The 113,014-nt window shown below is 48.8% G+C and overlaps 2 protein-coding genes and 1 pseudogene across 8 annotated transcripts; 1 reads left to right on the top strand and 2 right to left on the bottom strand.

The window, feature by feature from the left end:
• Positions 1 to 20,700: 20,700 nt before the first annotated feature.
• Positions 20,701 to 24,352, bottom strand: LOC122221330 (annotated as a pseudogene).
• Positions 24,353 to 35,282: 10,930 nt separating this feature from the next.
• Positions 35,283 to 52,296, bottom strand: PIF1 (PIF1 5'-to-3' DNA helicase). 7 transcript variants are annotated; one of them, XM_042941712.1, is made up of 17 exons: positions 51,969 to 52,295; positions 51,671 to 51,796; positions 51,439 to 51,505; positions 49,702 to 49,743; positions 47,894 to 48,013; positions 42,082 to 42,658; positions 41,020 to 41,152; positions 40,809 to 40,934; positions 40,529 to 40,682; positions 40,323 to 40,437; positions 40,140 to 40,246; positions 38,588 to 38,727; positions 38,129 to 38,235; positions 37,352 to 37,439; positions 37,070 to 37,215; positions 36,208 to 36,399; positions 35,283 to 35,996 (listed from the first exon to the last, which is right to left on the bottom strand). In XM_042941712.1, the coding sequence occupies exons 6-17, from the start codon at positions 42,637 to 42,639 to the stop codon at positions 35,937 to 35,939; spliced, it is 1,926 nt and encodes a 641-aa protein (XP_042797646.1). In that variant the 5' UTR covers positions 42,640 to 42,658; positions 47,894 to 48,013; positions 49,702 to 49,743; positions 51,439 to 51,505; positions 51,671 to 51,796; positions 51,969 to 52,295; the 3' UTR covers positions 35,283 to 35,936. The 7 variants fall into 7 exon arrangements, with proteins under 7 accessions (XP_042797646.1, XP_042797647.1, XP_042797648.1 ...); XM_042941713.1 differs by having other exon boundaries at positions 51,676 to 51,796; XM_042941714.1 differs by lacking the exon at positions 51,439 to 51,505.
• An 817-nt stretch (positions 52,297 to 53,113) lies between these two features.
• PLEKHO2 (pleckstrin homology domain containing O2) lies at positions 53,114 to 77,314 on the top strand. The gene is made up of 6 exons (XM_042941711.1): positions 53,114 to 53,229; positions 59,425 to 59,574; positions 63,813 to 63,929; positions 70,310 to 70,414; positions 71,961 to 72,059; positions 74,358 to 77,314. Exons 1-6 carry the CDS (start codon positions 53,218 to 53,220, stop codon positions 75,360 to 75,362), a joined length of 1,488 nt encoding a protein of 495 aa, XP_042797645.1. The 5' UTR covers positions 53,114 to 53,217; the 3' UTR covers positions 75,363 to 77,314.
• Positions 77,315 to 113,014: the final 35,700 nt, after the last annotated feature.

Here is a 113,014-nt window from a genome sequence, read left to right as displayed (position 1 = left end):
GAACTTTCTTAAAGGGTCCGCTCGCACCGTGCAGTCCCAGCCCGCGGGAGGTGGAGCTGCGTGCGAGGCACCCGCGCCCCCGTGTCCCTAGCCCGCCGCCACCCGGCGGCCCCACGAGAGCGGCGCCCGCGCCCGAAGCGGGTCTCCTGGGTCGTCAGCTTCAGGAAGGAGACCCGCCCCCCCCCAACCTTGGACCATGATTTGGGGTTATGGGGTGTTCGGCGCTCTCATTTCACTCCCATATCCAGCCTCCCAGTCCCAGTCCACATTCCTGCCTTCCCCGAACGCAGAGCTGTTGGGGGCCGGGTTCTAAAGACTATGGCCGTCGGGGGCCCGACACCTGGGCTGTGGCCCTGACTGGCTGCTGTTTTGCTGCGTGACCTTGAGGAAATCACTTCCCCTCTCTGGCGTCAGGCTTCCAGCCTAGAGGGTGGGACTTAGATCAAACTCCCTTCCCGCTCCCAGTCACTGAATAGAACTCTGGGCGGGGAGATGAGTCTTTGGAACCCAAATAGTTATTAGCCCAGGGAGGGGGTACCTCGAAGGATCTAGAAGATTCCATTCGCCTTCCTGCCTCCAACCCCCAACCCCGCCTTTGGGTCCTCGCCTCCCTCTGCTTAAATACCGCCTCCCCACACACACCTTTTCTCCTCCTATTCAGAGCCCCAGGGCCGGGGTGGGGGGTGGGGAAGAGCAACCTAAGGGCATGGCGGGGTGGTGGTGACACCCCTCTGCGGGCCTGGAGCACGCGGTCTCCCAGCTGGTTTGCCTCCGACTTGAAAACCCACGCAGACTGGGCCAGACCCTGCCGTCACCTTGTAAAAACCCTTGTTCCCCTCCGGTCGCACTGCCCTCCGTGTCGGCCCCGCCTGGGAACTCGACCCCCGACCTGGGGGGATCCTGTCCAGAGGCTGTTTGGACCTGGGAAGACACTGCGGGGGTATTAGGGGACTCCTGTGTGACCCCAGCCGAGACCAGGCGTCTGTGGGTGTGATTCTGACTTTCCTTGCAAACCGGGTAATGGCACCTGTGTTTTGAGATTGGAAGTGATGTGCAGTGTGGGTGGAGTGAGAGAAGCTGTGTTTGCAGTCGTCAACTAGTTAGGACCCCGACCGTGAACAAGTGACTCAACCCTTCTGAGCCTCAGTGTGCCGACCTCTAAATAGGGCTGGCTCTACCATACGGGAGTGTGAAAGTATACAATGTTCCTGTGACATGTCCCCCCCCCACAAATTATAATTTCCTTCCTAATCTGCCATTTCACAGATGGAAGCCTGAATGGAAGCCTAAATGGAAACCTAAGTGGAAGCCTAAAAAATAGGAGATATCTTTCCCAGTGACACATTCCTTTAATAAATTGTTGAACACCTACTGTGTGCCAGGGAACCATTGTGTGCTTGTGTCAAGACCAGGAGCACCATGGTTTCCCACCACCCCCATTGCCAACACATGATTCAGGCCCTGTGATGAAGAGAACAGCCTCCTATAGGAATCAGGTACTCATATTAGTGATAAGTGTGTCACTTTACCCAGAGTTTTCTAGGTACTCACAACTTCTGGCACCTCCAGATGGAGCCAACCTGGGGAACCCATGGATCTCCTGACCATCTTTCAGAGGCCTCAGTCCATTTTGGCTGTATTCCCACTCTTAACCCTTCTTCCCTAGAATAGATCTTCCCATCAGGCATGTCTCCAACTTTGGCCCAGCAATATTCTTCCTCTTCTTCCCCACCCCTTACCAATCCAAATCCTTCCTTCCCTCAAAATCTTTCTTCAGCCCCACTTTTTCCAGGTGGAGGAGCCTGGCCAGTTTTCTAAACTCAGGTATCCTTTAGAAGTTAGTTTGAGGAGCGCCTGGGTGGTTCAGTTGCTTGAGCATCCGACTCTTGATTTCCACTCAGGTCATGATCCCAGGGTCATGGGATCGAGTCCCCCCACCCCACCCCCACCATGGAGCCTGCTTAAGATTCTCTCTCTCTCCCCTGCCTTTGCCCCTCTGCCCCCTCCTTGGTTCTTTGTGTGCACACACACACACACTTTCTCTCTCACTCTCAAATAAAAAAATAAAAGAAAGTTTGAATTTTTCAAAGAGGAAGGGATTCTCATCTTGTCCTCAGGTCTTCATTTTATAGATGAGGAAGCTGAGGCCCAGAGAAGTAACAAATGGGCACCAGGCTGGCTCAGTTAGTGGAGCATGTGACTCTTGATCTCAGGGTCCTGAGTTTGAGCCCCATGTTAGGTGTGGAGATTACTCAAAACTAAACAAAACAAAACAAAACAGGGTCCACAATTGACCCCCATCACTGTATTTTTCCATGATATGAGACTGATGATTATTTAAATAATCTTTATTACTTTCATGATGATAAGAACAATACATGCTTATCGTTGGACAGTTAGAAGCTACATAATAGTTTAGAAAACAATTTGAAATCTGGAGAACAAGATTATTATTTCCCTCTAGTCTCTTTGTGCATATTTTAAAAATCAAAATTGCCAAATAGTCTGAATACTCCTTTTCCCCCCCCCTTAAATTTGTCATGAATGTTTCTTTTTAAGTTCTTTAGTCATAATTTTTTTTTTTTTTCAAGTTAGGCACCACACCCAATGTGGGGCTCAAACTCACAACCCTGACATTAAGAGTCGCATACTCTACCAACTGAGCCAGCCAGGCACCAGTCTTTAGTCATAATTTCTAATAATTGCTTAACTGCTATTAGGTATGCCAGAATTTCATCTGTTATTAGACATTTGCATGATTTCTATTTTTTTTTTTTTTTGCCTTCTTAAGAAACACCTTATACAAGGATTCTTAATGCCTCAGAAAGTTTTCTGTGTGACCAGACCTTAAGCACGTTTTTTTAAAGATTTTATTTATTTATTTATTTTTAACTTTTTTTTTTTTTTTTTTTTTTTTTTTTTTTTGAGAAGCAGAGAGAGAGCACAAAAGGGTTAGGAGCAGACAAAGAGGGAAACACAGAAACTGAAGCAGGCTCCAGGTTCTGAACTGTCAGCACAGAGCCCGATGTGGGGCTCGAATTCACAAACTGCAAGATCATGACCCGAGCTGAAATCGGCTGCTTAACCAACTGAGCCACCCAGGCACCCCTTAAAGATTTTATTTTTAAGCAACCTCTACACCCAATGTGGGCTCAAATTCAGAATCCCAAGATTAAGAGTCACATGCTCTTCTGACTGAGCCAACCAGGCACCCCCAGACCTTAAGCACTTTAGGGACAGCAACTTATTCCTCTGTATATCCTCAATAACCCCAGGATTGGAAAACTGTCTGGCCCCAAAGCGATTTGGAGATCATACAAATGCAAAGCTTCTACCCAGCCTGGCATGAGTACCCATTGATGCTAACTTGGGGTTGATGCAGATGGGGCTGAAAAGAGGAGTTCGGGGTGTACAACTCTGACAGACTGCCCTGTTTCTCTGTCTTACCCAACTGTGACCTAGTAGCCCAGAGTCTAGTAGCCTTTTCAGCGTTCCCATCCTCTCCACATCACCTCTAAACTTCTCACATTTCTGTTCCCTTTGCCTGGAACCACCCCCCTTTCCCAACTTCCTGACCTTCCTGAATGTTCTCAGAGTGCCTTCTCTGTGTCCTCGTGATCCTGGAAATCCTGGGAATCCCTTGTCTTTCAGTCTTACCTACCACATGGGAAAATCTCTGACTCTGAGAAGTGTTCACAAACCCTGCTAAGTGAATAGAGCCCCCCACCCTGGATCTCTGCAGCCACCTGGCCTCCAGCAGAGAGCTCCATGAGTGGTGGGCATTTGCAGTAGTAGGTGTTCAATAAACCTTTATGGAAATGGTACTGGGCCATTCCTGGGGCCTCCAGGTTATCTGACACCTGTGGCCCCTTCTCTCTGATCTACTGTACAGACATTATCATTTGTTTCATTCTTAGGATAAGGAAAAGAGTCAGATGTCCTCCCTCTTGAGAAACACTGCCTGGGATCTAGCATCCTGAGGGTGGGCCTGGCTACTTCCAAGCAGGCCTCCTATTCTAACTCCACCTCCCCTACCATCAGGAAAGCCTGAGTAATAAGGCATGTAAAGAAGGTGACCTTGAGGCCCAAAGGCTAGGATGTATCTGAGGTGTATTTTTTGGCATTTATAGGTTTAAACTCCACTTGGGTGCAAGAGGTCTCAGGAAGGGAAGGGAGCAGGATGCTGTCATTTATAAAGTACCTGCTTCTTCCTACCCTAGGCAGTGAATATGCCTTCTCATACAGTCCTCACATTGTTCCTGCTATCCCTAGTTATAGATTAGAAAGCAGGGGATCAGAAGTATTGGGGGAACTTGCCTAGCTACTGGTGGATGGCATGGGTGGTACAAGAAGCATGAAGCAGCCCTATGATGGGATTCTGATTTGGTGACCTTGGACAAGTTCCCAGCTAAGTATCAATCAATTCATCTGTAAAATGAGAAACTAATCCACAACTTCAGGGATGCATTACATAAGACAAATAACCTCATGGTAAATTCTTGGGGGTTGTGATTATTGCTGGTGGTCCTACTGCTAGTTTGAAGGCCAAGGTCAGAGTGGTGCAGATCAGGACCAGAGATCGGGTCATTTCAGCCCTAAGTGTCTGAGCTCTCTCTTTCTCCTCTTGCCTCCTTTACTCTGGGCCACATAGTAACATGTATCATAGGTTCAAATCCAAGGCAAACAGTATTTCCAAAATACCTGTGCCAGAAGATCTAGGTTTGAATCCAGGCGACAATAGCAACCTGTATGACATGGGCAGGTAGTTTACTTTCTAAGACTTAGTTTTCTCATAGTAAAACTAGAGATGCCTTTGGCTTTCATGAGTATTATCCAGGCTCACATGAGTGCTAAGTGAAATCCTGGTTCTGGAAGTTCTCTGATGGTCTCAGAGCTGTAGGGCAACAGGAGGAGAGGTTATAAAATCAGCAAAGGAATAGAATCTAGAACTTCACTTCAAACCAAAGAGCAGCATCTCCCTCACTTCCAAAAAAAAAAAAAAAAAAAAAAAAAAAAGCTATTTCTTCCATCCCCACATGGCTGAAAATTAGGGGAGAACATCATCCCTGAGGCCAGGGATGATTTTTTTGTTTGCTTGTTTGTTTGTTTTTGTATCTCTGAATCCTTAGGACCCAGCCCAAGTCCTTGTAGAAGGGGTTCAGTAATGAACATTGAATGAATGGAAGGCTTGGGTTACCATGGAAAAATCCCTGAGAGAAGTACTTTTATACTAATATGTCAATGACTACATTTCTTCTCCCAAGATGGGAGAGAGAACGGGATGCCAGGAACCTGCAAGGAAAGCAGAAGATTAAAAAATAATGATCAGAAACCCAAAAGGGGTGTCTTGGCAGACCACAGTTTCCTAGGCTGTGCTCTGGGCTCCCAACTTAACATCCTCCCTTTCAGCAGCCAGAGCCCCTGCCCCAGCGCCGGTTTCTACCAGACCACTGGCCAGTGGCCTTTGCAGATGGGGAAACTGAGGTTCAGCAGCTGAAATCCCCTAAGGTCACACAGTATGGTACTGAATTCATACTTTCTATTTAATGCCAAAAGCAGGTGGCATAGACATTTTCTGTTTAAGAAGAAACAAAACTAATCAAAGGTAATTTCTTGTAGAGTCCTCAAATTTTATTACCCAGTAAGTCTATGTTTTTAAAAAAAAAAAAAAAAAAAGAGTTTTGGCAATGATTACATTGTACTTGCTAAACTTTTACCGGCTTTGAGTCCTTCCCAGGGAACCAAAGGTCACTGAGAATGCCTCTCTGGACTGCCTCCCTGCCTGTCACTGGCCTCCTAGAAGCTGGGAGAGGACCCTGTGGACCAGACAAACTCTGCAGAATTGTCTGATATGCCTGGGAAGCTGACCCCACTGGGCAGTTTCAGAGAGAGAGCAAGGGGCTGAAAGTAGGAATGGTTGCACTTGACCAGGGTCCAGTAGGGCACGTGACAGTTTTGGGGCTCTGCATGGGGTGGAGTAGAGCGGGCCAAGGAAGGAAGATGAGCTGGCATCACGTCACCACTGAAAGTGACAGTGAGGCTTCTGTGCCCTCCATCTTTGCTATCTTTTTTGCCTTCCCAAATGAGTGCTTGCTGCACTCATTTTCTCTAGGGCCTTAGGAATTTAAGAAGGCTGTAGGAGGAGAGGGCAATGCTTTGCCCAAAGGAATGCTTTCCCTGTCATGGGTGTTAAGGCATTGCAGATCATGGAATCAACATTAGAAGGGACCCTAGCGCCTGGGTGGCTCAGTCGGTTGAGCATCCAACTTCAGCTCAGGTCACGATCTCACGGATCGTGAGTTCAAGCCCCGCGTCGGGCTCTGGGCTGATGGCACAGAGCCCGGAGACTGCTTCCCATCCTGTGTCTCCCTCTCTCTCTGCCCCTCCGCCATTCATGCTCTGTCTCTCTCTGTCTCAAAAATAAACATTAAAAAAAAAATTAAAAAAAAAAAAAAAGAGAAGGGACCCTAGAGGTCATGCAAGCCAGGGGACCTCACATGTGGCTGCAGACCTGAATCGTCTTTGGAAAAAGACACATTCCTGGGAACCATATGAAAACAACTACAGCTAAATCTCTGGGGACAGATCTTGGGAATCTCATACCCTCACAATTAGAACCCAGGACTCAAATCTAGTCGATTGTATCAAACACTTGAATCTCTACCAAAAGCTAATCCAGCCTCTGCCTGAACTTGGGAAGAAGCAACTCATACCCTCCACCTCAAACTGCTCACTGCATTGCTACACCTCCAGCTCTACTTACAGCAATATTGTTATCACGTGATGATTAGTGATCATTCACATTTGTCACGTACTTGGCCATTGACCCCTTAGCACAGACGCTAAGCTTCCAAGTTCTAGATTGAGACAGGCCTGGGTTCACATCTTGCTGCACTTTACATTTTGTCGTTTTGGGCACAGTGACAAAGGACTCTGAGCCTCAGTTTCCTCATCTGTGGAATGAGGACACTTTGTGTGGAATCATGTAACAGTGCTTAACACCATGCTTGGCATTATGTCCTGTCAATTAAAAAGTTGTTCCTCCAGGTAAACCCAAATTCTGTCTCCCTGTGTCTCCACCCAACTCCTCCACATATATGGCCCTGGGATCCATGGCTCCATAAAGCAAACCCATGCTCCCTGTCCCTGGGAAGTCCTAGGCAGACAGCAGGCCCCTTTCCCAGCACCTGACCTTGACTCCTGTCCCCTCACACCTTGTTTGGCCCCCTCTTTTGAGAGGTTTGGCTTTAGAGATGATGAAATTGTGGGAGGAGGACTGCTCAGCAGGCCAGGCCTCTAAGAGTTCCTTGAGCATGTGGGGAATCAGAGCATCTTATGTGAAAGGGGCTGTAGAGAACAGTGATCCCAGGAGAGACGAGATTGTCTCCTGCACTCTGCAAGTGTAAGGCCATTAAACTAGGCAGCCAGCTGTGGGCCAGGCATAGGCCCAGGCATAACATATCACAGCTGGCCAGGTAGATGATTTCTCCTTATTTTACATTTGAGGCACAGAGAGGTTAAGTAACCTGTATAGTGATGCACAGCTATAACGGACAGACCTGGGATTTGATGCCAAATCTTCCTGTACACCATACCCAGAACTAGAATGAAACAGAGCAGTGGAATTTGAATTGAGGTCTAAGTCCAAAATGCATTTTTCTTTCAGAAATCATCTACATAAATATTTGCTCACTCCTTACCTAACAATAACCCTTTGCATTTTTACAGTATGCTTTATTTTTTTCCCATTATGTACACCTTTTTTTTTTTTTTTTTTCTTTTCTGGGGTGGGGGAAGTGCTGATATTTGCTCATGGGGCTCATGGCATAAAATTCACAAGGTACAAAAGAATACTGAAAACAGTTTTCAGTTCTTCAATTACCATATGACCCAACAGTTGCACTCCTAGATACGTACCCCAAAGAATTGAAAACAGGTATTCAAGCCAAAACCTGTACATGAGTCTTCATAGCAGTGGTATTCCTGATAGCCAAAAAGTGGAGACAGCCCGACTATCCACCAACTGATGAACAGATAAACAAGGTGTGGTACATCCCTAAAGTGGAAAATAAAAGCCATGACTAGAATCAGCATGGATGAACCTCAAAAACATGCTAAGTGAAAGAAGCCAGACACAAAAGGTCACATACTGTATGATTCCATTTATATGAGATATCCAGAATGGGCAAATGCATAGAGCCAAAGAGCAGATTAGGGGCTGGGGGAGAGGAGATGGAAAAGGACTGCTAGTGCATATGGGGGGTTCCTTTCAGGGCGATGAAAATGTGGAACTACATCGAGGTGATGGTTGGACTATATGGAAATTGTACACTTTAAAATGGTTCAAATGGGGGCACCTAGGTGGCTCAGTCGGTTAAGTGCCCGACTTCACCTCAGGTCATGATCTCACTGTCCCGGAGTTTGAGCTTTGCGTCAGGCTCTGTGCTGACAGCTCAGAGCCTGGAACCTTTTTCGGATTCTGTGTCTCCTTCTCTCTCTCTGCCCCTCCCCTGCTTGCATTCTGTCTCTCTCTCTCAAAAATAAATAAATAAACATTAAAAAAATTTTTTTAATAAAATGGTTCAAATGTTTCATTTCATGTTATGTGAATTTTACCTCAACTTTATAAAAAGAATATTGAACATTGAGTCTCTCCCCCCAATCCTATCCCCTAGCAACTGGCACATGTTCCAGAGATATTCTGAGCATTTCTAAACATTTGTGTGTATAGTTTTTCATATAAATGGCAGCATGTTGGATACGTCGTTCTGTACCTTGTTTCTTCTACTTAACAGATTTTGGAGATTATTCTACGTCAGCACGTACAGACTTGCTAGGCTCTTGCTTTTGACATCTTTATACTGTTCCATTTTCTAGATGTGCTCTGGTTTATCTAGCCTGTCTGTTCCCTTTTGATGGAAACTTAGATTGTTTCCAGTATTTTGCTATTTCAAACAAGGCTGCTGTGAATAGCCTTGTACATGGGTCATTTCACACATGCCTCTATCTACAGGGATTTCCTAGAAATGGAATTACTGGGTCAAAGGGCATGTACATTTTAATTTTTCCAGTTGCAAAAATAATGCATATTTGTTATACAAATTTCAAACAACTCTGAAGCTCATCGGCTAAAAAGTGAAAGAAGCTCTCCCCACAACCCATATCCTCCCTCTCCTTGTCTGCCTCCCTTTTCTGTGCACTTCCTCCTTGGCTTCTGGCCTGCAGCTCTCAGAGCCTTCCCTGCCTGACTGATTCTGGGTCTCCCCCTCCTCCTACTCACCCCTCCCCCCACCTCCTCCTTCCCTTATCCCTCAGTAGAGACTTTCTCATCTGTCCCCAGGGCCTGGGCTGGGACTTAGGCTCACAGTCAAATATAGCCTTTACCACCAAACCTACCAAGAGCAGGTCCCTGGCAAATGTTTTTAAATCATAAAATGTTCAAACCAAAAGATTAGGGGCTTCTCACCCAACCCTCACATTCCACCTTACATAGGAGGCAACTGAGACCCAGAGAAGGGAAATGTGGCTCAGTGAGTGGGTTTACAGAGCCAGGAAGAGAAGCCACATTGCCTGACACCCTGTCCAGGAGTCATTTCACTAATTTAGTAAACAATTATTGAATACCATGAAAGCCCAATGGGTCAGGCACTGTTCTAGGCACTAGGCTCTAGCAATGAATGAGATAAACCTCACGTTATGCTTAGGAAGACCAACAAAAAACAAGTAAACAAAATATTTCACATGGTGGTAAGTGCCCCGTGAGAATAAAGAGTGACTGGAGCCCAGGAGTTTTAATACCCAGGGTGGTGGCATCTGAGCTAGAACCTGAACGACAGGAAAGATCCAGCTAAGCCAACACATGCAAAGGTCCTGAGGTAGGAAGAATATTTTTGGATTCAACAGGCAAAAAGAAGGCACTCAGGACTAGTCACTTAGGGCCCTGGAGGCAGAGTGAGGTCATTCTTCAAATCTATAAGGTCAGCTTCAAACCCCTGTCCCAACCGTTCCTCCCAATAGCTCAGCCTAGAGGACACAGAAGGGGATCCTTGAACTCTTGCTGAATGAATGAATGAGTACTGTGTGTTAAGGTGAGTGAAGAAGCACAGAGGTGTGTTACAGGATCCTTGAACAGACAGATTCAAGCCCCAGGTTACTAGCTGCGTGCCTTAGAGCCTGCTGTTGTTTACCTGTAATGGCAGCCAATTCTTCATGGACATTGTGAGCTATACAGTTACATCTGTATGCAAATCTGCCCTTGTAGCCATAGTGGGAAAGAAGCCATAGACAATACAAAAACAAAGGCATAGCAGTGTTCCAATAAAACTTCATTTGCAAAAACAGGCTGTGGGCCAACTCATACCTTAGAGAGTGCTTAAAATGTACCAGGTACTGGGCCGCCTGGGTGGCTCAGTCAGCCTAAGCATCTGACTCTTGATTTCAGCTCAGGTCATAATCTCATGGTTTGCGGGCTCAAGCCCCACATCAGGCTCTGCACTGACAGCACAGAACCTGCTTGGGCTTCTCTTTCTCCCTCTCTCTCTGTTACCCTCCCGACACACACACCCAATAAACAAACAAACAAACTTAAAAGAAATGTACCAGGTACAGTCCTAAGAGCCTTATGTATATTAACACCTATATAATGAGAAGCTCAACAGATAAGTTGTTCTGTATCTCATTTGGATCTTGGACACCCCTGAGATTTAGGTGGTGTCTCTGTGTGTTCAGAACACACACAGAGTTGTGCACACAGTTGGGGACATGAAGGACCTTCTGAGGCTTTTGTGGGTCCCCTGGATGGATAATCCTGAAGGCCCATGCTGCCTCAAACTTTGTCCAGGTGGTAGTACAAGGAATTGTGGAATGACATTGGGAAAGATCTGAGAGATAGAGTGGGAATGAACCAGAGATTTCCAGAGTGGATGGCTCCCCTGGGACAGGGGACCTAGCTGAGAAGGGTCTGTAGTATGTGAGCTCTAGACAGTTGTCTTCCCAGGAAAATGTAGCCCCTGGAGGGCTTCCTTTCCAAGTGAATGGCAGAAAAAGCCTAGCCTGGGGTGTAGCCCTGCAGGAACCCCCTCAGTCCTGTCTCCTAGTAGCAGGGTGCACATCTCTTCAACTCTGTGCCTCCACTGTAAAATGAAGGAGTTGGTTTAGACTCATTCTTTACAGCTACAGGCATTTATGGGTACCTACTGTATGCCAAAGACTACATCGGACCTCACCAGCAGTGAAGCAGCCTTAAGCACAAAGAACTATGCCCAAGCAGAATGGGAGGCCACAGCACTAGAGCTGGACCCTGAAGATGGGTAGTTGGGGCATTCCAGGCAGAGGAAAGGACATGGGCATAGAAAAACTCAGAGTATGCAGAGCCTTGTTTGGCTGGAGTGTCAGGTGAACAGAGAGGAGCTCTAAGGAGCAAGGCAAGAAGTAGAATTGGGTCCACGGGTTGTTAGGACCCTGGTGGGAGCTAGATCAAGGGTCATCAAGAGGTGACAAGTGCAGGGCCTTAGGGGTCGGGAAAGAGACAGCACTGAGCCTTGCAGAGCTTTGTGGGAGGGGAGTAGGAGGGAGGGATAGTGATACCTGGGGCCTGGGTGGAGGGCACCAGGGGCAGGACAGAGAAGAAAATGGGATTTGATAGGACATTTGTCTCTCAGGCTGGAAATGGGAGGCTAGCTGGGGATAGATTAAGGAAAAGCCCACCCAATATGAATGGCAGGCAGTGGCTGCCTTCCCAGAGAAGAGGTATTAGTAGGTGCTGCAGGAAGCAAGTTCCATTACTCCCCTTCCACCCCTTAACACTATTCTGGGAGGCCCACAATGCACATTAGCATGAGAAAAGCTCAGAGTGGGCATTGAGATACAGGTTTAGTTGATTCTATAGGCTGCTTTGAGTCCAGGGGCTCATTGAGGCTCACATGTGGACTTACTGGAAGAACAGTCCAGACAAATTAAATCTAAGCAGGCATCAAAAAGATTTAACCATGGGGGCATCTGGATGACTCAGTTGGCTGAGCATGCAACGCTTGACCTTAGGGTCCTGAGTTCGAGCCCAACGTTGGGTGTACAGATTACTTAAAAAAAAAAAAAAAAAAAAAGGATTTAACCATCTGACAAAGTTGAGTATATTTTTAATTGAAAACAATTTTTTTAAGTTTATTTTTGAGGGAGAGACAGAGTGAGCAAGGGAGGAGCAGAGAGAGGGAGAGAAAGAATCTCAAGCAGGCTCCACACTGTCAGCACGGAGCCCGATGTGGGGCTCGAACCCACAAACCATGAGATCATGACCTGAGCTGAAACCAAAATTGGATGCTTAACTGACTGAGCCGCCCAAGGCCCTGAATATATTTTTTAAATGTTTTGAAGTAAAATAGCTTCGTTTAGAGGGATGGATAGAGTAAGCGTGCTGCTTCAAACAACCTGAGCCTTGCTCATCTCTACTGGAACCCATTTCCCCATAACATTCTAACCCAAGAGGTCGGGGTTTGTTATCCCTGTTCTAGATGAGGCAGCTGTGGCTCAGAGAGGTTTAGAAGCTGCTCCAAGATCACACAGCAGGAAAGTAGGGAAGCCAGGACAGGACTGGAACCCAAGTATCTCTGATCTCTGATTCCTTGCTCTTAACCTGCAGGACATGCAACCCACCAATCACATTAACTTTTCAAAAGTCGGGATTAAAAATTAGTTAGCAACGGGCGCGCCTGGGTGGCTCAGTTGGTGGAGCATGCGTCTCTTGATCTTGGAGTCCTGAGTTCGAGCCCCACAGTGGATGTAGAGATTACTTAAAAAGAGAAGTTAGTAGCCACATTAAACCCATGGTTGACACAACAGTCAAGTCCCCCTTTGCCTCCCACCGCATCAGTGCAGATGGCCTATCACCTGTCCTGAGCCCCCAGCTCTTTCAGAGCTGCTGGCTGTCCTGAGACACTGAAGCTGAAAGAAATGGCAAGGTCTCAGGCCTGGGAGCTTGGTGGAAATGGGCAAACTGAGAAGAGGAAACAATTTAGCAGGATGATTTTAGTTCATTTGTAATCAGACAGACTTGGATCCACCACTTACCAGTTACGGGACCGGAGACAATGAATCAACTGCCAATGAATATACTTCCCAAGATTGTAAAGTGGGGATAGTAGCAGTACCTACCTCACAATGTATATGAAATAAAATCAGTACTGTGTGTAACACACTGAGCCCAAGGCCTGTGTATGTACGTAGCAGCATTCTTTGATCCTTAGTGTTGATCCTCAGGTGGTTGGGGTGGGTCTCTTGAGGTTTCTTTGGCATTCTGCAGGACTTTCTTTGGCATTCTTGGCATTTTGAATCTAAGATTCCCCCAACCTGTTGGAGCTGCTGGATAAAGGGTCAGGAGAGTGAGTGGAAACCAGCCTGGGAGTCTGAAGCAAAGCTCAAAGGTGGTCTCTAGGTATTTGGAGCCAGGGTAGAGGGCTTCTGCACAGGAGCTCAGAGATGCTGCTACCTGAACTTTTTTCCCTTTTCAATCCCTGCTAAGCACTTACCCAGCAAACTCCCTCCTCCCTACACTCCATTTGAAGTCAGCCTTGGAGAGAGAGAGCAAGTCAGGGCTCTCCAGTCAAAACACTAGAGGTGACATCTTGCTCTGTCAAGCTGTGTGAACTTGGGCAAATCACTCAATCAATGTCTCTCATTGGTAGTTTCCCCATCTGTGCAATGGGATGTATAATACTACTAATCTCAGGGGAGAGGTTGAGAAGGTGGGTCTACATTGTAAAGAGAGGATACGAAAGCACTTAGTAAACTTTTTTTTAAATGTTGATTTATTTTTGAGAGACAGAGCACAAGAGCATGTGTGCAGGCAGGGGAGGGGCAGAGAGAGGGGAGAGAGGAACCCAAGTGGACTCTGTGCTGACAGCAGCGAGCCTGATGTGGGGCTTGAACTCACAAACTGCGATATCATGACTTGAGCCGAAATTGGATGCTCAACTGACTGAGCCACCCAGGTGCCCCGACCACTTAGTGAACTTTAAAGGCCATGCAAATCCTGGGCATAAATTTCCTCACAGAGCTGATACTGGCACCTCTTCCATGAAACCTTCCTAGACAGCCCAGTTGGAAGTGATCCATTGATCTCCCACTGCTGCTCACTGGAACATTACATATATACACACTGCCCCTATCAAGAGACACAATTCTGAGTACAGAACAAGCCAGGTGTCCTGAATTCCAGCTACTATCTTGGTAGTTTCTCTTGGCACTCCTCTTGTGGTCTGTCCACCAAGCCCTTCCCTAGCACTTGTCCTGTTCTTCATCCGTAGATTGTAAGACCAGTCAGGTTCATCCTTTGTGGCTCTGCCACCTGACCCCATACCTTGGTGCATGTTGGGGCCCTTAACCCAAATGGATCAATACAGTCCTTCCCTGAGAATTTACATTTGGATCTGTGATTGACAGGGAGTTAATTCAGCATCCTGAGTAATTAAGCCTGTAACATACAAAGCTCAGAAGCTGGTAGCTTTTCTTTTCTACCATGTAGATGGGGAAACAGGGAAACCTGTGATCAGAGAAATAAAGATAAGGGATAGGAAAAAGTCTTCTGGGATCCACAGGGCTCCATGACTTTCTGAGGCTTCCTTCTAGTAAATTCCTTTTTTGGCTTAAACTAGCACTTGCAGTTTCTTTTTCTTTCTTTCTTTCTTTCTTTCTTTCTTTCTTTCTTTCTTTCTTTCTTTCTTTTTTTGAAATTAAAAAAAAATATTTATTTATTTTTGAGAGAGAGAGATAGATCATGAGCAGGGGAGGGACAGACAGAGAGGGAGATCCAGAATCTGAAGCGGGCTCCAGGCTCTGAGCTGTCAGCACAGAGCATGATGCGGGGCTCAAACTCATGGACCGCGAGATCATGACCTGAGCAGACAGATGCTTAACCCGCTTAACCTGACTGAACCACTCAGGTGCCCCAAGCACTTGTAGTTTCTATTACTTCCTGAACTTAACAGAAAAAAAGCCTCAGAAAGGCTTACCACCATGCCTGGGGTCACATAGCAATTTAGCAGCAGAGACATCACAGGAACAGCAGGGAGCCTGCTTGGGATTTTCTATCTCCTTTTCTCTTGGCTCCTCTCCTGCCCGCCCCACCCACCGCCACCCCCCGCCCCCCCAAGCTGCACATGTGCTCTCTCAAAAATAAATAAACATTAAAAAATAGTGTTTTAAACATTAATCAAGGTATAATTGGCATACAATAAATTGCACATTGTAAAGTACAGTTTGGGAAGCTTTTTTCCCCCTTTTTTTGAGAGAGAGCACTTGTGAGAGGAGGGCACTGACAGAGAGAGAGGGAGAGAGGGAGAGAGAATCCCATGCAGGCTCTGCACAGTCAGTGCAGAACCCATTGCAAGGCTCAATCTCATGACCCTGAGATCATGACCTGAGCCAAAATCAAGAGTCAGATGCTTAACCAACTGAGCCACCCAGGTGCCCCATTTGTAAGCTTTCATGTAGATATACATTTGTGAAACCATCACATTCAAGATAATAAACATAACCATCCCCCACAAAAGTTTCCTCCTGTCCCTCCTTAATCCCTCCAGCTCCCTGCTGACTGTCACCCCAGGCAACCACTCAGCTGCTTTCAGTTACTATAGACTAGTTTGCATTTATAGAATTTTATATAAATGGAGCCATACAACATGTACTCTTTTTTGTCTGTCTTCTTTCAGTCAGCTTAATTGTTTTGAGAGTCGTCCATGTGGTTGTATATCTTAATAGATCCATTTCTGTTGCGGAGTAGTAATCAATTACGTGGATATATAACAATTTTTTAATTTACCCGTTGATGTACATTTGGGTTATTTCCAGGTTTTGACTATTGCAAATAAAGCTACTACGAACATTTATGTGTAAGTCTTTATACAGAGATAAATGCTTTTATTTCTTTTGGATAAATACCTAGAAGTGGAATGGCTTCATCATTTGGTAGGTGAATACTATGCTTAAGTTTTGCTGAGCTGTTGTTCAAAGTGGCTTTACTATTTTACATTCCCACCAGCAGTGTATGAAAGTTCTAGTTGCTTCACATCTTCACTAAACCTTTAGTTTCAGCAATTTTAATTTTAGAAATTCTGGGGTGCCTGGGTGGTTCAGTAGGTTAAGCGTCCAACTTTGGCTCGGGTCATGATCTCATGGCTCATGAGTGTGAGCCCCACGTGGGGCTCTGTGGTAACAGCTCAGAGCCTGGAGCCTGCTTCAGATTCTGTGTCTCCCTCCTTCTCTGCCCCTCCCCCCTTGCGCTCTGTCTCTCTCTCTCTCTCTCAAAAATAAACATTAAAAATAATAATAAAAAATAAAGTGGCAACCAAGAAGGGTTTAAATTTTTTTTTAGAAATTCTAATAATTGCCTGTAATTTTAACTCTTAGGTCTGTCATCTATTTTGAGTTAGTTTGGGCATATATATGAGGTGTCAGTCAACTTTCTTTTTTTTTGTGTAGCTATGAATATCCAATTGTCCCAGCGTCATTTGTTGAAAGATTATCCTTTTTCACTTTTTAAAATAGATATAGGGCTATTTTGATTATTTACCTCTTCTTGGGTTAGCTTTCACGCTTTGTGTCATAGAGAATTAGTCCATTTCATCTAGGTTATCGAATGTATTGTCATAGAGTTTTTATGAATCGTGTCAAGCACATTTTCCTGTGTTTATTGGCCATTTGTGTATCTTCTCTGGAGAAATGTCTATCCAGATCTTTTGCTCAATTTTTAATTGGTTTGTTTTATTATTATTATTTTATGTTTATTTATTTTGAGATAAAGAGAGCGTGTGCACATGTAAGTGGCAGGGGGGGAGGTGCAAGGAGGAACAAAGAGAGAGGAGAGAATCCTGAGCGGCCTCCATGCTGTCGCGGGGAGCCCGAGGTGGTGCTTTACCCCATGAACTGAGAGATCAAGACCTGAATGGAAATCAAGAGTCAGATACTTAACTGACTGAGCCACCCAGGCGCCCCTTTTTACTATCTCATTGTAAGAGTTCTTTATACTATATACAAGTCCCTTATCAGATATATAGTTTGCAAACATTTTCTCCCACTCTGTGTTTTCTCCCTTTCTTAAGAGTGCCCTTTGAAGCACAAAACTTTTAAATTTTGATGAAGTCTATTTTATCTGATTATTCTTTTGCTGCTTGTGCTTTTGACGTCATATTTAGGAATCCTTTGCCTAATTTGGGATTTACTCCTATGTTTTCTAAATAAGAGTTTTATAATTTTAGCTCATACATTTAGGTATTTGATCTGTTTTGAGTTACTTTTTGTATATGATATGAGGTAAGGTTTCCAACTGCTTTTTTTTTTTTTTTTTTTTTTTTTGTGCACATGACTGACTATCCAGTTGTCACAGCACTATTTGCTGTAAAGACTATTCTTTCACAATTGGTCTTTTCACCCTTGTTGAAAATCAATTGACCATAGACACATGGGTTTGTTTCTGGACTCTCAATTTTATTCCACTGACCTATAGGTCTATCCTTATGCTAGTATCACACTATCTTAAATTATTGTTGGCTGCTTTGTAGTAAGTCTTATTTTATGTTTTTTAAGTTTATTTTATTTGTTTTGAGAGAGAAAGAGCAGGGGTGTTTGGGGCCCCCAGGTGTCTCAGTCAGTTAAGCATCTGACTTTTGATTTTAGTTCGGGTCATGATCTCATAATTCGTGAGTTTGAGCCCTGCATCAGTCTCCGTGCTGACAGTGTGGAGCCAGCTTAGGATTCTCTCTCTCTCCCTCTCTCTCTTCCCCTCTCCTGATTGTGCTCTCTTTCTCTCTCAAAAAATTTTAAAAAAAGAAAGAAAAAGAGTCAGCCGCTTAACCGACTAAACCATCCAAGTGACCCTGTAGTAAGTTTTAAAGTGAAGAAGTATAGACCCCCAACTTTGTTCTTAATTTTCAAGATTGTTTTGGCTATTCTAGGCCCCTTGCAATTTGAATATGAATTTTAGCATCAGCTTGTCAATTTCTACAAAGATGCAACTGGAATTCTGACAGGAATTGTGCTGAATCTGTAGATCGAATAAATGGGGAGTATTGCTATCTTAACAATACTCAGTCTCCTGATTCATGAACATGGGATGTTTTCCATTTATTTTGATCTTTAATTTCTTTCAATAATGTTTTCTGAGTATAAGTTTTTCATTTCTTTTACTAAATCTATTCCTAAGTATTTTGGTATGCGCTTTTGCAGCATATGTACTATTCCTAAGTACTTTGTTCTTTTCGATGCTATTATAAATGGAATTGTTTCCTTAATTTTATTTTCAGATTCTTGATTTATATATAGAAATACAATCAATTTTTATATACTAATCTTTCATCATGTAAACTTGCTGAACTTGTTTATTAGTTCTAATAGTGGTTTTTTTGTGTGTGTGGATTCCTTAGGACTTCCTATATACAAAATCAAGTCATCTACATATATAGTTGTATGTTCTTCCTTACCAATCTTGATTTTTTAAATTTCTATTTATTGCCTAGTTACTCTGACTAGAACTTCTAATACAGTGTTGAATAAAATTAGTGGGAGCAGACATCCTTGTCTTGTTCCTGATCTTAGGAGGAAAGCATCAATCTTTTACTGTTAAGTACGATGTTAGCTGTGTAGTTTTTTTTTTTAAGTTTATTTATTTATGTTGAGAGAGACAGAGATAGTGTGAATGGGCAAGCAGCAGAGAGAGAGGAGACCGAGAATCCTGAACAGGCTCTGTGCTGCCAGCAGCAGGGCCTGATGTGGGGCCTGAACCCATGAACTGTAAGATCATGACCTGAGTTGAAACCAAGGGTCAGATGTGTAACTGACTGAGCCACGCAGCCTCCCCCACTGTGCAGTTTTTATAGCTGCCCTTTATCATGTGGAGGGAATTCCATTCTATCCCCCCCCTTTTTTTTAAATGAATGGGTATTGGATTCTGTCAACTGCTTTTTGTTTTTTTTCTACCTTTTGAGACAATTATGTGCTTTTTGGTTTTTATTCTATTGATAAAGTTTATTACATTAATAGATTTTTGGAAGTTAAACTAACCTTGCATTCCCAGAATAAATTCCACTTCACTGTGGTATAATTCTTTTTATATATTGCTGGATTCAGCTTGCTAGTATTTTGTTGATTTTTGTCTCTGTATTATTTTTTTTTTTAACTTTTTAATGTTTATTTATTTATTTTTGAGAGGGAGAGAGCACAAGCAGGGAAGGGGCAGAGACAGAGGGAGACACAGAATCCAAAGCAGGCTCCAGGCTCTTAGCTGTCTGTACAGAGCCTGACGCTGGGCTTGAACCCATGAACTGTGAGATCATGACCTGAGCTGAAGTCAGACGCTTAACCAACTGAGCCACCCAGGCGCCCCTTGTCTCTGTATTCTTAAGAGATAATGGTCTGTGGTTTTCTTGTGATCTCTTTGTCTGGTTTTGGTATCAGACATAATAAAATGAGTTGAGAATTGTTTCCCTCTCTTCTGTTTCCTGGAAGAGTTTGTGGAGAATTGTATTCATTCTTCTTTAAATATTTTGTAGAATTCCTCAGTGAAACTATCTAAGGTTGTGGATGATTTCTTAAATTAATACTTCAATCTCTTTACTTGTTATAGGTCTATACAGATTGCCTATTTCTTCTTGAATTGGTTTCAGTAGTTTGTTTCTTTCTAGGAACTTGTCCATTTCATCTAAGTTATTAAATTTATTGGCAGAAGGTTGTTGATAGTATTCCTTATGCTTTTATAATCCTTTTTATTTCTGTAAAGTTGACAGTAATGTTCCTTCTTTCATTTCTGATTCTAGTGATCTTTCTCTTCTCTTGATCATTCTAAGGGTTTGTCACTTTTGTTGACCTTTTCAAAAAACAACTTTTGGTTTATTGATTTTTCTCTATTTTCCTATTCTCTATTTCATTAATTTACACTCTAATTTTTACTGTTTCCTTATCTCTGCTTGCTGTAGATTTAGTTTGCTCTTCTTTTTATGGTGTCTTAAGGTGGAAGGTAAACATTTTAGGTTGATGTTGTATTTTTTATTTCTGTATTTTATTTTTATTTTTTGTTTATTTTTGAGAGAGCGTGCACACACACACATGTGAGCTGGGGAGGGGCAGAGACAGGCTCTCCGCTGATAGCAGAGAACCCGATGTGGGCTTGCACTCACAAACCTTGAGATCATGACCTGAGCTGAAGTCGGACGCTTAACCCAACTGAGCCACCCAGGTGCCCGTTATTTTTATTTTTTCAAGTTTGTATTTGTTCATTTCTTTAAGTAACCTCTACACCCAACATGGGGATTGAACTCACGACCCTGAGATCAAGAGTCACATGCTCTTCTGGTTGAGCCAGCCAGGTGCCCCTCTTTCTGCATTTTAAAAATGTGGCTCCACTATTTTCTTGCTTGCACAGTTTCTGACCATAATAAATCCATTAGCCTTATTTATATTTGTATGTAATATGTCTTTTTACTCTGGCTGCTTTTTAAAAAAAAATTTTAATGTTTATTTATTTTTGAGAGACAGGGAGAGACTGAGCATGAGCAGGGGAGGGGCAGAGAAAGAGGGAGACACAGAATCCGAAGCAGGGTCCAGGCTCTGAGCTGTCAGCACAGAGCTGGACATGGGGCTCAAATTCACAAACCGAAAGATCATGAGCTGAGCTGAAATCGGATGCTTAACCGACTGAGCCATCCAGGTGCCCCTACTCTGACTGCTTTTAAATTTTCTCTTTATCACATTTTAAAAACAACTTACAATATACCTTGGTATAGGTTTTTTGGAGGGGAGTGGGCTGGGTTCAGTGTACTTTATTGGTGGTACATGACCAGGAAGGCTCCCCAAGCTCCTCCCACTCTTTAGGGGGTCTGAGTTGGAAAATACAGTGTGTTGGGAGATTGAGTTGGGGCCCTCAAGCAGCTGAGGGCCTCTGTCTTCCTCTTGTGTTCTTGCTGGGGCTCTTGGTCTGGGAGACTCTTACTCCTTGGAGGTCATGTGGATTGTAAGGTCTACCACCATTTTGCTGTAGTCAAATTCATTGTCATACTAGGAAATGAGCTTGACAAAGTGTTCATTGAGTGTAACACAAGCCCCAGCGTCAAAAGTGGAAGGGTGGGTATCCCTATTAAAGTTGCAGGACAAACCAGGTTCTCAGTGCAAATCAGGATGCCCATGAGGGGGCTGATACCTGCTTCACCACCCTCTTGATCTCATCACATATGGCAGCTTTCTCCAGGCAGCAGGTCAGATCCTGCTGACACATTGAGAGTGGAGACATGGCAGACCATGTTGGTGAGCTCCCCATATAGCTCAGGAATTACCTTGCCCATAGCTGTGGCATTGCCAGTAGAAGCAAGGGTGATATTCTGCACAGCACATGGCTGTCATGCCACAGCTTACCAGAGGGGCCATCTACAGTCTTCTGGGTGGCAGTGATGGCATGGACTGTGGTCATGAGTCCCACCATGATGCTAAAGTTGTCATGGATGACTTTAGACAGGGGGCACCAAGCAGTTGGTGGTGCAGAAAGCATTTGATGGTCTTGAGGGAGTTGTCATACCTCCCATGGTTCATTCCCATCACAAACATGGGGGCATCAAAGGAAGGGGCAGAGATGATGACCCTTTTGGCTCTACCCTTCATGTGAGCCCCAGTCTTCTCCAAGATAGTAAAGACATTATTGGACTCTACAACATACTCAGCACCAGCATCACACTATTTGAGGTTGGTGGGATCTCACTCTTAGAAGATGGAGATGTGCTTTCCACTGATGACAAGCTGCCCGTTCTCAGCCTTGACTGGGCCATTGAACTTGCCATGGGTAGAATCTTTCTGGAACATGTAGACGATGTAGTTGAGATCAATGAAGGGATCACTGATGGCAACAGTACTTTGTTAGAATTAAAAACAGCCCTTGGGGTACCCAGCCTGGGTAACTCAATTGGTAGAGCATGTGATTCTTGATCATTGTGTGTAGAGATTACTTAAAAATCAAATACTTTTTTAAAAGTTTTCTTATTTATTTTGAGAGAGAGAAAGAGAGAGAGAGAGATGGGAGGGGCAGTGGGAGAGGGAGAGAGAGAATCCCACACAGGCTCTGTTAGCACAGAGCCCGATGCAAGGCTCGAACTCATTAACTGTGAAATCATGACCTGAGCCAAAACCAAGAGTCGGATGCTTGACTGACTGAGCCACCCAAGTGCCCCAAAAATAAAATCTTTTAAAAAAAAAGTGGCCCTGATGACCAGGTATCCAATATGGCCAAATCCGTTTACTCCAAGCTTTTCCATTGTGTCTCAGGGAACCAACTGGCAGTGCACAAGGAGATGCAACAGTGTGTTGATCTGGGAGGAGCAGAGAGCTTGGTATAGTTTCTGTGTATTGTGCTTGGGGTTCATTAAATATTTTAGATCTAATGATTTATCAGATTTTCATCAGTTTTCATCAAAGTTAGAAGTTTTTCAGTTCTTTTTTCCTTTTCCTTCAAGTATTTCTTTTTCTCATCCTCTTCTTTCTTTGGGGGACTCTAATTACACACACACATTAGATCACTTGAAGTCATGTCACAGCCCACCAATGCCGTGTTATTATTATTTTGAAGCTTTTTTTCTCTGTGTATTTTACTTGGGATAGTTTCTTACTATATATTCGAAGTTCGTTAGTCCTTTGCCATGTCTAATGTTCCATTAATCCATCTAGTGTATTTTCTATCTCAGACATTATAGTTTTCATCCTTAGAATTTTAATTAATTTGGGTCTTTTAAAAATATCTTCTATTTCTCTACTTCACATGGTCAGTCTTTGTTTTATCTTCTTGCACATGTGGAACGTGGTTATAATAACTGTTTTAATGTCTATGTCTCTTAATCCCATCATCTGGGTAATTCTGGGTAGGTTTCAATTGATCGGTTTTTCTTTTCATTATGGGTCATACTTTCCTGTTTCTTTGTATATGTGCTAATTTTTATCGGTTGGCAGACACTGTGGATTTTATTTTGTTGGGTGCTGGATATTTCTGTAATCTTATCAATATTCTTGAGTTTTGCTCTGGGGTGCAAAAGCACTTGGAAACAATTTGGTCCTTTTTCAGATCTTGCTTTTGTTGGGGCCAGAGTGATGTTTTGTCTTCACCCACTTCTGAGTCAAAAAGTCTTGTGAGTGCTCTACTCAATGCCCCATTAATTGTGAGGTTTCCACTCTGGTTCCTGGGAGCCAGCACTATTCCTAGCCTCGTGTGAGCTCCCAGGATTATTCCCTCTAACCCTACTGGTTGATTCTAACCGTGCTTTCGAGTAGTTTCTTCAAATGCAGGCACTATGCTGAATGACCAAAGGGGTACTACCTCTGTAGAGCTCCACAGTTCTCTCTGTGTGCAACTTTCTCCTTTTTGGTTCTCTGTCTTGTGTCCCCAGGCTCCTGACTTCATCTTGTCAGTGCAGGAGACTGCTGATCTCCACCTGCCCTTCTCACCCTGTGCTCTGGTCTGGACACTTTCTTTAGGCAGTAAGGTGGGGCATTCATAAGCCTCTCCCCATTTGGTTCCTACTCTCAGGAGTCACTGCTTTTCCTAGTCTGACGTCCAATGCCTTGAGAACCGTTGTTTCACATATTCTGTGGGGAATTTTAGTCATCTCAGGTGGGGACATAAATCCAGTCCCGGTTACTCCAACTCAGCTGGAAGCAGAAATTCTCGTGATGGTTTGTTCATTTGTCCAGTGGGCACTTATTGGGGGAGAGCTTGCTGGGTCCCCCTCACAGTGGTCTTGTGGCTCTCCAGACAGTCCAGATTTTCCTATCTCAGGGCCTTTGCATGGGCCCTCTCCTCTGTCTGGACTGCTCTTTCTAGCTGTACTTCCTCTCTCAGCTCAGAGGCCTTTTCTGACTACTTACTCTGTGTAAAGCGAATTGCTCTCTTTTTTATTTCCCATCACACTTCTGCTTTCCTTTACAATTTCTTTTACTAGAGTGTAGGCAGGAATTTCTGTCAGATTCCCTGGAGCCAGCTCAGGGCCAGGCACACTATAGGTATGCAATAAATATTTATTAAATGACTGAGGTCTTTGTATATTTCATGGTACCTGTCATATAACAGAGCTCAGTCAAACTGGGGCTGCTTGTCTGATGGGGGCATAGCTCCTCGCCCTAAGTCCCCACCAGGGAAGGGATACAGGGCCCCTGGACTGAGGCCATGCACTCCTTAGTGATAACTGAAGGCCCCTGGGTACCGGCCAGGGAGGGTTTGACAGGTGGAGCTGATGAGTTCCAGACCCAGGCCTCTGGGCCCCGGCACAGGCCGACAGAACCGGACACTGGGCAGGAGCCAGAGCCAAGCTTCCATGACGTCGTTGCCTTCAAGGGCCATGCTCCTCCCTAGGCTTTTGGTGGGACTTCAGATCTCACCCAACCCTCTTAGAGCTATCTGCCACCAGATTCTGGGGAAAGATGGAGCCGTCCTCCCTGGTTCGAGTCCCAGATCTGGTTGTATGACCATCTACAACGATCAGAACACTCACAGAGTTGGCTCTATAAAGTCAAAAGTACTTTCTACATGGAAAACCTCTGTGAACTGAAAACAAGTGCTCACTGAACTGGCAAAGCCTTAGGAAGCTTCTGTTCCAAACCCCTACTTTTAACAAAGGAAGAGCCTGAGGTTTAAATGAAATAATGTATGTAGACTGCTTGGCACCGGGCTTGGAACTTTGTGTTTTTATGCCAGCTACTAGCCACCTGCCTACCCCAGGCTGAGCGACCAGTGCCTCAGTGCCTCCCTCCTTCCCAAAGTCCTTCCTACCTCAGCTGGGGGCCTTGATCCATCTTTCTTCAACAAGGATTATAGTTATCATTTTCTTTTTTTCTAATGTTTATTTTTTGAGAGAGAGAGAAAACACAAGTGGGGGAGGGGCAGAGAGAGAGATGGGGACAGAGGATCTGAAGCAGGCCCTGCACTGACAGCAGAGAGCCTGATGTGGAGCTTGAACTCACGAACTGTGAGATCATGATCTGAGCTGAAGTCGGACACTTAACCGACTGAGCCACCCAGGTGCCCCCATAGTTACCATTTTCTGAGCATTTGTGAGGTGCCAAGCTATGAGCTAATAAGCACTCTACATATATCATTTAACTATTTTGTCATAGGATGAGATAGTATTATTGTCCCCATTTTACTGGTGAGGAAGCTGAGGCTCAGAGACGTTAGGTAATCTCCTCAAGGTCCTATAATTACTAAGTGGCTGACAGTGTTTAGACCTCGGAAGTCTCCTAGTGTTTAGGTTCTGGCTTCTCTTCCCTTAGATGTCTCTTCTAATAACTTGTATTTCCTGCCAGCTATTCCTTCCTGGGCCTTTGGGAAGGTTTCTGAGAATCCACTGGGTCAGTCATTGGAACAGGGCAAGAGAGGGTCTAAAGCTTCTAGCTAAAAGCCTGCCATGAGTCCCCACTAGGAGCTTTTGTGGAGTTGGCAGTAAGGCTGTCTCTGAGGGTCAAAGATAATCCCCTGTCAAAAACACAGCCCTGTAGGAAGGAACAGGGCATGGGCAGGAGCCCATAGACCCAGCCATTCTCTCAGCAAGCATCCTGCCAGCTGGTTGTCTAGGAGCTCCCAGTTGTACATTCCCCACAGGACGGTGGGAGCTGTAGATGGAGGCAGTCCCAGCCCTGTAGCAGCTCCACATGGGCAAGGTTACCTCTGATGGGGCTGCTGGGGGGCCTGGCCTCTCTAGGAGGGGGCAGTACTGGAACCAGCCTTGAGGACCTTCCCAATTTGGATGAAGGAGAGTGGGGGTTGGATGGGCAGCCTTTCCAGCACAGGGAAGACAAGAGTGCTGGTCAGGCCATCCAGCGTTTCCCCCAGGTTCTTCGCATGTGCCCCAGTGTGTCCATAACAGAACCCTCTAACTCAGGGGTTGTTAGTGCCACTTGGCACATGAGGAAACTGAGTCCAGGGTCCAAGACTGCAGGCAGGATGTGCTGAATGCCAGCTGATGAAGTGAATCATTCTAAGGGAGGCCATGGGAGACCACAGGAGGTTCCTAAAGCCATTTTACCTGGGTGATGTGTGGGGTGGAGGAGAAAAGAGTGGAGACCAGAGACAGTGCAGAGACTGTTGGAGCAATCTTTGTGAGCCACAAGGGAGGTCTGGGCCAGGGCAAGAGCCAAGAAATAGAGGCCTTTGGGGATGGGCGGGGCTGATGGAAGGTGCAGGAGGTCTGAGCCAGAAGGGATCTCAAAGATCATCCACCCAACCCACCTGTTTTACACAAGGAAACTGAGGCCCAAGGAAGTAAGGGAGCTTACTTAAGGACACACAAGAGGTTAACAATAGAGTCACACTGGGGTGCCTTGCTGGCTCAGTCAGTAGATCATGGGACTCTTGATCTTGGGGCCATGAGTTTCAGTCCCAGGTTTGGCATAGAGTTTACTTTAAAAAAAAAAAAGAAAAAAAAAGTATGGGTGCCTAGGTGGCTGAGTTGGTTAAGCTTCCAACTTTGGTTCAGGTCATGATCTCACGGTTCATGGCTTTGAGCCCCACGTTTGGCTCTGTGCTGACAGCTCGGAGCCTGGACCCTGCTTCAGATTCTGTGTCTCCCTCTCTCTCTGCTCCTCCCCTGCTCATGCTCTCTCTCTCTATCAAAAATAAGTAAATATTTTTTTAAAATTAAGAGAAAAGGGGCGCCTGGGTGGCGCAGTCGGTTAAGAGTCCGACTTCAGCCAGGTCACGATCTCGCGGTCCGTGAGTTCGAGCCCCGCGTCAGGCTCTGGGCTGATGGCTCGGAGCCTGGAGCCTGTTTCCGATTCTGTGTCTCCCTCTCTCTCTCTGCCCCTCCCCCGTTCATACTCTGTCTCTCTCTGTCCCAAAAATAAATAAAAAACGTTGAAAAAAAATTTTTTAAATTAAGAGAAAAAAGTATCTGACTCTTGATTTCGGCTCAGGTCATGATCCTGCGGTTATTGAGATAGAGCCCCGTGTCAGGCTCTGCGCTGATAGCAGGAGCCTGTTCGGGATTCTCTCTCTCCTTCTCTCTCTGTCCTTCCCCAGCTCACGCATACACACTTTCTCGAAATAAATAAGTAAACATTAAAATAAATAAATAAATAAATAAATAAATAAATAAATAAATAAATAAATAAAATAGTAGAGGCATGCTAAAAAAACCAAACAAAAACAAAAACAAAACCTTAGAAGCTCAATGACACTCCCATTAAATATGGAGCCAAGTTTCCTCCTATAATAGACTCCCCTCCTCCAGGGATCAAGCCCTTACCTGGGGTTATCAGGGGTTCCAGTATGGTCCAGTTCAGCTTCTGTCTTACTGCGGGACCCAGAGCCTCCCCTCTCATTCCCTGGGCCACAGCTGGCTCATTTGTTGAGGCCATTGGACCAGCGGACTGCTATGATCCCTTTCTGCTCTGAGTACCCAAAGAAAAACAGGCTAGGGCTTCCCCTAGTGCCTAATCCAGTCTGACACTAACATGTGTTGAGGCTGGTCCTGTTGCTGGGGCTCACATGCCTAGGGAGGGAGTACCTGGTCTTGAGGAGGCAACATGATCTGTAAAGGATCCCTGACCCTCTCCTTTTGAACCCTGGAGAGGGCATCTCAGTCATGTGAGGACCACAGGGACATTAGCCATGCAGAGATGGGAGGCTGGGGAGGTGGCTACCTGGGGGAAAGACTAGGAAGAGGGGAGAGAAGGAAGTAGGAGAGGGTGGCCTGGGATCTCAAAGGGTAAAAACTGAGCTGTGGGAAGGGCCCTGCAGGGGTCTTGCAGTGAGAAGGTGCCCAGCCTGCCTCCTCTGGAGGGTTGTGGGACATGCCACCAGCCACCTATAATTTTCTCTGTGTATGAACCAAGTCGAGGTGAACTGTTCTGGGCCAGGCTGGAAGGAGTGGGCCTGGGCCAGAAACCCTGGAGAAGGGGAAGGAGAGGGGTGGTAAGCCTGGATGAAAGAGGAGGGAGGCAGAAGGGAAGGAGTCAGGGACCCCCACCTGGGAGCTCTGCAGACAGAGGAAGGGTGTGTGCAGGGGGCTTTCAAGGATGTCTTGTCCCTGATAAGGGTCACTCTCAGGTATCACATATAGGCATGCCAGGCATGAGGAGACCTGGTATGAAGGGGAGAAAGCATTAAATTTAAGCCAGGCCAGGCCTGTATTTCAGACCCTTCTGCTCACTAGCTGTGTGGCCCTGGGAAGGTCTCTTGGCCTCTCTGAGCGTCAGATTCTAGAACCAAAGAACTGTTGTGTTTCATCCTTCATAAGGCAAGATGTGGAGATCAGATGTCAATCCTACCCTAGACCCTCCCATTCCCTTTACTGGTCACCCTGGTCATGCCACTTCTTCACCCAAACATACACCCATCCTAGGCCCTGGGACTGGCATTAGTCCTCATCTCCCCACCCCCACTGCCTATAAGGGGCTGCATGAAGCATTCTGGGAGCATCCTAGCCCCTCTAAAGGGGTTTGCGCCAATAGAGGACCTATTCAGTAAGGGGACCAAAGGGGAGGCTGGGAGTGGGAGGTGGGGCAAGGACCTTCCTATACCTGCTTCACCCCCATCCCCCTCCCCCAACTCTCTGATGGGCTGTCTGGGGCTCCCCTCCCCTTTCTCTAAGCTCAGGCCTTGCTGGTCTTCTCCACAACAAGAAGTGAATGTTATTTAAAAGGAGATCAGGAGATTTGCCTTAAATAGGCATGGAGTGCTGTGCCAAGGCCCAGGGTGAGAGGCGGGGGAGGAGGCCACCCTGAGTGGAGAGGGAAAAAAAGAAAGAGAAGACCTTCTCTGGGGTGTGCATAGCCCTTCTAGTTTACCCAGCACAATCCCAGGCTATAGGGCATCGGTCACACAGGGCTTACTCCCACCCTACCCCATTCTGAGGATAAGGAAACTGAGACCCAGCTCAGGGAACTGACAAGCACGAGCTACCAGATGCCAGATGCCATGGTCTCTCCACAACACATAGTCCCCAGGAGTTCACAGAGGAATTGTGTCCAGAAGATAAGGCCCCCATGGTGGGGATGGGGGGGCTCCCACAGGGTGGGGGCATCTTGGGACTCCCCCTGACATCTGCTCCCACCATCAGTTCCCAGGCCTTTGGCTCCTGCCCCCATGTTGCCCCTGCCTGACCCCCCAGCACCAGCATGTAATTGGACGCCCTCCTCACCCCACACCTTCCAGGGGAGCTGGGGCTCTGCTTACTGAACCCAACACCAGCCAGCCAGGAGGGAAGTGAGGGGGCGTTCCTGGCAAGGAGGAAGCTGGAGCCAAGGGAGTAAGAGTGGGAGGAGTGGGAGGTGGGCTAGCAGTCAGCCCCCTCCCACTGGGGCTTGTCTGGCACTTCCCTATTCAGGGTCTCTGTCCAAGCCCTTCCCCTTCCATCTTGGTTCCTCCTAGCCATTTCTGCCCTAGCAGGTGATGCTCTTGGAATCATAAAGAAATGGAGACTTTTTTTTCCCCCTTTTTAAACTAGGTTTGAGCCCAGCACAGGCTCAAAGGAACTCCTAACCCTGAGATCAAGACCTCAGCTGAGATCAAGAGTCCAACACTTAACCTACTGAGCCACCCAGCTGCCCATCCCCCTTTTAAAGATTTTATTTTTAATCTCCACACCCAACGTGGGGCTCAAACTTACAACCTGGAGATCAAGAGTCTCATGCTCTACCGACTGAGCCAGCCAGGAGCCCCCAAGAAAGGGAGTCTTGAGTGTGGGGTTTCTGGGACAAAGCTGGGGGCTGAGAGGCACTCATGCCTGCTCCTTTTTTCAAAGGCTCTGAATACCAGGGTGAGGCCTTATGCCCATCCTGGCTCTGCCATTTACAGCTAAGCAACTGTGAGCTGCCCACCTTCTGTGAGCCTGTCTCCTCCTCGATAATTGCAGTCTAAAGATCCCCTCCAAGAATTGTCAAAGTTTTGTTAAGGGTTTTGAGTTCAAGCCCCATGTTGGGCATGCAGCCTACTTAAAAAAAAAAAAAAAAAAAAAAAGACAGAAGAAAGAAGAGGGCCATTTCTGATAAATGCACTTACTGACTAGGGCTGGAACTTTATGTTTGTTGGGGGAAGTAGGGGGCCTTCATTCTCCCCTTCTCCATAGTGTGTGGGCACAGCCTGGGTCCCCTAGGAGGGAAGACTGTGAAAGAGGACATTCATTTACTCTGGATCCTGTTAATTCTCTTTGTTATTCTCTGGGCCACTCAAGAGGCTGGGAGGGTAAGGGAGGGGGGAAGTGCAGGGTGGTCACTTAAAGTAAGTGTAATGAAGACAATAGGAGCTAACTGTGAGGGTTTACCCATGCCTGGCTCTACCCCAGTTCTTTACTTGTCCTAACTCCATTGATGGCTCTTAGACCCATTTCACTGAAGATGAAATTAGGGTTGAGGATTTAGGTAGCATATTCAAGGTCACACGGGAAGTGGTGGAGCCATTTGGAGCTTTAGGGCTCTCTGTTGACTTTGCAAAAACCCCAGTACCCTGTAGCTGGGACTTGGGTTCTAGACCCAGCTTGCAGTGTGGCTAAATCATCTAACCTCTCAAGAAATCAGTTTTCTCTCTATACGGTGGGGATAGTGTCCCACCGTCCTCTCAGGGTTATTGTGGAAAAATGAACAAGAGGGCTAATGAACACAAACCATGAGGCACTCCACACATACCCAGTGCAAGTTTCTCAACAAAGGAACCTCCCCCTCCCTATACCTACAGGCACCCAGCTCCTGAGGTGTCCACGAGCCCCTCCCTAGCACAGCAAGGAGACAAAGGACGTGCCAGGTCTCTGGGAAGGGACTAAATGACCACTTAGTGCCACCTAGTGGTCTTTAGTGTGTGGTGCTTGGGGAGCGGAAGGGCCTATTATTCTGGGATTGGGGGTCTGAGCATGACCATTGGCCCTGTGGAGGTGGGCAAAATATGCCAGGACCTCAGGAAAGATGTGATCATGCTGAGCTAAGCCCTTCCCCGGGCAACCCCCCCCCCCCCCCTGCTGAGGGTAGGGTGCAGCTGGGCACTCCATCCGTCTGCCAACTCAGCCCCACATTTCACTTCCTCTGGACAGCTCCAGGAAGACAGTGGGGGGCAGGGCACGGAGTTCTAGTTCCAGCCCAGCTACTGCCTAGCTCCCCAGGACTCAGCTACCTCGTCTGCAAAATCAGAGTAAACATCCCTGCCTCTCAGGGGACCTTTTCTTTCATTTATCAAATATTTTATGAAGTATCTCCTTTCTGAAGTCCATCATGCTGAGTGCTGTGGGGACGCAAAGACATCGAAGCCAGGTCTCTTGCTCCCAAAGGCTCCACCTCATTCCAGGAGAAGACAGACTTGTGAATTGCTAATTACCATCGGAGGCAGGTCACTACTGAGTGCTCCATCTTCAGGCACAGAAGAGGGGGGTGGGGCGGCAGAAAGTGGGACTCACAGGAGCCCCTCTTAGCCCCAGGAGGGGCTCTCACCCCTGTGTTGAGCCCCCTCAGGAATATGTCTGCCTCCCCCAACAGCCATTTTCTCTTGCTTTCCAGTGTAATAAAGTGGGATGTCAAGCTCCATCTTTCACACTTCTATGCCTTTGTACTACACAGTTCCCTTTTCCAAAATGGCTTTCTCCAACTTGTCCACCTGATAAACTTCTCTCCAGCCTTCCTCTGGAGAGTGGAGGGGAGAAGGATGGGAAATGCCCATGACTAGGCAACTAGAGGGGACACAGGTCTCCCAAGCAGTGGCACAGGAACCCCCATCACCTGGACAGCATGCTCAGGCAGGTGGGAAGCCCCCTGGGCCCCTAACTGCGGGATCTCTGCATTCTTTCATCCTTTGTTCATTCCATGCTGTTGGCCTGCCCCAGTCCCTGTGCTGGGCTAGGTGCACCGGTTGCAGGAAGCAGGGGCCTCAATCCTGTTCTGAGGAGCTTTCTGGTGCAGGAGACAGACCCACAGGCAAGGACAACACAGTGGATGTGCTGAGACTGGAGCCTTTTTTCTAGAAAGGGGCAGGGCTAGGTCCTGGGAACAGAGGTGATGTTTGAGGTGAGTCATGAGGGGTTAATCTGGACATCTCAGGTTAGCCCAAGTCAGGGAGGAATGCAGGGGGAAGGCACCCACCTCCCAGTCCCTTTCTCCAACCATCCTCTAAGTGAGCTCTCCTCACCCACAGGTACTCCTTATTTGATCACTTAGTTAGTTGCTTGCTTGTTTATAAATCTGTCTCCCTGTATTCACCCTAAGCATCCCAGGGCCATGTCTTTCTGGTTCACTGGGGTCTTCAGGGTCTAGCCCAGCACCTGGAACATTATAGGTGCTCAATAGGTAAATATTTGTGGAATCAATGCATGAATGAACACACAGGCTGGGTGGGAAGTCTCTTTTATCCCAGAATGACAGTGATTACTGGAGATATTTTCTCTGTTCTGACCATACTTATCTGTCCACCACACCCCCATTTTCTAAGCAGGGTCACTGGGCCTTTGGGCTTCTTTGCCTCAAATCCAGAGGCTACCTGAGAGCACACTCTCCTGGCTTTTGCTTCCAGTTTCTTGAGGAGATTATGCTGGGGGGAAGGAGAGGCAGAGAGAGGAGGGTTTCCAAAACTAGGGAGGGGTGAGGGGTGAGTGAAGGTGGCCTGGGAGCACCACAAGGAGGTGGCAGGGCTCTGGAGGGCAGAGTGTGAGGCCCCTGGAGAGGCTATGACCTCTCCTCCACCCTTACCTTTCCCTAGGGCCTGGGTAGAGTCAAAGCCTATGGAGCTTGTCACTGTGGGTATCAGCAGCCACCATGAGGCCATGGACACGAGAGACCTGCTCTTGCAAGCCCTACTCCCAGCCTGTGTGACGCCAGGGGTGAATGGGGAGCCCTCAATTCTAAGATGGGGTTTCCCTACACCCTCAGGGATATAGGTTTGAAGTTAGATTAAATTAGATGCCAAGAACATAAAGGACTGTGAGGTTCCTTACACATATCCCTCTGGCCTGAGGGCAGCTCCTCCTCACAGGGGACATGTGTGCCTTTCTCTGGAGCCTTCTGGAGAACATCAAGAAGGGACTTTCTGGTATACAGGCAGTCCCGTGAGGAAGACATCTTTAAGCAGGGCAAGTCCATATGAGACCAGGAAAGCTAAAATCAGTCCTTGGGGGAGGGGAAAAAATCTGGGGGTAGTGGGACATGCCTACTAGTGTGTAGTAGGAGAGCGGTCATCAGAGAGGAGAGCCCCAGGAGAGGATGCAGAAGAAATGACTGCATCACCAGGATCCTCAAACATCTTCAACAGCCTGGCTCTGGGGGATGATGGGACATTCATCTCTTGGCAGAAGCCCTGGTCCCTGTCGTACCTTGATGGTATATCCAACCTCTTGCTAGGTACTCTTGCTAGTAGCTGCAGGGCTTGCATTGGAGACCAAGCCCCACCAGCCACATAACTGCAACTGCCTTTAGGTGTGGGCTGAGTGAAGCAAGGAGGCGGGAAAGTACAGGATTCCTTCCCTGATGGCTGTGCTTGTGTCCAGGGGACACAGAACTTCCCCCAGCCCTCTGCCCCCAGCTCCACTCTTGCCATTTGTTCTAGCTTCTCTGGTTCCCACTTGTATCCAAGCTTGGGTTTCTGGGCTTCATATCAGTTCTTTGAGCTAGCCTTCCATTACCTTCCTTTCCTGCTCATTATCTTGAGTCAAGTTCTTCTGTTTCCATCCAAGAACCCCCAAGGTGCAGAGCTGCTAGGAAGCACAAGCAAGTGCTATCTGTGCTGAACTGGATGGTTCCCAAACTGTGTTAAGTGGAAAGAGTGAAAAAAGCAAGTGCAGCCAGACCAGTAAGCCCCTTGAGGGCAGGGCATGGTGAGATCAGCTCAGAGCTGGTTCTGCAAGGAGGGCTATGTCATATAGGCAGATGGGAAACACTGACTTTCAAATGGCACTACATTTAAAGACCACCATGATTGCCCACTTGTGGGTGGGTGGGGGGTCACCCTGATGGGCTTGGTTCCTCCTAGGAGTGTTTTCTATTTGGGGCAAAGAAAAGGGTTCAAGCTACAGAAAAACAATCAACTCCTCAAGATCAGGAAAAGTGGTGACAAGAGGGAGACAGGCAGGGGTTGTACAGGGGTGAGGCTGGCACCCCTCTGAGGCTCCACATCTTGTCTTCCAAAGGAGTGTAGGAACCAGATATTATGGTGATAATTGTTACTGATCATAAATGTTAATGACAGCTCCTGACCGAGTTCCTGCCATGTGGCTGGCCTTTCTCCTAACAACCCTACATGAAAGTCACAGTTACCACCTGCACTTTACAGATAAAGAAACCCCCCAGAGAGGCTGTGTAACATGCCTAAAGTTACACAGCTGGCGAGTGGCAAAATCAGATGGAAAGCCAGGTCTGTCCCCTGTCAGTCTAATTCTCCACAAGCTGTAACCCTGCCTCTTCCATGAAGCCCATGGGGAAGGTCTGAGGATCCATAGCTCCTCCGAAGCACCATAGCACTGAGCTGCCTTATCCATGGTCTCCACCATTTAACTAGACACTCCTTGAGCACCTGCTCTGTGTGCTGGGGCCTCTGCTGGCTCTTGGAAGACAAGGATAAATGCTCTCAGGTACCCAGAATTCATGTCTTCCTGCAACCAGCATGGTTTCACTCCTCACCGTTGTCAACTTCATATTTAAAATACATTTACTCATAAGCAGGGAACCTTAGTTTTAGCCAAACTATAAGGGCCCCTCAGCAATTTCCACCTGACTCTTTGAACAACTGAAGTTAGTTTGCTGATGATCCCTTCCCAATTGGAACATTCAAGCTGGAGCCTCAGCAAGGCACAAAATAAAAAAGTTGCAACTGAGATCCCCAGCACTCAGTCATTGTGACAGACCCATTTCCTGCCATGTGAATTCTCTTGTGTGCCTTTGTCTGACTACTGGGCAACGGTGATTCACCTTGTCATTTCATTGTGAGTCTCAATCTTGGGTAACTCAGCTTTCCAAATAACCGGTGATCCTAATAAAAGCTCATATAAGGGTACCGTGAGCTCAGCCATCGTGATGTGAACAAACACCTCTGTGTGTACCCACGGGGAGAGGGCCATGGCAACACTTATAGCCAGTGCCTCAGGCAGGGATGTGCCTTTGAGAGAGAGTAAGCATGTGAGAGTGAGAGATGGGCAGAGGGAGAGATAGAATCTTAAGCAGGCTCTATGCCCAGTGCAAAGCCCAATGTGGGGATCAACCTCATGACCATGATCATGACCTCAGTGGAAATCAAGAGTTGGACGCTTAACGAACTGAGCCCCATGGGATGCCTTCTTAAGGAGAGCAGAAGACTCAACTCAGAGTCCTTACACAATTCACAAGTTTATTTGTCCTAAATAAATACGATCTGAGAACATCCATCTCAGTACCCCTAAATATGATTTCTTCTCCAAAAAGGGAGCTTAAGATAATAGGCACATGGTTTGCATTGTGTGTTCTCAGGTTAAGCTCAGGAGAGTCTGTGTCCTGGCTTGTGCTATCCTGGGCCTAGCTGTGATGATAACCCCAGGTTCCTTTCTCTGTGTGGGGCCTGTATTTGGCCTGAGTCCCCCAGTTCAGGACTGTTATAGCCTGTTCCTGCTCCTGAAGCACCTGTCTTCACTGCCTCTCCTCTCTGCAGCCCAAAGAGGGCAGCATTCACAACCGTGTGGCCCTGGGCTAGCCCTCGCAGAGAGCTTTGTCCTATAACACCAGGTGCCACCATAAGCCCTTTCCCAGTTGGCACAGAAAGGGTTACTCCTGTCCCTGGAAGTAGATTACCCAGGGCAAAGGGAGAAACTGAGGCAGAGCTGGAAAAGGGGTAAGAAGTAGTCTCCCTTGAACCTGGACCAGGAAAGACCAGGAGGCTGAGAGCCCTAATGAAGGAGAAAGGGTTGACTATCTTCCCCAAGTTATCTTCAGAGGCCCTGGCCCACTAGGGAGGAAGAAGTAGGGGAGACCATCATGTGTCTTCTCTTTGAGGCTCAAAGGTTTGGGTCCTCATTCTCTTGGTCTGAGGCTGCCTCATCATCATTTGGAGACTTCTGGATCAGAGACAGAGAAAGCCAGTCATCGGTTCATGCTGTCCCCTAAGGCCACAGCCCAGGGGCCAGCATCTCCTTCTTCTTGCTCCTGTTCCCAACAGAGCCAGAGAAGGCTCTGCCATCCCTACCCCAGGATCCCTTGGCCTTCCCTCTGTCCTAGTTCCCAGGCTTCCCACACTATATGGCCCACCATCAGGTGATTCCATCTTACCATCTTGAGGCCCCTGCCCCTCTGCAGAGTGGCATAGAAGCTCAGCACACAAGGGTCACAGCGAACCACCATGGGATCAAAGTCCAGCACACGCAGGCCCTGCAGGCTGCGGGCCCGGGAAAGGGCCACATAGGCCTGGCCGCTGGCAAACACTCGGCCCAGAGAAATCTCCACGCAATCCAGGGTCATGCCCTGGGGGAATGGGGAGACACAGCTGGAGCCAGCTCAACCTCTTGTGCCCAAGAGCCTGACCCCACCTACACCAGTCCAGCTACTGCCTCTGGAGCTCCTCACCCAGTCTAGAGATTCTCAAGGCAGAGGGACAGATTGACAGCAGCTGAGTGTCTGAGTGGGAGGAGGTCCAAGAGACACAAATTCAGTAGAGGGATGGTGGTGAAAGGAAAGAGCACAGGCCTGGGTCAGACAAGCATGGAAATGAATCCTGGCTCTGCCTCTCACTCTCTGTGTAACCTTGGGCAAGTTACTTAACTGCTCTGAGCTTTAGTTTTCTCTTCTGTAGAACAGGAATGATGATCACATCTATACCTTGCACAGTTGTAAGGATTAAATTTAACATCTGGTAGTGCCTCACAAAATGGCAGAATAGGAGATTATGTGTTTGGGAAAGGGAGAGGAAGCAGGATGGGAAATGCACTAAAGAAAGGTTAATTCTGCCACTGGTGTGGAACTCTGACTACACTTGATCTTAGCCAAAAGGCCAAGAAGCGATGGTCTGGAACTTTCTATCCAGAGCAAACTCAACCTCCATAAAGCCTTTAAGAACCCCCTTCAACATGCCCTAGGTCTATTCAGTCCCCCCATCTGCCCTGCCCTGTCCCCGTCCCCCACACTGACTGCTCACCTGGCTCTTGTGGATAGATATTGCCCAGGCCAGCTGGAGGGGCAGCTGCTGCCGACTGAGGAGTTGGCCGCCAGTGGCCTGCACCGTCCAGCGGTCAGCACGGATGACCTCGGTGACTCCACACAGGAACCGCACCTGGGGCAGCCCTGAGGGAGGTGTGGAGAAATCCCACCTTTCAGCCCTGCTTCAGGGCTCAGAGGTGAGGAGCAGGCCTTCTCCTCCTCACATACCCCAGGGCCCTGCCGCAAACCCAAGCTGTAGGACTGCTCCCCCACTGCCTACCTCTCCCCTCTGTCTCGAACCCAACAACCACCCCACGGGCACCATTCACCAGGCCTCGGGACACCGCTAAGTTCTTCACCAACATCACCTGCAAGAGAAAGAGGACTTGACCCATGGAGAACAGCCCATTCCTATGCCCTGCCTCAGTTCCAGACTTGCTGTAGCAGTCCCAGGAGGCTGGAGGCACTCATGGAGGGGCACTAAGACCTAATCCTTAACTCTGCCATCTGCTGACTGTGACCCCTATGGCAAGCTGCTTTATTTTCCCTGGTCTCAGTTGGACCTAATGTCAAAGTGGAATGACATTTGCTGTTTGCCTCAGGAAGAGGGAAACAGTAATAACGTAACAGAGCTCACATGTCTCTGAAAATGATCATGTCTGTTTTGCAATATGTGTATGGGCCGCAATCATTAGGGACAGCCCCAGGTCCTGCCACCCTTCTCCAGCCCTTAAGTGCCCTTCGGAATCCAAGGCAAGTCTCCCATTTGGCCCACCCCAACACCATGGGAAGAAGCAGGGCTCTTTCACACTACACAGATGTGGAAATTGAGCTTCAGCAAGAGAAAGGGACTTGTCCAAAGCATTGCTGCTGGTGCCCCCAGGCCTAGCAAGAGGAGGGCAGTGGGAGGCTGAAGACGGGAAGGTGGGTAGAAGCGGGAGGGAGGGAGTTCACTGGGGTCACAGCTAGGCTTTCTGGCTGTGAAGCAGCCTGGGGAGAGCTTCAAGGACAGGAGAGGCCCAGGCTTTCAGGGTCTTGGCCCTGCTTCCCAACTCACCTGGGCCCCCAGCTTTAGTTGAAGGATCTGGTTAACAGGACAATGGGCATCCAAGGTTCGGGCTTGCTCGGGGTCACTGTCCATGGCCTTAAAGCTGTGTACCTCACCTAGGAAAAAAGAGTTGGGCAAACAGATTACAAGTCACTGACTTGTGGTTCAGTTTCCAAAAACATATATTAGACCAGGGTATGGAAGGAGGTAGTGGGGACAGTTCAGGCAAGCCAGGGCTTTTGAATCAGGAGCCTGGGTTCAAGTCTTACTTCCAACATTTACTAGTTCGGTGACCTTGACCCATTCAAAGTCCTGCCTCTCCAAGTCACAGTTACATCTACAAATATAAAGGCCTTTATGGCCAGAGAAGTTAGGGGCCTAAATATCCAAGCTGTTGGGGGAGGAGGGCCCACATGTGCCTGATGGCTTCTCCCAGATGGTCTTGCCCAGCCCTGGCTCTCTGCTCACCTGGCAGTTCCTGCAGTCGCCTCTCATTGGTGAGGGCCACGTCATCCTGGTGAGTGCAAAGCCTCGTGGCCACAATCCCATCTCGCCCCACCTTATGGGAGGCTGTGGCCTGGAGCTGGTGGGTCACTTCATCTGAGCACCTGTAGAGGCTAGGCTGTCAGGGCAGAGCACCTCCCTGAACACCAGGGAAGGCAGGGCACAGAGCTGATATGGCCCAAGCAATAGGCCACGGGTCAGGCTTAGGGATTAGAAAGGGTCACCAGGGCAAAATGTGCTGGCCCCCAGGCTGACCAAGTTGCCCTTCCCCACTCAGACCCCAGACATGGAGAATGATCATGGGCAGGCTCCCTTCCCTGTAAATATCTCCAGGTAGGAGCTAGCCACCCTCCCATTCCGGTGCTCCAGAGGAAGTTGGATATGATGAGTGAGCATAGGCCAGAAGTTTAAAGGACCTAGACAAGGTGCTGATGTCGATAACCTGTCATACTGGTAGCCTATAATCAAATCAGTCTCCAGGCTACTATCTTCTAGCCTCTTGCTTGCTGCTTTGGGGGCAAAAATCTACTGTGTATGTGTGTGTGTGTGTGTGTGTGTGTGTGTGTGTGTGTGTGTGTATATATATATATATATATATATGTGTGTGTGTGTGTGTGTGTGTGTGTGTGTGTGTTTAAAGTTTATTTAATAAATCTGTACACCCAATGTGGGGCTTGAACTGGGGACCTCAAGATTAAGAATCACATGCTTCTCCGACTGACCCGGCCAGGTGCCCCTAGCCTGTGTTTCTATCTCAAGCTTTCCTCCACACGAGAAAGCCTGGGAACAACAGCAAATCAGGTGGAAGAAGGGGGAAAAACGGGACCATCTCTCACTGCTCTGCCACTCAGCCTTCCTCTTGTTCCCCACACATGCTGGTGTATGCTATGCATCTTCCTACCTGCCTCCTCTGTCTGACAGGGGTCCCTAAGCATAGAAAGCCCCTCACCACAACCACTTGCTCCCCATCCCATTTCAGTCTGGTTTTCAAAGCCCAGCTCTGGGCCATGTCTTCCACCTTCCTATCCTCCTGTCCACTCTCACATTAGACTAGTCCTGGCATTTCAGCCTTTTGTCCTAGCTGGGGTGGGATCATGTCTGCAACCTCCTTCCCTCATCAAGTGACCCCATAGGCTCTGAGAGTGGAAGGGACTTGGGCTTTAGAATCAGGCCAGGTTCAAATCCCAGCCCAGGCACTTACTGGCTGTGACTCTGGGCAAGGTACTTCACCTCTTTGAACCCCTGTTTCGGCATCTGTGAAATAGGAGTGTTAACATCTCTGATTTCCTCTTGTGTGTCCATGTGCCCACACTTCCCTGACACCTACTCTGTGCCAGGGCCTGTGCTGGGTGATGGGGACCCAACCTTGGAGGAGGCAGGGTCCCAGTGCTCACATAGTGACCATCTTCTATGGGGCCATGAAGCATTTTTTCCCCCTTCTCTGGATCCCTGTGCTCCCCTGTGACCCACACTTGGATCCTTATCCATGGCCCCTTCTCTGTTCACCAGGGCCCACCTTCCCAGCCTGACAGCCTGCAGCAGAGAGATGAAGGTCTGGTCTGCCTGCCTCCACACCTTGGTCAGCTCCAGGGTCACTGGGACACATCTTCTCCAGCTCTTGGCCTGGTGCGGGGAGAGTAGGGGTATCAGGGAGAAGAGCAGACATCTATGGAGGACAGGGCTAGAGGGTGAGTGATACCTGAAAGCAGAACTTTGGGGGCTGGGAGCCCTTGGTTACAGGTGGCAGCTGCAGGAAGTCCCCACAGATGATGAGCTGGATCCCTCCAAATGGTTTGTTCTGCTGCCGGATAGCTCTGGAGAGGAGCATGGGGTACTTTAGGAGCTGGGATGGACAGGTTCCATATGGAAAACCACCAGAACACAGCCCTTACTGCATATACTGACCTGGCCATGGCTTCCAGCTTGTCAAACAGGTCGGCCTCCACCATGGAGATCTCATCAATGACTAGCCGCTGGCAGTTCAGCCAGCCCTGCCGCACAGCTGGCCGCTGAGCCAGGGCTACACATTGGGCCAGAGGAGCCTGGCCTGAGCCAATGCCTGTGAGTGATATAAGAGAGAGTATTTAGCCTGAGACCGTGGCCCTGGCCCAACCCTGACCCCCTCTCCCTCCCTTCTCAGAGGCCTGGCTTGCTTCCAGCTCAAGCCCTAGAGGTTCCTACTTACCTGCAAAGGCATGGAGAGTGGTACCCCCGATGTGGCAGGCTGCCACCCCAGTGCTGGCAGTAGCCACAGTACCTGTGGGAGGCAGCAAGCCCAGGATACGCTTCAGCAGATAAGACTTCCCTGTCCCTGGGCAGAGGGTAAAGTCAGGGTCACCTGCTCCTCCACTGTATCCCACCTCCGTTCCCCCAGCCCCTATTCTGCCCTCCACTACCTGCACTCCCAGTGAAGAAGATGCTCTGGCCTTTCAGGACAACCCTCAGCACAGCAGCCTGTTCTTCAGAAAGCTGTGGTTTGCTCGGGGGCAAGCTCAGCCTCTTCACAGGCAAGGGCCACTTTGGGGCTTCCTATAGGGGGACAGGACTCAGAGCTTCCTACCACCCCTTAGGCATTGCCCCTCCCTTCTTAGCTTGCGCACAATGCTAGGTCTCTGCTGGCTTCACTCCTTGAAGCCCCTCCACTGATCCCTGGTGCCCTGATTACTGCATTAAGTAGGTCTAAGGGAGGTCCAGACCTTCCTCAGCTCCCTCCCCTGGTTTCCCTAAATCTCCTGGTTCTCTCACAGGTCCTTCCTTCTCACTTCTCTTTCTGTCACAAACCTGTCTCTCTCACTTCAAAATACCCCAGCAATGGGGTGCCTGGCTGGCTCAGTTGGTGGAGCATGTGACTCTTGACCTCAGAGTCCTGAGTTCAAGCCCCACAATGGATGTGAGGCCTCCTTAAAAAAAAAAAAAAAGTAAACAAAACAAAATACCCCAGCAAAACCCTGCCTGGACAGGGCCCCTTTCTTGTTCCATCTCCATCCTTTCACCAGCTTAGTCTTGAACCCCTGTAGTCTACCATCCATCTGCCCCAGTTCACAAACCCACCAGGCTTTGCACACTGCCCCCCCAATATGATCAGACCCGTTGGCTGCCCAGACACTGCTGACCAGTTCTTTTTTTCAAAAGCTTCTCTCCTTCTCCAGGCTGAATAGCTTCCTACTTTTTCTTCTAAAGTCACCTTTCTTTCTAGGCCTCCTTCTCTTTCCCTTTTAACGTGACCTGGGCCTCTTTTCCCATTCTAGCTTACTCAGGAATTGCACTATGGGAAATACGCACAACCCTCATCTCTCTGTCATCCTCCTACGTCTGATGGGCATCTCCTCTGAGATAACCAGCAACCTCCTCGAATACTGCCACCATCCTCCCCCCAACCCCAAACTTGGACCTCCTGGGTCTCTTCCATCTCAGTGGCACACCCACTCCCTAAGGCGTCCCCGCTTTCCGGTCCTCACGTTGCTGGGATCAGATCTCGCCCGGAGTTCCCTCGGCCGCTTCACGGGCGTGGCGTGCGGGACGCCGGTGGGCGCCGCGCGCCGCAACTCCTCCGGCTGCACTGGGCTGATGGTGACGAAGTCTCGGGGCCGCGGGCCAAGCAGCTGTGCGCGGGCGGAGGCCGGTCCGGGGCCCGGGGCTGCGGCCAGCTTGAGACGCAGCGTGCGCAGGAAGCGTCGCAGGCGGTCGGGGGGGCAGTCGGAGAGCAGCAGCTGCACAGCGCCCGCGCGGGGAGCGCTGTCAACTGGGAGCCGTAGTGTGCTGCGCCCGGCCGCTGCGAAGCGCGTGAAGAGGCGCACCGCCCTCAGAGGGAAGCAGCGCGGCCGCCCCGCGGGCCCAGGCGCTTGCAGCCGCAGCAGCAACTCGCGGCGCTCATTTCGTCCCAGGCTCAGCTCCGCGGTGCGTAGGGCCTGGCGCTTTCGCGGCTGCCCGCTGGGGCTCAGCTCCTCCACAGCCACGCGACACCGCAGCTCTGCGTCCTCGAATTCCACTGGCGCTGCCTGGGTGCCCGACAGCATCTCCACCGCCTCCGGAGGTCTGCAAGAGGCCGGAAGCACAGGGGTCACGAGGACTCAGGGGCATAATAGGTGGTATAGAGACTTTGACGGGAGCCCGGTCAAAGCCAAATAAGGTCACGGAGGCTGTCACTGGTAACACAAAGAGGTCATGGAGACGGTGAGAGACCTGGGCCAACCAGAATTCACAGAGACATTACTCTCCTACGCAGTAATTTCCAGAATGGTGGATGGGCAGCATCAAATGCACCCAGGATTGGAGAGCCTCGGCTGTCTGACAAGCAGGCTCCGTAACAAAAGAGAAACCTGTTTCCAAAAGGCCCAGGGAGGACAAAGGAATCCTTAGTCCTCTCCCAAAGAAGAAGGGAATGAGGAGGGATGAGGGATGAGCAGGGGGCTGACTTGTAATAAGCACCTTCTTTCCTCCAGATACGTTCACTAGTTTATATGCAGCCAGGTCAATCTCTTTCCCGTGTACAGAAAATGGAAACAGACTGAGGGGCTACAACGACTGGTAGGAGTCAGGGTTAGTGTGATTCCGCAGCTCTGACTCTTCTTCCCAATCTCTAAGGTGGGCATAGGGTGGAGAATATTTGCCAGCGAAAATCGCGAGGGATCCTGGGGCCCAGGAATCCCTGTTTCTTCCGTCTGACCCACTCGTCTGCACCCTCCCGGCAGAGACCTTTTGAAAAAAGCATAACTTTGTCTCCCACCTCCGGGATCGCGTGGACACTCACTTGCACCGGCACTCGGAGGAACGCGCTGAACAGAGCCGGCCAGTTAACTAAACTTGGGCACTAAGAACTTTCAAATCTAGGAGTAGAGAATCATCCTATCACCGGCCGGATCTTTAAATTCTCCAGCCAATCAGAGACAGGGGCGTGACAACGGGCGTGTCTTTCATTGGGTTCCAACTCCCAGAGCTTGGGCTGTACCAATCGCAAGCTGGAGGAAGGAGGCTTATAGTGGTGGGCGAGCATACCAAAGCCGGTGGACCAGTGGAAGTGGAAAGGGGCGGAGGGCTGCAGCAGGGCGATGCGTGATGTCGCGTCACACAACGCGGCTTGAAGATTTGTTTTCAGAACGGTGCCTCCAACACACTTTTTCTCTGCTTTAGCCCCCACACAGCGGCTGAACTTGGCCTTGGGGGATGAGCTGCCACTGATCCCTCCCACCCGTGTTTACCTTCACCTGGCGCTTGCCGATTCCTGGGCCTGTCGCTTCCTCTGCCCCCGCCCCCTACCCCTCTTTTCCTCCTTCTCTGCCTCTGTAAGGGTCATTTTATGCATTTGTCTCCAAGCAGGCTGAGGCCCATCGTTCAGGAATTCCTAGACCTGTGTTAGGTGCTCAGGGAGTACAAAGGAAGCATGTGAGCCTCTGTCTTCAGGGAGTTCGTATCCCTTTTGTCAAATGCACTGGCTGCTCAGAGAATGTATTTTTAATTATCTTTTCAACCCCCTCATTGACGCTTGTAATTACATAGCTGGAAGGGATCTTACAGGTGAGTCAGCCCCCTCCTTTATTGGCTTGTCCTCATTTTCCAAATGAGGAAACCAAGGCTCCAAGAGATTTTACCAAAGATCACATAGCTTGTAGACAGCAAAGCAAAGCCTTGAACCCAAGTCTAACCCAGCGTGAGCACCTGCTGTTTAACTATTATGCCACACTGCTCCCAGGTGACTCGTCTAATTTCATGAAGGGAATCCAGGCCTGGACTGGAAGCTCAGCTCCTGACAGCTGCTGCCATGACCCAGCCCTGCCAGTTAGATGTTACTCTAAGCAAGTTTACTTTGTTTCCTCATATATAAAAATGGTCAAAGATGAAAATTTTCATTGATTGTAGAACTCTGTGGCTATACTAAAAACCATTGAACTGATGCTTTAAATGGGCAAATTTTTTGGCATATGAATTATATCTCAATAAAACTGTTAGAAAAAAAATCAGGAGAAATATTTTTCCTCTTCAGTTCTATCTTGACATATCAGTCCCCAGTGGCATGGGAAAAATTTCAACATCACTGTGGTAGGCAGAAGAATGGTCTCCCTAAGATGCCCCCATCCTAATCCCCAGAATTTATGAATATGTTACCTTACATGGCAAAAGAGATTTTGCAGATGTGATAAATTAAGGATCCTGAAATGGAAAGATTATCCTGGATTTTTGGGTGGGCCATGGAATCACAAGCATTCTTATAAAGCAATCAGGAAAGCAAGAGAGAACAGGAGATGAGATAAAGAAGCAGAGGTGTGTGTGAGAAACAGATTTGAAGAGGTTACTGCTGGCTTTGACAGAGAAAAGGGTCATGAGTCAAGACATAGAATACAGGAGGCTTCTAGAAGCTGGAAATGGCAACAAAGTAGGTTCTTCCTCCCTAGAATCTACAGAATGAACACAGGTCCTGATTTTAGCCCAGTGAGACACACGTCAGACCTCTAGAACTGCAAGATAATAGATTTGTGTCGCTTTAAGTCACTAAATTTGTGGTAATTTGTTACAGCAGCAACAGCACTAAGAAACAAGTACAGTCACACAACTACAACATGAAAAGAACTAGGATTATGAACCCAGGTCTGTTTCTAAAGCCTCTGTTCTTTCTTCCCGCTACCCTTTGCTCAAAATGGGCCCAGCACACCGACAAACAGCCTGCTTCCTTCCCCTTTCTTTCTGTGCAGTACCCTTGACTGCCTCTAGAGAAGGCACAGACACTTCCACATGGATTTTCCCCCAGTGTTTTTTTTTTCCTTTTGGCTTTCAAACTTAAAAAAAAAATTGTACAATGTAAATAACATCAAAATTTTACCATCTTAACCATTTTTTAATGTTTATTTATTTTTGAGAGACAGAGAGGCACAGAGCACGAACGGGGAAGGAGCAGAGAGAGAGAGGGAGACACAGAATCTGAAGCAGACTCCAGGCTCTGAGATGGCAGCACAGAGCCCGACACGGGGCTCAAACTCAGGAACCGCGAGACCATGACCTGAGCCAAGTTGATGTTTAACTGATCGACCACCCAGGTGCCCCAGCATCTTAACCATTAAAAAAAAATTTTTTTTAATGTTTATTTTTGAGAGAGATAGAGAGAGAGAGAGAGAGAGAGCGAGCACAAGCAGGGGAGGGGCAGAGAGAGAGAGGGAGACACAGAATCCGAAGCAGGCTCCAGGCTCCAGGCTCCGAGCTGTCAGCAAAGAGCCCGACGCGGGGCTTGAACTCATGAATGAGATCATGACCAGAGCCGAAGTTGGATGCTTAACCGACTGAGCCACCCAGGTGCCCCTTAACCATTTTTAAGTGTACAACTCATTGCCATTAAGTACTTTCAAGCACTGCATAACCATCACCACTAGTTCTAGAAAATTTTCATCATCCCAAACAAAGTTTGTACCCATGAGAAAATAACTCCCCACTTTCTCCTCTCAGCCCTTGAAAACTCCAGCATTTTATTCTGAACATATTCCAACATAAACAGAAAGGTTCAAAGAATTGTACAGTGAACACCCATAAACCCACCACCAAGATGCTACAATTAATGTTTTATCATGCCTGATCATCTGTCCATCTCAACATTCGTGAATCCATCTATTATGCATTTTGAAGTTGCAGACAACAGTACATTTCATGTCTAAACACTTTAACATGCATAGCGTTAACTAGGGTTTATGCTTTTTTTTTTTTCTTAAGTAGGCTCCACACCCAATGTGGGGACTGAACTCATGACCCCATGATCAAGAGCCAAGTATGCTCTACTGACTGATCCAGCCAGTTGCCCTAAAGCTTACCTTTTTATCAAGTCCCCTCCCCCACTTTTAAGTTTATTTTTGAGGGGGGCAGGGGCAGAGAAACAGGGAGACAGAGGATCTGAAGCAGGCTCTGTGTTGACAACAGAGAGCCTGATGTGGGGCTCCAATTCAGGAACCTTGAGGTCAAGACCTGAGCCAAAGTGCAATGCTTAACCGACTGAGCCACCTAGGCACCCCCTAATGCTTGTCTTAAAAAAAATTTTTTTTAAATGTTTATTCATTTTTGAGAGGTAGAGAGAGACACAGCATGAGCGAGAGAGGGAGACACAAAACCGGAAGGAGGCTCCAGGCTCTGAGCTGTCAGCACAGAGTCCAACGTGGGGCTCGAACTCGGGAGCTGTGAGATCATGACCTGAGCTGAAGCTGGACGGAGTGACCCAGGTGCCCTGATGCTTATCTTTTTAATGTAAACTTCACAAATGATGAAATGCACAACTCTTACACTTATCATGAGAAGAGTTTTGACAAACATATATATCTGTGCAGCCAAGTCCTTATCAGGATATAAACCATGCTGTATATGGTAGTTACTAGCCACATGTGGCTAATTTTAAATTCAAATGAATTAAAATTAAATGAAATTTAAGCTTCAGTTTTGTTTTTCTAAAGGTTTTCTTTTCTTTTTTATTTTTTTGAGAGAGAGAGTGCGCCCGTGCGAACGAGCGAAGGAGGGGCAGAGATAGAGAGAGGGAGACATGCTTCACGCTGTCAGCCCATAGCCTGAGGTGGGGCTTGAACCTAAGAACTGTGGGATCATGACCTGAGCCAAAGTTCAATGCTCAATTGACTGAGTCATCCAGGTGCCCTAAAATTCAGTTTTTGAGTCGTACTGGCCACACTTCAAATGCTCAGTAGTTGCATGTGGCTAGAAGCTATGGGACAGTTTCTTCATTGCACAGTTCTAAGAACATTATCATCACCTAGAAAGTTTCCTCAGGTCACTTTGCACCACTCAATTCCCACCCTCAATCCTCAGGCAACTCTGCTCTAACTTGGTTTTCACCATAAATTTGGTTTGTTCTAAAACTTCTTATAAATGGAATTATACAATATGTATTCTTTGTGTACAGGTTTCTTTCATTCAGCATAATTATTTGGAGATTCATCCATGTTGCTGTATCAGTAGTTGGTTCCTTTTTATTGCTAAGTAGTATTCCATCCGTATGGATATACTGTACTAGTTTTCCATTTTACTGTTGATGGATATCTGGGCTTTCTGTGGGTTTATGCTTTAATTTTTAAAAATAAATACCTCAGTGAGGGGCACCTGAATGGCTCAGTTGGTTAAGCTTCAGACTTTGGCTCAGCTCATGATCTCCAGGTGAGTTCCAGTCCCGCGTCGGGATCTGTGCTGACAGCCTGCTTCAGATTCTTGGTTTCCCTCTCTCTCTGCCCCTTCCCTGCTCACACTCTGTCTCTAAAAAATAAACAAACATTAAAAATAAACAAAAATAAATACCTTGGTGAGAAACTGCTGAATCATCGAACAGGTACACATTTACTTTTATATGAAACTGCCAGAGCTTTTTCCAAAGTGGTATGCCCTCCCAAAGTTTTGTAGGAGCAGCAACAGTGAACCCTTGGAGGGAAAGGAATAAAATGAATAACTGAACGGGGCTTAGCGGTTATTAACTGACCTCAGGCTCCGCCCTGTCAGTTGGATCCTGATTGGCCCGTGGAGGAGGGAGGCGGAGCCAGAGATATCTCACGTTTAGGGCCGGACTTCTTCCTTCTCAGCTTCGAGTTTTCCATCCGCCCTGTTTTTCTTACTGCTATCGCCGCAGGGTTAAATTCTAAATGAAGCGCAGCATTGCTCCCGTATCTCTCGCCTAACCCCAAGCCTGGTTTTGACGCAAGCTCTCAGGAGTTTTCTTCATTATGAAATTTACTTCTTGACAACTCTTTCTGTACGTCTTATGCGCTCTCCCTCACCGGTGGTCTTAATTCTAATCGCCAGCTCATTAATAAAAACCCAACAGTGACGTTATCACAGGACTGGGCGGCTTACAGAATGCGTTTTCGGCCATAATCTCATTTGATACTTAAAAGAAGCTTTATGGTCCTTTCTCTCTTTCTCCTTAACAACTCTAAGCTTACAGGGACAATTTGTAGAGATGCTGAAATGGTCTTCCAGCTTCCAGAGCACTATTTCACTTGGCATTGCTTCATCACGGGGCAGCTGACACTCATTTATTGAGCCTCTGATACAGGTAACCCTCCTTCCTTGAAATCCTCTTTTTCCACAACACACTCCCCTCGTTTCTTCATACTTCTACTTCATACTCGTTACTTCATACTTATCGGCTCCTCCTTTGCTAACTCCCTTTTCCTCAACCAGACCTCTCAATGTGGGGAGGACTTTATCTTTTTTTTTTCTTTTCCATCTTTTCTAATCCCATGGCTTGATTATCAGCTATATGCTGATTCCCAACATTGTATCTCTAGCCTGCCTTTCTCCCCTGAACTCCAGACTGTCTCCATTTGTTCTTCTGATATCACCACACAGATGCCTAGCAGGCATGTCAAACTTACTTTCTCCAAAACAGAGCTTTTAATCTCCGCCAACACCATATACACCTGTTTTTCTCCTGTCTTCATTTCAGTAAATGCACCACCATACCCTTGATTCCTTCTTTACTTACCACATCTAACCCACCATCAAAACCTGTTCTGTCTGCCTACAAAACGTAATTTGGATCTATTCTCTCCGTCTCCACCCCACACCCTAGAGCTAGCAGCCTATCGTCTCTCCCTGGATCTCAGTAGTAGTCTCCTAATGACACTGGATTCTGGGCTTCCACTCTGTCCCCCTACAATCCAGTCCTTTCTCCAAACAGCAGCAGATGGGATCTTTTCAAACATATAAACACAGGTTGCTTTTCCCTCCATGGGAAAACCCTCCGTGCCTTTCTAGGCAATTCCTCTTAGAATAAAATCCATAGTCTTTACCACAGCCAACTCCCTCCCTTCCTTCCACTGTGACCTCAAGTCTACCACTTTCTCCCTTACTCAATATGCCTCTGTCACAATAGCCTCCTTGGTGCTCCTTGTACACCCAAAACCCATTCCTATTCCTGAGTCTTTGCGCTTTTTTTTTTTTTCTCTGCATGAAATACCTTCCTCCAGGGTGCCTGGTTGGCTCAGTTGGTAGAGGACACATCTCTTGATGTTGGGGTCGTGAGTTTGAGCCCCGAGATGGGGGTAGAGTTTACTTTAAAAAATTAAAAATATTTGTTTGAAGGAAGAAAAAAATACATTCCCCCTCACCTCTTTTTGTGGCTGTCTCTGTCTTCATCTTTCAGGTCTCAGCTGAAATATCCATATATTGTGAAATTAGTACTACAATAGGCTTAGTTAACATCCATCATCTCATAGATCCAATAAAAACAAAAGAAAACAAATTTCTCCTTGTGATAAGAACTCTTAGGATCTACTCTCTTAACATCTTCCCTATATATCATACAAAGGTATCAACTATAGTCATCATGTTATACATTATAGTCTAGCACTCATTTACCTTATAACTGGAAGTTTGTATCTTTTAACCACTTTCCCCCAATTCCACCCCCTTCCTCACCCCCACCTTACTGTCTCCTGAATCTCTATCTGTCCCTACCATCCTCATAAACACTGGCCTGGTTCAGGCTCCATCACCTTGAACCTGGATTTTCTGTAACAGTTTGCTACGCAGTGGGCCTCCCCATCTCTCGTGCTCTGTCACCATTCTTCACATAGCAGCCATGAAGATGAGTTTTGTCTTTGTTTGGTTTGGTTTTTTTTTATTTCAGAAAGAGTGTGCATGAGCAAGGAGAGGGGCATAGGGAGATAGAATCTTAAGCAGCCTTCACAGCACAGAACCGGTGGACACAGGACTGCATCCCACAACCCTGGGATCATGACCTGAGCTGAAATCAGGAGTCTGCTGCTCAACTAAGGCACCCCAAAAATGAGGTTTTAAAATGAAAATCGTGTCCACCCTGCTTCAGTGGCCCCCTGCAACTTGCAGGAAGAATTTCAAATACCTTAGGTCAGCACTTAAGGTCCTTAATGCTCTAGCTCCTGATGCCTCCCCGATGGTACTTTTCTGAAATCTCCCACCACCCCCGCCACCACCACACACACATGACTGCACAAATCTGCTTACAGTTCCCCTAACAAGTCACGATGTTCTACAAAAGTTACTGCTTTTGTAAGATGTCCACCCTAGTGGAATACAACTCAATCACTCCAGCCCTTCCTCTGGGAAGCAGCTTTCACCATACACTGTGTGTTCTTTCATCAGAGCCCTTCTAAGGACTTGTCTACCCTCCTACTGGCTCTTCATCTCTCCAAGGCAGGGCCTGGATCTTGTGAGGCCTGGTCATACAATGCTGCCAAAACATTTAGTAGACAGCACATACTCTGGAGTCAAGGGAGGTTTGAATCCTTGAAACCACCACTCACCAGTCAAGTGACCTTAAACAGGTCTAAGCCTTGGATTCAAGATCTGTTAAATGAATATAACAATTGTATCTATCTCTCGGGTCATTATCCACTTGTGTGAAGATTAAAGGAGATATGTGTGAAGAGTTTAGTACAGTGAGCAGATGACAGAGGCTCCCTAAATTCTTTTGAGTGAATAAATGCCAGGATGAAGTATTGGAAAGCACCCTACTTAAAAGGCCCCCAATAAGTTTTGTTGATTAAATGGTGTACATGCAAAACAGACTCCATCCCTTCCACAGCCAAAAACTTTCAATGATTTCCCATTACCCTGAGGTTAAAATATAGTCCCCTCAATACAGCCTTCAAGGCCCTTTCTCAGACACTGAGCTCTTCTCCAGCTTAGCCGCTCCCCACCCCACCCCCCAACACACACTATACTGTTTCATGCTTCTTTGCCATTGCTTATACTCTCCCCTCTGTCTAGAATGCCTGTGTTGACCCTTTGTCCTGGTTTTGGTGCCCTTCCTATGTGCATTTACCCTCACATTTAACATACGGTTTTCTCATCTGTTTACACACCTTTCTCTCCTGATGGAGGACAGGAACTCTGGGTCTTGCCATTATCTTCCAGATATTAGTGTAAGGACTGATGATCAAGGCAAAGAAAATATTTATGTTGAATGAATGCATGTGGTGCGGGAGCAACAACCAGAGGGCCAGCATGGCTCGCTGGATGGGAAAACCGATGCCAAAGTGGTTATCAGTGGCTCACTCCCAAAAGTGACAGAGCTCACTGGATATGAAAACTGACCTTACCCCAACCGAACCATGAGCTGTGCAACAACACAAATTCCTCAGGGTCTCTGGGCTCCTGCAGGTGGAATCTGAGTTTTCAGATACAGGATCTTCTGAGTCCTCAGGCATGAGGTGCCCAGCTCTGGAGAAGGAATAAACCATACTGAGGGAATAAAACCATGTGGTTGCCATATACATTGACTTTCTCAAATCCATAGCCTGGATTTTCCTCATCCTTTTAGATAAAGGAACCCAGGCCCAGGCATAAAGAAAATGTATGCCCCCATCTTCCTCCCCCTTGGGCCCCAAGCTACCTTTTTCCATGCAGGGCTGTAAGTGGCTGGGGGGCCTGAGGACCAGCAAAAGGCAGTGAAAGGAGAGCTTGGTCAACTGGTGCAGCTGCTGCTATAGCAGCTAGAGCCAAAGGAGGTCACCATTGATCTCACACATACTTAATTCTTCCCGCACAAGCATGCTTGGGCAGGGTTGGCTATGAGAGCTGAGACGGAAAGGGTGGAGGGTAGGAGGGGAGCTGGAGGCTGGGATGTAACCAGTCACTTTCTCTCTCTGGGCCTCTTTCTCCCAAGTATAAAATGACGGCCCGCGGTATAACTAACACTCCACTCCCACCCAGCAAGGCTGTCGAGGTTGCAAGATCACCGCTGGATGGGGGTGGGGGTGGGTGGAGGGTGACCCTCAGGTATAGGAACCAGAGAGAACAGCTCTGAGCAATGTCCAATGAAGGCAGGAGAACACTGCATTTGAGGACCCCTGAAAAATAGGGGAAGACTCCCTCCCTCGAAGTCCAGCCTCCCAGCCCCAAGTCTTCGCGTTACCGGACTCTCCGGACCTGACTAGAGGTCCAGGCCCAGCCCTGCCAGGAGGCTCCTGGGAGAAGAGGACCAAGTCGTCGCCACTGCCCCAGCGTCGGGGAGGAAAGAGGAGGAGCCTCTTGCTGCTCCCATCTCTGGGCCGCCCAGGGCGGCATGGCCCAGTCCCGCAACCCCGGCCCTCTGGGGCCTGGAGACTTCAAAGGCGCAAGCAGCCAGCGCCTCGGGCGCACGCTGGTCCTGCCCCACCCCGATCCCGCCCTAGGGCTCCGCCCGCGTCCCTCTCTTCGGCCTCTAGCCGGAAGCCCCCACCCCCTCCCTCCGCCCGGTCCCCGCACCCTCTGTCCCCTTCCAGTCCCTCTCCCTCGGCGGTCGGGGAAACCTCTCTCCGCCCTGCCCCTCCTGCTTCCTCCTTCTGGCTCCACCATCCAGTCCCCAAACCCCCACCCGGCCCCGTCCAGGCTCCACCCCTCCGCCCCGGCCCCGCCCCACCCGTTTCCCGCCCCAGCCCTGGGCCTCCCAGCTCTGCTAGTCCCTTCCCTGGGCCCCGCCCCCTCGCCCCCGGAAGCCTCTCCCCGCCCCCAACCCCGCCCCCCCGAAGTTTCTTGGGCCCCGGGCGGCCCGCGGGACAGAACGCTGAGAGCCGCCGCCCGGCCGGGTGTGGATGGAGGTGGCGGAGCCCGCGCGGCGCGGGGAGTGAGCGGCGGAGCGGCCGGACTTCTGCGGACTCGCGATGGAGGAGGAGGTGAGGGCCAGGCCAGACCGGGGGGGGGGGGGGTCTGGGCTGGGGTCTTCGAGCCCCTTACATTTGTTGGGGTCGCAGGCTCAGGCCCTTGTTCCGATCAGCCCTCTCTCTCCGGACTCCGACACCTAACCCCTGCCCCACCCCCATCTCTCCAGGCTGAGGCTAGGCAGATAGAGCAGGGGTGGGGGTAGTGTTCCGTGTCCCGCACTTAGCAGACACATCCTTCTACGTTATCTCTTTGGCTTCTCACACCAGCTGTGGGCATCGCGGTTGTTATAGTTCGCATTGGATTGAGGGGGAGACTGAGGCTCTGGTCAGTTGATAACTTGCTGAAAGTGGCCTGGAACTGGGCTCGAACCTGGTTACCGTTGACACCCCGTGTCGGCCGGGTCTGATCCTGAAGGGGTAGATTGAGTGTCCTGGAGAGTCTGTGGGGTCTGGAGTCCCTGTGTCAAGGAATCTTGAGTCTGTGACCGTGTCTGGTGGTGAGGATTGGAGAAGTTGCCTTTTTCTCCCCTGTATAAGTCCCTGTGATCCTCTTTCTCCTATCTTCTCCCTTGCCCCAGAATCAGGCCCACATAGGAGCTGATCCTGGCCCCTGCCTTCCCCACATCCTTGGGAGGGCCAACTCCCTGGAGGAGCTGGGCAGCCTTGAGCTTCCCTCTTCCCCCTCAGGACCCTCTTGATCTGGAGTCGGCTCTGGCACTCAGTGACCCCTGCCCTTGAATTGCAAACTCAGTTCTCCCATCAGCCCCATCACCAAAGCACACAGTGAGCACTTAATGTATATATGTGGAATGAATAAATTAGAGCCGGGATCTGCTGAGTCTCAAGGACTTTGCTTCTTGTCCTCTGAGGGGGTCTCAGCTTTTGTCCCTCCCAGCCCAAGGGATGGGGATGTGTTTGCCTGGATAGATGGAGGGAAAAAATGAAAGCTTCACTCTTGGGATAACCCTGGCCAGCTGGAAAGCCCTGAGGGGATCAGGCTTCCCGTGTCCCCATCAGTGTCCAGCTCCCTATTTCCTGGGGCCAGTGTCTGTCAGGGTTCCTTCCAGGCCAGGCCCTGCATTTCTGTGGGATGGTAGATAAGTCACTTCCCCTCTCAGCCTGCATTTCCTCTTCTATAAAATATAGGGCTTGGCCTCCTCCCTGGGTCCTGTGTGATTGTGTCCCCCTCTCTCAGAGTGGGTGGAAGGAGGGGGCAAAGTCAGGCCACTATGATTTGCTGTGGTTTCTTTCTGACAGGGGTAGGGCTGCCCTCCCCCACCCCAGGCCCCTGCTGTGAGGGTTAGACTGTCTGGTTGTGGCCCCTCCCCTTCTCCCAGAGGATGTGGGACAGGATTACTCCATCTCCAGATCTGCTCTGGCCCCCAATTAAGGGAAGTTCTCCTGGGGCCTCCTGGGCCAATGGTTTGTCTCCTGGCCAGCTCAGCCCAGCCCTGCACTCCCTCTAGTTCTGAGTTTCTAACATTGCCATTTACTGACTCCCAGATGCCAAGAGCTCCCCATATACCTGAGCCATCTAAGGGCTTGCCCACCTCCTCCCCACACAGAGGGGCTCCCTATCTCCTGCCTTGTCTTAGGCATCCCTCACTCTTGTCCTCCCATTCCTTCTCCTAATCACTTCTTGTTTCTCTAGGTCTTAGTGCTTGCCCATCTTTGTTTCTCTAAAACACCTCTTAGATCATAGTCACCTGCTCTGCCCCATGACCTCAGGCTGGCCTCACCTCACTCCCACATGGCTGTTTGCAGCCCTTCCCCTAGCTTACATTTCTCTCCGGGGGCCCCAGCTACCTTAGTGCCAACCCCCCTCAGCTTCACTGACCTCCTCTGTGCAATAGCTTGGTAGTCTGAGGCTACCAGGCTGAGGCTGAGGCTTAGTGAAGAAGTTTGGGTCCAGACACTGGGCATTTGTCCATTTGAGTTCTCAGGCCCTCAGTTTCCCCATCCACAAAAAGAGGGAGGTGGGCAATCCAGAAATGTGATGATATGCATGCAAAAGCTTTGAAAACTGCGAATATAGATGTGGGATATTGTTGCAGCCACTGGAGTAAGGTTGAAAACCCAGAACCTAGGGTTTCTTTCCTGTTTCTGCCCTGGGGTTCCACCCCCACCTTCTCTCTCTCAGTCATGCCTTTCCCTGCCTCGGCCTCTAGTGGCTCCAGGCAACTCATTTGTCCACGTCCATCTAGAGAGAGGCAGGACAGTGTCCTGTCCAGCCCTGGTTTTGTGACCTTGAGCTAATCTCTTGCCCTTTCTGGCTATACTTTCTCATTCCATAATGAAGGGGTTGAATGAAGGGTCTCTTGATACCCTTTGTGTCCTCCCTTCTCCTCTGGGCCAAGGTGTGTGTCTCTTGCCTGCCTCACACTCCTACTAAAACCTTAGTTTCTGCAAGGACTTCCTAAACTAACCCCAAACCCCTACTGCACCAGAGAGCTGGGACTCATGTTTCCTTCCGGGTAGGTCCTATGTTCTCCCAAAAGGCTGGGGCCCTCAAGAGCAGGGGATGCCCTCCCCACCCTCAGACTGAAGACTTACCTTGTAGGGTCTCTGTTGCCCCCATCAGACTGCAAGTTCCCTCAGGGCAGAGTCTATGCTTCCTCTCTGATAACCCCATCCCAGGGCTCTGACATGGTGGGATCTTAGCAGAGTTTGGTCAGCACATCATTGGGCTTAAAGGGCAAAGGTTGTCATAAGCTCCCTGTGGTGTGAGGTGCCAACAAGGTTTCTTCTGCTTGTCTCTGTCTTTCCACCATGGCCTGTGTTGTGGCTTTCCACCTGTTCCCTTCCCTTCTGTGCATAGTGTTAGGGTGACCTGACATCTTTTTCTTTTTTTCTTTTCTTTCTTTTCCTAAAGGAATGACACAGAGATCCTCCCACCTCAAGCAAAGGGGAGCCAATCTGGTGCTCAGGGGTGCCTCAGGAGCTGCTCACAGTGGGCAAGGGAGGGTCTGAGTGAGGATGGGTGGGAAGAGAGAGGGTGAAACAGGAAGAACAGTGGTCAGCTGGTCAATAAGAGGAGAGAAGGCCGTGAAACTGGGCTGAGCAAGACAAAACCTCCCCTGTGAGCCCTGCCAAGAGGAGGGGCCACTTATTAAAACTTACTGGGGCATAGCCAGGCCCCCTGGTGGAAGTGTCTGAGGGGCAGGGAGAGGGGCAGGGTGGAGGGTAGCAGGCAAGCAGGACTCTGGCCTCTAGCCAGGCCTCCCTTTGGTGGCTGTTGCTGTGGCTAATTCCTGACAAGGAGACCCTTCCTGGGCTTTGGTTCATGCCATCTCCAGCCCCTTGTCACTTCCCCCCACATCCCCAAAGTGCCTTCTCTCCTCAGTCCCACCCTGTTCCCACCCAGCCCTAAAGGCTTCTTTAGCTAACTCAGTCCCAGTATTCACTGGGCACTGCTCTGCTACACCCTGAGAGGACAGTGGTTAAGGCACAAGCTTTCAGCCTTGCCCCCTGGGAGCTTCCAGCTGACAGGAAGTTTTCATGTGTCAGACAGTGGGTGAGGCAGGCCTAGGAGGTCACAAGGGGAAGGAGTTTACAAAGGGGTGTGAGATCCCATGGGGTGGTGGGTGGGCCCCTGAAAAGCAGGAGGCAAGCTTGGAGCTCAGCAGTGGGAGACCAGTGCCTACTGCTCTGTGCAAGAGACACTGAGAGTCTGCAGGCTGAGGAGGTGGCCAACAGCACCACTGTAGTTGCTGATGGAGGGGTGTGATGTGTGAAATGTGGGGTGGGGTTTCCCATTCTTCCCTTCTAGCCCTGGGCCTGGGCCAGCCTGTAGGGCTCACTGAGGAGATGAGGCCCCTGCCAGTCATGGTCGTGCAGCTAATGGGGGCTGAATACAGGGTCTCTGGTGTTGGGAGTGATGCACGATAGGATGTGAGAGCCTCCCCCTTCTTGTCAAAGGTCCCTGAAGTCTCCTCTCTCCGTGGTCAGGGTGCCTCAGAACTGGCCTATAGGCAAGCCTCCCACTTCCACACTCCTCCCATCTGGGAAGATACTTTGGGACCATCTGACTTCCCCACTTGTCTAGTCATCTACAAGTTAGGGAGAGATGCTGAGGGGCACACCACATTCCTAAAGCTCCTAGGGTACTGAGACCCAGCAACTAAGCCCATAAAGGCCTTCTCCCGAATTCTGAACCAGGCCCAGGGAAAACATCCCTGAGAGCTGGAAGGGATGCCAGTGACAACAACAGTGACAATGACAGATACCATTTCCCAAGTTTAGGGTATTCTAGGCACCTCTTTATATGCCATATCTTTATTCAACAAACATTTATTGAGTACCTACTGTATGCCAGATGCTATCTAGGCACTGGGGATATTGCATGAAACAAAGCAAAAATCTTTGCCCTCATGGAGTTAAAATCCTTGCAACTTCTGTTATTATCACCATTTCACAGATGAAGAAACTAAGGCTTAGAGAGGTTAAGTGACTTGCCTATGGTCTGTGTGACTTGGGTGTCAAAAGCTCAGACTCTCAACCACTGGAGTGTGCAGTTCAGAGGGGTGGGGCCACAGTGAGAGCCAAGCTGGGGCTCCCTTGCCATGATATTGAGCAGGGAGGTGCCCAGCCCCTTGCCCAGCCCCTGACAGCTCACCAGTCTTCTGCCTGGGCTTGTCTTTCCAAAGCCAGCTGTGGCCACAGGGTATCCCTGGGGAGAGGCATGCTCCTTTTAACTGGGGCCCCTTTTTTGAACTTTATGTAAATTATAAAGTACTCAAAATTAGTCAGTGCTAATTTCCTTCTAGCATCCTCTAGATTCGACACGCTCTTGACCTCCTCTCTTTTACCCTCTCCTTCACACTCACTGCTGTGGGCACCAGTCACTGAAGCAAAGTGGTTAGCAAATCGGTGTATTTTTATTTTCATTTCACAGATATTTCTCAAGCACCCATTATGTGTAAAGGAACAGTGCTAGGTGCTGGGGATCAGAGGTGAAATGAGCCCATCTGAAAGGCATGTACCTGACACCCAGCCACCTAAGTAGATAATTGAGGGCTGGCCTGGAGGCTCCAGGGTGGCTGCCCATGTCTGAGAAGAGGACTCGAGTTTACCTCCTGTACCAGCCTGTGGTCGAAGGCAGAGTCCTTGGAGCCCTTACCAGATGGATGGCCGCCCACAAGTCCTGGCCTGTGGTGGGACTAAGAGCAGAGGACCCCCTGCTTTGGGGCAGGAAGCCGTAGAATGGATTCTCTTGAAGGGCAGGGATGGAGAGGCAGATTACCACTGCCTGCCTGCTTCCTTCCATCCTTCTTCTCCTGCTTGAATGGTCCTTCTCTGGGACGCCTTCCTGGGCCACCCAGACCTGAGCCAGGTCCCCCACTGTCCACTCTCACTCCCTTCTTCATGCCCCTTTCACTGTTCCCTTCATAGCGTTTCATGCTCCTTAATGTATTTATGTCTGGTGTTTGTTCAGCTTCTCCTTCCCTGCATCGCCAGCTCTATGAGGACAGAGATGCATTATTTTTATTGTTTCCTGCTTACTCCGGCACCAGTGACGTTGTCAGTGCTCAATATAGCGTTTGTGGACTGGTTGAATGAATCCATGAGGCAGAATGGTGGAGCTGGAAGAACCTGGGGTCAGAGACCCGGTTTGACTTCTGGGTTTGTTTGTCCCACTGTGTGACTGGGAAGTCACACAGTTTGCTGCACCTCTCTGAGCTTCAGTTTGCTGTACCATGTGAATAATGATGCTTCCACCTCAGAGTAGTTATATCATTTAAATGGGATGATGTGTGGCTCAGTATTGAGGTGGCTATTGCTATTATTATTGTTGTTGCTGTTGTCATTACTGTTAATTCTTTTTTTAATAACTGTTTTTAACGTTTATTTATTTTTGAGAGAGAAAGTGCATGTGAGCGGGGGAGGGGGAGAAAGAGAGGGAAACAGAATCTGAAGCAGGCTCTGTGCTGTCAGCACAAAGCCCGATGTGGGGCTCGGACCCATGAATTGTGAGATTGTGACCTGAGCTGAACTGGACACTTAACCAACCGAGCCACCCAGGCACCTCTATTACTGTTATTTCTGATACTTGATTAAGGAAGGGTACCTGCCTTGGGAGTTGTGGGGAAGCTCATGTAGGATGATATGAGTAGGTACCCAGCAGAGGGACATATCCCTTGTGTGGCCATCGGACTGTGTGACCCCATGTCAGCAGCTTTCACGACATGTCCTGTTGCTATCTTACAGGGTGTGAAGGAAGGGGGCGAGAAGCCTCGGGGAGCGAGGATGGCCGACAAGGCTGGCTGGATCAAGAAGAGCAGTGGAGGCCTCCTGGGGCTTTGGAAAGACCGATATCTGCTCCTCTGCCAGGCCCAGCTGCTGGTCTACGAGAATGAGGTAAGGACTCACCTGGCCCTGAGGTTGGGATTACTGGGGCAGGAAGCAAAGGGATGATGGCAGCCCAGGCCAGCAGAAGGATCCCAGAACTGGGACTGGAACACCTGCTCCACTTTTGACATGCTGTGCAACTGGATTTGGTTTGAGACCTGAGTCCTTGGGCAAGTGCCTGATCTTCTCTGGGTCTCTATGGTATGGGGACAATACCTCCAGGTGCAAGTCTCGGGCTCGTGCATGAGGGGCCCTTTGAAGTGTATGTACATAGAAATGTGTGTGTCTCCTCAGTGTATTTCTATACTGTAACTCCTTGTCATTGGGCTAGGTTCAACATGAGTGAGTGTTCCAGAAAACTAGAGCTTCTTCCATTCAACCAAAACTTTGCTTGTTTGGAGTTCTTGCATACCTCTCATATGAGGCTCATAGTAGTCCTGTGAGGGTGTCATCACATCACATTCTATAGAGGGAGATATTGAAGCCCAAGGTGGCCAAATGATTGTTCAGCATCTCTGTGAATGAAGGAGTTGGGAACCCAAACCAAATCCAGTGCTCTTTCTACCCATAGATTCTGGCGAGTAAACTCTGACACTTATTTTTGGTGGAAATCCTCTAAAATATGTTGAATATCTTCTGCCTTATTCAACAGAAGGTGTTGGACTAAAGTGAGTCTTTCCTTCGTGGCTCAGAGTCCCCTATCATCAGATTATCCTATACTGCCTGACTGTACTTCTCAGCTTTTCTCTTTCCTTTAACATCAAGTGCCAGTCGCCACTTCTGCTGTCCTTGTGCTTCTCAGAGACCTCAGCTCCCCCCTCGGGCTTGTGCTCCTACTCATTTCAGTAGGCTTGAAACTTGGACAACCAAGGATGTTAAAATTGTGTGTTAAGTAAGAGTCGATGAAGCTCTGGGTGAGATCTAAGGAGGAAAGATGAATTTTGCTTGTGGATGCTGTTTGTGTTCTGGGACTGAGGCTGTTAGAAGGCCCATCCACTGAAAGTGGGCTATCACTGTGTGCCTCTGACAGATGGAATACATGGGGAAGAACTGGTCTGGGGGCAGAAGAGGGATTCTGCCTGTCCTCTCATCCTTTCTGAGCATCCCTCAGGTTACCTTGGCAAATTCATAATGACCCAGGCCAAGAAAGGTTGGGCAACCAGATCTAACTGTTTAGAGGAACTGCCTTTGAGAAGCACCTTGCCTTTCCTGCCTGAGTCCACAGGCTCATGGAGTTGGGGTGTCAGAGAAGCAGCTGGAGGAGGGCAAGGGAATGAATTATGCAGGGAGCCCCCCAGATGTTCTCAACCGCTGCCGTCACCAAATTAGGATGTGCTGTGGCGGCAGCAGGGGGATATTTTTATAAATAAAGGCAGTTGTCACACCTTCCTCCAGTCCCAGCTGTCGTAATAGTTGAGTGACAAGCCCCCAAGCTGTCAGCCTGTCAGGCGCTGCTAGACTTGTCCTGGGCTGTGTCTCTGCACCTGGCCACAGCTGGGAAGCAGGAAGGATTTTACATCCCGTAAACATGAAACATCTAAATCAGGCTTAAAAAAAAAATCACTATTAAAAACCTCAGTGCAGTTTCAAGAACTTTGCACTCAGGGGTGGGGGAGGTTGGCCCAGGAGTAGGAATTGAGAAATGCTTATTAGTTCAATTCCTCTTTCTGATGTAAGGAACTAGGCGAGTGCAAATGACTCTTGGCTGTTTCTTTGCTGTCAGTGAGGCTGACATTCCAAAAATGCTGCCCCCGCCCAGTGCCTGCTGGTTTATCCGTTTTTCTGAGCTGCAGAAGGGCCAGATGATTCAGCGTTTTGGGTGGAGAGGAGACCCAGGTCAGGCAACCCTGGGGAGCCGGGTGGTGGGGATGGACTGACTTTTTGTTCCCAGAGAGAGGAGGGTATATTTGGGCTACTAGTTGTCCAGTTGAGGGAGGCTTCTGCACATGGGGAGCTACTCTCTCTGGGACTGGGCATCCTTCCCCAGGCAGCTTCCTTTCTCTGGATGCAGGTGGGAGGGGACTTCCTGGGGTCTTACTCTGAGTCAGGTATTCAGTCCAGCAAACTGGTCCTATGTGTGCCCCTGTTGAGGGCTGCCCTTTGTAGGCCAGAAAAGAGAGCAGACACATGCAGCACAGGGTAGAGAGAGATGCCCAGCAGGGAGTTAGAGGACTGTTCTTCCCCATGGCACGGTGTCCCTAGAACCTAGTATGGTGCCTGCTCCTGGCAGGTGCTTTGTGGATGGGGGACCTCAGAGGAGAGAAAGCATCAGGGCTCAGGCTTGTGGGTATGGCGGGAGAGTTTCCTGGATCTTACTAGTCTTCATGTTGAGTGGAGGAACTTGAAAAGGATTGGAGACTAGGGGCTGCAAAGAGATGCTTGGAGGCAAACACGGGAAAAGACACTTAACTGAACCTGGATGGGAAAGATCAGGCCACCCTGACCATCTATCTGTTCTCCTTCCCTTGAGGGGCCAAACAGAGAGCAGGTCAGTGGTTATCACCCTTAGCTTTCCTTTGAAAAATACTGATGCCTGGGTTCCACATGCCCAGGTCCTGATGAAATTGGTCTGGGATGTTGCCTGGGCATTGGGGTTTTTAAAGCTCCCAGGTGCTAACAAGGTTGAGATTCTATGGTGTAAAGCAGAGGTTCTCAAACTTTTGCATACATCAGAATCACCTGAGGTGTTTGCTAAAAGTCAGATTGTTAGGTCCATTCTCCTATGGTTATGATTTAGTGGGATGGGGCCTGAGAATTGGCATTTCTAACAAGTTCTCAGGTGGTGCTACTGCGCTGGCCCAGGTACTACATGTAGAGAACCACTACTATAGAGCGACCTGTTGCTAAGGCATTGATCACCAAGCCTTTGACTGGCTGGGAGGAGTGTGGTGTGCTTGAAAGAGCTCTAGCCTGGGCATCAGGATATAGGTCTGAGTTTGGCTCTGCCCCTTGCATTTGTGTCCATGCTTCGTGGGCAAATCAGTTCGCCCCCAGGCCTCATTCTCTTTCTGTATACAGTGAGGTCAATTCTGGGGCTCTGGGCCTTCAGGTGATTGAGAGGTTCAGGAGAATCAGAGATGCAAAAGTGCTTGCTAAGTGTCAGGGTTTCTTAAAATATGCAGATTATCATGGAGGGAAATCAGGATCATGGAGGGAAATCAGGGCATTTCCTCTGCAAACAGTTGAGTCACTGCCTCCCAGATATTCCACCCAAAATGGCAGAGCACCAACGCAGTCCCTGGGGATGCTTTTGCTGGCTCTCTGAGTGATGTCCAGTAGCAAGCATGTCCTTAACTTGTTGGCCAGCATCTAGGGCAGCTCTCCCCTCTAACTCCCACCCCCAGGGCTGGCTTCTTCTTCCCTGGATGCTCAAGGGTGAGAACGCAGCACAGTGAGAAGTTGTTCCATCTGGGTCTCCCCTGGAAGAGGAAGCAACTGACCAACATTGGGGAGCTTGTCCCAGGCAGCTTGCTGGAGAGGCACCTGGTAGGTGGAGCCCAAAGGGAGAAAATACTCAAGTGCCAGGGCTGTTGGGCAGGAAGGCAGCCCTGCCAGTGTCCTCGGTGGCCTAGAAGAGGCTGGCCCACTGTCCTGGCCACTGGTCTTCTTAGTGATGAGGCCTCAGGGTGGCAGGCTAGTGGGGGGATTGCTTTTGAAGGAACCCTTGCCATCTTCATTGTGTAGGCCACAGAGAGTGGCCTCTTCACCTAGCCAGGGGTCAGCAGAGGAAGATGCCAAGTGGGGAAGTCACTTCAGGATCGTTGTGGTAAAGGCAGGCATGCAGCCCCAAACTTCCCTCTGTGGCTCTGCCTGGAAAGCCTTTTCTTTTTTTTTTTTTTTCCTCTCATTTTGTGATATCTTACTCCCTCTTCCAGGCTGCCTCTTCCACAAATCTCTGCCTGGCCTCAGGGCCTACGTGGACCGCCAGGCAGGCTTCTCTAGCTTCCCGTTTCTTCCTTTGGCTTTAGGCACATTTGAGTCGGCCCTGCTACCCACCTCCAGGCTGGCTGCCCCATTTCTCATGTGGATGCTGAGCCTTGAGCCTCCCTCCAGCCAGCATGGACTGAATACTGTCTACTTGCCGGGGTTTGAATACATCTTGTGATTGATTGGCAGCTCAAGGTTGCCTTCTGATGGATTGATACCCTCGCTGACTGAGATCAGGGTCTGCGGTGGGGCTTGGGTGTTGGAGGGTCTGGGTGCATCTGGCTCTCACTAGTTTATGGCCCCTCTATCTCCCTCCCCAGGACGAGCAGAAGTGTGTGGAGACAGTGGAGCTGGGAAGCTATGAGAAGTGCCAGGACCTTCGTGCCCTCCTCAAGCGTAAACACCGCTTTATCCTGCAGCGATCCCCAGGGAATAAGGTAGGGCTATGCCCACTGCTGCCTGACCTTCCTCCAGGTCCACCTGGGTTGGTTTGGGAAGATCACCCCTGGAAGGCTTTCTAATGCAGGCCAGGCCCCTGGATGTAGCTCCTGGAGGATCTCTGGAGTGTGGCTGAGGCTCAAACCCAGAGGCTACCACAGGTTAGACCTTTTGCTCATTTTGGCCTGGAGTCTCCCCACTGCCTGGTTGATAGGAGATGCATTCGGGGCACTGCTTTGAGGTCTGGTCCCCTCTCCCCTTCTAGGCACTGGGGCCTCCTTCCCAGGCTGTAGTTGGAGGTGGGGTCCTTGGCCTTTCCCCACATCCTGGACACATGAGGCACAGGGGCTGAGACAGGAAAGCTGGGGACTGAGGCCTTCAGCCCACCAGGCCTGCAGCACTGATACAGTCTGGGGCAGAGGGGAGGCTATGGCCTCCACTTCATCTCAGGCCTTCTTGGGTGGGCCACCCATCCTGCCTCCGTCCTGGACTCAGTGCTCAGAGACCTGCGGCCCCCCAGCTTTCTTCCCTTTGCACTTTCCTTTTTTGGCTGAAGCCGGAGAAAGTCTCTTGCCTGGGAGGTTCTCCCCCTGGGACATGCTGTGTATGCAGATGATGTTTGCTGCTTGCACATTTCTCTGGCAGGGAGTCTGGGTGGGTGTTGATGCATGGTATAGTTTCACAGATGTCAGGAGAGAGTTTAGATTTGAGGCAGGCATGTACAGCACCTCTTTCCAGCTCGCGCCCATCTGCAGCTGGGCCACGCCTCGTCCCAACCCCTGCACATCATGTGGAGCCTCGCAGAGTCAGGCTGAGTCACAGAGGCTGGGGGTTGGGGAGCATCTGGTCTGGGCCTGCTGGAGGCTACTCTGTCCTCCCCCAGCTTTAAGGCCCAGGAGCCTAAGTCCTCTGAGTGCTGGGGCTCAGGGCTTGGGGCCCTGGAGGAGGCTGTGGTGCGTTATTTACTAACCCTTTGTCCTACTCTGCAGTGGGTGGAGCACAGAAACAACTGTGGAGCTCTGGGAATTGGGGGTTGAGCCCAGGTTTCACTTGACATCTGCTGCTTAGGGCTCTTAAGAAGAGGAGAGCCATATTTTGGTCTTTCAGACCAGTTAGCCCCTGCCTGTTCCTCTCTGAGCAGGCACTGTAGTTGTGTATGTGTGTGAGTTACATGCGGAGTACATTATGTAGAGGTGAGTGTTCACCTGACCATGGGTCTGCCTGGGTCTTTGTGTGTCTCTCTAAGTGAGCTTATATGGATGTGAGGCAGATGGGGTCATGCTTCTCTGTCCTCTGCCAGTGTTGTTCTTCTCTCCCCAGCTCTGACAATCAGCTGATGGTGGGCTTAGGTGGGTGGGGCCTAGCTCAGTGTGGGACTTACCTTCAGAGAGGCCTATTTGTGCAGCTGCATTCTTAGCTGCTTTGGCCAACACCCTGCCTTCCACCCCCCAATCCTGCCAAGAGTTCAGATCGGCTCTGGGTGACTCTGGGAACAGGATGATAAGTCAGGGAGATGAGGCTGTGGAGCAAGTTGTGGGGGCTGTAGGGCGGTGGGAGGACAGCACATCCAGTTCCAGCTCTCCCTGACTCTCGCCGCCCAAGGAACTCATACAGACAGCAGGGTTCCCCAGAGGTCAGATGGTGGACCGCCCGGAGCACCAGGTCTCCCATGTCTTCTCACCCTCCTTTCCTATCTCCCTGGGTGTTCCCCATCCTCAGTGAGGCCACACGCTGGCCAGGAGGTCACATGACCCTGGCTGTCTGGTCCTGAGGCCGCCTTTTTCCCCCCTCTAATCAAATAAACAAAGACGCCAGTGTCTTGCATGCCCCTCTCCCCCTGCCTCCCATCCCCACACCCCTGCCATGAGGTCACAGGCGGACGCTGCCAGGAAGCAGGGTGGCCTAGCTGGGCCTTGCTGCCCTGCTGGTCTCGGCCAGCTTGGCCCGTTCCTCTTTCCTGCTGCCTCTCTCCCCCTCCCACTTTTTTCCTCTCTGCCATTTTGTCCTCCCCTCTTTCCCAGGCCATGTGGGCCTATTCTGTGGCCAGTCCTGTTGGTTCTGAAACTCCAAGCAGGGCCTGTGCCCCAGGGCTTCTTGGAAGGGCTTGAGAGGGACCTGTGTAGCCTGTGGCTCTTTAGGACATAGGGCCAGGGGCGGGGCCAGAGGAACAACTTCTTGGTATTCCATTTGTCCCCATTCTGGTCCCCCTTGTGGGATGCCTGGCTCATTCAGCCAGGATAACAAGGTTCCTTAGAGTGGGACTGGGTCCCATTTAACCTTGCATTCCCTCTCCTAGGGGGTTCCTTTGGCCAGTACAATAGGTCTTCCTGAAGCCACCTCCTTCACAGGGAGCAGAAGAGAACACAGGCTGGGGCGCCTGGGTGGCTCAGTCGGTTAAGCGTCCAACTTGCGCTCAGGTCATGATCTCACAGTTTGTGAGTTTGAGCCCATGTCAGGCTCTGTGCTGACAGAACCTGGAGCCTGCTTCAGGAACCTGGAGCCTGCTTCGGATTCTGTATCTCCTTCTCTCTCTCTGCCCCTCCCCCACTGGTCTCAATAAATAAATAAATAAATAAATGAATAAATGAATAAATAAATGAATAAATAAATAAGAGAACACAGGCTGACCCCTTTTCCATGCCCAGGCCTGCCTCAGGTGGGCTGGTCATTGGGGAAGGATTGCAGGTTGGGTTGGGCCTCTGATCTTGTCCCACTGAGGCCCCAAGTAGTGCATAAGCCTGTGCAATGTGGGTTTGTGGGACTAGAACTCTTAGCTTGACTCCCAGGCCAGTGCTCTTTCTCTGCCCTACTCTTGCTCCATCTGTGGCTGATTTCAAGGGTATGCCTCTGCAGCTCTCCGGCATGCTGAATCCTCCACTGAGCAGGGGCCCACCATCTCGGAGCCTGCAAGAAGGAGCAGCAGCTAGGCTCCAAGGGGCTGGCCCTGGGCTGCCTTTCTGGCAGTCCCCATCACAGGGCTGGGTAGGCCCTTGCAGAGCCTGGATGTTGCCACCGTCCCTCCCTGAGCCCCCTGCAGCCCTGATGGCTGGGCTAAGAGGCAGTTGCCAAGGTGCCCTGGGGTTTCTGACTTAACTGCAGATCTGCTGCCAGGATCGAATTTACCCTGGTCATGCAAATGAGCATTTGGCTGTGCCTGGCATGGGGAGGTGGGTGGGACCCAGGGCCCTGTATGAGGAGGCGGCAGCAGCCAGGAAGAAGTTATATAACGAGGATGCTGCGGGGGCCAGGCAGACTGTGGTGTTACATAACATTGAAGGTGTCCGGAGGGAAGGCGCTATCTAACACCAGGGTGGGGGATGGGCACGCTGGCAACCCGCCCGACAAAGAACTAGGGCATCTTGAGGTCAGAGTGGGCAGTGACCCAAAAACAGGGCAAGGGAAGGAACTTTGGGCCAGTTCATTCATTTACTGGCTCATTCATTCAGTAACTATTTACTGAATACCTACTGTGTGCGGGGACCCTGGCATCAGTCCTGTTTAATTCCCTCAGCATTGTTTGGGTTAGGCATTATGCCTTTATCCAGATGAGGAAACTGGGACTCTTTTGTCAGAAGGAAGGCAATAGTGATAATTCCTTTTTTTTTTTTCTTTATTCTTTTTGAGAGAGAGAGAGAGAGCAAGTGCGTGCACAAACGGGACAGAGACAGAGAGAGGGAGAGAGAGAGAATCCCAAGCAGACTCTGCACTCTCAGCACAGAGCCTGACACAGAGCTCGAATTCAGGGACTGTGAGATCATGACCTGAGCTGAAATCAGGAGTCGGACACTTAACCACCTGAGCCCCAACAGTGATAATGCCTATTGCTGAGCACTCACTCTATGCCCAGCTCCACAGTCAACACTTCAGATACATATTTGATCTTCACAGCTCCATGAGGCAGGTTGTGGTGGTCTTGTCTTTTTACAGATGAGGAAACTAAGGCTCAAAGTCAGCCAGCTGTAAGCAGTGTTCTGTCCAACTCAGAGACTCTACTGCTATTGTGTCTGCCATGCAAAGTGGTCCCTCTGTTTGTGTGGTCTTGCTCCTTCTACCATTTCTTGTCTGATCTTGGATCCTGGCAGGGAGGGGGTTCTCTGAGCTGCTGTTTCTTCTTCTTTTTTCTTTTTTTTAAGATTAAAAACATTTATTCTTTTTAAATTTAAAAATTTTTTTTTCAACGTTTATTTATTTTTGGGACAGAGAGAGACAGAGCATGAACGGGGGAGGGTCAGAGAGAGGGAGACACAGAATCTGAAACAGGCTCCAGGCTCTGAGCTGTCAGCACAGAGCCCGACACGGGGCTCGAACTCACAGACTGCGAGATCATGACCTGAGCCGAAGTCGGCCGCTTAACCGACTGAGCCACCCAGGTGCCCCTAAATTTTTTAAACATTTATTCATTTTTGAGAGAGACAGAGCATGAGTGGGGGAGGGGCAGAGAGAGAAGGAGACACAGAACCCAAAGCAGGCTCCAGGCTCTGAGCTGTCAGCACAGAGCCTAACATGGGGCTCAAACTCACAGATTGTAAGATCATGACCTGAGCTGAAGTCGGATGCTTAACTGACTGAGACACCTAGGCACCCCAGAAACACTTTAAAATTAAAATGAATTTAATTTAATTTTACTTTATTTTATTAAAAACTTTTTTTAATGTTTAATTTTGAGAGACAGAGAGAGCGCAAGCAGGGGAGGGGCAGAGAGAGAGGGAGACACAGAATCTGAAACAAGCTTCAGGCTCTGAGCTGCCAGCACAGAGCCCAACATGGGCTCCAACTCACGAACTGTGAAATCATGACTTGAGCTGAAGTCAGATGCTTAACCGACTGAGCCACCCAGGTGTTCCTTATTTTATTTTAAGGTTTATTTATTTATTTTGAGACAGAGAGAGAGAGAGAGAGAGAGAGAGAGAGAGAGAGAGAGCACGAGAGCACAAGGAGGGTAAGGGTAGAAAGAGAGGGAGAGAGACAGAGTCCCAAGCAGGCTCCACACCACCAGCACAGAGCTCGATGTAGGGCTCAAACCCACGAATGGTGAGATCATGATGAGCTCAAATCAAGAGTAGGACGCTTGACCGCCTGCACCACCCATGTGCCCCCCAATTTTTTTTATTTTTTAAGCAGTTTTTTTTTTTAATTTTTTTTTAAACATTTATTTATTTTTGAGACACAGAGAGACAGAGCATGAATGGGGGAGGGGCAGAGAGAGAGGGAGACACAGAATCAGAAGAGGCTCCAGGCTCTGAGCCATCAGCCCAGAGCCCGACGCGGGGTTCGAACTCACGGACCGCGAGATCGTGACCTGAGCCGAAGTTGGACGCTTAACCGACTGAGCCACCCAGGCGCCCCTAAGCAGTTTTTTTTTTTTTTAACATTTATTTATTATTGATAGACATAGACAGAGTGTGAGCAGGGGAGGGGAAGAGAGAGAGGGAGACACAGACTCCAAAGCAGGCTCCAGGCTCTGAGCTGTCAGCAGAGGCCAATGTGGGGCTCGAACTCATAAACTGCTAGATCATGACCTGAGCTGAAGTCGGATGCTTAAATGACTGAGCCACCCAGGCGCCCCTTTTTTTTTATTTTTGAGTAATCTCTACACCCAGCATAGAGCTTGAATTCACAACCCCAAGATCAAGAGTCACATGCTCTACCAACTGAGCTGGCCAGGTGCCCCTCTCTGATTCTAATGTAAGAACTGGGAGCTCCTGCATGAGATGAGAAGGGATGCCTGGGGTGGGATGGGGTGTAGAGTCCTGAGTCATGGGATTACTTTATGTCACCTTGTGCAAGTCTCATCCCATCTGTGAGCCTCTGTTTTCCTCATCTGTAAGATGAGGGGGTTGAAATTGACCCTCATTGCCCTTTCTCTCATACAACCTATGATTCAAGGCCAGAAAGGATACCCTGGGACTTTTTCACTTGGCCAGAGCTGAGTGTGGGGCCTTCTGGAGAGCTGCATGTGGCCCTGGTTCCAGTGGGCCTTCACCAATGGACACCCTTCACACCTGTCACCTCTGTCACTGTACTCAGCCTGGTGTGGATGTAGACTGGGACAGCTCCTACTTTATGGAAAAAACAGGCAGCTGGTCTGGGGAAGTCACATGGAATAAGACCAGATCTTGGCTCTTTCCACAGGGCAAGGCTGATTTGAATCCAAATCTCTGGCAGCATCATGCTGAGAGCCAGCCCCTTCTCTGCTTGATCTATCTCCTTCCCTCCCCCAAAGCCCCTTGTCAGACCTGTTGTGGGGGGTCATTTCAGTTTGCTCCTGACCAGCTGTGCCATCACAGACTTTGGGATCTGGGATGGGAAAACTTCCTTAAGACCCCAAATGTGAACTCTGTTAAACATCTGCCATCCACCCCATCCATGTCCCCTGCAGGTCAGCGACATCAAGTTTCAAGCAACCAGTGGGGAGGAGAAGGAATCCTGGATCAAAGCCCTCAATGAAGGGATCAACCGAGGCAAGAACAAGGCTTTTGATGAGGTGCGATGCAGTCCTATGGATGGCTCTGTGTCTCCTTTCCCGCCATGTGTGATCTCAGAGAGGATCCTGCCTGCCCCCCCCCCCCCCAACTTCAGACAACCCTGAGATTATGCTACAGACACTGGGACATCTACAGTTGTTACCTCATTTAATCACAACACCCCTCAAAGTGTTCTCATTTTAAGGATGAAGAAACTGAGGTGTCAGGAAATTAGTTTGTTTTAAAGTAAAAAGTGAATAGGTAGAGAGTAGAATTTAACTGGTAGCCATGCATCCTTTCCAACCCAGCCTCAGCTGAAAACAGCAGGTGGGCCCAGGCCAGAGGGGTCTGGGCGGGGGGTGTCTGAGAGCTTGAAAGCTCTCTTTTCAGTTTGGCTGTAAAGTCCAGGCTGGGCTGGCTTTGGCCCTGGGCCTCCCCATCCGTCTGCAATGACTACCTAGCCCCCTGTACTGTAGTGTGACTCTAGCACCAGTGGCTGTGATTAGGTTTGAGGTAGGCAGGGTATCCCATGGGGCCAGATCTCCTAGGGTGGATTGTCTTTGACATCATGGATTTGTAGCTCTTTGAGCTAAAATTGACCTGGGGTCCACCTAAACTGACCCCTTGGATTGCAGAAGCCGAAGACCTGAGGGGAGGAATCTTCCCAAGCAAGTCCCTCTTAACACCCAGGTCTCCTGACTCACAGCCGTGGTTTCTATGTCATGTTTTATGAGACTGTATCTTGCTCAGCCCTTCACTAGCTAGAGAAACTGTCCCCGTTTCATGGGTGAGGGGTGATAGAGCATATTGCAGGTATTGGAGGCCCCAGAAACATGGGCTGGATGTCAGCCCAGTTTTGGTGGAACAGTCAGAAACAGAGACAGTTGAACCTCACCCCCATCCCCACCCAAGGTGGGCCTGACTCTGAATCTGACCTAAGGGCTGAAGAGTCTTAGCCATACTCCCCATCAAGGACAAGCTACTTCGGGGTTCAGAGTCTGGATTTCCCATGCAAATCTTATTTACTCTTCCCAACTACTCCTGACTGTCTTTCCTTACCATCAGAGAGGATTTTCTGTCTTCTAGACACCCTGGCCCAAAAGGGGCAGAGGCCTTGCTCTCTCCTCAGCTATCCCCAAGGGACCTGGGAGAAGGACTGGGTCCATTTTCTGGAAGGCAGGCACCAGGGGATCATGGGCTGCCTTCTCTCTGCTCCCACAGCTAAGCATAAAAACAGCCTCAGGGCTGTTTGTATATATACGCAAGTATACTGAAGGGCAAGGGCTGGTAGCCCATATCCAGGCAGGAAGACTGAGGCAGAGAGCGTGGCTGCAGAGAAAGGGAGAGCCTCAGATTGCAGAGAGATGACAAAGACAATATAGGGACAGGAAGCAAAGCAGAGGTCCAGACACAGGGAGGTGCCTTAAAGAGAGGGCCAGAGGTAGGGCCCTGACCCTATAAAGGGAAGATGTGGGTGTAGACCCTGCCTCTGAGTCAGGTTAATGTCTGGGCATTTCTTCCTCTCCCCAAGGCCTGCTGGGCACTAACCTTGCTCCCTCTTCCCAGGTAAAAGTGGACAAGAGCTGTGCACTGGAGCATGTGACACGGGACCGGGTGCGTGGGGGCCAGCGGCGCCGGCCACCTACAAGAGTCCACCTGAAGGAGGTAAGACTTTGTCCCAGCTTAGACAGGTAGGAGGTCAGGTGAGCCTGGGACCACAGCTCCTTAGGGTGGTAGCCAAGCTTGGGGCCACCTTTTTCCTGGAGACTTTTGGAGCTGGGGCTTCTTGAGTGGTATATGGGGTGTCTGTGTGTGGAGGCTCATGTGTTATATGTGCTTGGGGTGTAGATGTACCTGCTTTGCTTATTGAGTCTGCACATTGCCCTTACTCAGAGTTGGTCCCTAAGGGACACTAAGACCCTGAGGCTGGTCCCTGCTTCTCAGAGCTCAGCTTCCAGATGGAAAAAAGACCTGTCCACAGACTGCTTCAAGCAGAGTTATGACTAACTTCTATACAGAGGAGGGCTCTCAGAAGCCAGGCAAGAGAGACCACAGAGGGCCCATTGGCACTTGAGCTGACCCATGAAGGACAAGAAGGGCTTCAGTTGTCAGACTTGATGTGAGGGAGCTCTCTGGCCACAGGAATGACCTGAGCTGAGGCAGGAGGGTTTAGGGAGTGCTGAGTCCCTTTGACTACACATCCCTTTGGGGTGTGCAGGAGCTGGGGATGGGATGGATAGGAGGGTACATTCCAGAGGTCAGTTTGATGCCCAGGGTAGCATGGGTTGGGTTAAGGGAGAGAGAGGCAGGGGGCCAGGAAGAAGAGGGAGGAGGTGGGCCCTCCAGGGCTCAGGAGGGGCCAATGGGAGAGACCCTGGGAAGCAAGAGACATCTGGGCTTGCCACTGAATACAGGGCTAGGGGAGGTGGGCCAGACAGAAGGGGAGGGTTGTCAGAGGTGCCCCAAGCCTGACTGGGTGAATGGAGGCCCTGGACCAGGAATTGGGAGAAGTTATGGGCACAGTGAGGGTAAGGGAAGAGCCCTTTTTTGACCAATGTTGCTGATGGTGAGTGGATGGTGAGGGGAAAGATTTTGGAGGCCAGGAAAGAACCTCGGCAAATGCTACATTTGGTGGTGGGGGGGTGGGGCAGGCAGTAGACAGCCAAGGAAGAGAAAGCCAGAGAGGTGAATGGCACCTCCAGAGAGAGAAGGGCACAGGATGTGTTATCAGCCAGGTTGGCAGCCACAAGTCACAGGGGCAGGTCTGGGGAAAGCGGCAGGCGGTGACCCCATCAGAGAAGGGCTCAGCTTAGGTTTCCCAAGGGGTGCAGAGCTGGGGGTGCCAGAGGGAAGGGGACCGTGGTAGGGAAGAGGGAGAAAGGAAGGGGCCGAGGTCATTGGGGAGATTGTTTTTGAAATGTTTTTGGTTGTTTTTGAAATGACACGTCTGTCAGCTGAGGGAATAAAGCCCGCAGAGGGAATGTCTGAAGTAGCCAGAGAGAAAGGGAATGCCCCAGGGGGAGGGCTATGTGTTGGGGAAGGGCCAGTCTTGGGAAGAAGGACCCCCTGAGAAGAATTCAGAGAGGCACTCCTGTCCCAGTGACTGAGCAAGTGTATGTACTGGCCAGATCCCCTGTGGTAAATGGGAGTGGGGTTCTCAGCCAAGACCCCCACTGTAAGGGACCTTGAGAGAGGCCTCCTGCCCAGCCCTGCTCCGGGGCCTCTGAGGCTCCTTGGGAGGGTCTCCATGACCGTGGGGCTGCTGGGTGTCTCTGTAGGTCCCTCGGGCCAGGTGCGGGGCAGCTGCCAACTCAGTGCAGCTGTTCTTCTCTGGCGGTCAGCTGCGGTATGGGGCTGCCTGTGTCTGGGGTCACATCTGACGGCATGAGGAGAGTAGGCACTGGCTGCTGAGCAGCTGGGCAGGCAAAGGCTGCAGAGATGTGGGCTGGAGGGCTGGTCGTGAGGCTGGCAGATCATACAGTGGTCTCCAGAGAGGGGAAGCAGAAGTAAGTGGGCTCGAGACAACTTGGAGGCCGTGTTTGAGTCCTGGTCCCATTGCCCCCCTGGATGGGTGCTTGCACAGATGGAGTTCTCTCAAGGCCATAGAGCCAGAAAGGGGTCAAAAACAGGGCTGGAGCCATGTCTCTTGCTGCCCAGACCAGTACAGTTGCCACTAAAAAGCAGTCTTTTTCACAGGCTGGGGCACCAAGACGACACCCTATCTCTGACCTGGCTTGTGATTCCAAAACAGGGAGTTCTGTGGGAGTGAGGGAGAGGAGAGGATTTATCAGAGAATCACTTCAGCATCTAATCATGTGACCTTGGAAGCCAGGGCAGAGGATGTGGAGAGTGGGAGGCTGGGGGCCTGGGCAGCCTGGATGGGAGGACTTGAGTACCTTATGGGTGGGCACAGATCCAAATGCCAGTCATCCAGGATGACACCTGTATACTGTCCCTTACCAGGTAGCCAATGCAGCTTCTGATGGGCTTTCGCGCCTGGACCTCGACGTGCCAGATAGTGGGCCGCCAGTGTTTGGCCCCAGCAATGATGTCAGTGCAGCCCAGCCCCAAGAGACACTCAGGCCTCCTATGCCTCCTACCAAGCCTTCCCCACTGCCGGAGACCACCAGCCTCAGTGACAGAGTGGAGACTCCTGCCGGGGAGAGAGCCCCATCCCCTGTCTCAGCAAGCTCTGAGTCCCACCAAGCGAACTCAGAGACTCCAGTACAGGAGGACAGTGGCCCTGAGCAGACCCCCAGCATGGTGCTGCCTGACAAACTGAAGGTGAGCTGGGAGAACCCCAGCCCCGAGGACGCCCCTGACTTTGAGAGTACAGAACTCCAGGTGCCCTGCTCTGAGGATTCTGAGGCTGTGCCCAAGGAGGGTGGGAAGCCTCCTACACCCCCACCCAAGATCTTATCAGAGAAACTGAGAGCTTCCATGAGTGGGATGGTGGCTTCTGGGCCAGCCCAGAGTCCTGAGGCCTCTGAAACCTCGGCCCCAGATCCAGCACAGATGTCAGTGAATGGCGTGGATGACAGTCTGGAGCCCGTCAATCCACCCCAGGCCTCGGGCATCCCAGAAACAACCCCAAAGGATGCAACAACGTCCACAGCACTGCCCTGCTGGGACCTGCCATCTCATTTCCATCCCCGCTGTTCCTCCCTGGGGAACCTGCTTGGGGAAGGCCCCCGGCATCCACGGCAGCCTGGAGAACGGCTGTATCGGGCCCAGCTGGAGGTGAAGGTGGCCTCAGAACAGACGGAGAAACTGTTGAACCAGGTGCTGGGCAGTGAGCCGGCTCCTGTGAGCGCTGAGACATTGCTCAGCCAGGCTGTGGAGCAGCTGAGGCAGGCCACCCAAGCCCTGCAGGAAATCAGAGATCTGGGAGAGATGAGCCAGGAAGCACCTGGGCTACAGGAAAAGCGGAAAGAGCTGGTGACCCTCTACCGGAGAAGTGCACCCTAGGGCCTGCCAGGCCAGGGCGTGGTCCCTCCTAGCCAACCCAGTCCATCAAAGCCCAGCCCTGCCAAAAAACATGCTTCTGCTCAGGCCGTAGAAAGGCCATCAGGCATGTTGGGGGTATGGCCAGGAACTATGGAGATTCCTGGTATCCTTCCTGCCCTGCCCTGGCCAATGGTGCCAGGAGCCACCCAGGACCACTATCTGACTATCTGGCCCAGTTTCTGGGCTTGGGCAGGGAGCACACACTTGGTTGCTTGCATGGTTGTTCTGAACTGCCCCAGGGCTTTAGCATGGCACTTGGGGTTTCTGGGGGTGGCATCATCTCTGCTTCCCACCCCCAGTAGTTTACATTCCTGACTTCTGAATAGAGCACAGCTGAGCCCCCCCTCCTCCCCACCCCGCCACAGCTCCCACATCCAGATGTTCCCGGGCAGAGAGCGTTATGGCAGAGGCAGCTTTGAGCCGTAACTAGCCCTCCCTACCCACCTACTCGCAATAGCTGCCAAGGCCTTGGGTCCAAGTTATACGTTTTTCTGTCAGCTGAGTGAGACCTGGAATCCAGCCAGGGCCTGTGAAGGCAGGTGGAAGGCATCTGTGTGGGATTCCTATTCTGCAGGCCTTCCTCTCTGGTGAACTGTGATTGGAGGACTCCAGGGTAGAGGAAGAACTTGAAGGGTCTCCTAGTCTAGTCTCTCCCCCTGGACCAGCTTGTGTCCAGCCCTGCACATTTCCTGTAGAGGTGAACCCGAGAATAGCTCTGAGGTCAACATCAGAAAATCCTGTACCTACTTCATTATAAATGAACCTTCAGAGGAGAAGCCACCTCAACTTCTGTGCCTCCCCAGATGGGATTTATATGTGGCTCTCTATGCTTCCTCCTGAACCCAAACAGGCCCAACATCCCAATCATTTCTTTGGATGCTGATGGGGGTATGTTGGGGCCTGAAATCACTTCCCTTTCCCCTCTTCCCCTCTGGCTCAGGCCCTAGATGGACTGCTCTTCCTGAACTTCCTAGTGGAAGAGGCATTTCTTTTTGTCCCTTTCCTGGTCCAACCCCGCAGCCTGGGCCTCTCCCTATCTGTCGCCTCCCCTCCACCCCAATTCTCCCCGCACTTGTCCCTGACTCTGGGAACACACCCAATCTCCATCTAGGTGCAGAGGCCCTGAAGGCACAGCCACTCTCCCTGGGACCTATAGGAGTAGGAGCAGCTTCTGAAAGGCCTGCTCAGGGGGTTTTTAGCATGTGCACTTTTATTTACTGAAAGAGGACAGGGAGGGTCACAGCTGCATGTCCTGGCCTTTCTGCCCACTGCTCCACCACCAGTCGTGCCCACTGAGACCTGCCAGTACAGGTCAATGCCTTCTTTACTGTACTTCTACTTTGTTCTTGAGGGTAGTGGCCAGGGATCAGGAGGGGCAGATATCCACTCTGCAGCCTATACTGGGCAGAGGTGGAGGTGAACAGCAATGTCCTGACCCATGAGCCCCCACGGGCCTTCTCAAACTACACTCTTTGGACAAACGAGGCTCCCATGCCACAGTCTGCCTGTCCTTCCATCTGCCTTCAGTATGAAAGCAAGAATGGCATCAGGTGCCTAGTCACATGGCCCCCTGCACTCGTCTTTTGGGGAACAGCTTTCCCCCACCAGCAGCCTGGACCAGATGGGGCTTTAGCCAAGTCACCTGTTTCCAGGGACTAGAGCCTCAGTTTCCTCCTCGGATAAATGACCAGATTGAGCAAGTAGCTCTGGGGCCATCTCAGTGACCTAATGCCATTATGGTGTTCTTAAGGGATTCCCTGTGCCTTGGTGACCTGGGCCCCAAGGGGAGGGGTAGAAGGATTGGGAATATGCAGGGTCTGCCTGGCCTGCCTCCTTGAGGAGGATAGCATTCCATGTCTTCTGTTTATGAAGCGCCTTTCTCAAAGTTTGGCAATAAATCCCTTTTTATGGAACTTCTCTGCTGCAAGCCTGTTTGTTGGTGTGGGGACCAGCTCTAGGGCTGGCCTCAAGGAAGCAGAGGGTAAGCAGTGGTTGGTCAGTGGCATCACTGGTCCTTTAAGCTTCCTTCTAGTGCTTCCTTCCCATAGGCTTGGCTGCATCTTTGCTAAACTCAGCCAGGCCCTCCAATTTTACCCCCTCCCCACCCCTACCTACGTGTTTCTATAGGCTGGGAGCTAAGTGTCGTAAGGCACAATGCTTTTCAATTTTTAGAAACTTCATTTGGAAATGATTTCGAATAGAAAAGTTGCAATAATAAGACCAGTACAAAGAACACCCACGTATTCTTTATCAGATTGACCCATTGGTTTATCTTTTGAGTGCTTTGTGTCTTTAACATATATAATTTTTTTCTGAATCATTGGGGAATTAGTTTTCATGGTCCCTTATCCATAAATACTTCAGTGAGTATTTAAGTATATTCTCTCATGTAACCATAATACAGTTATCAACTTCAGTAAGTTTAACACTGGCATACTTATTATCGCTCTTATTTCAGTTTTGTCATTTGACCCAATAATCTCATATTTTTCCTCCAGTGGAGGCTCAAATATTGTATACATGTCTCTCTAGTCTCCTTTAATCTGAAGTGTTTCCACAGCCTTTATCTTTCATGATGTGGATATGTTTGAAGAATATAGTTCTTCCTCCCCACTGTTTTTAATAGATCATTCCTCACTTGGGATTTTTCATTGTGAGGTTTCCTCTGAATTAGATTGAGGTTATGGATTCTTAGCCAGAAAACTGTATAGGGGATACTAGGTCCTTCTCAGGGCATCACATCTGGAGACATACGACCTTCATTCATCCTTCATTGGTGATGTCAATTTTGATCTTCTGGTCAAGGTGTCTGATTTTTCTATTGTATAGTTACGATTTTTTTTTTCTCTTGTAACTAACAATCTGGGAGATATTTTAAGACTGCACAAGTATGTTACACCTCATCAAAATTTCCCCCTAGATTTAGTATTCATTGAGGAGTCTTGCCTGAACAGGTGTTCCCTATAATGATTCAAAATGATTCCAGCTGTTATTTTAACCTCAGAGCCTGGTCCTGATTAGGGGTTAGCCTGGGCCTTGCCATGTGCCCATGGAACCCCTAATGCATCTCAGCAGGATCCCAGGGCTTCACTGAGTGCTTTTTGGAAGCCCCTGGGCCAGTGTACCGAGCTCCAAGTCAAACTGCCAAGGTTCAGGTCCCACCCAGAGACCTTGGTGACTCCTCAGCCTCAAGGGCCTCAGTTTCTTCACCCATGAAAGGAAGATTTACAATGTCCCTACTCCCTGATGTGAAAAAGCACTGCTGTGCTCCCCAAAGGCTGGCTCCCTTCCTCCTCTGTGAGGGCTGCCGGACAAGTCCAGTGGCCAACATAACAGGAAGCACCTGACTCAGGGTCTATTGACTGGCAATGACCCTTGAGTCCTGCCTGAATTCCCCTGCCACTGGCCTATGTGTCATAGCCATGCTGAAGAGTGGCCTGCAGACCCTAGGTGAATCATTTCACCTTCACAGGTCCCTTATCTCTGAGGAGGAATCAAGGTAAGGGAGAAGAACCCCTTTATTGGTAGGGGTGTCACTTGCCCCTTGCCCAGGAATGAGGTTCCCTCTGGAAGGTCACCTTGGAGACAGCAGCTGCTGGAAAGGTCTTAGTGGCCAGCTATAGGGCTGAGGAAGGATGTGGTGAGAACTTTCCCTCTGGTTCTGGAGGCTGAAGGCCTATGTGGAAAAGGGGAGGCCTTTCATTTGAATAGTGGCTGCAATATCTCAGTGGCCTGAAGTCCTGTGGGTAGTTGCAATGCAGGGTTTTGCAAACCACAAGGTGGCCATATTCAGACAGAGGGGAAGGGAGTGTTGGGGTGGGGTGGGGGGTGGCATTTGGATTGCCCCTACCTCTGCCCCTGCCTGAGCCTGGGCCCTGGAAGCTCCCTGTGTCTTTCCGGTGCCACTGTGTTGTGTCCCTCCTCCAAATCCTGTTTCCTGCCTCCTGACCTTTATTCTCATGTCCCTGACACAAGACATGTCAGAGACATATGAGACATTGCTGTCAGAAAAGGCCACATACACACTCAGGTGGAGGTTTCTATGTCGTTATGAGGAGGCTCTGGGGGGGAACATGGGGGTAGAGAGATGATGGTGAACATTCCTCCCTGTTGTCATAATTTTATTAAAGGAACAAAGATCCTGGAGGAAGCAGCAGGTAGAAAACCATGACTTTAGATCTGGAGGTAGACACAACTAGAACAAGTGACCTTAGGCAAACTGCCTCAGTTTTTCCTGTCTATAAAATGGGCTAATTCTCCCTTTTTCACAGCGTTTCTGTGAAACACTTAGCCTGTGGCCTGCCTCATAAAAAATGTTTAACAAACCCTGGTGGCCTCACAGGACACATCCTATTTAGCAGGCCTATACTCACCTCCCATTGTCACCACAGTGGCCTCATGAGAAAGCTGTATTTATGTTCACTCCATTTACAGGTTAGTAATTCAAGCTTAAACAACTTGCCTAGGAGACAACAAGTTAGTGCCAGGATCTGGATCTGATCCCCTGGGGCCCTGGCCTGGGGCCACCATGGGCTTCCTGCTTTTTCTCTGGACAGTCTGACTTCAGATGGACACTCAGCCTAGGGAACCTCTGGCTGACTTGGGGCTTGGGGTATCCCCACCTTTTTTGGAGCCTGGAGGACACTCCAGGCTGGCTGGGCTCTCCACCAGCCAGCCATGGCCCAAGGGAGAGGCTCAGGAGGCCCTTCCCTTATAAGGACAACAACTCAGCTGTGATGAAACTCTTCAGCCTCCCAGCTGGGTGGGCGGAGGAAGGGAAATGACAGGCTCCAGCAGCTACAGCTGAGCTCGAGCCTCCACAGGAACTCGCCCACAGCCTCCTCTCTCCCCTTCCTGTGTTGCGCTATGTGGGGCTTTCCAGAGGGTCCACTGGCTAGAGGGGGGAGAAAGAGCCAGGGCCTAGGAGACCACAGCCAGTGGCCCAGGGAAGGGAAGACATGCAAACTGAGGCCAAGAGAAGGGACAGGACCCCTGAAGGCCCAGCAGGTAGCACGCAGTCTTCATATTGGTCAGGGCCATCCTAGGGCCTGGGAGAGGAGGCCGGAGAAGGCTCTTGGGCAAGTGTCTTTCTCCCTTTGGACCCCTCAAGTCAAGTCATAAAGGGGAGGGGGCTGGTCTCCTTGCAGCCCAGCATGACCCTATCCCCCTCCTCCCATAGCTGTGTTTTTAGGGTACTGCTCTCCCCAACAAAATTCACCAGCTGACTATCCACCTGAGAAACTAGCCATGGAATCACAGATATCAGGACTGACAAGGATCTTTGAGACCATCTAGTCCCTCTCACTGGTTTTAGAGAAGAGGAAGTAATAGCTCAGAGGGAGGACCTGAATTTGCCCATTGGTTGTGTTAAAAATATGTGTGTGTGTGTGTGTGTACATATAGGTGTGTGTGTGTGTACATATAGGTGTGTGTGTGTGTGTGTGTGTGTGTGTGTGTGTGTGTGTGTTTGCACACACTTGGGGGAGGGACTTTCCCTTCATTTCCTCTTAAAAGTTCCTTCTTAAGAAATCCCAACATGGGGACTCCTGGGTGGCTCAGTCAGTTAGGTGTCTGACTTCGGCTCAGGTCATGATCTCATGGTTCATGGGTTTGAGCCCTGTGTCAGGCTCTGTGCTGACAGCTCAGAGCCTGGAGCCTGCTTCAGATTCTGTCTCTCTCTCTCTCTCTCTCTCTGCCTCTCCCTGGCTAGCACTCTTTCTCTTTCTCTCAAAAAATAAACAACCATTAATTTTTTTTTTTTAAGAAACCCAACATGTTACCTGAATTAAAGGACAAAGGACTTGATCTACACCCAGGTCTGGTTAGCTGTGGGGATTAGTGGTTCCCTGGAGACCATATCTGGGCTTGGCAGTGCGGTGAAGCCCTAAGACCACCAGAGAACCAAGTATGGCAGCTGGTGAATTGGTCTCTGACATTGCCGTGCACAATTTGTGTGACCTGAAGCAGTTGCTCAGCCTCCCTGAATCTCAGTCTCATCTCTCCCAGCAGAGTGATTTTGAGGATAAAATTAGGCAATTTATAAAAAGCATCTAGCCCAGGGCCTGGCACAGTACGGGCTTAGTGAATGGGTAACAATATTGTGTGCTGGGCACCTACTCTATGCCAACATTATATTAGGTGCTGTGGATTCCAAGAAAATGGGATCCCTCCCCAAATTGCTCACTGCCAGTCAGGAAGACAGGCACCCCCACTCAGAGAGTGCAGTGGGATAAGCTGTGTTAGATGGGCAAGTTCTGCAGCAGCACAGAGCAGAGCTCAACAGGCTGCTCTTGCTGAGGGAATCAGACAAGGCCTCCCGGAGGAGGTGACTTTTGTCTGGGCCTTGAAGGAAGAGTAAGAGTTTACCAAACAGGGAAATTGGGAAGGGCATTTGAGACAGAGGGAACAGCAGGCTACTGGCTCTAGAGCAAATTCTTTGTGTGGTATCCTGCAGGAGGAGATGCTGAGGAAGGGGTGGGGGGCTGGGACACGGGGTGGCAGAAGGTTGTGATGTTCATTCAGAAAGCTTGGACTTTGTCCTAGAGACCGAGGGGAGTCATGGGTGGGTTTTAAAGAGGGTAGAGACAGGCTGTGGTGTGGAGACTGGAGGCAGGGAGACCAGTTAGGTGGCAATGGACAAGGTGCGGAAGAGTAGAATATTTTAGGAAGCAGGATGGCCGGGGCGGGGGCGGGGAGGGTGGGTGTTGGGTCTCATGGATGTGGGAGGACTAGAATGGGAGGAAGGAAAATCAGATGACTCACAGAGTACTTGGGATATGGAGGTGCCCTTTCCTGAGATGGGGAGCACCAGGGAAGAGGCAGGTTGAGGAGAGGATGGAAGCTACATGGAGGGGTCCAGTGAACTACCAGAACTGAACTGGAGCAAATCTGAAGATCATGCGCATGCAGACAATGGGTGATTGAAGCCATGAGTATGGTAGAGTTATATCTTAGATGTTGTAGGATTAGATTTGACTGTGACTGGCTAGAGGCCATGGTGTCAGGAGAGTTCATCAGAGGCCAGAATCTGGGCTCTGGGGGTGTTAGGCCAAGATAACAGTGACACAAGTTTAATTTTCTCTCATGTGAGTCAAGTCCGGCAGTAGAGCCCATGCCTATTATAGCAGCTCCATGGTCATCTATTATAGCACCTCTTCTCTTACTGTTCTGCCATCTTATCACTTGACTCCTACTTCATGACCTACAAGCAACAAGATGCCAGTCACATAACTTGTATTCTGACTTCTGGGAAGGGAGAAGGGATCATAAGGACATACACCTTCCCTTTAAAGACACTTCCTGGAAAAAGAAAAGACACTTCCTGGAAGTTGCACTTTGCCGACCTCTCATTGATCACAAATGGCCACACCTAGCTGCAGGGGTGATCTTGCATTTTCTTGGTCTTTTTTCCCCTGGTGACTGTGTGCCAGCTGGAAATCAAAAGTCCTATTACCAAAGAAGACAGAAGAATGCATCTAGAGCAGTGGTGTCAACTGGGGGCCATGTTGCCCTCCAGGGAACATTTGGCAAAATCTGGAGGTATTTTCGTTTGTCACAACTGCGAGGGGTGCTACTGTCATCCAGTGGGTGAAGGCCAGGGATGCTGCTAAACGTCCTACAATGTACAGGATACCCTGCCCTGCCCCCCCCCCCCCCCATGCCACAACATTTGGCCTAAGATGTCGGTGGTGCTGAGCTTGAGAAACCCTGACCTAGATGGACAATTTCTAGTCTCATTGCTGTAACCAGGAGAGCATGCGGAGTGAGTGGACAAGTCGCTTGTGGCTGTGTAAGACACCTGTCCCTGGCAGGCCACAATATCAGGGGAGTTCAGCAGCTCAGACTTAGGCTCTGGGCATTTGTTAGATTTGCCCCAGCTTGGTGGGGCTCCTGCCTTCACAGAAAAGCAAAGAAGCTTTGTTTGTGCCTCTTTGTTTCATTCATTTCTTTATAGTGAGCTCAGAAGTGCAGAGTTACAGGCTAGACTCTCAGGGAAGGGGCTTATTTAACATATGGGCATTTCTTTGCCCACCAACCCGACTTGGCTGCTGGTGGGGGGAAAGCCCTATACACTGGGCCACCAGGGCCAGACTCTGGTTCAGTCCCTTATTTTCACTGTGACACAATCAGGACTCTTCCCCCAGCCTCTTGGCCACAAACAGTGCTGGGTGGTCAAGGAGAGGCTCTTGTGGCCCTGAATCCGCAGAGATACCCAGGCAGCTTTTCTGGCTTTGCCCATAGCGCTGGGCTGGGCCTTTCTGTGCTTCTTCCCTCCCAGTCAGCCTTCCAACCAAGTCAGCATTTCTGGGCCCCTCCCACCTTCATTTCCTTCCCGGCCTGTGGCCTTGGGACTGAAGGGAAGTCGACCTGCCCCAGCTGGGGCCAGTGCCAGGCCATGCTGAGGCTGAGGCCTGTGGGTCCCCAGAATCCCCAGGATGTGGTATGGCTGAGAGTGTGCCTATCAGTGGGGTGGGGAGTGTGTGAACAACTCTGTCTCTGGGGAGGGCTTTGGGAAAGGAATAGCCTCCAAGCCATTCTGAACTGTTTGAGGTCCTTGCTATGGGTGAGCAAAGGTCTCCCCAGGCCAAAGAGTCCCCCGCTCTTGTCTGGCTGTCAAAAGTCCCCTGAAAGGAATTGGTCTCAGAATGACCCCCTGGGCCTGGGCTAGGCCAATCCTTTCAGTGGGCCTGAGAATCACTGCCTCCATGAGCTTAGGAAGGGTTAAGCTCCCACCTTCCAACCTATTTCTGGAAGCCCAGAGGGACTCTGGAGGTTTTCAGCATTTTCAAATATCTTAGCTCTTCAACGGGACTGGGTGATGGATTTGATTGGTGGTACAGATCTTCTGCCCTGTGACCTCTGACCAGTTGCTGAACCTCTCTGATCCTCCAGTTTCCTCATTTGTTAAATGAGGAGAATAACACCCAGCTGAGGGTTGCGAGGATTAAGTAGGATCGTGCATGCATAGCATCTGGACAGTGCCTGGCCCACAGGAAGAACCCAGGAAGCAGCAGCTGTTCTTACTATCACTGTGTTGTCACCCTGTCTCTCTGGAGAGCGTCACTACTCCTCATCAGAAAGTCCTCCCCTGAGCTGCCACTCTAATTCTTAGCATGGAAAGTTTACAGTGGGAATGACCCTGATAACCTGCAATTTACAGATGGAGAGACCAGGGAAGAGAGTTGCCCAAGGTCACACAGGAGCCTGTGGCAGGGCATCAACCAGGTGGAATCTGCGCGCAACACTCTTCTCCTGCTCTCCCAAGGCTCTCATTTCCCACTCCCGCTCTTCTCGTTTGCACCCTTGTTAGCAAGAGCCCCAGACACCAAAAGGCTGTTTTCCTTCTGTCCAGTTCAGTGTTGATGCCTGTAGTCAGGAAATGGGGTGATGGGATGTCCTTTCTGACATCCTCCTGGGTTGGCGGGGAGCAGGGGGGGGGGGAGGGGGGGGAGGTTGGCGGCAGCCCCACAGGGCTGGGCTTCCTGAAATATAGCTGCGGCAGCAGCTGCAGGAATTGGCATAACATTTAGCATTCGTTTTTAAAAAGTCAAATACTGAGAATGGGGTAAGAAGGGAGGAGAGACGGGGCAGATGCAAGGAAACTAACTTTTCCAGCAGAGAATGAATAGTTATTCTAGGGTGGATACATCAAAAAACAGAGGCATTAAACATACCACTTGCAGATAGGGAGAGAATTCACAAAAGGTAAAAATCACTTACTACTAAAGTGGTACCTCTGGGCAGTGATTCTGGAAGTGGGAGAATTTAACCTTTCATCTGATACTTTTCAATACTATTTGAATTATTACCATTCGTATTATTATTTGCCATATATGTATGTTATGCCTACTAATGAAATAGTTAATGCTGAGCTCAGAAGCAGGCAGGTGTTAGTTGGGCAAAGATGCGATGTAGCCTTTTTTTTGTCTCTAGATTCCTTGGATATGACCCCCTCAAGAAGTCCTTGGTCAGGTTTAGGGGGAATTCTGTGTCAGTCGGACTTCGCTGGGCCCTTCCTCCCTACCCCCTCAAAATCAGTTAAGATTGGTTCCAGGAAAAGAAAAAGAAAAAGATTGGCTCTAAGACTGTTCAACCTAGAAAATTCAGTTATCCATATGGAAGAGAAAGAACTCCTACCTCACACCACATACAAAAAAATCACTTTAGACTGGAGTGATGGATCGAGAACTTCAAAGTTAACATGAAGCCCTTTAGAAAAAATCCGATATCTTAATTTGTTACAATTAAGAACTTCTCATCAAAAGATACGTTGAGTAAAGTGAAAAGATAAGGCTACAACCTGGGAGAAGAGAAATTATTTTATATAACCAAAGGATTAGTAGTAAGAATATATAAGAAAAAATAGAGAATTCCTACAAATCAGTTAACAAAAAACATAAACAATACAAGAGAAAAATGAATCAAAGATATGAATAGGCATTTTACTGAAGGGAAAATATAAATGGCTAATAAACATGTGAGGGCATACCTAACCTCATTAGCATTCAGGAAAAGCAATAAGCACCATAATAAATACCACTGTATGTCCATTTTGCTGACAAAGTTTTCAAAGTTTGACAATACAAAGGTAGAAGGGGATGTGGACCATAACATATCTTAGGCAGTTACTGGGGATATAAATTGGCACAACCCCCTCAGAAAACAATTTGACAGGGGCGCCTGGGTGGCTCAGTCAGTTAAGCGTCCCACTTCACCTCAGGTCATGATCTCACAGTTTGTGGGTTCGAGCTCCATGTCAGGCTCTATGCTGACAGCTCAGAGCCTGAAGCCCACTTCAGATTCTGTGTCTCCCTCTCTCTCTGCCCCTTCTCCACTCATGCTCTATTTCTCTCAAAACTAAATAAACTTAAAAAAAAAAAAAAGAAAACCTGACATTTCTTAAAAGGCTAAATATACTTCTACCCAATAGTAGATTGAATTATCATTCCCATTTTACAGAAGAGGAAACTCAGGCACAGAACGGTTAAGTGAGTTGGCCAAGGTTATAGCTAGTAAGTAACAGAGCTGGGGCTTGAATCAGACTGGCTCTAAGGAAGGAGAAAGGACACTGATGAAACATTCCCAGACACTGGGCAACCGCTGGCTGGGCCCGAGGTTGTCTGTGACCCCAGAGGAGAACGCTAAATGAAATTTCTGAAAGCAACACAAATGTAGACATGTGATCATAGCCTCACAGGGAGGAAGGGGCCTTCCTGAGCTTCTGGCACTGCTGCAATGGAGTTCTGGAATAGTAATCACAGGTGCACCGCCTTCCCTGCCTCCACTTGGCCAGTGTGCACAGTGGATGTGAGTATAAGATGGGAAGGCGCTGCTCTCTCGCAGGAATCAGCCCAACAAGGAGACAGACATGTAGGAAGCCTAGACAAGGGCTGTGTTGGGTGGGAGCATTGGCCCTGCAAACACTGGGAGGCAGGGTGGGTGCGCACCTTTCCCTGCAAGTCACCTGACTTGGGAACCCATAGATGCTCAGAAGATTCTGCTGACTTGAGGATTATCACAGGCCTTGTATAGGAAATCTAGGTCCAGAGATGACCAGCAACCTACCCACAGGCACACAGCTTGGGTGTGGCTTAGCAGGGTCTGCCATCCAGGCCTTCTGGGGCTAAACCCTGCAAGATTCCTAGCAGGTCACACTCCAAGCACCCAAGCCAACAACTGGTTTGAAAATGTCTTCCTGTGAGCCAACAGCTCCGCACCTCCCAGGCTTTCCTCCTCAGAAACAGATGTTTCATTATTCCATTGTCTCTCCCCTCAACAATGGTTGAGACAGGGTGGGTGAATCACATCTAAAGCAGAAGCAAGTCTCTATCAACCCCAGTATCTACTCCGTCAATTTCCTGTTTTGGGTTGCGGGTGGTAGTGGTCATTCTTTGGGAGTTTTCAAACTCCTACCCATATTCAAGACCAGACTCTGCCTACATGTGTGGAGATATGATTTCAGGGCTGGGTAGGAATATGTGGTAGGGCCCTCTGGTTAGATGGATCTCCCCACCAACCACCACCCACCTGAAACACCATCCATTGTGTCATTTCTCCAGAAAGGCCCTGCTAATTGAACTTGTTAGCCATGAGTCCCATATTATAGCCATAAAAGTGCTTTATAGTTTATAAAGTGATTTCACATCTAAAAATGTTTTTGATTCTCATAACAGCTATGAATATAAACATGGGTAACAATTTAAACTTGTCCATGCAATAGATGAGGACACTGAACAAGAATCCAAGAGGCAGTGGACTTTCTAGTTAATCAGATCCAATACTTGAATACAGATCTTTAATTACAAATTCCACGTACCTCAGGTAACTGGGAGTTGTTCTGGAGAGCAGGGGCTGAAGGGACACAAAACAACTGTTTTTTATTTTTCGTTTGAGCAGGTGGGTTTTGATAAGAAAGCAGAAAGGAAAGGATGAGGGGAAAATGTTCAGGAGCAAGCAAGGATGGTGGTGGACCTGGGTCACATGGATGGGCACAAGTCCCCAGGTCACTGACAATGTGGGCATGGGGAAGAGTGTCCCAGCGGTGGGTAGGAGGCTGCAAAGGAGTGGGGGATGAGCTCTGGGGAGTCAGAGCCTTGAGTTCTGGCTGAGCCACTTCCTGAGGCCTGAGGGGCCGGAGTGGATCTCTTCTCTAGGCTTCTGTTTGTTCCCTGGGCTCTGCGGGCCTCCCAGCTTGCCGCCAATGTCTGTGGCCTGATTCCCAGCCAAGTGTCTTGTGAGCCTGTCAGCGCTGACCTAGTCACACTGGCTCGTGACTGTGCTCCTCCTGCACTCGAATGAGTCAAGAGGGGAAACAGGCGCCTAAAGGCTTCCGGGGGATTCCCGTGATGCAGGCAGCTCTGGGCCCTGGGTGCAGAAGGCCTTGAGAGGCCTCAGAGTCCCCGGGAGGCTGGAGGTTCCCAGGGCTGGGCTGTGAAGCCACCCTTCTCCCTGGGTTGAGGGCAAGTCAAAATAACCCCAGACTTAACTCAATTCCTCTCCAGCTGACTGGTATCAGTGTGAGAAGGGACACATAAGCCACTCTGGTGGAGGAAGGTCTGGCTCAGGGCTGAGCAGTCTGTGGGCATCTGGGGCACAGTGCTTCAATGTAGCCCTAAGAGTCCATTTTCCCCAGAAGAATGCTGAGTGGAGTAACCACAGTAGATGCCTGAGGAGACTCTCAGTTATTGAAATCTACTATCTGCCAGGCACTTTGTTTGTAAATTTAATCAGATTTTTAAGAACTATGATATAGGGACGTCTGGGTGGCTCAGCCGGTTAAGCGTCCAACTTTGGCTCAGTCATGAACTCACAGTTTGTGAGTTCAAGCCCTGCATTGGGCTCTCTGGTCAGCACAGAGCCGGCTTCAGATTCTCTGTCCCCCTCTCCCTACCCCTCCCCCACTCATTCCCTCTTTCTCTCTCTCTCTAAATACAAATAAACAAACTTAAAAAAAAAAAAAAAACTATGATACAATTACATATACGTGCTATGAAATAAAAGCTAGAACCAGACCAGGAGTTCTAGTCTAGGAGTTGGGGAGTTGGAGTCTCTGTGGGATCCTCAAAGATCTGAGAATAGAATTCAAGGACTCTAACAATTTGGAAGAAAAAAAAAATACATCTTTATTTTCACTGAACTCTACCTGAATTTTTTCTCTTCAATGATGTGGCAACAAACCACAGCACTGTAGGCAGGACCTGGGATGGTGCCACTGATAGAATTACTGATATTTTCAAATCACCATTACGGCTTTTTCAGATATTTCACAATATGGTTTACGCTCATCACTATTTCAAAATTATAGTAGTTATCAGACCTATTGCTAGATCTTGGTATTTCGTGCATCAATTAGGAAGCACTGTTTTTTTTTAATAAATTTTTGATAAATATATTTTAATATAGTTGTTTTCCTGTATGTTATGTTATTTTATTGTGTGCATTTAACATTATTCTGAGACAGGGTCTATAGGTTTTACCAGATGACAAAGGAGGCTATGGCACGTTCTCACACAAAGGGTACGACCCCCTGATGTAGGCCTGTCCTGCAATATTTAGGAGATACCCACATTTAAAAAGTGGATCCTGATTTTTTTTAAGATTATTTTCCAGTTATATTGGAAAGTTGAACACTGATATGGGTATTTTACTTAATCAAGTGAAATTCAACTCTCCACCATCACTGGACAGTGAGCAATCCACAGCTCTCCAGCTGAATGCTTCTAATCGTCCATTAGCCGAAAAATCTTTCCCCCAAACAGGCATTTACACTGTTGAACTTAACTGAAACAGCCTTGAGTCTTCTGTACATTTTTCTTCCTTTACATGTACACTCACCATAATTAGACAATGTCCTAAGAGGAATGGTTAAGGAACTGAAGGTCTTTTGGCTAGAAAACAGGCTGATAGTGGGAGAGCTAGTGGGGGAAGAGGACAAAGGAAGCTGTTTAGCTTTCACAAAGGGTCGTCCTCACATTCCTGCAGGTCCCTCTGGAAGCCTAGGAAGGGCGTGAGGTTTAAAATTCAGGACGGCCCTAATGTCCAGAAAGTCTCTGTTCTCTCCTTACAGCCCACTTGTTTCCCGCCCCCCCACCCCCCGCCCCACTCCCGGGGCCCTGGGCCCTCCTGCTAGCTCCTCTCCCTCCTATCAAAATGTGCTCTGGGAGAAAAGTCCAGAGAGAGAGGGGCTGGCCAGGGCACTGCAGGACCCATCACCACTTTCCTGGGTCTTGGTTTCCTCTGTAAAATGGACATTATATCTGCTCTTGTTGGCATGGACTAAATGAGATGGTACGAAAACACTTATGATACTAAGGTCACAATGGTCATCAACTCACACTAAAGTAGAGAAAAGTGATAAAGCTTCAAGGGTGGCTTTTCCCAGTGAAAAAGCCCACCAGTGGCTGGGCTTTGTATTTAAACTGAGGATCAAGTGGGGTGCCTGGGTGGCTCAGTAGGTTAAGCGTCTGACTCTTGATTTTGGTTCAGGTCATGATCTCACGGTTCATGGATTCAAGACCCATATCGGACTCCGTGCTGGCAACGCAGAGCCTGCTTGCTTGGGATTCTCTGTCTCCCTCTCTCTCTGCCTCTCCCCTGCTCTCTCTCCCTCTCTCCAAAAAAACAAAAAACAAAAAACAAAAACACACCACTTTAAATTGGGGGTCAAGTCTAAGTTGAAGGACTGACTTCTTTTCCAATGGTGAGCTCTCCTTTCACAGGGATGGGGGAAACAGCAGAAGTTTAGAATCAGATTGAATCCTGGCTCTTTCTTGCCTTATGTCTGGCCTCGGGCAAGATAGCTCACTTCTCTGAAATACCATTATTCAGTGTTCCGATCCTGAGTGAGTGAATAGGTCATGAGTGATTAAGGCAGACTGGGCAGGTCCGAGGGCTAGAATGGTAAGGGGGCTTAAGGAGAAATGGAGCTCCTCCCCATACCCCACACCACAGCTTTCTACTGACAGGGAAGATGCTGTCCTGCTGCCCCGGGGGCTCTTCTATGTTAGCTTTGGAGCGAGACACTCGACCTCCTTGATGACCTGCCCCCAAGGGACTGACCCCCAGACTGCAGGGTCAGCCAGGCAGGCCCTCGCTGGGCTCTGCATCCTCCCTCAGTCCCCTGGGTCCAGGAGGCCGGCCAGCTGCCAGGCTTGCTGTTCGGCTGTATGGAACTGGCTCCCTTGGCCAGGCCCCGAATGGAGGGCCCAGGAATGCAGTTGCCTCCTTAGAGAGGCCCAGAGCTTCCCTCTTGCCTGGATGGCTCCTCAGACAATGAGCAAAGCTGAAACTGATACACGGACAGAGGAGAGTAGGAACTGGGACTCAAAAACGAGGACCTAAAACTGAGGGAGGAAGGGACACCCACACCAGGCAGGCCAAGTGGAGAGCTTCAGCCTCTCCTCAGAGCTGACTGCAGGTGTTCTGTGGCTATATCTCATACTTCTGAGCCCCCACAGGCCTGGCCTTCTTCCTGCACAGCGCCTCCTTCCCCAGAAGCTGGGCCCATCCCCTTCCCCATCTCACATCTCCCTGGGAGTGGTGTTACCCAGGATGAACTGCCCCCTCCACATACACACACCTGATCCCAGGCCTGCATGGCCCAAAGGACTTGGAGGGGGGGGAGGGTCACGCTCAGGAATCACTCAGGTATTTGCCAACTAGGGTGGCCAGGCAAAGACCCACAGGCCTCTGACCAGGTAGTTTCAAGCACTGTTTCTAAATCTCCAGCCATTCACTCATCATTTCCCAGATTTTTGCTACCTAAATTATTATCCATTTAATATTTTTCTTTGAATCAACTCCTTTTCAAAACTTAGTCTAGAGAAAGAAGAACAAAGTTGTAGGTATCATGCTCCCTGATTTAAATCTCTATTACAAAGCAATAGTAATTAGTACAGTATTGGCATAAAAACAGATCAATGGAACAGAATAGAGAGCCCAGAAATAAGCCCATGCATATACGGTCAATTAATTTTCAATAAAGGAGGCAAGAATATACAATGGGAAAAGGACAGTCTCTTTAATAAATGGTGTCAGGGAAACTGGACAACAGAATACAAAAGAATGAAACTGGGCTGTTATCTTATAGTACATACAAAAATTAACTCAAATTAAAGACTTGAATGTAAGACCTGAAACCATAAAACTCCTACAAGAAAACATAGGAGGTTGGGGCACCTGGGTGACTCAGTAGGTTAAGTGTCTGACTTTGGCTCAGGTTATGATCTCACGGTTTGTGGGTTCGAGCCCCACATTGGGCTCTGTGCTGACAGCTCAGAGCCTGGAGCCTGCTGCAGATTCTGCGTTTCCCTCTCTTTCTGCCCTATCCCAATCACGCTCTGTCTCTGTCTCTGTCTCTCTCTCTCAAAAATAAATAAACATTAAAAAAAGAAAAAAAGAAAACATAGGAGGCAAACCCCTTGACATAGGTCTTGGTGATGGTTTTTTGAATTTGACACTGAAAGTAACAAAAGGAAAAACAAACAGTTAGGACTACATCAAAATGAAAAGTTTCTGCGCAGCAAAGGAAACCATCAACAAAAGAAAAAGACAACTTCCTGAATAGGAGAAAATATTTGTCAATCATTTATCTGATAAGGAATTAGTATCTAAAATATACAGGGGTGCCTGGGTGGCTCAGTTGGTTAAGCATCCAACTTCGGCTCAGGTATGGTCTCACAGTTGGTGAGTTTGAACCCACATTGGCAGGCTCTGTGCTGTCAGTGCAGAGCCTGCTTCAGATCCTCTGTCTCCCTCTCTCTCTGTCCCTCCCCTGTTCTTGTGCACAAGCTCTCTCTTTCTCTCAGAAAAGTAAACATTAAAAAAAAAGTAAATAAAATATATAAAGAACTCATACAACTCAGCAGCAAAAACACACAAACAATGTGATGGAAAAATGGGCAGAAGATCTGAATATATATATTTCCAAACAAGATGGCTGACAGGTACATGGAAAAGCTGCTCAACAGCACTAACCATCAGGGAAATGCAAATCAGAACCACAATGAGATACCACCTCACACCTATCAGAATGGTTAGTATCAAAAAGACAAGAAATAACAAGTGTTGATGAGGATGTGGAAAAAAGGGAACCTTTGTGCACTCTTGGTGGGAATGTAAATTGGTGCAACCACTATGGAAAACAGTAGGGTGGTTCCTCAAAAAATTGAAAATAGAACTACCCTATGATCCAGCAGTTCCACTTCTGGGTATTTATCTGAAGAAAATGAAAACACTAATTTGAGAAGATATCTGCACTCCCATATTCACTGCAGCATTATTTACAACAGCCAAGATGAAAACAACCTGAGTGTCCATTGATGTATGAATAAAGAAATTGGGGTGTACGTATGCAACAGAATATTATTCAGCCACAAAAAGGAATGAAGATCTGCTCATCTTGCTGCCATCTAAGACACACTTCTGTATGTAAGTCCCCTTAATAAACCATTGCTTGTCAAACTGGAAAAAAGGATGAGATCTTGCCATTTGTGACAACACGGATAGGTCTCAAGGGCATTATGCTAAGTGCAATAAGTCGGATAGAGAAAGATAAATACCATATGACTTCTCTTACATGTGAAATCTAAAAAAACAAAAACAAAAACAACCTCAAGCCCCAAGCTCATAGAAAGAGAACAGACTGGTGGTTGCCAGAAGTGGGGGTTAGAGGGTGGCAGAAATGGGTGAAGGGCATCAAAAGATAAACAAAACATTTTTTCAGCCTATTTCTAAGCAATAATATCTGTGAAATCTTGAGTTTGATGAGCTGATTTACCTTTACTGACTTGCATTTGGATCAATGTATTATTAAAAGAAAAAAAAAAACAGTTCACACACCTATCACCTAAACTCATCTAATGGACCATGTTTTGAAATTCATCTTGTGGTCCATGTTTTGGGAAGTCATTTAGTGGAAAGAACAAAGATTTTGGCGTTGTACCACATAGGTCCTACAATAGCTGACCCTTGAACAGTATGGGTTTGAACTGTGCAGGTCTGCTTATATGCAGATTTTTTGTTTTACACAGTACAGTACTGTAAATGTATTTTCTCTCTTTTTTTAATTTTAAAAAATTATTTGTTTATTTATTTATTTATTTTGAGAGACAGAGACAGTGTGAGTGGAGAAGAGGCAGAGAGGGAGGAGGAAGAGAAAGACAGAATCCTAAGCAGGCTGCATGCTGCCAACACAGAGCCCGATGCGAGGCTCAAATACACTAACTGTGAGTTCATGACCTGAGCCAAAATCAAGAGTCAGATACTTAACTGACTGAGCCACCCAGGTGCCCGTCTTATGATTTTCTTAATAACATTTTATTTTCTCTAGCTTACTTTATTGTAAGACTGCAGTATATAATATGTATAATATACAAAATACATCTTAATAAAAAAAACCTAAACAAACAAAAAAGCACCAAAATACATGTTAATCAACTGTTAATCAACTTATCAGTAAGGCTTTAGGTCAACAGTACACTATCAGTAGTTAAGTTTTGGGAGAATCAAAAGTTATACTTGCATTTTCAACTGTGCGGGGATGGTCAGCACCCTTAACCCCTGAGTTATTCAAGGATCAATTGTACTTTCTGGCTGTGTGACCTTGGGAAACTCACTTAACCTCTCTGAGCTTCAGTTTCCTCATCTAAAAATAGGGATTCTCTTTTCTACAGCTGTCATAGGCATAGGTGTGAGTCCTGAACATGGGGCCTGGCCAAAGTAGATTTCTTCCTCCTTCTGAAACCTTGCCCCCTTCCCTGCAAGATAACTTAAGCAGGAAACCTGGTCTCTCCAGCCATCTTCCTAACCACAAGGAGCTACTGCATTCCAGTGTATCCTACTTTAAAAACACATCTGGGAGGAGGTGTTACTTTGGCACCTGTCCAAGTCTATAAATCCTAGGTACAGAAGTGCTTCCTGGCATCTACTCCAAGTCTCTGTGCTGCAATGTCAACTCCTTTTCTTGTGCTCTACCCTCAGTAGAAATGAGAATTAGTTAGGGAGACTTCTTCATGGAGGGGTGGCCTGATGGTGTACAAAAGCCTGTGGGATTTTGCCTGTGGCAATTCTGGCATTGCCACCATCTCAACTGTGTGTCTTTGGCAAGTCACTGGTCCTCTTTGTTATATGGGTTTTCTCATCTGTTAAACGAGGGGGCCAGCTTTGACTGTGAAACCAGACTCTGCCCCATGTATTCTCGCCCACTGTAGATAGGGTGGGTGGAAGGGGCAGGGACTCTTGCCTTTTCCTATTGAGGAACTAACTTGTTTCTCTTCTGGTTGAGGATGTGGGAACTGGGAGGGAGCAGGGCATGGTGGGGATGGGGGCGAAGAGGAAGTTACTGATGAGGGTGAGAGACTGGCTGCCACCAACTCCTTCCCGGTGGAAACTTCCTTCCTGTCCCCTCCCCTATAAAACCACAAGGAAGAGTCTAGGTGTTTCCAAGGATGGCCTGAGAAGGGTTAGATCAACAGAATGAGGGACACACTCCGTGGGATATCTGGATTGTGAGTGGTGTCTCCCTCTGAAGAGTATACTCTGGATACCAATCTGGGTCTCCAAAACTGACGGAGTAGGAGGGTTCAGAGATCACCCAGTCTAATCCCCCATCCTTTTACAGAAAGGGAAACTGAGGCCCAGAGAGGTACAGTGACTTGTTTAGGGTCATGCAATGACTTGGCAGCAGAATAGGTAAGAACCTAGGACTCCTGCCCTCTGCTCCCATCCTCCTGCACTGCCTTCCCACCTCTCTTCCCCCAACTCTGATGACACTTCTAGGGAGATGTGGGGCTTCTATAAAAAATGTTCTAATTGATACTCAACAGGAAGTGTGGGCTTTTTTGCTCTGAGTTGACAACCACAGCAATTACACACATACACACAAACAAGCACACGTGCCCCCACATAGACACACTCACACACACACCCAAATCTGTACACAGCTGTGTGTACACAAAGCCACTTGCTTATACTCATCAGCATTTAGGTGCACAGATGGGACACACCTATGCACTTCCTCCTGGGTGCCATGAGACACCAAACTAGAGGCTCCCATCTTGTCCCCTCTGACCTGCCTCACGCTTCCATAGTGGAAAGTGGATTTGAAAGGCAGAGAGCTGAGACATGGAGATCAGGACAGCTTCAGCAGGTAGCAAAGGCCCCCATGCCCCAGACAGTCTTGGGCCTAGAGGGGCTGCTCATAGTTCACAGGGCAGACTGATGGGGAAACCACCAATTTGTCACAGGGTTCCCAACGAGGCTGAAGAAATGGGGCATTGGAGGAGAGCCTGGGTGGCTCAGTCAGTTAAGCTTCCAACTTGATTTCAGCTCAGGTCATGATCTCACGGTCCATGGGTTTGAGTGCTGTGTCTGGCTCTGCACTGACAGTGCAGAGTCTGCTTGGGATTCTTTCTCTCCCTTGCTCTCCCCACCCCCCCCTCATTCACAGGCATGTTAGCATGTGCTGTCTCTCAAAATAAATAAATAGACTTAAAAAAAAATTAATGGAGCATTGGAAAGGTTAACTGACTTGCCCACAATGGCTCAGCATGCAAATGCAAAGCCAGGATTTGAACCTGGGTTTCTCTGACCAAGAGCCCAAGTTCTTGGTCCCACAACCAAACTTTTGTCATAACAAAGTACCTGGTTCAGGCAGTAGCAAACTTGTGTACCTATAAAATACCACAGAACTTCTCAACAACAAAATAAAGGAATCAATAATAGTACTGGGAGTCTAGGTAGGGTTGAGGGAAGCTTCATGGATGAGTTGGCATTTGAAACTAGTTTAAGGATTTGGAGGTGTCTGGGTGGCTCAGCCAGTTAAGCAACTTACTCTTGGTTTTGGCTCAGGTCATGATCTCACAGTTCAGAGGTTGTGGTTTAAGCTCTGCATTGGGCTCTGCACTGGCAGTGCGGAGAGCCTCCTCAGTATTTTCTCTCCCTTTCTTTGTCCCTTCCCCCCTCGTGTTCTCTCTCTCTCTCAAAATAAATAAATATTTTAAAAAATTTTTAAAAAAAAGAACGAATGAAACTTTATTAGAGAGAAGAGTAGAAGGGATAGGGAAGGGCATTTCTAGCAGAGGGAAAGCACAAGCAAAGGCAGTGCAAGAAAGTGTGAGGGGCAGGGCACAGAGGCAATGGAGTATGGGAGACTGGACAAACAGGTGTGGAGCCAGAACTCTGGGACAGGGCTGGAGGACTGACATGCATAGTCATGGGGGTTTTAAGGGCCTTGGGTGCCAGGCATGGCATTTGTGGGTGAGAATATCCTGGCAAATACTTAAGGAAAGGTGGGACTCCATTAGTCCTGTGTCCCAGAGGTTCACCCTGACTCCAGGAAGAAGGATGGTAGTGAGTGGATGCAAAGACACAAAGCTGAGGCAGGGAGACCTAGGAGCTGTTACAGGTGTTCAGGCAGAGGTCATGGGGCTAGAACTAGGCAGGGATCAGTAGGATGGAGAGGAGGGTGGGTGGGAGAAAAGAGATAGCATGAGAACAGACAGGGGCTCTCCAGGGATTCAGGCAGGGATGATTATGCAGCCACAAGGTGGAGTCTTCTGAGACCACCCAGTGCCCACATCCACCCCAGCTCAGGCCACTGGGCTCAGGCTGGAAGGCCTCAGAGAAAGTCTCAACATCACCCTAGACCCCCTGCCATTTCTAGGTTCTACCCACCAACTCACTTCCTCTGGGGGGAAGCAGCAGGGATCCCCACCTACAGGCAGGGCAGGATTTTCTCCTTTCTCCACTAGCTCTAACGTTCAATCTCTCCACAGAGCTGGAAGGACAATACTACCTGCCACCATTGGGCACAGACATTGGCTCCACCAGCAGTGAATGAGAGACTCTGTCCCTATGAATGGTTGTTGGTGCCTCTGGAAGCCAGATGGGGCTCCTATTTTCCTTAACTGACTGCCACGATGAATCAGTACAGTTACTGCCTCAACACAGAGTCTGGGGTGGTTGTACTAATCGGTCAAAGTTGGTCACATGCCCAGCCTCAAGCTGCATGGGAGGCTGGGAAATGGAGTATCTGGCATACTTAGTCTCAGTAGTGGAAGTTGGGCTCTTCTTCATGAGTGAAGAATAACCCCACACATAGGAAGGGATTTCAGGTGCTGGGTGGCCAACACAAATGACAAATGTCCAATATGCTACCTTATGGGGATGCTGGTGAGAATTAAAGTAATATTCCATGTAAAAGTGTTTTGTAAAGCATCTGGTGTAAAGAACATGCTCAGGGGTGCCTGGATGGCTCAGTCGGTTAATCTTCTGACTCTCAATTTTGACTCAGGTCATGATGTCACAATGAGATTGAGCCCCAGGTAGGGCTCCATGCTGACAGTGCAGAGCCTGCTTGGGATTCTCTCTCTCCCTTTCTCTGCCCCTCCCCTGCTTGTGCTCAAGCACATGTGAGCACACAGGTGCACTCACTCTCTCTTTCAAAATAAATAAACTTAAAAAACAAAACCATCCCCAATAAAAGTTAACTCTCATTCCATTTAACTGTAGAGCTCAATGGAGGCAGGAAGTGGACTTTTTGCTCCCTGCTATATCTCTAGTGTCCAGTGTGGTGGCTGGTACATAGTAGGAGCTTGATAAATGTTTGTTGCATGAATGTCTTGCTCTTTAAATCTGCGCTCTGTCCAACCTTTCTGTCTTCCCCTGTCTCTTTTTTGCCTTGGATGCGACCACAGCATTTTCCAAGGAGGAAATACATGCTAGAGGAGAAAGAACATCGTAGGAGGAGTCAGGTACCCACACCTCAGCTCCACAACCAGCTCACTGTGTGATCTTGGGCAAGACCTCACCTCTCCTGGTCTGGGTTTTGAATCTGCAAAATGGGTACAATAACTTCTGCTGCTCTGCCCTGTATCTCTGGCGTAAAGGACAAATAGGAACCTGTGAGAAGCTGATTGTAAAGCAGCAAAAAGTCTTCTGCACCAAGGCAGGAGAGGAAACAGCTGCTGAAGCCATTCGCGGAGAAGTGTTAGGACTCCACCCCAGAGGATCCACTTTTAAAGAGGGGCTGAGGGAGAATACAGTGGAGAAATGGCCTTCCTCTTTGCTAAGTAGAAAGGCCTGGTGATCATGTAGCGTCTGTGAACTGAAGCTATTTTTAGGTAGCACAACTGCGATTATAACATGTCCTCTTCCTGAAGGGGAAGGGTGGGGAGTAGACGTGAGTCATCAGTGGGGTGGCAGGCTGCACAGGCTGCTACAGGGCTGCCCATGAAAATCAGACCTATCTCCCCAAAATTACTCCTTGCCTCTGCCTTCCTCAGAGAGAGGCTCCAAAAAGGGAAGTGGGGCGGGACACTCGCTCCAGCAAGGACTAGGTCAATCATTGGATTTGGACCCTGTCAATCATTGTTGGTGTCCAATGAGCAGTGGGCTGGAAGCGTCCCGGGGTGGGAAGACCAGGAATAAATGGATAGAAAGGATCCCTGATCCACCCTTCCTGCTCCCTGCAGGGTTGGCTGGCTGGAATTGAACGTTCAGCTAGGGGTTATTGGGCATGGACTGCATGCCCACCCTATGCTTAGGGGCTTCATGTGTCCCCTTTTATTGAAGTCTTCCAACACCGTCCCCCTTAGGAATAGGTGATTTGCCAACATTTCATAGGTAAGGGCACTGAGACCCGGGGGGAGTTGGGGGGGGGGGGGGGGGAGGCACGATTGACGCAGCCCCACAGCACTCCTCACTGTGAGCCCTGGGTTGATGGAGCCAACAGGAAGGTGATTATTTTCTTTACTGGGACGACAGGGAAAGGCTTCCCAGAGAAGGTGACATTTGAGCTGGCCTCTAAACAATGAATGGGATTTAGCTCCCTTGTGAGGCAGGGAGAGGGGAGAAGGCAGGGCATGTGACACAGAAGGGATAGAGCATGGCAAAGGCATGGAGGTGTGACAATGCTTGGCTTGTTTGGGGGTGTCAGGTGACTCAAGGTCGCTGGTGAACAGAAGGAGTGGTAGGGCAGAGGGTGGGGCTTGCATGCCAGGCTAAAGAGTTTGGGCCTTTTGGGGTTCCTGCAGAGCTGCACAGTCCCTAGGCATACTGCCGGAAGTGTGGTCATGCAAAGAGGGGGTGGGTTAGCCCACAGCGGAGGAAGGATAGGGGGTGGCCTGTCAGGCCCAAAGGAAACCAGGTAGGTTTCCTGCTCTGGAGCATGAGCTCAGACAGTGGCCAGGCCTGGTGGTCCTGCTGTGCTCCACAGGCCCAGACTGAATCAGGGCTCTAGGGCTTGGCTCCTTGAGACCTGCAGGGCCCCTCTCCTCTACTCTCTGAGCACCTTCTCTGTGCCAGCACGGCTGCATGGGGTATTCCCTTTATTCCACACACTTTCAAGGTGAGTATTAACACCCCCACTTCATTGGGGGAGGGGGCTGAGGTTTAGAGACGTTAGGGGACCTGCCCAGGTCACACAGCCTCTCTGGGTGACTTCATGGGGCTCCTACCATCATTCCACTTCCTTCCTTCAGGGTGAAAGGGACCCTGCCACTGAATTCAACTGTAACTTATTTGCTTCCCAGGCAGCCTCAGCACAAACTCAAGATGTTAAATCCGGAGGGCCCTTTAGTGATCATTTTGTCCACTACATATATTACAGATGTGGAAACTGAGGCCTAGAAAGGAAGAGACTTGTTTTGGGGTGGTGCGAATTGCCCTGGAGGTGATTGGCCAGTCCATTTTGAACCAGTCTCTAACTGGAACTCTAGCCCAGCTGAGAAGTTGAGGAGCGAGGGACAAGTAGGTTAGAATGCAAGGACTTGGAGCTGGGAGGAGGTACGGGGGGGACAGGGGACAGCCTGGGGCTTCTGGGGGAATCAGAGCCCAAATCCACTTGGCCCCTTCATCTCACTTGAAACACCTCAGACAATTCAGGAAAAAAAATGCCTCTTCTCAGGACACTTTGATCTTCCTGAAAAGTATGCTAATAATGCAAACTTTGGTGGCATTGAAGGGACTGCGCCCCCTAGAGTTGTACAGTGCACAATTTGCACAACCGTGAGCAGCCTTGAAAATGGAGTGAGGTCTCTGGTAATTCTCTTCACTTCCCTATCCCCTCCCCTCTTTTCCTTACCCTTCCCTACAGAGCCAGGGACCAGGGGGCCATTTCTGACCAGGAAGGGGGAGGGGAAGGAAGGGCAGAGACAGAGGAGGAGGAAGGACAGTGTGAGGGGCAGCAGAGGGAAGGGGCAGGACTTGTTTCAACTTTCAGAAACTGAAACCAAAAGTCCTGACAGGAGTCCATGTGAAAGGCAGGTCTGCAGCAAAATGCTAAGGTTGCAAAGCTGTGCAGAGAGAACAAAGCCATTGTAGCTGGGCAGCAGGTCCAGTCAGAGACCCTCTAGGTGCATCCTTTTGATGCTTATGCCAGGCCTTGCCCCTCATCCTGACAAGAATTGTGCAAGGCAAGAGTCTGTTTTCTCTGAAGATTCAAACAGCCCCACCAGACATCACGGTGCCCAGCACTGGGGTTAGGATCATTGCTTGAGTGGGGAGTGGGTGCTTACCCAAGCCAATGAGTCACTTAATGACCCCAGAGTGGGTGACCCTCAACTTTGGCTGGTGTTAGAGTCTGTGTGGACATACACACACCCATGAAGCTGAGACAGGTGTCATCTGTGTGGCTGGCCCTATTTCTCCAAGTTAAGCTGAGGACATGTGAAGTAACATAGATTTTTGTTGTGAGAGGTCATTTAGGTGCCACCATATTGAATTCTTTGGGGGCACTTGAAGCTTTATCCAATAATGGATTAGAATGGTTAAAACTTGGACTGTCTTAAAAAATTCAGATTGTGTGGTCACCATTTCTTGTGACCCGTATGATTCAATGAGCCAACTGTGTCCTCTCCCTGGAGGTTTCCTGGATCTTCTATGTAGGGAAGGATGCTGCTCCTGGAGGTCTGTGGCTCCCAGCTCCAGACTGAGCAGCCCTTTGTGAGCTGAGACTGTGTTTAATTCATCTTTGTATCTCCCATGATGACAGGTGTCTTCCCTCCCTTAGGGGATTCTCAGAGTGTAAGCTTCTAGCTTCTCCATTTGCCTCCTCGTGCTCCTCGTGGGCTGACACTCACCCTGTGCTGGCCTCAAAGACACAGGGAAGAAGGGGACAAATACATGGGTGGGGATAGACTGATGGATCAGGGCACAGAGGAAACTGGTTCCACCATTTCCCAGCCTTGTGGCCTTGTATAAGTTCTATCCTCTCTGAGCCTCAGTTTCTTCATCTGGAGACAGGGATGATATTTAAAAAAATTTTTTTTAATGTTTATTTATTTTTGAGAAAGAGAGAGAGAACACAAGCAGGGGATGGGCACAGAGAGAGAGAGACACATAGTCCGAGGCAGGCTCAAGGCTCTGATCTGTCAGTACAGAGCCTGATGCGGGGCTCAAACTCATGAACAGCAAGATCATGACCTGAGCTGAAGTCAGATGCTCAACTGACTGAGCCACCCAGGCACCCCATGAGATGAGGATGATTTAAATAGCTGACTTTTACCAAGTACGTACTGTGGGTCAAGCACTGTGTGAAGCGTATTGCATTCAGTGACTTATTCAGAAAGTGCTTATGAGGGTCTCCAATGCGGGAGGGCCACCAGGAGGTCAGCTGAGGAAATGGAGGCTTGGGAGAGTTAGGTGACTGTTCAAGCTCATATGCAGATGAGTGACAGAGTATGTACCCCGGAACCCACTCTTATAACCAGCCCTCTGTGCTGGATGGACGCCAGCGGATTTGGGTGGATAGCCTGAGGAGAGCTCGGCATGGAGCCGGCTCAGCGGAAGTCTATATGGTGGTTCTATTATCAATGGACGCCAGGCCTAGCTGGCCCAGAAGGCACTGAGCTGGTATCCAGTGGCTGGGCAGTAAGAGCTTCACCAAGTGACCCCACAGGATGCTGTGGGAGGAGGCCCTCCAAACCGGAATTCTGAAAGACCATGTCCAGCAGGAGGGGCCAAGCATCACAATGTCCCTGAGGAAGGGCTGGGCCAGCCGTGGGCAGGCTCTTCACTTGTGGCCTCGGATGGCCCCACAGAGACCTGGAGCCTGAAAAGAAGCCAGCCGAGAGAGTGATGGAAGAAGAAGCAGGTCATATTGGGTCTGGCTGACCCATAGGGCTCAGGCTGAAGAGTGTGGATCTGGGAGTACCCCATAAAGCAGGTCACTGAAGCGGCAACAGTCAACTCACTGGGACTGCCTCTTGGGATCTGGCTTAGCCTCTGTTCCCAGTGCCCCAGGGGCAGAATCCACTCCTAACACTGGACCAAGGACTGGCAGAGAGATGGTCCCAAGCAGAGGGCACTGCAACTTGTTCAAGGATCCCTCCTGGCAGCGGCTGGCAGGCCTCTCAGAGAAGAGATAGGTCTGTGGTACCCGGAGGGATGGGACGTGAAGGCCAGGCTGGGTGGATGCAGGGAAGCCACAAGAAGCCTAGCAGTCCTGCTAAATCCAACAGGCCAGAAACCTTGAAGCATCCTTGCCTCCTTTCTCTAGCAGCCCACATCCAACCCTTTAGCAAATCCTGGGGGCTCATTCCTTCCCTGCTGCCATCCAAGCCACCAGGGATACTGCAAAGGCCTCCTCACTGGCCTCCCTGTTTCCACCCTTGAACTCTCACAGTTGCTTCTCCGTATGCAGCCAGAACGATAGTGTTAAAGATCAGTCTCTCCTCAGTCAGGGCCCTGCCTCCCAACACACACCTCTTTGATACCATGTTATACTCCTCCCCCCTTCCCTCTGCTCCAGCCACCCTGGCTTCTTGCTTTTCTTCAAAACGTTCAGAATTGCCTTCCCCTCTCCAGGCCTTTGCCCTGATATTTCCCCCTGCCCAGAACACTCTTCCCTTAGGTACCTACATGGCAGACCACCTTCCTGCCTTCCAGCCTGCTCAAATGCCACTGTATTTTCCAGTGTTCTAGCAGAATACAGAACTCAGATTAGGATTATTCGATGAATATTCACAAAGATGTGGATGTAAGGAAGCCCCAAGGGAGAGTGTAATGCCCAGGCCCAGAAGCATGGGATACCTTTACTACTCCCAGGCTTGAGGGGGAGGGAAGGAAATGGCTGCTGAAAATAGGAAGGAGAGCACTGTGGGAGAGGGCCACCTGACAGGAGCTGAGACTATGCAGGGAGGGAGCCAGGGGAGTGAGCACTTTCGTCATTTTCTTGGCTTTCCTGCATGGGTTCCCCACTGGTGGACCAGGCTGGAGGGCAAATGGATGTTCCCCAGCAATACTGACTGCCTTCTCTGCTGCTCCCACCCCAAACCCCAAGGCCTTTTACCTTGCCCTATTTTCTTCCGTGGCTTCTATCTCCTAACATTTTATATATCACCATAGTTATTTTATGTCTGTAAACTCCACAAGGGCAGGGATTTTGGTCTACTGCATCCCAAGAACATGCACTGGCACATCCCAAGCACTCATCAAATGATCCCTGAATAAATGAGTGCCCACTCAGTGCCTCTGGGAAAGCCTTTGGGCCCCTGCCTCGGTAAGGAGGGGGTGGATGCTGCTGTCCGAGGCTCAGGGACTGGAGAGAAGACAGCAGAGCCCAGCAGGGTTGGGAAGGCAAGCCTGAAAGCCTGTGCTCAGAGCAGCCACGTGTACCTGTGGTTCCCAGAGCAGATCCCTGCCTCTCCCCAAGGCTGTGATGTGGAGACCAGTAGGATTGTCCTTGGCAAATGCCTTACTACTTGGTTTCTTGAACAAGGCGCCCCTCTGTGAAATCTCCTACCTCATGAATCAGCTCTTTGAGGAAACATCTGGCCCCTCTCCTTGGCCTCTAAGGAATGTTTCCTTTAAGGAGGCCTGAACTCACCATGCATGGAGGTCCAGAGTTGTAGTGTGGGGTTCTATTCTAGGCCTCCCTTGGCCAAGCCTTGGGTTCCCAGGGATAGGCCTGTGCAGGGCCTGCCTGACCCCAGGGCTGCCTTTACTGGGCTCTTGGGCGCCCTCCCTCAAGGTGCCCAGGGTACTGAGGCATTCCTGAGATGGCACTCTCACTCTCTCAATACGCCTCAATGTCCTACAGAAGAGAAGACTCAAAACAAGGTGACAATCAGCCCTGCCCTCCAATTCTAAAGTTGTGCATTTTCTCTAATGGGTTTATCAACTGAAAGTAATTTCAATCCAAATACCAATAAGATGGGGGAGGGAGCCTCAGAAAATGATATTAATCTTCCTCTGGAAAAATAAACATTTGAAATGAGCAGAAAAATTCTGAAAAAGGAAAGGAACACACCACACAAAACCCAGAAGTGTTAAAGTAAGACTGACCATTTGAACATGTAACTAATTAAACCAAACGGAGAAAATTATCAAAAAACAAAGTCAAAAGGCTACACACTGGGGAAAACTATTTGTAACATAATGTCAGCTAAAGAGCTAGTTTCCTCAGTATACACATTTTAGATATTAACATGAAAAAAAGAGTACCCAAATTTTAAAATGGGCAATTTACAAGGAAAGAAACGCTTCAGATGAACAGTAAATACATGAAAAGACGCTCACCTTCACTCATAATGAAAGAAACACATAACAAAATAACAGTGAAATGCCATTTTCCACTGCCAGATTAGCACCAGTGAAATGTTATACGATGTATAGTGTTGGTGAGGGGATGGGGAAAGACAGACCCAAACACTGTGGGAATGTAAATTGACCAGCATTTGGGAGGGCAATTTGGGAATAGCTACCATGGTGGAGTAAAGATGGGCACAAATTCTTTGACACTTCGTCCATAGAGAGATGGGGTTGATGTTCCCTTCCCTTGAATTGGGCTGGCCTGTAAGTTCTCTGACCAACAAAATCTAGCAAAAGTGATACTGTTCTAGTTTGAAGCATATCCCTTAATTTGCCCAGCAGGTTCCACTTCCCGCCTCTTACCTGAACTGCAATTACCTGACATCACCATGCTGTGAGAAGCCCAAACCATGTGGGGGAGCCCCGGAGGGTATGACATCACTTGGAGAGAGAGGTCAAGAAGTACTGAGACCTTGTCCTGTGAGTGATGAAGCCAGCCTGGCACAGAAGCAAAGATAAACCATCTTGCTGAGCCCTTCCTGAATTCCTCACCTACAAAATTATGAATAAAATAAAATGGTGGTAAGCATTGAGTTTGGGAGTGGTTTATCATACAGCAATACGTGTCCAGAGTAGCTATCCAAATTTAAATTTACCCTTTAACCCAGCAATTTCACTTCTGTGAATCTAATCTACCAAACTGTTTGCATAAGTGCACAAAAACACCTGATCAAAGACGTTCACTGCAACAATGTTTGTGATAGCACAAGACTGGAAACAATCAATCTGTCCTCATTAGGGGAAAGGCTAATACATCTAGTTAATGGTATACGCTGTACCCATGGAAAGCCTGAACCAAGAAAAAGCACCATTTGTGGCCCTATGAGCCTAGAGTGACATAACAGTAGTTAAAGGCATAGGTTCTGAAACTGTAAACACTGATTCTGCCATCTGTGATCTGTGACTTTGGGAAAATTGTTTAACCTATCTATCCCGTAATTTCTTTATCTGTAAATTGAGGATGATACTCATAGTGCCTATTTCAGAGGGCTGTGGCAGGAAAGAAATGTTTTGAAATGATAAGCCTGGTATGGATCGGTGCTATATGTACTTTGAAGATGCAAAGAGCTTGAATTTAAAGTGGGTCGGACCATGGGGGCACCTGGGTGGCTCAGTCGGTTGAGCGTCCAACTTCGGCTCAGGTCATGATCTCTCGGTCTGTGAGTTTGAGCCCCGCGTCAGGCTCTGTGCTGACAGCTCAGAGCCTGGAGCCCTATTCAGATTCTGTGTCTCCCTCTCTCTCTGCCCCTCCCCTGCTCATGCTCTGTCTCTGTCAAAAATAAATAAACATAAAAAAAATGTTTTTAAGTGGTTGGACCAGACTTTTAATGTCCTTAAGGGACCACAAAGCAAAGGATCTGCCAGATTGCCATCCTGAGACGGGCTAGGGAGATGTGACAACTTGAAGGCAGTGGTGGGAGAATGTTTTTAAAGAAAAGGACTCATACTATATTTCCTGTTCTGTTTCTTGCTGTCTCTTAGACATTCTTCCTACCTCAGCACTTATAGGCCCATTCATTTCTTTTTAACAACTGCTCAGTATTGCACTGTATGGCTGCATCTCCATTTACTTAACCGTCCTCTATTTTTTTCCAGATTTATTGAGAAATAACTGACATATCACTGTGTAAGTTTAAAGCACACAGTGTGATGGTTTGATTTACATATACTGTAAAATGACCACCAATCCCTATTAGTGGTCTCTTGGGTTGTTTCCAGTTCTTTCCTGCAGTTACAAATAATACTGCAGCAAATGCCCTTGCACATGTATCTTGGCCCTATCACTGCTATTATTTGTGTGAAGGTTCTGCAAAATGGAGTTATTGAGTGTAAAGTATATGTACACTTAAAAAAAAAATTCTGATAGCTCTTTTTCAAATTGTCTCAATATCTGGTCCCATCCTCCATCCCCACTGCATTTGTTTTCACAACTCTGCTGCCTCTTTGTACTTTTTTTTTTTTTTTTAATGAACTTTAGTATCATTTTGCAAAGTATTATCTGGCCTTGTTTTTGAATTAATGCAGAGATGAATCAGCCACCATGTCTGCCTTGAGAAATTCAGTCTGGCAGGGATGTGGGCAGGAAAAGCGGTATAGTGAGATGCTGGTAGCTGCAAAATAAACAGTCACCCCATCAAGGCTATAGGTCTGGTATGGAAGGCTGGACCATGTGCTCTGGGAGCCCCCAGGAAAGAGCGGCATTCGGGGTCTGAGGCAATCAGGTAGGCCTCTATGGAAGAGGTTTCCTGCCTAGCCTTTGCACTGGTTACAGAGAATTATCTAGAACACTGACTCATTGAATGCTCACAGTAGCCCTTAGGATTATTATCTCCATCTTCCAGATAAGGAAACTGAGGCCTGGAGAATGAAGGTCTTGCCTAGCTCCAGCCTCTGAGCTCTTAACTTCCCTTTTCCTCTCTCTCGTCACCGTGCTTCCACTATCATCCCACCAGCCCCAGCCTCTCCTGCCCCGACTCTGAGCCATGCTGGCAGGGCAGGCAGAGCCCTGGGTCTTTAGCACTGCTTCTGGACACTGCCTGTGGTTGGGTGACCTTCTGACAGAGGCTGAGACGCAGACCCCATGTGCCCAGGTGGCACCCTGCCCCACCCTGCCCACCCTGCTGCCTCACTTCCCAGCACGCAACACCGTATCATCCCAGCCCTCCTCCAGGGAAACACCTCTCAGAAATTGGACCTTTAGAAGTTCTTCTGGGTGAAGCATTTGCTCCATGCTGCAGTGTTCTAAATGCCCATTACTCTGACAGGAGCCCATAGTCAATTGCCAAACTTTCTATTTGAATAGCGTTATTGTATCTTTTCGCTCAGGTTAATGAAGACCTGAGGCTCTCTGAGAGGCCCTTAGTGAAGGGGTAAGTCAGGGGACGGGGAATTAAACATGCAATTCCCCCTTCGGTCCTTACATCCCTGCAACTCTGCCCCCTTTCACCCGCCCCCAAGGACCTGCACCTCGATTCTGGGGAAAGCCTCAGAAAACAGAGCAGCAGACAGTAGGCGTGAAGGACCAGCTCCGAGAGACTCGGAGCTGGCGGGCGGGAACCCGCTTCTCCGCGTGGAGCGTCCTCCTTGGCAGGCGGACCCAGCCAACCTCAGGTCAGACTACCGCCCCGTAATCCCCGGCAGCTCCCTCCTCACGCCACTCTGGCTTCTGTCACGCTCGTGCCCGTGGTGGGGGCCCACTAAGGTGCGCACACCTGAGGCAATGAAAGTATTCACCGCCGGCAGCTCTTGGCCGGTTCTGGTTCTCCCGCGTGTAGACCACAGGAACGGCAGTTGGACGAGCTGCGCAGCTGCAGAAGCGACGTGCGCGCCCTCTGCGTGCTTCCCACGTCTGGCTCCTCCGCCCCGGAGTACGTGACTGCGCTTGAGGTTTTCCTCCAAAACGCTTTCCTACCCCCGCGAGAGAGCGCCCCCTAGAGTCAGGGCGCCCCTGGGGACGCGACGGAAGAGACGTTCTTGGCCTCGCCTGGGGGCTACAGTGCCGTGTGGATCAACGAGTTAGCCTTGGGAGAGAGACACGCCTGGATTCCAAGCTCAACTCCCCTGTTCTCAGTGTGTCCCTGGGCAAGTCATTAACCTCTCTGAACCTCACTTGCCTTGTCTGTAAAATGGAGCTTAGATTTACTAGTTCTTGCCTCACAGGATTGTCCGGATGATTCAGTGAGACGAGGTGGAGGGTAGAAAGCAGGGAGATAATAATTATCACGGTGATGAGTCACTCAGTATGTGCCGGGGACTGCTTTAGGCAGTTTGAAATGACCCTATAAAAAGTATTATACAAAGATGAAGAAATCGAGGGAAGAAATTGAGATGTAGTGATTTGCCCAAGGTCACACAGCTAGAGAGTGGCAGAGCTGGAACTAGCCTCAGGAAGACATGAGTACACAAGTGTTGGGAAGTGTGGGTGGGGTCCAAGGTTTGTAAGTTGAGGGGCTGCCCAGGGCCCTTAAAAAGAAAACAGCCCTGCCTTCTTTTGGGTCCTTCATGCTTTCTTTTTCTAATGAATTATTCATCCCATCTTAGTATAATGTTTGCGTGGGCAGGGAACTAAAAGACCATCCAGTCCTATTTCCTTATGAAGAAATGGGGAGACTTTTCCAGGGTCACACGGATGGGCACTGCAGAACAGCACTGGAGCCCATTTCTAACCTTGTGCTGCCTCCCCCTACCCAGAGGGGAACCTCTGGGTAAGCAACACTCAAACTACCCACTCAGTACTGGCACCTCTCCAGGGGCTGCCCACTGGCCACTCCTGACCCTGCTTGGTCAGAACCTTCTGCCATCACCCTTCTCTTCTTTTCCCAGGCATTCCAGGCCTCTCTCCCCCAACAGGGCTGATGCTCTAAGCAGAGAGACCAGTGCAGCCTCTGGCTTCCACGTGCTGGCACATGACCAGTAAATATTTTGCCGTTGCGTATGTGTGTGCACGCACGAGTATCTTCTTTCTTTTGTTAGAATGGAGCTAGCTATGGTAGCTACACTTATGGTGAGCATAGCATAACTTATAAACTTGTCCAAGGGTGCCTGGGTGGCTCAGTTGGTTAAGCATCTGACTTTGGCTCAGATCATGATCTCGCAGTTTGTGAGTTTGTGTCAGGCTCTGTGTTAACAGCTCAGAGCCTGGAAGCCTGCTTCGGATTCTGTGTCTCCCTTTCTCTCTGCCCCTCCCCCACTAGTTGTCGTTCTTTCTCTCTCTCAAAAATAAATAAACCTTAAAAAAATTCTTTTTAATTAAAAAAAATAAACTTGTCTAAACTTGCCGAATCATGATGTTGTTCATCTGAAACTAATGTAACACTGTGTGTCAGCTAAACTGTACTCAGAAAAAAGAAAGAAAGGAAAAGAGAAAGAGAAATAAAGGGGCTAGCATAATATACAGCAAGGGATTCCCAGTGTCATTTTGGGGTATATGATTGTGGGTATAGTTTTCCTTGTTTAAAGCTGTACTTTAAATTTTCTTTGATAATGAACAAACGTTTCTTCATTAATAAGACAGGAAATAAAAATTGTTTTAAAATTCTTTTAAGGAAAAGGCCAACAATCATAAAGAAAATGAGCTAGAAATAAGAACAGATTGTTCTCGGGGTGCCTGGGTTGCTCAGTTGGTTGGGTGTCCTACTCTGTCTCAGGTCATGATCTCACAGTTTGTGGGTTCGAGCCCTGAGTCAGGCTCTGTGCTGATGGCTCAGGGCCTGGAGCCTGCTTCAGATACTGTGTCTTCCTCTCTGCTTCTCCCCTGCTCACACATTCTGTCTCTCTCTCAAAAATAAATAAATGTTAATTAAAAAAAAAAAAAAAGAACAGATTCTTCTCAGAAAAAAAATGAAAATAGTTCTTAAACATAGACAAGATAACCAACTTTGCTCAAAACACAAATTAAAATTACACGGAGTTACCATTTTTTACCTATCATATTGGCAAAAATCTGAGTTTGACAGCATGTTCTGTTGGGAAAGCTGTGAGGAAACAGGCACTCTCATACATTGCTGATAGAGTGCAAAATAGTACAGATTCCATGGAAGGGATTTGGCAATTGCTAGCAAAATCACATGTGCGTTTACCCTTTAACACAGCAACCCCGCTTCTAAGAATAGATCCCATAGATGCGCTGGTAAAAAAAAAAAATGTCAATGATACATGCATGAGGCTATTCATTATAACTATTGTAATAGCAAAAGATTGGAAATAGGGCACGTATCCATCAGCAGGGACTGGTTGACTAAGCCACACAATGAAGGACTCGGACTGCAAAAAGAATGAGGAAGATCGCGACATACCCCTGCAGACAGATCACCCTGGTGGGTTCTATGAATAAAGCAATGTGGGTGTCCACAGTAGGCAAATCTGTAGAGACAGAAAGTAGGTTAGTGGTTGCCGGGGCCATGGTGGCAGCAGTAGTGGGATAACAAGAGCTATAAGGTACGTTGTTTCTTTTTTAGGTGATGAAAATGTTCTAAAATTGAATGGTGATGATAATACAACTCTGAACAATACTAAAAACCATTGGAATGAACACTTAAATGGGTGACTTGTATGGTCTCAATAAAGCTGTTCAAAAAAAGGCAAGGTGAGACAATTGTATATAGTATGCTATTGTAGGAAAGGGAGAAAAATACATGTTTACATCATGTTACATATACGTATATATGATTGAATTAAACAATATAAGGGTAAGCAACAACAACAAAAAAAGTTTATTGTAGTCCATTAGGATTCAGTTGGAGAGCAGAATCACTCTGACATTACAGGATAGGGACTTTCTTTTCTCTTTTTTTTTTTAGGATGCAGACTTTCTTAATAGTAATTTGCTTTGCACAGTTGTGGAAGGAGCTGGCAAAGATAGTGACTGCAAGGGGGAGTTGGGGAATCAGAGGAGTCACTAGCAAGCCAATCTGAGAAACCAAGTATGTCCAGCCGCCCAAACGATTACAGGGGAAGCTGCAGGGAGGTCTATAGGAAGCTCTTTCCTCAATAGAGGATGCCTCTCGGTCTGCTTCTGAGCATCCGTGGTGGCCTAGGGCCACTGTTGGTCAGTAGGGCCATCAAGTGGGAAGAAAAGCTAGACGTGAATGAAGGAGAGCAAGAACCAGCTGGAAGCTGCTGGTCTATGACAACTGACCATGACAACCTTCACAGACTTGACTTTGAAACTATATAAATATTTTACATATTATAAACAAAATTAACATTTAAAAAAAGCAAAAATGAAAGAGACCTATGCATTTTTTTTTCAAACCTATGCACATTGAGTTGGTGGCATACCCACACAGGAACTATTCCAAGTGACTTCAAAATAGTGATGTGATTATATGCCCCTAGCGGGATATATCCAAATGACAAGACAAACTTTTATACATTTTTTTACTTGCAAGTAATCTCTACACCCAACATGGGCTCGAACTCACAACCTCAAGACCAAGAGTGGCATGCTCTACCAGGCACCCCAACAAGACAAACTTAAAAATACCTAAACAGTTTTTAGGAATCGTGTTGTTGTTTTCTATGCTGGAATTGTTATTCTCAGACTGTTGTGAGTATTTTATAGGTAAAGTGAATGAGGAATTATGTTGGAGTCACTGAGAAGTGGGACTTCCAACATGGGAGAAAGAAAATACAGATGTAATTTTGATAATGTTAGGTAAAACCCTGTTGTCTTGAATTTGAGCTTATATTCAGTCATGAGTATGAATACATTTCATCAGGAATGATAAATGATGCATTTTATCGGGAAACAAATGAAACATTTCCTAGGTCTATCCACTGAAAGGTCCTAGAAATAAGACCAACCCAGTAGCAGTGACCATCTCTAGAGCCCAGACTGGTCTCTAAAAATCTTTCCCATTAAAGGACCCGAGACTCCCTGGAGAGATAGCTGATTCCAGGTCTGGTGAGAGGAATGTGCTAGATGAATCTGGATTATCTTGTCACACCAGAAGCAGGGAAGCTGACTATGGTTAAGGTAAAAAGGTTTAGGTGCCAGTTGACCAAAGAGGACGTAATTTGAG

This window comes from Panthera leo, chromosome B3 (assembly GCF_018350215.1).
Source record: "Panthera leo isolate Ple1 chromosome B3, P.leo_Ple1_pat1.1, whole genome shotgun sequence".
Classification (NCBI taxonomy): domain Eukaryota; kingdom Metazoa; phylum Chordata; class Mammalia; order Carnivora; family Felidae; genus Panthera; species Panthera leo.
The sequence above is the reverse complement of the archived record's forward strand: the minus strand, read 5'-3'. Positions and strand labels throughout refer to the sequence as shown.

Bases quoted from the DNA above. Each gene is read 5' to 3' on its own strand.
- PIF1 (XM_042941712.1), bottom strand. From the start codon at position 42,639: ATGCTGTCGGGCACCCAGGCAGCGCCAGTGGAATTCGAGGACGCAGAG. The intron at 36,400-37,069 runs GTGAGCAGTCAG...CCATTCCCCCAG, and splicing joins TATCTATCCACAAGAGCCAG to GGCATGACCCTGGATTGCGT. The intron at 35,997-36,207 runs GTAAGATGGAAT...TCTCTGATCCAG, and splicing joins GGGGCAGGGGCCTCAAGATG to AAGTCTCCAAATGATGATGA.
- PLEKHO2 (XM_042941711.1), top strand. The intron at 59,575-63,812 runs GTAAGGACTCAC...CTCCCTCCCCAG, and splicing joins TGCTGGTCTACGAGAATGAG to GACGAGCAGAAGTGTGTGGA. The intron at 72,060-74,357 runs GTAAGACTTTGT...GTCCCTTACCAG, and splicing joins CAAGAGTCCACCTGAAGGAG to GTAGCCAATGCAGCTTCTGA.